Source organism: Platalea leucorodia (genome assembly GCF_965183815.1).
Source record: "Platalea leucorodia genome assembly, chromosome: 8".
NCBI lineage: Eukaryota > Metazoa > Chordata > Aves > Pelecaniformes > Threskiornithidae > Platalea > Platalea leucorodia.
In genome coordinates, this window is record NC_138830.1 from 20,631,859 (window position 1) to 20,774,493 (window position 142,635).

At 43.7% G+C, this 142,635-nt stretch overlaps 3 protein-coding genes across 5 annotated transcripts; all 3 read left to right on the forward strand.

The window, feature by feature from the left end:
- The first annotated feature begins 15,165 nt into the window (after nt 1–15,165).
- Nucleotides 15,166–40,003, forward strand: SERPINE2 (serpin family E member 2). 2 transcript variants are annotated; one of them, XM_082319182.1, is made up of 10 exons: nt 15,166–15,213; nt 29,603–29,877; nt 31,091–31,210; nt 32,381–32,608; nt 33,692–33,889; nt 36,404–36,602; nt 36,755–36,855; nt 37,870–37,956; nt 38,505–38,588; nt 39,403–40,003. In XM_082319182.1, the coding sequence occupies exons 2-10, from the start codon at nt 29,622–29,624 to the stop codon at nt 39,438–39,440; spliced, it is 1,311 nt and encodes a 436-aa protein (XP_082175308.1). In that variant the 5' UTR covers nt 15,166–15,213; nt 29,603–29,621; the 3' UTR covers nt 39,441–40,003. The 2 variants fall into 2 exon arrangements, with proteins under 2 accessions (XP_082175308.1, XP_082175309.1); XM_082319183.1 differs by lacking the exon at nt 31,091–31,210.
- An 8,838-nt stretch (nt 40,004–48,841) lies between these two features.
- Nucleotides 48,842–77,089, forward strand: WDFY1 (WD repeat and FYVE domain containing 1). Of its 2 annotated transcripts, XM_082320237.1 has the most exons (13): nt 48,986–49,061; nt 49,385–49,702; nt 57,011–57,078; nt 58,815–58,888; nt 60,113–60,167; nt 61,526–61,676; nt 64,309–64,421; nt 67,109–67,235; nt 68,879–68,984; nt 71,275–71,376; nt 72,173–72,303; nt 73,340–73,448; nt 74,183–77,089. In XM_082320237.1, exons 3-13 carry the CDS (start codon nt 57,072–57,074, stop codon nt 74,240–74,242), a joined length of 1,035 nt encoding a protein of 344 aa, XP_082176363.1. In that variant the 5' UTR covers nt 48,986–49,061; nt 49,385–49,702; nt 57,011–57,071; the 3' UTR covers nt 74,243–77,089. The 2 variants fall into 2 exon arrangements, with proteins under 2 accessions (XP_082176362.1, XP_082176363.1); XM_082320236.1 differs by lacking the exon at nt 49,385–49,702 and having other exon boundaries at nt 48,842–49,061.
- Nucleotides 77,090–85,415: 8,326 nt separating this feature from the next.
- Nucleotides 85,416–103,111, forward strand: AP1S3 (adaptor related protein complex 1 subunit sigma 3; the record flags this gene model as incomplete). Its single annotated transcript, XM_082319052.1, has 6 exons — nt 85,416–85,466; nt 86,937–87,083; nt 99,195–99,373; nt 100,657–100,765; nt 101,709–101,846; nt 102,819–103,111. The coding sequence occupies 6 exons, from the start codon at nt 85,416–85,418 to the stop codon at nt 102,852–102,854; spliced, it is 660 nt and encodes a 219-aa protein (XP_082175178.1). The 3' UTR covers nt 102,855–103,111.
- Nucleotides 103,112–142,635: the final 39,524 nt, after the last annotated feature.

A 142,635-nucleotide genomic window follows, 5' to 3' on the forward strand; every position in this document is an offset into this window, starting at 1 on the left:
TTTTGAACCTAGAAAGCAAAATAGAAAGGCTGGAAAGAGTAGTATTCTGTATGAGATTTGTGGTATTTTTGTGGAGAACTGACTAACAAGCACATGATGTGCAGCTTGGAAGAGTGGGGGGAAAGTGCTGGGACAGAAACCTGAGCTTTCAGAGAAATTAATCTCACTGACATTAAAACAACCTCAGTTCACACATTTGTAGGTGAAAGACTCAAGTGCCAGATTTCTAATGAAAAGGTAGCCATGATCAAGCCATGAATAGCAAAGAGGCATGGCAAAGGTTTTAAAAAAATGGCAACATATTGAGGAAAATCTATATGGAATATGTTGGCTCCAACTGCAATATTGAAACAGCTGTTGAATTGCAGCCTGAAAAAGCGTAAAATATTGAGAACTGGTAACACAAGCTCCAATTCTGAAATACTTGTGTGACAAGCAGAAGAGAAACTCGTTAGGCAGCTGAAAATGTCACAGAACTAATTGCTTCATTTTGCTAGCTACCTTCTGTTACATGCACATCGAAAACCGCTCCGTAAGATGGGGAATATTCAACTTTTGAGGAGCAGTAGTAGACTCTGTGGCATCTGAGCACCTCCATGCTCCAAACTTCTGCTGTCTGGCACCACAGTAAAGAAATGCCACTATTCCCCTTTTACAGACAAGGAGGTAGAGCAAAACAAAGTTATTTTCTAAAGGTTGCACTGAGAGTTTGTTGGCAGGTCAGGGACTGAACCCAAGTCCCCAGAAAACTAGTTAAATCTTTAACCACTGGAATTTTTTTTGCTGAATTGTGAAACGGGTCATTGTTAATAATTCAGAATTGCTATTCTTTTCTCCTTTGACAGATCTAAGGATTTTCATGTGCCACCTCCTTATTCCCTCATGTGTTTATATGGAGCATGCACTGCATATTTGGTTGAAAGCCAAGTGTGCCTCAGTTCCTCATTTGCTTATCTCCCATCCCACCTCTGCATTGTCTTTTATAAGTGTATCTCTAATCTCAAGCAGCGTTTAGCAAACCGAGATACCAATGTCACAAGGGGTGACTGCAACAGTAGAGCTCCTAATAGTCTCCACTAGTGCAGCTATGGAAAACTTGAGCAGCCCTAGGAACAGATCACTAGGTGTTTGAGATTATTTTCAAGAACCTTCGCTAAGTATTCACCAGGAATAGGGAGACAGCTGTTAACACTCCAGAAATACCAAGTGAAGGTTTGAATGCCAATCCAGAAAAGGAGTTGAAAATATAGTAGATGATTTATCAAGGGCATATTGGAGAAGTGTGAATAGAGATGGTGCTGTCATGATGTATCTTACAGTGCCCGATATTGGAATGACTGCTTAGAAATTTCCAGTTAGACATGGCAAAATTTGTGATAATTGCCAGTGTTGAGGGAGTCTATGTTAAATGGGTACCAAAAGGCAAAATGTGAAGAGCCTGAGGACGAGGGAATTTGTTGAGGACAACGGAATTTGGGTGGTTGGGTTTGTGGTTGGGTTTTTTTTGGTTTTTTGTTTTTTAAACATTCTGACAGAGATTATTATAAAGAGGTAAGAGGAAAATGGCATTTTATCACCATCCCACTTGCCATCAGTTGGAGTTCTCCCCTCCCTAGCTCTAGAAATCAAGGGATGGAGAGAGGACAGAGGTCTGGGGAAGGAGTGCTGAGTGCTGCATTGCAGTGTGGGTGGTGGGGACTGAAGGAAGAGCATCTGCTGCTTTTGTCTCCCCCACTTCATCACTGCTGGTTTCAGAGGCAGCTGGGAGGTAGCCAGTCATACAAACAAAGTAACTTAATCCAAATAATAGGCATTGGTAATAAAACATAAAAGAATACTTGGCAAGAGGGTTGTACAAAAGAAGAAATGTTTTAACCTGAGGTGTGATCACACCTGAGGTGCAAGGTGTGAATTGCTGAATGCAGTGTGTTTAGGAAAGATGGATGCAAAACTGAAGGAGCTGCTGGCACTGCTTGAGTGATACATGAGCTCGATTTTGTCTACATTACTTGGAATTGGCTTTTAGCTTCTGCTGCTCTACTATCTGCACTGTTTTGACAGTAACTTAATAAAAGCAGGAGCCAACTGCTCTGAGGGATCTGTGTGTCCAACCTGGGTGTTCGGTCCAAGTCCAGCCTGGTGTCTAGCTGGCCATGTGCGTGCACAGATGCCACTTCTGTGCACACAGTTGCTATGCTAGTGCCAAGAGATGTGGCACGCACAATTTGTGCAAGCACATATGCAAACAGATAACTCGAAAATCTAGTCTTGAAAGTATTATGGTTATTACCACAGATGTAATTCACCTTGAATCTGTTTAATAATAGCATTTTAGAATGAGTCAGTCCTAATGATTACAAAAAGAGACCTGCAGTAGTTTGTCCTCACATCTTCTGTTCATGTTGAATACAGTGTATGGATACTAAGCTCCGATTCTCTGCCTTTGATCCTCGGGTAACTATTTATTCCTACACAAACTGGACTCCAAATGCTGTTGAACTGGAATTCAGTCATCCTGCATTGCTCTGCTAGTGTGAACACACCACTTCTGAAAGATGAGGGAGCTCTGTGGTGTTTGGTGGCTGCCTGGCACTGGTTCTACATGTGTGTAAAAGGCTGGGGTCAGACTCGCAGTATTTGACTGAAACACTTAGGCTTAGTAAAAATGTCTTTGTTTCACCTCTGAAAGGAAATCATATCCAGTAGGCAGTTCTCTGCTCTTGATGACAGTGAACACTCAGTACAAATGATGTCATATTACATTGCTCAACACGTGGCATGAAAAAAAGCTTATAAAAATGGGGTATGTGAAGATTTATTGAGATAAACTGTGGCAAGCTACCAGGAATTCTTCTGTGAGAGAAATAACCACCCTAAGAAAGCAGAGCCCAGAGCACCTCTGACGACTGCGCTGGCCAGAAGTGACAGTGAGAAATGGCTTCTCTGGAAGCAAAGGGAATTTGAAGTGCTCTTAAAAGAAATGGATGGATATGAGAGGTTGGTGCTCTGAGCTGTCTCAAAGCTACTTTGAGCCTAATTCCTGGCCTTTCTCTTACAAATTACTAAAAACAATGGTTTCATATATGCCATTTATTCAACACAAATGATTGCCTGAACAAATACCAGTCACAGAGGGCAGGCATAAAGGCACCAGGCAAGATCGCTACCTTTGGACTAGTGCATGAACCAAGTGGGAAGTTCCTGACAAAAGTTGAAGTTGCTTTATGCGGGTCATTGCCATCTGGATTACCTTCCTGGACCTTCTTGATAACAGGCGAATTGCCAAAAATAGCTTCCTCTGAGACCGTAGGGCACGAGAACCGATAACAACGCCAGTGCTAAGTGTACGCCTCCTGTTGCTTCACTTGCCTTTTGCCCCTTTCCTTCTGGGGCATAATTAGAAGAATCCTCAATGGGGGGACTTAACTGCAGTCATTTTTAAGCTAGGTGGATGTTCTACATGGTCCTCCATGACTTCTGAACCGCACAATGCACCAAATGAATTATAGATATTGGCTTCTTCAAGGCATTATGACTGGAGGGAGGTTCATCCACATTTTACTACAGAAATACAGCTCTTGGTGTCAACTGTCCAGGAACTCATGAAGTTAGAAACCCTAATCCATGTATTTATGATCTTTGAGTAACTAACTCTGAAGATAAGCTGAAATGAGCCAGCGTTTCTGCAGTGATCCTTTCTCCTTGAGCACTGACAGCTTTCCTGAGTGCTGTCATCTCAAGGGAAGGCACCGGGGCTGCAGCATCAATCATTTCTGAAGTGTTGTCAAGCCCGATGGGGCAGAGCAAGGCTGAGCTGGGGATGCTGCTGCCAGCATGCTAGCTTTCTGACTTAAAAGCTTATCCACTGGGTCCCAATGGCGCGACTGGAAAACAAAGCAGCAAAACTCTAGCTGACAAAAGTGGATGGAGGCAAGCCAGGACTAGAACAAAACAAAAGCTGCAAATAAAATATAGATCATCTCAACCCTGTTAAAAAAAGGACTCTCGTGTGGCCAGGAGAAGTCTATGCAGTGTTGGGCACAGAGCAGGCTTGGACATTGATTTATGTCCCTTCTTGTGACACTGAAACACGGTGGGGAAGGCAGAGCTGTCTGCCCAGCACAAAAAAAGAAAAAGTCATGTTTGTTTTCCCTTTAGAAGGAGGTGACGTGAGACAACCCTGCGTTCATTGTGTCCTGTCTTGGTTAAGGAGTAGCTTTGTTCTCTGGTCTGCTGGGCTATGTGTGTTTGAGGTGAAAAGGTGCTGACCTAAGGAAGACCCTGAGAGAGAGACTTTGGTGCAGAGCTGAGGTTTTTCTTAGGCTAGTCCATGAGCCCACCAGCTTACATGTGGTTTCAAAATGCAGACAGTGGACACAGCTTGGAGATAGAAACATTTCCCCAAGCACTGTTATGATAGTTGTGGAAATGGCAGTCACCGTCTGCAGAGCCACAGCAAGATGGATCACTGTGGCAACATCCTCTATTAGGAAGGGGCACTCATGGTGCTCGGGCACCAGCCAGAGGTCCAGACTTGGGAGGGAAATGTGCTCCACCAGAGCTGTTCAGACCCACAAGATGACTTCAGTGTGCTTAATTGCTTCTAGAGGGAGCCATCAGCTGGTCTAACTGTCTAGCCTCCTCACTTCTGGCGTGGTGAAAGGTTCCCAGACTGGGACAGTCTGAACATCTTCCTTAGCTTTCCTAGTGATGCTAGGATTCATGGACGGATCCATCTGCCAAAGCCTCAGAAAGAGGGAGCCTGTGCCAGTGCAGCGGGGAAGGGGACTGGCAGAGGCAGTGAGGCAGGCAGGAGGGCCGCTAGCTTGCGGTGCTGCTCGCACATGGCAGGGGCTGGCCTCAGGCTTGACCTGGCACTGCCACTGAAAGGGCCAGGAATAAATGAAGCAGATGGGAAGTTGTGGTGGAGGCTAACCACAGGGCAGGAGCATGGGCTACATCTGTCCGCAACACCCACGTCCCATGGGAATCGTCCTGCTGATGCCTGGGAAGCGGTTTGGCATCCTGTCTGTCCCCCTTGCCTGTATTTTTCCTTGTGGCATCATTCCCTGCGAGAGCTGACCTGAGCAGATGTAGGATATTTAAGCTTCAGTCAGGGCATATTTAAGTTTGGCTACAGCAGTGTCTAAAACATTCTTCACAGAAAGGTTTTTGACCATTATTTTCACCCTCTCCTTAATCTACAAACTTATATTTTTACTGACCAGCAGCAGTGCTATGCGAAAGGGCCCTGTAGACTGGAGGGCAAAGGCACTGCGTGGGGAAGCGTACACCACACTCGCCAGAGGCAAGGCTTCAGTGTCTGTTCTTGGTCTCACCATTACTGATGGACAGCCCAAGGCTTCAGCCAAAAAAAAAAACAACACTTAGGACAGTGGCTTCAGTTGTGTAAGAGTGAACTGGGGGCAAACACGGTTTTGCTCCTTGGCAGCTGATGTGTTCTTGCCTGCTCCCTCCAAAGCAACATGCCGACCAGGCGTATGATTTTGGGCTTATTTAACCCCAGGCCAGCTACTGCCTGTCCCTTTGTCACAGACCACTTGGTCTTCTAGAGCTTTCTCGGACTCCTCTAAGTGAATAAGGACAGAGTTATTTCTGCCCAAAAGACTACCTAGCTGTGTGTACTAAAAGGGAATTCCATGCCCTTCGTGATTAAAGGTGTTTGTTCTGTTATTGGTAGTTGTAAAAATTGTTTCCTGAACCTTACTGTTTCTCTTTTTTTTTTTTTTTTTTTTTAAATAAACAGAGCATCTGTCTGCCATAATGCTACTGGGTTTTGCCTTTTAATTAAAAAAAGCCCACAACTTTTTAATGTCATATATGATTTTATATACATTCATCATGCACTGAAAATATATGAAACATTTCCTATAGGTTTGAACTGTGAACCATTCAGTCTACTTCTGCCTGCAGAAACTGCAAAAACTTCAGAAACTATGACTTAAGAAATTGTTAGCCTGATCTCCAGTTCTGAGAAGGGGACAGGGGAAAGGACCTTTCCCATCATCTCTCAAATTATTGTGATATGCCTTAATTCTTAAAGCTTTGAACCAGTTAATCCTGTCTTTATTGTTGTTGTAGCATGAACTGACTCAAGGGGATGTCTGGACCAAACTAGAGGCAAGAGAAGTTAAACCATAACTCTCCTACCAAGCAGAGAGGACATCCCAGTCCTGAAAGAAGCTGGTGCTGGAATGCAGAAAGGAGTGGGCAAACCCAAGACACCGAGGCATCAAACACACCAATCAATCAGAGGTGGTGGGTGGAGAAGTAAATTGGGAAAACAGAAAAAGGGATCAAATATGTTTCCAAAGAATATTTATCAATATTGTGATAGGCACTTTATATATAAAAAAAGAAATATATATATATAGAGATAAAGTATATATAAAACTTCACCTTAACCAGAACTGAGTGTTTAATTGCTAAGCTCTAGAGACCTAGAAATGTTGTGAAAAGCATGACAGAAGCAACAGAAGCTGAAGATCATTAGCATGATCAGAGTTTAAGTATGGGCAAGAAAATAAAGAGACCAGAAGGAAAGTGTGAAATATCTTGCTAAGAAATAACAGGGTTTTCAAAGCAAGACTTGAAGTACGTTAATTAGTTGAAAGGCAAGAAACCTTTACTTTTAGCCAAAGACTGCCTGATCTGCCATCTTCTACGTCATTTTGGCAAAATGAGCAAAGAAAGATTTCCTGCGAATATTATGCTGAGGTTTAGCTATGGTGTCAGGAATTGCAATGAGGGAAGTGTGTTCCGGTAGAAAGCTGGAAGGCTTGCTTTTTGGGGTTAGTTGTTGTGCTTTACAGAGGAGAAGCCAGGTTAGGGCAGAGAGGCAAGAGCAATGTACATGCGCATTGTACCTTGGCTGCCTGCTGCTAGGTTTCCTTCCTGCCTGGATGGCAAGTGATTACAGGCTGCAGCTGCTAATCATTTCAGACAGTGGTTTGAACCTTTGGGGAACTGAAGCCATAGCATTTCTCTTCTGGACTCTTAACTTTGTACTTTAGATATTTACTACTGGCTGAGCAGGCCAATAGTATGTTCTCTTGGACAGGCTTAGCAGCAGCCTGTTTCATCCAAGCAGGTTGAAATCAAAACCCTGAACCTTGCTCATCTCTACAGACCTCTGAAAGAGAAGAGTGATCTAAATTGATTTAATATTCTTGGGCTGAATATAGAGTTTCTCTTTAGACCTTATCCTCAGAGGACAAAAATACTTGTTAGTCCCAAAAATCACTTAAATGGGGGGAAAAAAACAACAACAAAAAAACCCAAGACAAAAATCTAGAGTCTTAATCTGTAAATCTCTGGGGAGAATATTAGCTTTTTATTGTTTCCCTATCAGTAAAATGCAGGAAATAGTCCAAACTGCCCCACCTCTACAACTTCCCATTATTTATCACAAGAAATGTCCTTTCTAGGCTCTTTGGTTTACTCCTGCAAATAGATTATGCAAATATATCCCAGAATTCAGCATATGGAAAAGAACACATGAAAACTCTGTCCAACCAAATGCAAGGTGCCTTCATGTGCTGCTCATTCAGACTGTGAGCTGACTGCTCTCAGAGAAGGCAATGCAGTATTGTATTGCAACCTGAGAGTACGAAAACACCCAGGTAGTCTCAGAAAAATGGGTAATCAGAAAGCATTCACTGGAGCTGGCAGGGAAGCATATTTTGCAAGCACTTGTTTTATAAATATTTATTTTAAAAATTGAATTTGGGGAATTGTCAGATACAAGACGCCCTAAAAGACTGAATAGAAACTTCATGTTTGAAAATCTTGCGTGTTCATTTTTAAATTTTTTTTTAATATTCCCTATAACCTCTTTTCTTCTTTTTCAGTTTGAAAGAACTGACGAAACTAAAATCTAAAAAAAACTGGCTCAGGCAGAATGCAGAGCCAAGGCCAGGTTTCCCAAAGAATGTGTCAGTAAGAAAGAAACCTACAGCCAGTAAGAAAAATGCCTCGAGTTGTTATCATTAAGTTATCTTGAATAAACTATGTATTGTGTATTTCCTGAAGAACATGACCAAAAACTCATTGAGACCATAGATCTCCCAGTAGGTTATGGCTAAAAGCCCAACTAATGTTTTATGCGTCTTTTTGGTTCATATCCAAAAGGATTTGTTTGTTTGTTTTCACTCATTCCTTACTCATGAAAAAAAGACCAGTGAACTTAATGGGATTTGCAATACAGAATTCATTTTTCATTTGTTAGAGAGCACTTCCTCCACACTGTAGAGAAATTGTTTCCCAGCATAGAAAAACCTGTATTGATGTGGCTCAGATTTAAAATTTAGTAATGTATTTCCTCTACTGGGGACGTTCTGAATTTCTTTAGGGCAGTGAGTCATTCTGGTGGTGGCACCAAACTCAACATATTTATGTTGAATGGCAAAACAACAACAAAAACTTTCCCAAATTTGAAAATATCACTGAAAAAGAATAAAAGCACAATTGTCTTCAGCCATTATGGCTTCCCTAATTTGAATCACATGGGAAAATGCTTTGTTAATGGCTTTCTTCTTTTACTCCTCACTGGCAACAAACCAAACCAAACCAAACCCCTTCTTTGTTCTTTTTCCTTTATGCATTACTTTTCCATCTGGTTTTAGAAGAAGCTGGTCCCATGGGTTAGCAATTACGTTGACATACTAGAGATCTGGGGTCGTTTCCACAGACTTCCTGAATAGCCATGGCCTGACCACTTTATCTCCACTACTATTCTGTAAAATGGGAATAATTCCACTTTTTCTCACAAGGCTGTCACTAGAAAATCTATTTATTGCTACAAGAGGCCCAACTAACACTGGAATATTCAAGGCATATATATTTTGTATTTTTCCTTACAAGTGTGTACTGGGTAGAGTTTAAGCTAATATGTCCCGACGATGATTCATGATGATACGATGATTCATAAGAGGAACAAATTTGAATAGATTTAAATATGTACATGTAAAAGAAATATGTGCGGCCTCCCAGCGCTCTTTGAAATATAAATGTGAGAATTCCTTTAGGTATAACACTGGAAGCCTCCACGTCAGACCGTACTGGCAGGTGCCAGGCAGAAGAAGGCAGCCAGAAGGACTGATTTATTCGGCTTTCTGCCAGCAGACCCCAAAGGCTGCAGCCCCGCATTACTCCAAACCGCAAGGCGGGTGGTAGGATGCGCTCCAGTAACACCGCCTTCTGCTTTTAAGCCCAAGTAGAAGGCTTACTCCTGTGTGTTCTGGACCTGTGCTCTTTTTTTTTTTTTTGTCTGTTTTTCTACACCAGCTTCTCAGAGTTCGATTTTCATTTTATTCCCCATTTTATTCCCCTCCTTAGAGTATTATTTATAACTGAATAGCACAATGTTATAGGCTGAGCAGACAGGGCACTATATATAGCAAGAGCAGGGCAGTTCCCCACTCCAGTCATCTCCTTCTGCTTTTATGTAGATAGTAAATGATGGGCCACATTCATCTCTAGGAAATGCATGTCAAAGGAGTTTAAGCGCTGCATCCTGCCCACACCAAGGGAAGGTAATTCAGGCTTTACACAGCAGTACTGCGTTTTCCTAGCGCTGAGGAGTTGCAGATGAGATCTTTCATCCTTTAGCTGAGTGCCGAGAGCCCGTGCTTTAGAATAGGGTATTTACAATAGCAAATGGTAGCACTCCCAGCCTGGAGTAATAGGCAAATTTCAGCCAAAAAAAAAGTGGCATTCATTCACATCATCCCCCTCTGCTGACCCCGTTGCCGACATATGCCTCTCTCAGCCTTGGGAACCAGGCCATGCCTCGGCCGGTGGCTTGGCTCTGCCCTGCCAGGGCCGGGACCGGCCTCAAGGCTGCCATTTGCTTTGTTTGTGCTTCGGGCTCGTTCCTCTGACTTGCCTCCTCCGAGCCAGCTGACTTGCCCGTGCTTTTTTCCCTCTGCCAAGTCTGCTTTGCTGCCTTCTTTCAGGTCTGGAGCTGTTCTGCTGCCTGCTCTTTTTACAGCTGTCCAAGTGAGCAGAAATAGTTGAACCGACAATACAACTTTGCCAGCTCTGGTCACTTGGGTCCTACAACTTAAACACAGCATGCAAAAGCTTAAGCAGCAGCTTTGCTGATGGGGCTTAGCCCCAAACCCACACAAATCCAAGGTAATCTGGAAGCAGCTCACTGCCTTCTCTTAATATTAGTGTCAGATGGCTTCAGCTGAGATGGAGGCTGAAGGAGCTGGGAGCTGTGTGCATGCCTTGTCAGAGAAAGTTTGTGATCTAAAGGCTTTATAATCTGCATATTGAAAACTGCCAGAAAGTTTAGTGCAGCGGTTCTGCTTTTACCCGTGCAGAGCTATGGGGCATGGGTTAAGGCCCAGCTCCAAGAAGCAACCGAGGTACAGCAATGCAAAGCAGCTGAGGAGATGCTGCAGACAAGGCTATCAGTTAAATTTTCTGCCCAGCCTAAGGGTTGTTCGTGTATTGTATCCACTGGCTGATAAATGTAAAATACAAAAGCATTCTGCCTTGCAATCAGGGAGTAGAACTGCAGTCTCCACCCTCCCAAAGGATGATTTAAATATGAAGCTACGGTGCCATGCTCTTCCTTTCCTTCTGAATGATCAAATGTATTTTTAATTCTTTAATGCAAAGTAAAAAGGCACCAACACGAGAGTTGAAGAGCTCTCTCTTGCTCCAGAAAAGCCTCAGACAGGGTGGCTAGAGACCTCTCCTGGGAACACCAGCAACTCTTCTGCCTTTGGTGGAGTTAAAATCACACTCCCCATGTTCTAAGCAACCACCTAACCCCTGAGGCACAGGATGAACGGAGTACAACCTCCTCCCTGGCTGTATGCTGGAACACAGCACCAGGTACTGCGGCATTTTGTACCCAGGTGGTCTCTGCAGTGGCCAGCGTCACCCAGCGAGCCAAGCCACCTGCCTGATTGTACAGGACCTATGGGCAAGAGAAAAAGCACAGGTTTAGTCACCCAAGGGATATGAGCTCTTTGTGGTCCAGTGCTGGATTTCAACACACTTTAGGAAGCCACTGTTCAGTAAGAGTTGTCTTATACCCTTCTGACTATACAAAATACAGACAAATATAGTGGTCTTCCAAAAATAAAAACTGGACACACAGTTTACGCCAGATGTCTATTCATTACAGGCAAAGCATTTCAGAGTCGCTCCTCCTGAGGTGCTAAGGTACACCTGCTGTGGTGTTTCCATTGCAGGCTTGCTATGACCCAAGTCACCGATACTTTCTAGTTAAGTCACTTCAGATGAACACAATGAAAGCCAATAAATAAACAGGAGAACTGTTGATTGGAAATGTTTCCCTATTCCTGCCACCAATAAAAGCAGACAGCAATCTGCTGTGTTTGCATGGCGAAACAGAGTACAATCTTTTTAACCCTCAATCCAGAGCTCACCTAAAAGATTTAGAACCAAATATTCCTCTTATTTACACCAGTGTAAATTTAGGGAAATTTCATCCGAGTTAATGTACCTCCAGGTGGTGGATTTTGCCTCAGATCTCATTATTTGTTGGGCTTTTATTTATACTCAGCCACTGTGTGTATACACATATACAAAGCAGTAATTTTTGCCAGCAATGAGAAGAGAGTGGAGTTTGCTATATAAATCAGTATTTCTCAGTCAATATGTTGCAACCCCTGAAGGGGCTATAAAAACCATCTGGGGGCTTGTGAAGCACTGAAAATTTTATAACAACCTAAAGCAAAGAAAATGTCATTTCTTCTACTCTCCATATAGCAGCACCATTCTCTTGGCAACCTGTCAAAACCATACATGAAACAATAAATTCTATAGGCTTATCACTTTTACCATAATTTTTTACTTTAGCTTTATAAAACATGTATGGGAACTGTGAAGTTTCTTTTACTTTTATATAGGATTTCCAATCTAAACTGCCTGAGAAATAGTGCTCTGAAATTTTTGGCCTCAAAAGGCAGTAGTTTTCATTATGGGCCTCCGCCTTAGTCTTCTCCTAAGCTGCTTGTTAAAACGATAGCCTATTTTGTCAAGCTTAGGCTTGTTTGTGTTGGAGCCAGTTTTTCTATTTCACCGCGACTTTCTGCCTGTCAGCTTCCTCTTTAAGCCTAAATCATACAGGGAAACATCAACATTTCCCTCTGTGGGAAGAGATGTTTTGCTTCAAGTGGAAAAAATGGATGAGATTTCCTGTATCCTCATTAGCAACTTGGTGTACGGTTTGAAATCTGCCCTTTCTAAGGTGAGATACCATCTGAAGAACCTCTGTGCTTTTAAGTATAGCCTCACAGCACATGCAACTTAGTGAATTTTGCTTTCATGTATGCATCTTTCATCTCTGTGCATAGGTACTTGTCTATGAAATTAATTGCGGTAGCAACCAAGTGTATCCCACATGCACCCACCTAAAGGAACCTGCGCCAGATCTTGCAATGTCTCCTGTGGCTGAGTTTCTCTAGCAGTTTAAGCCAGTCTCGCTCCTGGCTGCTGTGGGCCTGGCCACTTTGTTGTTCCAGTGGCTGCAGCATTCGTCACGCCCCTCAGAAGGCTCCTTCAGAGAACAAATTCAGAAAAAAAGCTCAGTGCTGGGTTTTTTCCCTGCCAGGATGAGATGGGTCACACAAGGGCCTGGCAAGCAGCCGAGCTAGTGAGGCTCTGAGACCCTCAGAGGGGCAGGGGAAAAAGGAGGGGATGGTAGTGCTGCTCTTTTGGCAGCTGTTAGGTTGGGTGGGCCAATCTCATGCAGCTTCACCCCAAACTCCTCTTGACTTCAACTATTTTTGCCTGATGCTTGAATTTCCACAAATGAGTCCTTTGCTGAGGCTAAGTACTTAATAGACGTGATGCCTCACTCTTTCCAAAAAGTGTGACTAGTTAACCGTTTAATGGGCACAAATTTGATCACTTAAAACATCTGCTATGAGGAGAAACAGTGATTTCTTGCCTGGGTGAGAGGTGGCTGCCCACAGCTACTTCAGTTTCTAGCTGCAGGTTACATGGCAACAAGAAAGTGGGGGGATCAGCATTGCCTTCTGGCTGCTGCTCTTCAGCTCCAGTTTCACTGGATTGGAACTGTGCTGTCCAAATTGGGTGTAATCAAAACTGAGCCTATTTCACAGTAATTTGTTCAGAACTTAACTTCCCTTAGCCCTGTCCTGTTTTACAAAGTTTGCACCTGCAGGGGCTGGGTTCAGATCCAAGCTGAGGGCATCTGGGGGCTTGGCTGTTGGCTTAGGTCTTCAGCCTTTCGGACTAGAGCCAGGATTCTTGCCCCAGGATCCGGGTGCAGCTTGCTAGTCATGGTCTGGCTCTTCTGCCTCCTTTCCAGAAGCCAGATTGTACCAAAAGGCTCCTAAAACCACTCAATAACATTTTTTCCATGTGGTTTTCATGATATTAAGCAGTTGGGCAGGAGATCTGACATGGTCTACGTAGCTTTCTGTCTTCACCCATCAGAGAAAATGGATACTCAAAGGTTGTCCCTGCTGATATGAAGAATCATGCAAAAGGTGGGTTTGTTGTTGTTTTTAATTCATCTCTATTCTCAACTCAGAAATGGACCTGCATTTGTAGAATGATGGTATGAAGCATTTTGGGAAGAGGAAAACACGACACTTTGTAATTAAAATAGCAAAATTGAGCTAGTTAGTAAATGGTTAGTTAGTAAATAGCCTAAGAAACGTCCACCTCAGCTGGCACTGCCCATGAAGAAACTGTTCCTCGACAGCCCAGCCTGCTGGTGCCAGCACCTTGTCTCAGCCAAATTCCCCTTGCCCTGGATGAGGCTGAGCTCCTCGCCTCCAGGCGCCGTCATGCTGTGCCACCTCCCTCATCCTGCTTGCCAGTGTTTCAGCTTTGCCCAGGCACGGGGGCTCTGCACAGAGAGAGCCCACCTTGGTGGACACAAGGCTCTCCACCTTAAAGACCAACAGCGGCCGCCACCGCTGCTGCTCTGGCTTGTGCCAGGAGATGTTTTGGGTTTTTTTTATCCAGAAGAGTCCAAACTCCTGAGGGAATAAATGTGGTTTATTGCATACTTGTCCCGTTTCTTCAAAGCTGGACTGTGCCATGCATGAGAAATTTTTTGGAAAACAGGCGCAGAAAGGATGACTTAACAAGGCAGCGTTGTCCTCTGCTGGGCCAACGCACTGCCTGTTTCTCTGGGGTTGTCAGCAGCACTGTTTTGATATGAATAGTGAAAATTCCCTCTTGTGCTTTGTCAACTGAGGAGTCCAGGGCTGTCCTGTCAGTCAGTGTAAAGATTCACGTGTGTTTTCCCAGGATTACACCTCTGTCCTGTCACGCTGTCGTGCCCGTGCCGTTACGCTGGAGCGGTAGCTCACCTCCCTCCAATCCCCCCTTACATGGTTTGTGAAGAGCACAACCCCAGCGCCATACGAGGGATCGAGGTCCCAGGCCGCTGGCACACGTTTCCGCGTCCCCGCTGCTAGAGGACAGGGGCGCGGCGGCCCCGGCCGTGGGCAGCATGCAAGGTGGCCAGGGCGCGAGAGGAGGTGCCCCTTTGGCCAACATCCTCGAATCTCCCACAACGCCGCTGCCAGGTAGGGGCCTCGTGGAGTCAGGGGACGTTGCAGCCTTTGGCCTCGGCGGCCTCCGTCCCCTCACCAACCCCTGCTCCCCCAGCGGCCCTGCCGGGCTGGGCCTTGCCCCCGTGGGCACCACAACAGCTGCCGCCGCTTCCCCTTCTCCCCGCCGCGGCCGGCGCCTCTCCCCGCGCCCCAGGCAGAGGGGCGAGAGCTGCCGGTGGGGCTCGGCAGGGACCCCGGGGCGGCTGGGGCAGGGGCACAGGCGCGCTGGTGGACGGGTGCGGAGCGAGGGGACGCAGCCGGCCGTGCGCAGCACGACGGGCCCTACGGTGCCACAGGCGCCACGGGGCACCGCCGCGCCGTCGGCCTGCGGCCCGGCACACCGCGGGCAGGCCGGGCGGCTCCCTCCCCTCCGGCGGGCTCGGGGCCGGGCCGACGCTTCCCGTCGCTGCGCTTCATCCCGCCCCGCTCGGCAGCGGCGGCCGCGGGCAGCTCTGCCCCGGAGCGGGCGGCCGCGGGGCTCGGCGGAGGGGCGGGCGGGGCGGGGCGGGGCGGGCCGCGGGCCCTATAAACACCGGGCGCCGCCGCGCTCCGGCCGAGTGGCGCGGTACAGCGGCTGCTGCGGCGGGACCGGGCTGAGAGCCGCCGAGGGGAGGTGAGCGAGGGCCGGCTGGCCCCGGCGCCGAGCCGCCGCGGGGGTGGAGGAGGACACGGGGCAGGCTGGAGGGCCCGCGGCAGCCGCTCGGCGCCCGGAGGAGGGGGACGGGGACCGGGGCGGCGTGCGGCTCCGCGGGGCGCGGGGGAGCCGAAGTTTCCCTGTTGACAACCCGGAGGCCGCTGGCCGCAAATGGTTGGTCCGGGCGCGTTAGCCTGGGTGCCGGCGGGCTCCGCGGTGTGCTTTGCCTGTTACCTGCTCCCACAAGTTTCCCGGCGCCGGATGCGTGGGCGCTGTGGCGTGAGTGGGTGCTTCTGGCGTGGTGAGTTTCTTCTTCTTCTTGGTGGGTTTTTGAAAGCAAGGAGGTTCCCCCCCCCCCCCCCCCCCCGAGAAGTGGGTTTCCAGGCTGGCAGCCCCGCGCTCTGCCCGCGCCTGCTCCCCGCTGCCGCCGGCTCCGTCCCGCGTCCCCGCCGCCCCGGGAAGCGGCCGGGCCGCCGCCGCGTCCCTGGGCCAGCGCGGGAGCCCGCTCCCCTCACGGGTGCGAGAGGGTGGCACTTCCCCAGCATCGGCTTCATCGTAACAGCTTGAAAACTGGAAGTTGGTCACTTCATTACTGTCTCCTGTCTGCTATGAGAGAGAGCTTGCTTGTCTTGTACTAAAGAAAAAAAAAATCATAATTCAGTTAGTAACTGAGATTTTCTTTACATAACGAGTGATAGAGAAATAGGAGAGAAGTATTTACAGCCACTGCAGTTTGGGGAGGAAAGGGTGTATATGTTCTGTTATTGAAACAGGATTTGGATAGTGCTGGTGGCATCAAATTGTGTGTTGAAGCAGAGAACTGGTTAGCTAAAACTCTTATTTTGGCTCCCTTTTGAATAATGTGGGAGTGTGCTTCATGTACTGAGTTCTGGGAGGATTTGGAAATGCAAAGTACACCTCAGGAGAGAGTCTTTTGTCTCCTGGTTAAAATGGTGTTCAATGTCTTGGCTCAGTGTTGTGCAACGCAGGAGGATCTTCACAGAGAAATAAAACCTTTGGAGATACCATTGTGCTAACACTAGGTGTTAAAATGTCAGATTTCCTTTAAAACTCGAGAATGTCTGCTTATGGATTAGAGGCCTCAGTATGATTTATTTCTCTTGCCCTTTCTCATGTCTGCATATGATTCTGAAACATGGTTTGGTTTTTGTGGTTTTAATTTCATTCTTGGGCAACTTCCTGAAAGAGAAACCTGGTAGACTGATTTTTTTTTTTTTTTACTGCACTGAAAAATGACTTCTCCCTTCACTTTCTCTTGTGTGAACATTTAGTAATGTCTTACCCCCTGCTCTCCACAGGAATTCATTAGAAACCTGGTTTTGTAGGGACTATTCACAAAACATACGTAGGTGTAAGCAGCTGTACTGTCGTGTAGCTTTGAAAAAGGGGAGAAGCTGTGGAAATCCATGAGCAAAGTGAAAAGCAGCTGCATGCTTGCTGAGTGATCAGATGAGTCGTTAAAGCATGTGAGGTGAAGACCAATGCAAATAAAAAGGCAGAATGATTAAGTAGATTGATTCAAATACATATAAGATGTGCTAGCTTGGAATTCTAGCATTTTATGGGGTGTGATTAAATCTGTGAGAATAGCAGCTCTTTGGCACAGGAGTAAACTTTGAGCAATGAATGCTAGTCCACAGCTTCTTTACAATTATGGACAAGTTGTATGTCGGACAACCTGTCTGCAAATTTTGTCAGTGCTCTTAAGATGCTGAAAAGCTGCTTATCTGGACATTACCCTTGCATCTGCTACCTAGGTATCAGGATGTTACAAAAACTCCTCTTTGCTTTGGATGGTGTTACGGCCATCACTATAGACAGCTGTCTGTATGTAACGCTATATACCTCCTGTGGGAGGTGATACAAACTCATGTCAGTACAAAAAAGAAAACAATAGAAATCTGCAGTGGATTTTGTCTCAAGGTGTGTACAGAAGTGTTGAAGCTTCTGTTTGGTGTTGTCATTGACAACCAGGAGCATAGCATGTCTTAGTGGCATGCGGAGACTTTTAGTGTGGGTCTCTAAATTGCACAGCCAGAAATGTGTTCCAGTTCTAAAGCTTCTTAACAGCACACTGTTAGGCAGAAAAATGTCAAGCAGTGAGCCCAGTAAGTTGCACTAGGCAGTTTTAGACTAGATTGAAGTGTGTGTGTGTGTATAAAAACAGCCTCACCTTATTGCTAGGAATTAAAATGGAGGTGCATATAAACTGTGTACATCTACAGCAAGGGAATAGTTCAGAGGGAGCTCTGGCTAGAGATTTGTGTTGCTTTGGTGGTGGTGGGCTCAGTAGCTACCTGCCTCATGCAGCCGGTTGCAGCTTTTGATTCTTGCTGGGCAACTGCAGTGCTCATGCTTGAAAAAGCTGAGGCTCAGTGGAAGGTTTTTCTTGGAAGCCGGAGTTAGGGTTTTCTGGACCGCTTGGATTGCTTAATCACAAACATGCATGAGAGAGCATGCTTTTGTAATATTAATTAGGGGGAAATCCAGCCTAATCATCAGAACACTTCCAGTTAGTTGGTCTGTTAACTGGATTCTACTATTCTTTAGGGTCAAAGGTTTTATACATGGGAAGACAGGGAAAAGACAGATTAATCATCACTAATGTTTAAAGTGTTGCTGGATGCAGTCATCTTTGCACGCCTCCAGGCATCCTCCCAATTGCCTGTGACATAACTTACAAATCGTGTTTTACAGCAAAGTATTAGCCTGTAAGTACTGTGTAATTCAGTGCACCTATACTAACCATAAACAACTTTTGAATAAGGAGAGCGATAGAAAGAATTGCCTCTCTAGTGTTGGAGAGCAGGTAGCATGGAGTAGCCAATCACCTACATATGAATTAAAGGTTAACAGTGTAAATTAAAGAACTATGAAAATATGAAAAGGTTTTTTATTGATGTAAATAGCTTCTGTGTGTGAAAATATGAGAAAGCTGAATATGTGCAACCATGTGCATGTTAAGGTATGTTTCCTCTGCAATGGCTAAAACAATGGGGTGAGAAGTGAAATAGATGAAAATAAAGGTGGTAGCATTCTATAGCTGTATCTACACAAATGTTTAGGCTGGCATGCTATGGAAAAAAGCTGTCCTGTGGTGTGCTTTTTTTCTGTCTCCTCTTTAGTAGTAGAATCTCGTTCACTACTCAACTACATGAATGCTTCTGCAAGCACAGTGGAGGTCACTGCTGAAGTTTGAGCCAGTGATCATGGACAGGAAGAGGATGGGGCAATTTTAGTGATAATGCTAGTATGAGCCATAGTTTCTCGAGTTGTTTGTCATGGCCTTGAAATACACTTAAATACTAGCTGAAATGCTTTATTTATCCTTTAGCACCTCTTCTTGAGCAGTGTCTGTGGAAACACATGAGTTTTGGCAGCTACTGTATCTTGTCTGTGGTCTGGTGTTCACCTTTAATAGCCAGAAAGCTGGTTTTGCTTATATTTCCAGGCTGAAATCAGGAGGTGACTCATGCTGGGGTCTGATAAATATGCCACAAAGTGGTTTAAGTATGAAAGCATGTTCATCTTGTGGATTGATCTCCCCATGGTGGAAATCTCAGTCTTGCTGACCATACTCAGCAACATGATGTAAACCATGTGCTTCGGGCAGCCTCCTGTTCTCTTCCTGGGCTTTAGAAACAGCAGCCTGAAGTTCTTTTTAGTGTCTTAGGACCATGAGAGCAACTATGGAAGACATCAAGACTGATTACCAGTGTGTTCTGAACTGAAGGCTCCTGCTCTAGGCTGTGTATATGTAGTGGCCTCAGCATGCAGGTAGAAACTGTTTGTTTGTGAGAAATTAGTTGTCAACAGACTGTAAGCTACAGTTGTAAATCACACTGGGGTTTTCAGCAGCAGTATTGAGAAATGTTGGCACATCTTGGCTCTCTTAGTTCAGCTGATATGCAGATGATAAGAATTCATGTTCATCAGCTATGTAGCTTTGACCAAGCTTTTTCTTCTTAAATGCTTTTCTTATTATTTAACAATGTGAACTTCAAGTGTGTATTTCTGCAGAAGGGCATGTTGTGATATTTAGTGGTGGTCCTCACTGCTTCTGAGATGGCTGTCATCTGGTCTGAACTGCCAGCTTCTGTGGGCCAAAGGTTGTGAGTGGTTTTTGAGGTTTCTTGTTTTGTTCTAATAGGAGAGGGGCAGTCTCTGTCATTGGCTCTGACAGGTCATAGGTACAAAAACAAGAGGAGAACTGAATGTACCTCTAACTTTTGTTCTTCCATTCTGTTATCTTATTACTTTACATCCTTAAGCAACCTAAGAAATCCTAGGTAGAAGTTGGTGGATTTATCTGTTAGCTATATATGTCTCATCTTGCTATATACCTTCCTCTTCCAGAAGGAGTAGTTCATGTAGCTTTCTCAGCAATGAAGCAAGCTTGAGGCCTCCAGCTGCTCTGGCAGCTCAGCTTAAGAGGCTGCTTTCCCAGCTAATTGCCTACTTCCTCTGCTGAGGTTCGTCATCTGTGTTACAGAAATAGCGACGGACTGTGCGGAGGCTTCTCGGCCAACGCAGCTCACAACTCAGCCTACAAACTTTCAATCTGAACTGAATCAGATGGTTTAATATAGCAGGTCATGACCTGCTCTTGCAGGATTCTTGTGCACAGTTCATATTCAGTTGTCCCTTTTTTTCTACAGAAATTTAAGTCTTGCCTTTCCAGAAACCTGTAGTAAAACCAGTGGGATTAATTGGAGGTGAGGTCAGATTAATGAAAAGAGCATGTCTTCTTAAATACAGGTCTTCTAAATAGCTGTTAATTCTCTTATTAACTGGTTAATGTAAGTCTTCTTGCAGATGACTGAGGAGGTGTCTATCTGAGTATACAGTTAGGGTTCCCAGCACAGTGCTTTGTTCCCTCATCCTTACTGGGTGTGATTCCTGCATCCTTACAGCATCTGTGACCTCTGATGCTTTTGTGGTTGGCTGGTTGTGCTTCTGAAGCTAGGGAGGGGAAAAAGATGAATACAAGTAAATGTCTATATGCTGTAAAAAAAAAAGTAAGTATTTTTATCCTTTTTTGGTAACAATTAAGCTAGTTCTAAAATAGTTGAGGAAAGGCTACTAGAAAACTAGTATCTGATGTTTCTGTGAGCTTAAGTCTGTTTCAGTGATGCTGATAGAAAATAGATCTTTTTTTATCTTCAATATTAATAACTTTAATCCTTGGCTATATTACACTTTAAGAGTTAGATTTGTTATCTAATATTTCAGATGAGAACAGGGTTTCTAAATTCACTTGCAAATAGGAAGCTGTTGATTATAAATATTGTACAATATGATTAATAAATAAAAGGCTAGTCACCTATCACTGCAGATCTCCAACCACAAGTGGAGTTAATGACTAGAACAGTGCTACTGATATCTCCAAGTATTTTGTCAGATGGTAGTATTCCCTAGATACAAATGCTTTACAATACAAATACATATCAGCCACATGATATCTAACCAAAGCCTATGTATAGGTTAGATATCACGTGGCTGATATGTCCTGCCATCTCTCTTAGCTTCCCAGGAGTATAAAAAATATTATTGCTCCATAGAAATTCACTACTTCAGTAGTGCTGTAAACCCAGACTGAACCATAGGGTGTGGATTGATGGAAACTGGGCTTTGTAGAGTGTTGTTTAATCGGAAATACAAGCACTTCTTTTGTAGAGTAAACTAAACCTAAAAGGTGTAGAATCTGAAGGCAAACAATCATCTGTCTTCTACTCTGCAGCAACTCGCATGCCTTGTCAAACCTCTACTGAAATTTTCACTATTGGTTTGAGGACTTGATTCTAGGTCTTTAGTGTTTGTTATTTTTTTGCAAAGATTTTTTCTTTGCTTGACAGTTCTCTAGGTCTGAGTATTAAAGATATTAGTATGTTAACCCTTCTGAAGAAGGATGTGTACTGGGAAGTTCTCGATGTTCAATCTGCTCCAAGCACAAGTCTCCATGCAGTCTCAAAGTGGCCATGGAGCCATCTCCACAAGGCTATTTCTACTCTCTCAGCCTGGCATGTGCGGGAGATGGGGTATGTGTCACTGGCCAGCAGATTAAAATGTACCTGGGGAGAGGAGGAGGAAGTTTCAGGTGGCTCTGCAGGGGTATAGAGGTGCAAGAGTCCTGGTATGAGATGAGTCCTGCAACAAATGAAAATGAATAAAGGTACTGGGTTTCCCTTTAATGGTCTTTAAGGAAGAAAAGAAGGCCAAATACTACAGCAGAAGTGGGGGTTAAGGTAAAGGTGGTGGTGAGGGACATGAGTTGGTAAGACACCAGCTGTTGTTAGTCCAGCACCTTGTGGAGTTACTTCATAAATCTGTACTTATGTAGCCCATTACCAAAGAGTTAATACCCTGTACCTTATTAATGGAAGCTTGCAATCCTGTATGTTTGCCTGTGGTTCTTAATGAGCCTGTACTTGCATAGTTAATGTACAGTAAATGTGGGAACTGTGGTTCCATGAGCCTTTTCTTCCACAAAAACTTCACAATGGGAGCCTGGGTTATGAACCTGCTGCTAAGTTTTAGGCTAATGCTTTAATCATTGAACCATCATTCCCTCTACTGTGGTGAATCTGGAGCAAGAGGGTATAGCCTCAGTGCCATGTTGTGAAACACTACTGTGCTGCCATCTTTTTGGAAAACAGGTTCTGCAGCATTAGTCATGATGGGCTGACTGTCCCATGCTGTTTCTTCATTATGTTAAAATAACCACATTGCATCAAGAACTTGAGATCAACAAAACCACTTCTTTAGTAAAGGGACACCAGTAAATTGAAAACATAATTCTCTTTAATCTTCCTGATACTGTAAGACTTGATAACAGATCTTAGAGGAGGCTGTGGAAACTCTGCTTTAAATACAGGAGTAAATAACACATAGAAACTGTAACAATAGTTGTTGAGCCTGCAGTAATGAGAGAATACAGATAAAACTTGAAAATGGTGGTGGAACTGTAAAGTCCCGGAATTGTCTCCATAAGCCCCCTGCCCTGTGGTATCAGCAAATTCTGTATTTGCTTCATGAATTACAGAATCATAGGATGCTTTGGGATGGAAGGGACCTTTAAAGGTCATCTCGTCCATCCCCCCTGCAATTGGCAGGGACATCTACAACCAGATCAGGTTGCTCAGAGCCCCATCCAGCCTGGCTTTGAATGTTTCCAAGGATGGGGCAATGAAGCAGAGCTCAAGTTGGGTTTTTTAATTACCTGTAAATGAGGGATAGAAGTAAAAGCAAATGATACATAAATGCCTATCTGTGTTCTTGAAACTCTGGATAGTGCTTGTGTAGTTGTAGTATGGTTACAACTAAGTGGTGAAATCAAAAGCTGTCTCTGGTCAACTTTACAAAGACTGATTTCACATGCAGTGAACTACCATGAACTACCACCAAATCCTGTAGAAGACACACAGGTGAAAAAATCAGTCTGGCTTATGAACAGGAAACACTAGTCATGAGGCTACAGAAAACTTTAAATGGAGCTTGCCTGTCTGTTCTTCATGCTAAATGGAAGCTCCCAAGAAGTGGTGGTCAGGGCTGTTCATAAAGAAGCACTAAACTCTAGCTTTCTGCTCATGTGGGAGCTGTGCTTGGACAAAGAGGTGGTTCCTGTCTAGGGCCAGCCACTTTTACAAGCCAGTGCTCTGCTGGGAAATTCCCCCTTGGCAGGGAAGGCTGGTTGGACACAGCTGAAAGGGAGGCGTTCCAGGTGGAGACAGTCCATCTTGAAACAGACACAAATGCAGTAACAAACTGAGAGAATTAGAAATAGCAGAGAAAGGATTAAGGTTGAAAGAGGAAAGCGTCAGAACCAGTACCATGCTCTTTGCACTTGTGTGCAACACTGGCTGTAGTGCCTGAAGTCAGACTCATATCTTGACATAAAAAATGTTTTTTAAAAAAACTTCCAGCTTATCTCTGTGTACAAGTTGTTTATCTCGTGTGCACAGTAACTTATTCCTCTTCAGAGCAATGTAAGTACTGAGCTGTTTAAAAGCTAGCAATCATGCTTTCTTAGTAATGCTCTGCCTATACTACACCCTCCAGGTATTGAGTAATAAAAATCTGTTTTGTTGTGTTAGATATGTTTCATGTGACCTGACACATTGATATAATGTGGCTTTTACTTTTGTAATCTATGGGGATGTCTGTGGGTTTTTTCTCACTTCTTTAAAGCAGGAAGCAGTGGAAAGAGTTGTTAGACAAAAGGGAAGAGCCAATGTTCAGGACGTACCAGAAAACCTGGAGGAAGGTGAAACATTTCAGTCTGTTGTGGAAGAAGCCACTTCTGAACTCGCCTGCATTCAGACTGTGGGTACTGCTGCTCCAAACCTGAAAGCATGTTTAGATGTAGCAGAGGCCAAGCAGCATAGTAGGAGAGGATACTGAAGTTGAAGACTTCAGGATGTAAGAGGCTTAGGCAGAAGGGGAGTTGTGACCACCTGTGAGGGGGAGGAGAAGCCTACCAACAGGCTTGAGTGTTTTAATATGCTGCCAAGTGTGCATCATCTGAAAAACAAGACCCAGCATGTGACCTTCCCAATGCAACCAGAGTGGTCTCATTGCTTTGGAGAAACAATTGCTATGTGCTCAGCCAGCTCCTTAAATGACTGTTAACAAGTCTGGTTGAGTATTTATTCAGTCCTGGAGAGAGTTAGTTAAATGCCTGAAGTGAAACTGCTCTCTTTGAGCTTGCATGTCAGTTGAAATAAGACTTTTAAATTAGTAGCACAGATGGCACAGACAAGGAAGCATCAACATCTCAAACTTGGAGAAGTTCCCAAATGTTTTGTCCCAAGCCGAGTTTCTCTGGGCACACAGGCTGCCCAGTGCCTGCCATGTGGGCTCAGGGGCCCTGAGCTTTTTGGGGTCAATATGGTGAGACCAGCAATGCTGTGAGACCCTGCTTCTTAGTTCTACTCTGTTTACCTGTGCCTGCTGCTGTTTTGGTTATAGAGTGAAGTCTGGTGTCTAAACTTCCTTATGCTTGATGTGTCTTTAAAGAAACTGCAGGATCTGTCTTGCAGCTGCAAGAATGTGCCTTTTGGGTTATACCTTATTGCTGTTGAAGTCGGGCTTCAAAATAAATGCTTGGAGGTGTCTCGTAGTATACTAACATACATATGCAGTTGGTACAGATACCTAAAAATCTATGTCCAGTTTGCTGTTTCTTCCTCAGTTCACTTCGAAGTGTTCTTCAGGCTCTCTGGGGCAGGTCTTTCCTCCAACTTAAATTTAACATCTAGGTATTTTTTCAGCTTGTGTTTTTGCCTGTGATCTTGAACCAAACTAACTTCTCTGCCTCTTAGGAAGAGTGCAGCAGCTCGGTCTGGCTCTCTGAAAACGAAGACCTTCCTAAGCTAGTTCTTTCCTGTAGGAGGATCTCCATGCTCAGCAGCTTTTTGTGGCTGAGGACGTAACTTCTCCCTGCTCCACCAAATGCCTTCCTAGACACAGATCAAACTGTATTAGTGTAACTTTGCTTTTGTACCCTTTGGCTGGGGCTGCACGGCTAGAAGGGGCGTCCCCTGGGTGGTGGATAGGGGATCCCTCTCTGGAGGGTGCACCGGATAAAATTGAAGAAGGTGCCGCGAACCAACGCAGCCTAAGGGAAGGCCACCCTGACAGAAAAACCACTGGCCCTCCAAGTCATGGGGGTTGGGCAGGAGGCCAACTACCTCCTCCCGGGGAAAAAAAATAAAAATAAAAAGTTGCAGAAACGACGAGCATCAACTCGGAGATGGAGAAAATCGGTAATGAAGTGAGGAGGAGGAGATGGAACTGGATCGGTCATGTCTTGAGGAAAAAAAACCAACAGAAGACTGCGCTGTGGCCCTTGGGACTCCAGAGCACGCAGCCGCAGACCGACCGAAGTGGAAGAACGATGTTTGCGCCTTGTGTGCCTCCTGGCACGGAGAGAATTCAGATTCAGATTGCTTTTGTACCAAGCATTCTGTAAATGCAGGCCGAAAGCATCGTGTCCTCTTCGTTGACGTAAATACTTCCATAATAACTTCAACTATGCATTACGTGGGTGATCTGAATAGCTGAGCCTAGTGGGAGTTGACTATGCTGCCTAGTATGTATGAGGGTTAGTGTTTGCAACACCGGCTAGAGGCTGAGGTCATCTGGATATTGGTAGCCTGAAGACATTTCGTCATCTGTCATGAAACAACACAAAACTACCAGTGCATGCTGCAGTGTTCCTCTCCTGCCTTCCCCAGAGCTCTGTGCCTGGCTGGACTACTTGTCTAAAAATACACAGTGGCTTAAACTAGGCTCTGCAGTTATTATGGGTAGTAACTACTAACGTAGCAGATGTACAGGACTTGGTGTGGTGCAGTTCAGTGAGGCAGGTGGAGAAATGGAGTTCTCGGTACGCTTGCTGTGGACAAGGTATCCCTCATACAGCTGAATGCATGACACTGTCATCTCTTTTGTTCAGAAACTTTAACATTAGGGTTAAGAACTGAATTCGTGTAACAAATTAAATTTGCTTTTTGTTTTTATTATTCTCTAGATGCATTTCTTTGGGTCAGTGTCAGTATTTCCATTGCTTGTTTAGAAGCTTAAGTTGTGGGATGTTGTCCTTTAAGTTCTCAATCTAAGAAGTGGGCAGCCTACCTTGAAGAGGGGTTCTTTTTTTAGTCCATCATCTTTCAAAAACCCACATTTATGTAAATGAATTTGCTTATGCACCTTCCTCCTTCTCAGCTAACTTTGTAAAAATATAAAGGTCAGAGGCAAAGAAATGCCTAGCTTGTATTTTTGTTTGGCTTTCTGAAGCATTAGATTCAAATTTAACTATCACTAAGTTTTTAGCTTCAGCATTATGAAAGCTCGTTGAAAGCTTGTTGGTATTCTGTATCGCAGGTCAACTGTTTTCCATCCTACACATCCTACATCCTTTTGGATTTTTTTCTCCTTGCACTGTACTTAAGCTGTTTCTTTGTTTCAGGATATGCAAATACACTTCTTGTTATTGAACTGCATAGAAGTTGAATATATTGAAATGTGTGCCAGAAGCATTAATAACATGAATGCTGCTTCTGCTTGGAGATGAAATGAGCTCCTCAGTTAGCTGGTTAAGATATGCAATGGGCATGGCAGGGCCAAGAAGTGACTGCTCTGTAGTGCTGAAAAGTGGTTTTACTCTTTTCCCGTGTGCAGAGCACTGCGCGACTTTGTTTCACTTACTGAGTAGGTATCTGCTAGATACTGTGCTCCGAAACGGAGACCAGCCTGCCCTAATGCTGTAGCAGGAGGGGGAGGTTAGGCAAGCATGGAGACCTCTGGGGAAATCCAGGTGCAGGAGGTAATAGTTTTTCCCTGAAACAAAAAAAGCTAAAACAAAATCATGCAGCAGTGGCCTCAGGAGCAGAGTCAGGTTGTTTTGACAAGGCTTCACACACGTGTCATGGGGAAAATGTAAGGCTGTTGGTAGCTGTCACCCTGAGTCTGGCAGGGGCTGTCACCAGTGAAGTAGAAAACTTGGGACTTGCAATATGTTGTGGTAAAGGCAAAGAAGAGAAATGTCTGACTTCTATTAGGCTTGTGCAGATGCAGTACATAAATGACAATGATACCTTGTTTTATTTGGTTTTATAGAAGTGTTACTCCTGTCTTTGCCCTCATAATACACTTCTGGCACGGTAATGTGTCAAGGGTAGATATGCTCAAAATAGCCCAATCTTTTCTAGTTTGCTGGCTGGATCAGGTGGAGCTGCCTTGATCAAAAGCAGGGTTTTTCAAATTACAGCTCAAATTGTGTGCTCTGTGATTGCGTTGTCTGTCACTATTCCTGGCCTCCATCACTATATGGGACAGGCTGTATTGCACCAATGTTAACTGTTTGCTTGCTTGTAACTGCATCTACTAAAATCTCTAATAGTTTTGGGATTTTGTGTGTGTTTTTTAAGGGTTTTTTGTTTTTGTTTTTTTGCCAAGGTACTAAGTAAAGGTAAAAGTCTGATTAATATTGGAATTAAGAATTTTTGTTTAAACTGCCCCTTGGGTTTCCAGGTAGGGAGAAGATATGGTCACCAAACCACCAAAGAAAACCCTTAAACCCAAAACCTAGGTTCTCTTGGAGTGGCAAGCCACGCTTGCCTCCTGCAAGGCAGCATTGCCATCGGTGTAGAGCTGCTGCCTGTGAGAGAGGGAAGCCTTCCCCCAAAGAACAAAACTAGAGTTTTCAGGTGGTTGGTTTGTGCTAGTATCAAAGAACACTTAAGAATATTCCTTAACATTTTTAATAAAAAAGTACGTGTTCACTGTCCCTGTCAGGCTGCTGGTCCTGCCTGCGACCGCTTCCCGCTGTAGCCACTGGTGTGGGCTGCAGGACAAATCTAGGAAGTGATTCTGGTAGCCCACTTCAGGGGGGTCAGATGGCATTTGGGTTTTCCTCCTCCAAGTCTCAGCTGCAGCCGGCCAAATCTAGTCTAGTTTTCAGACTAAGTTTGAGCAGTGCCAGTTGATGGCTGGTATGGAGCTCCTTTGGAAGGAATTGTACTTCAGTGACTCCAAAACTGCTTGGGGGAATGGTAGGTTGATGGGAAAGACTTAATTAGTGGGCGGGCTGTTAACCTGCTTTGTTGGACAACATTTTCACTTTTTCTTGCATAACTTAAATCAGTCCAACAGGTTCCCCTGGTCACAGCTATACTAACAGTTGGGTTGGGGGGAGAAAGATGTCTCAACTCCTGTGTTACTTCTTGTTCAGCATTTGGTTTATTCTATGCTGCAACAGCAAACTTTGACAAAGGCAATTCTGTCCCCCTGAAATGGTGTAGAAGAAAGTGGAAATGCTGTATTTGTTATGTTCAAGTGTTTTAGCACAGTTAAAGTACATGCTATTAAAAGATGATTAAATGAATCTGTACAAACACCAGCTGGTTTTCTGGTAATCAAGTGCTCCAGCATGGTTTGAACTTGGCAGCGTAGGTAGGCTGTGCAATGGCAGAGCTCCTTGGTGCAGTACGCCCTTTCGTGTGAGTGGGAGGCCGCTGTGAATAACGCCTCAGCCGAAACGCTCTCCCCGCCTGAATGCTGCGTCTCTGCCGGCCTCCAGCTCGGGGACTGCTGGAGCCAGAAGAGCAAGTGTGCAATGCTGAGCAGAGGGCTCCAGGGGAGGGGAGACCCTTTTTTTTTTTTTGCATGTAGTATGCAAATGACATTTTAATCAGTTGTATACCTTCTGCAGCCTGATTAGCCTTCAGTGAACTAGGGAACTAGTTGACTCCACAGCGTGTCTGAGAGACTTAACACCTAAGTATGCTGTTGGAGCACCAAGGTAGCTCAGTGGGCTCGCCTGTTGGTCTGAAAGTGGAAGTAGGGACTCTTGAACTGTGCAACTGAAGTGTCTTAAAGTAAAAATATTGTGATTGAACTTCTCAAGGGTGAGCAGGGAACCTAATTTCATGAAATAGGAGATTATTGCATGACTGTTCCTTTTTTCTTAGGGCAAACAGGTACTTAGAGGATTGAATACACTTCCATGAGGAAGAAATATAGCCTAGTAGTTAGAGTGCCTAGTGTTTAAGATTTGGGCTTGGTTCTCTAATCAGTTGCTGAGAGGCCCTGAACAAACTGTTACTGCCGCTTGTGCCTCAGTTCCTAGGAGGTCATGGGTATAATGATACTGAGTTCTGTTAGGTGTTAGATCTGCAGATGAAGATTGGCCTATTTTGAATGTAAACTTCCTTCTGTACCCGTTAGCTGCTGAATTTTCTTAAATGGAAAAGTACAGGCTAAAATCCAAACTTAACCTTGCATTTTAAAAATCTAAAATTCTTCCTCTCTATTCCCATCATGGAAAATGCTAGTTATGTGGCTAACTCTTATTATTCTAGGCAGGTGTAAATTCCCACAACAGAAGGTCTGTTTGTATAGGTATCTGTGCTTCTGTTCACTGCAGAAAATCATCTATAAAATGTACTGTGCATCACATCTGAGTGGGTGAGGACCATACCACAAGGCTTCTTAGCACTAATTTATCCTAAAGGGCAGTTTAAATAGAATGCCCAGACTCCATTTAACTGAAACACAAAGCTAACTGAACTTGTGTGCGGTAGGAGGCAGTCTCCCAACTTGGTGGCTTTTGTCCTGTTATATAGTCACTGATATCTGCCTATTTTATGGTTATCTCTGCTTCTGGAAACCCCTAGACCTAAAATACTGGTAGCAGTAAAATGCAGGTGAGTCCCATTGCCAGAGCTCTGTGGATGGTGTGTGGAGCATGTGCAAGACTTGCCTGCTCTTGAGGTAAATAAGAATTTAAGTTGAAAATAAAAATGCTGTGCTTCTGACTTAACTTTCCCCTCTTGTTCTCTTACAGGTATCTCCAACCAGAAATCATGAACTGGCACTTCCCACTTCTCTTTGTTCTTGGGACTTTAACATCCGTATGCTTCCAGTTCAGTTTTTATCCTCTGGAGGAACTGAGCTCTGATGTTGGAATCCAGGTCTTCAATCAGATAGTGAAAGCTAAGCCTCAGGACAATGTTGTTGTTTCTCCTCATGGGATTGCATCAGTTCTGGGGGTGTTGCAGCTGGGTGCTGATGGCAAGACGAAGAAGCAGCTGACAACTATGATGAGATACAGTGTAAATGGTCAGTGATTCCTAAGGTGGTTTTGAGTGTGTTTTGTCAGAATCTTCATGCTGTTTTGAGATGGCTTTTAAAGTGTGGTAGATTGCATCATACACCAATTAACTGTTTACCAAAGCACAAAATGGACATGCTTGAAGTTAATTGGTAATTGGAGTATGGACACGTACGTATTCTTGAACTGGTTTATAAGTGGCTTTGTTAATGACTTCAGGGCCCTGGCTAGAACTGCTTTTGTCCTTCCAAAATTGATTTTCCAGAATAGTGTGGATGGTGGTCCAGTGCCAGCACTTTGCAGAAAGGCTGCAGTACCCCATTTCAGGCTGTACTGAACAGTCCTTAGATGTGCCACTCCTTTGATAACAGGGCAAGAGAATATTTCTTGTCACCACATTGAAACCAATGCAAACTCTAACCATACAATTAATACCTTCACTTTGCTCTTCAGCTTTGTTCATTTGTTTCTGCTGTCAGGATCCTTGAACCTGTAGTTCTTGTAGTGCCCTCTTCTTGAAACGGCCGTTTCTGTTTCTGTACCTGACACTGCATGCATCTGTGTTTATATTCCTCTGCCAATGTCTGCCCCTCAAGAGGGTGTAGGCTGAAGGTTCTTGCTGCTTTACTTTGCATGCTGAGTATGTTTGTGAGTGTTTGCCAGCAAGACTTAACATCTTAGTGCCAGCATTCTGCCTTCCTTCCAGAAATAGGAAACACTCCAAGAGGTAAGTGCTCATTTAAATCTTGAGCAGTATTGTCATATAACATATTGTCCTGTCTTCATTTGCTTTGCTGTTTTGGTTCTGGGTTTAAAGTACAGCAAAATCATTTGTCAGATTCAGATGTAAATGCTGTAGATTGAAATCTCTTCATGGGATAATCAACTCTTCATGGGATAATCAACTTCAGGAACATTTGAATGCTCAAAATGTAAGTGCTTGCAAAAATTTTGAAGCACCGTATCAACTGGTTTTATTTGGCCTGCAGACTTTCCAGTTCTAACTGTGAGACACAGAGGTTCTCAAACTCCTTAGAAGGTAGCCAGTACCTTGTTACAGAGACTTGTTATGGGGTGCTACCTATCTCTTTGCACAGATCTACTCTGCTCTTGTTCATGATTACCTTACGGTCCTTTGGCAACTGCAGCAACTGCTTCTTTGGAAAGGTAATAGTTGGAAAGTATTTAATTTATCTTTAGCTGTTTTTTAATGCAATTTAGCAGCTGGAAGCAAAGAGGAGAGCCAGCATCATGAGACCAGCCAGCTCTCCCCGGACCACCAGCAAGTGCTCCGTGGACCACCAGTGGTCCACAGAATACAGTTTGAGAACCTCTGTTATGGTATGTTCTCAAAAAGAATTTGCCCATAATATTGGAGAGTGAACATGTAGAAATTCATACAAACAGTACTGCTAAAGCATTCATGTTACATGAAACAGCAAAGCCATCTGAGGCTTTTTCTTATATGCAGCTGGGAAAATAACTCTGAACTAATTTATTCCCTTCATATCTCTTATCTCAAGTTTGTCTACATAAGGAAGCAGTATGGAAATGTTTCTGTCTAAATTGTATTGGGGGACGTAGGGAGCCCATTAATAACTGTGTAAAAAAAAAAAAAATCTATCCAAGGATCCTGTTCAATATAACAGTTGAACATGAAGTTGTTTGCCTGGCAATAGCTTCCCTGTGTAGACAAGCTTTCATTCATAAGCCATAACAACGGGGAGAACTGGGTATGGTGAACATAGCAGTTCTTCTGTGCTGCCATATGCCTTCTCTCATATACAGTGAAGCAGCTAGCAAGCACTTGATAGGAGCTGCTTTGAGGTCCTAATGATCTTGACTGTAAGCACTGGAACCTACTGCTTTCCCTTTTTCCTTTTTTAAAGGCAAGCTCATGTGTTAAGGGATTGACTCCTGCTTGTAGCTGATTTAGGCCAGGACCTAGTCTTTGAGGAAACTAAGACTTGACTTGAACCTTATTATAGAAATCTTACAGCTTCCTTTATTGTCCGGTAAATGAAAACAACTTTTGCTTTGCGCTCTGAGGTTCAAGACCACCTGCATAATCCTGCAGACCTGTTGGCTCTGAGTGAGCAGGCTGAGCCCTCGACTTTCTTTGTCACTGTCACAGAACTGACAGGTGACCTGAGCTTATGATATGAAATATATTTTGGAACAGTCTGTTCTGTGGAACAGCATGGTTAGTATCTCCACACTAAGACTTGGACCTCAGTATTATCCCTAGCACTGTCTGTAGCATTCTGAGCAGACAGCTAGAGGGGCAGCAGGCATCACAGTGAAGGTCATGTTTTGCTGGGAAACAGTAGTGTTCTTCAGACGAGATATCAGAAATGGGTATTTTGGAAGGCCTCTTGGAATGCCTGCTTTGGTCTCCTTTTCTGGTCCAGCACTTAATGTCTGACCTTTCATGTCGTTAATAGTTGCATATAAAGTAACTGTTTGTTCATCATCTTATTCTAAATTAAACTTGCTGTTCTTTCCAACTAGGAGTTGGTAAAGCGTTAAAGAAGATAAACAGGCTCATAGTCTCAAAAAAGAATAAAGACATTGTTACAATTGCTAATGCAGTGTTTGCAAAGAGTGGCTTTAAAATGGAAGTGCCTTTTGTTACAAGGAACAAAGAGGTGTTTCAGTGCAGTGTCAAGAGTGTGGACTTTGAGGACCCAAATGCAGCATGTGATTCCATCAATCAATGGGTGAAAAATGAAACAAGGGGTGAGTATTGGCAAGTTCTTTTTGTGCATGGCAGGGTGGTATCCAAAACCTCTCAGATTTGGATGGAAGTACTGGGAAAAGATGGAGAGGTAGAAAGAGCTCTGCCTTGCAGCTGGAAACTGTCTTTAAGCTGGCATTAGTGTGATGTTTTAGAGCTAGTGGGCCAGAAATCTGCAGTCTCACTGCCCCAGCAGATGTGCCTGTCTGGTGGCCTTGAGGGATGTGTATAGTGTGTGTGTGCCCATCTGCCCATGGGATCAGGGGAGTTTCTACTATTCTTTGCCTTCATACAACTGGTGAGAAATCCAAGCAGAGTTCTCTTGGAGCTATGCTTTCTCAAACATAAAAGATGTTTTCGAGCAACTCGGATGTTTGACTCAGTAAGTCAGACTTGTGGAAAGCTGTAGAGCAGTTCAGCTTTTGCTCTTACTGCCTTAAACTCTTGCAAGATAATGGCCATGTTCTTAGGAGTCATGTTTAGTGGAAGATTTTTAATTAAACTTGCCTTGACAGAACTCTACATGGTTCAAGCCTCTTGTCATCTAGTTGTCAAGCTTACATATGCTAAAGCTAGAGATCATGTTTTGCAACATATTCATAGTCTAGGTGAACTGCATGTTCAGTATCTCCTGGAGTTAAAACCAGTGCCTCCCAGATGTGAGGAGTGTGATAATGATGTTGGATGTGGCATTTGTGAAATGAGGCTGTCAAATTCTTTCTCTACCACATCACCAGTTTTGCATAGCAATGTTGCAAGCAGCATGTGAATGGAGAAGTGTTTCAGCTGAAACTGTTACCACTGTAACAGTCTTAGATCTGCTCACATGCTGGAAAGGGTAAGGCCCTGTTAGTTATAACATCAGTCTATTGATTAGCAAGATAGGTTTGCTTTCTAATTATCCCAAAGGTTTAGTTTTTGACAAAGAATACTGTTGACTTTATGAACCTCAAATGTATTGCCCCATGACGAGCTGGCACACTCACAGATCAAGAAGCCTAAAGTAATATGTGCTTCAGGTTCTTAATGAACATTTGGCCAGTGTTATGATAGCAAATACTCAGACTTTCTTTATTTTTTTCTAGGTATGATTGATCAGGTTGTAGCTCCAGATGATATTGATGGCAGTTTGACCAGACTGGTTCTAGTAAATGCTGTATATTTCAAGGGCTTATGGAAATCACGATTTCGACCTGAAAATACAAAGAAACGTCCATTTTATGGAGCTGATGGGAAGACCTACCAAGTTCCTATGCTGTCCCAATTATCGATCTTCCGCTGTGGTAGGTTCAGTAACTTCCACTACCACCAACAAGGGTTGTAAAATTTGCTCTTTTCCTTCAAACTGAAACAAGAGTTTGCTGTACATGTGGTGTTTAATGGTATTGCTTATTGTAGCTGATGTAGGAGGCTTTGTGTTACAGAAGTATCTTGTACTGCTGAGGTATGGATAAGCTTGCTGTGCAAGGTATTTAACAGTTGCTTAAGGTTGAATAATCTTGTCAAAGTACTTGCCTTATCCTGTTGTCTTTAAAAAGGAAAATCTGAAGTACACAAACCGAGAACTTTGTATGTTACTTCAGCTTTGCAGTAAGAAGTAATCCATATTTTTTAAGGGGTGAGAATAAAGGAAAATTGCCAATAGAAACAGAACCCGGAGGTTTATCTGGTGATGAGCTGTGTATGAAAGAAAGATTGGAGTAGAATCAATCTATATTTTACTGTATAATAAAGAGATGGGACTTGCACAGTCCCCAGTCCTGTGGGAGCCAGAGGAGCACAGGGTTAGTATGTTGGCATGCTCTCTCAAGGTGTGAAGCTGCTTCTCAAATTCAAATTGAGTCACAAGTGAAAAGAAGTTCAGCAGGTTCAGCCAGATTTCCATCAGAGACTCTGAGCTGACATAAGCAGCTTGATGTGACTGACAGTGTACTTCAGAGCTTCTGCGTTGCAGCCCTGTGGGGATTTTATTGGTCAAAGTAAGATTGAAGCCGTGATAAAAGGACATCTTCTGTTGCATCCTTCCAAGAAGAGAGCAGCACTGCCTGGAACTTGCTTCCATGTGTGCTAAATACAGTCTGAGAAATAGGCCTTAAAATATAGCTTGCTATAAATCCAAAAACCAAGACCCGTTGTGCTTTTAAAGTAGTGCTCAACTAGTATTAGTAGATTTGTGAAGTAAACAGCTGTAACTTTCTGGTCCAAACCCATGTATTAAAGCAGATGTAATGCAATACTTTGAGATAACTGCTGCAAATGTGAGTTGAGGGAGATGGGGAAGCCTACTGCAGTGTATACTGCTTATCTGTGGAGTTTGAAAGAAGTTCATAACTTAAGACGGGCTTTAGCAAGACTTGTCTTAAAGGCTTTTGACTTTTGATTCTGATGCTGGTTAAAAACTCCATTATGTTGGCCTATGTTTAAGCTAGGAAAGCTATTGAGGCTAGAAAGGAACAAGAGAAATACTGCTGAGTTAGGACTTGTTTTAGGTTAGGTATCTCCGGATATCCTAACACAGGGCTTCTATCTTATTTATACTTGCAAACGGATCTTTTAAATTTCTTAAGCATCTTAAATCCCATCAGTTGACTGTGAAGGTGGACTCCCCTCCTGTTTGATATGCCTCAGTAGTAACGATAGTAGCACGTAGCAGATCAGGAAAGTAGTACTTCACTCTTGGACAGTTTACCTTTTGTTACTGTTCTGTAGCTGACTTCTGCAACCAGTATTTTGATCTGTAGGCCCTAGTCTGAAAACCACTGTCATAATAAAAGGAAATAATCAAACTGCCAAGCATGACAGAATTCCTGCAAAATAAGTGCAATACTACCAGTTTTCTAGCAATATGAGCTCAGTCAAGGCAGGTTGCATGGTTCTGGCAACAAGATGAAATATCTAATGAAGATGTCGATTTTCAGCTTGGGCTGACAAGTGCAGACTTACATGAAGAAAGGGGAAGGATAGTAAGATCTTATTGCTAGCCAAGAACTTTCCCAGAAACCCTGTCTGTAGCTAAACTGGCAAGTTTTCACTTGAAACTCCTATAAAAAGCGTTTGCTTCCCAGTCATATGCCAGGAATCCCACAGTAACCGAAGGGAACTTGGAGGAGGAGAGGGTTGCTCAAAGACAGTCTTCCTGGCACTTGCTGTAACACACAGAGGTGTTGCTATATCACTCCTTCTCATCTAATTGGCCTCCTGCACTGCCTCAAAGTGGCTGTTCTCCACTACCTGGAAGGACTTAAGACTGCCTCCTAGTAAGATCCTTATTAAGCAAGAAAATGAAGTAAATACAACAGACTACTTCAAACAGGAGCTCTTCCAATAACTCTTGGAGGAAAAAGAGCTTGTCTACAAGATTTCTTCTTCATTTTGGAGAGAGAGTGCTGCTTTTTCTTGCTTTTTTGTTTCTCAGTGCTCAGTTGGTTTTGGTACAGCTGAGATCTGAAGTAGAGATCCAGCTGATTCACAGACCTGGTGATTTCTGACATAGCCGGCTTGCCACTCTGGGCTGATGAGGTTTGTCTGGGAAACTATGCATATCAAACTCAAATTAGTGTTTGCTTCATGGTGTCATCCTGTCTGTGCTTTTTGTCAAATTAGCATCTGTACAGAGCCCATGCCACTTTTGAAGGCCTGCCTGGCAGGAAGGCAGGCAGTCTGTGGCTTTTTAGAGTCAGTTTGAAGATGTGGGCAAAGCTGTCCTAACGGACTCTTATAGCATTAGATGTCTAAAGGTAAAATAGAGATTTAAGGCTGTAAGAATTAGGCTTATTAGCTTTGCTTATTTTTTTTAGGCACTACAAGTACTCCGAATGAGCTATGGTATAATATCATTGAATTGCCGTACCATGGCGAAATGATAAGTATGTTGATTGCTCTGCCTACTGAAAGCACAACGCCACTGTCTGCTATCATTCCCCACATCAGCACAAAAACAATAGGAAGCTGGATGACGACCATGGTAGCAAAAAGAGTGCAGGTTATTTTACCTAAGTAAGTACTAATATAATCCATTTCTCCTTCAGGGAATGTTTTTGGGGTCATATATGTATATCTTCTTGGATACAGGAGAAACAGAGTGCTTAAGGCAACCTCCTGCATAATACTGATGCTCTCTTTTTTTTTTGTTTGTTTGTTCCAACTAGATTTACAGCAGTAGCAGAAACAGACTTAAAGGACCCTCTGAAAGCACTTGGTATTACAGATATGTTTGACCAGTCAAAGGCGAACTTTGCAAAAATAACAAGTAAGTTATTTTTTTGGAATTGGTGGTCGTTATTCATGGTTTCTGGCACTAAAAGTGCTGTTTTATTAATGCAGTTGTCTGTTTTGTCTTGGATAAGTGTTACCATGACATTGGAGTTAAGTTTTATTTTGTTGCCAGCCAAGCATGGCTGCTTGCTTCTATTGAATGCTGCAGTGGCTTTTCCCTCCCTTGTCTTGCATTACAGCAGTAAATCATGTTGGTCAGCTTCTTAAAATTTGATATTACAACCTGAGGGTCTCAAGCATTGTTGAAAATCTATGGTAGGACTTCTAACAATACCATACCTTAGACTGTAACAAATACTGCAGTTGCAGTATTTAACTTAACTTTCCCTGAAGTATGTGTTTAATGACTTTCTTGAGCTGTAGGAAAGCTCAAGGACTAATTTCCAAGTTTAAGGGACTGGACCAAACCAGAGCTGTAAATATTAGTATCTGAAAATGGGGTGTAGACATTTTTGAACTCTTGGCTCTAAAATGTTATCTTATTTCTGTTCTCTGTTTCCATTAAACTCCTGATTACCTTCTACAGAGAAATCTAACAAAAAAGCCTGCCTTCTGCTGGCTTAATTTGAAAACAAATTCCTGTGTTTCACTGAAAGCAAGGTGTCTTGCTAAGTGCTTTTTTCACCCCAACATTGAGTTAAATGGGAGTGTAACTTAAATTCAGATAACAAATGACTGAAAAATATGCTTAATTAAAACTAAAAATGCAAGTGAACACTTCTAACTTAAACCATCAAATAAGAAAACCTAGTAAATAGGGAGGAGGGTGGAGTAAGATAGGTTATTCCCTATTTTTTGTAATTACTAACTTAATGACTGTATTCAAAGATGTTACCAGTGATGGTCTTCACTGCAACTTCAGGATTTCAGCAGGATTGTAGCAGCTTTTATTATTCTTAGCCATGCTAGCGTAGCTGCTAGCTGCAAGGTACTTCAGGACTATTGCAGTTAGTTTTACTAAATGTGCTGTTCTCCTTGGGTTTTTCAGGAGCAGAAGGTCTTCATGTATCCCATGTTCTGCAAAAGACAAAAATTGAAGTTAGTGAAGATGGAACCAAAGCTTCTGCAGCAACAAGTAAGCAACTGTACTGATAACTGTCAGACTTGGGAAAACTATTTTAGAAGGCTATACCACTAAGCAAAGATAGCCCACTTTGAGACCATTGCAGGAATGTGCTCTGGCTTCAGATCAGATCAGTTGATGGATTTTATGTAATTTCTCAGGAAAATCCCAACTTGCCAATATTGATCAGACCATTGGTATACTCTAAAGTATAAACAGGCTTACTTCTAGAGAAGTGTCTTCTAATAGCTAACACTTTGGCCTCCAATGTAATGTTCCTGGCTATCCAGGTGGCAAAGAGGACTAAGCCACTACATCCTTTGGGTGACAACCCAAGACTTCCTTTCAGCTTTCTGTGGGTCTTGTGTTGTGTCTTTTTAATATGGTTGCTATAAGCATATGTGACCTGTGTGGCTTTAAATGTCTAATTTGATAGGTTTTAAGCATTTATCTCTACCTGTGCAAGCTTCTAGTATACACTGGGAAACTTCACTTTGATAAATATATAATGTGTTGCAGTACTTGCTTTGTCTAACTTTAAACCTTATCTTTCTTGCAAGCTGCAATTTTAATAGCCAGGTCATCCCCTCCTTGGTTCATAGTAGACAGGCCGTTCGTATTTTTCATCCGGCACAATCCTACAGGTAAGCAGCATTTGTATGTACTTTTTTTTTTGCGTAGAAGTTGAATATCAGAGACCAAAGAAGACTGGAGCTCCTTGAATAACTATTGCTTTAAAAAAAAACATCCTGGAAGTATATTTTTATGCCTTTAATATTAACTTATTTTATTTGGAATACAACTTAGAACAGGAAAAAATACAAGTATTGGCTGTGAGGTTAACAGAAACAAGCATGGCAGGTTCACAGGTACAAAAGAAGTCTTTAATACTCGTAGTTCCCCTGAGTGGAAAGGAACGAACTGTAACTGATAGTGAATTGGTGAATATGACACAGCTTTCTGATGGACAGTAAAATAGTGCTAGGGCAAAGGCTTGAATGGGGGCCTTAGGGATCTAGGGTGTTGCCCCAGCCTGCTGTGAGCAGAAGTGAGTATTCAAACATGGCAATTGTAGTTTCTTTGCAGTATGGGTTGACTCTCCTAGAGCAGAGATGCCCCAGTTACTTTGAATAACTCATCTACTTGCAGTGATACATGGATAATAGGTATGTTAGCTAGTAGGGAACAAGATGTAGCTGCCAGTACTGGGGGAAGAGTAGGCTCCTGGCAGCAGTCCCCATCCCAAGGCTCCACAGAGCATCAACAGAACTGTGTCTCTCTAGAAATATGAGCTGGTCACCTATCCAAACATGCTTCCCTGGGTTCGCAAACTTGAGGGAGGCTAGACAAGACTCTGACGAGGTGGCTCGGCTGTGCTCTGTGGACTTTATGCTTTCATGGAAAAGTTTAACTGTATTTACAGACTATGGTAATCCTTGTTTTCATTTAATCCCTCAGGTACAATCTTGTTTATGGGACAAATAAACAAACCTTGAATGTGGAGAAGACTTTCTTCATAGAAGTAAACAGACTGATGTGACACACCCCTGTTCTATTAAATATTTTGTACACTACTCTTTGACTTCACTCAAGAGCTAGTTTTAACCACTGACTAGGTTTTGAAACAGGAGTCGACATAGTTCTGGCTTTGTGGGGAAAAATACAGATTGAAAGCTACAGTATCTCTTCAAAATGTCTAAAAGATTCTCTAAACTACTGAATGGTTACCTATGCTAACAAACTTTTGAGCTTTTTCTGTATCTACTAAGAATTTTATGTATGGCTTTTGTGAGAGGATTTTAACAAAGAATGATAAACGTTTCTATCAATGTTGGTTTCTTGTGTGTGGAAAAGGTCTAATTTTGTAGATATCGCCTATCAAGATTACTTTTGGTTCTTGAGTATCTTGGTACCTGGATATTCTTGGTAGAAATAGATTAAAAGTTCTAGCAATTTTTATTTTATATAGTGCATGTATCACTGAGAGTTTTAAAACTAATGTGGTGTTAGATACACATCGCATTGTCCTGTCTTATTGTAATGTAAACTTGTCATTGCTAGTATACACTTTCTATTGGATTTAAATTTTATATTTGTTTTTGTACAAAGGAAAAAAATAAAACTGCATTATGAACAGTCAATGTTGTGGGTCATGGATGTGCTGATGGGTATATTTGAGTCCAGAGCCCTGTGAAGTACTTGTTTGAGACTTCCTTCTAAGGAAGGTGAAAGAAGGGTGGGTTTAAGGTTGTTTGTTGTGTGGTGTGTGTTGTGGTAGTTTATTTGTAGTTTTCTTTTTTTCTGCCTGCTGCTGATTACCTTTTCTGCTGAAGTCATTCTGCTGTGGAAGAATTACCCATAGGTTCAGTATCTGAAGAACAAACTCTTTGTATTTGCTATGCCCAAGTTACTGCTAAAACTGCCAGGTGAGGACATCTCAATGCATGTTTGGGGCCTTTCCTCCTGTTCCCTATGGTGTAGGTTATGCACATTTGCATATCTTCAGCCCCTTGCAGGACTTGCCTGAGTGCAAAACTCTTCAAAAGATAAGCAGTAAATCCCTTTGGCTTGTCACAGATGGTTCGTTGTTTGCAAGCATGTCGTACTGCTCCTGTGGCAACCAAGGGATTTGGATGGGGAAGGTAAGTCTTTGATATTAGCTGCTTCTCTTAAGGGCACACTCACAGTGAGAGGAGGCTGGCTGATGGTAGTCTGTGGGGAGAAATTCCTGCAGTGTTTGACAGACTCTGCCCTGGTGTAAGTAGAGGACTGTTGCATGTATCCACAAGCTGGAGGATGAATGAGTGTTGAGCCTTTTTGTCAGGTAAGAATACAAGATGAAGTAAAAATGCTTCCAGCAGAAATTACCTGAATGTGTCATGGGTGGCCAGTCCTAACCTGGTACAAAACCCCAGGATGAGATCTTGTAATACACTGCCACAGAAAATGGACAGGTACTAACTTATTAAGGGGGAGGGGAGCAACAAGACAGATCTACAGGAAGAATGTCTGGCTCTAACTGCTGGCCTCTCTCTTCCTGCTTGAGTTGCTTACTGCAAACATCAAGAAGAGCAAATCTGGCTAGCTGTCTTTTATGAGATGTATTAGCTGCCTACCACCAAATGGTCATAAGCTGAGAGGAGTGCTCCTGCTGCATGCTGTCCTGTGGTGCTGCATGCTGAGAGGGTAGGTCTCCTGCACTCAACTCCAAAGAGGTGAATGGAGAAGCTAGCATGAGCTAGTTTTCCTCCTGTGTCAGTGAAGAGAAAGTGAGCCATGCAGGCAGGGGGGGCAGGGGGGGGAAACTACAACCCCAAAACACACACACACAAAAAAACCCCAAACCTCTATATGACTGATGCAAGTAAAGATTCTGGTGCTGAGCAGGAAAGCTCTCCTGGCTAGCCTAGCTAGGCTTGCCTTCAACTCCTTGCATCTCATGGAGGTAAGGAGCAAAAGTAACAACAGAATTTTACTGAGTTTAGTACAATTACAGTGATACTGCATTGGTTTATCTTGCATCTAGCTTGGGTATGGTTTCTCCTGCAAAAATAGAGAAATGTTGCCTCACAGAAACCATATAGTTGGGACCTGAGCTAGGCTTCAGAAGGCATGATGGATGTGAGAAGTGACTGCTGGGGTGCAAGGCTCTTAGGGCTCTGGAGCAGTGTGGGGTTGTATTTCAGAGTAACAGTATTGCTATTTTGATATAAAAATAAAACTATGAGAATTAATTTTCCAGTTGCTTCTATTTGATATTTGTGGTAAGAGTTCAAATATTAAACTGAACTCCCAGAGGGCTTGCACACAGCAGCAGTGTGTGCTCTGTGCAGCAAGCAGGCTTGGGATTAGATTTGGGCAAGAAAAGAAATCCAGTGACATAAGTTTTCAGGTTTGCCTTAGCACAGTTTCTCTGTAAACAACTATTGGTCCCTTCTGTTAGTCCTGAAATAATTCACAAAATAAGATGATTGCTTAGAGCACTGAACAAAGAGTAACTGTGGGTATTTTCTTTTTCCCCCAACCTGGCCAAAGCTGGACAATGAAAAGTGTGGCTTGGCAAATGTGAATGGGTTTATTTAGCCTGATGGGGCTGGGACTACCTGCCCAAGCTGAGCTCTGAGCAAACTGGTGGGGAATGTCACATGTAGCAGCTACTTGGGAGCTTCAAGATTCTGCAGTACACAGGTGAAATATGTCACTGCTCAGAAAAAGGGGTTTTGAGCTCTGCCACTTCTGACATTCCTAAGCAGTATTTTTTTTTTCCAGTGCTGGGAAAGAAAAGTTTAACAAAAGCAGGTTTGAACCAAGATGCTGATGGTACTTGCCTATAAACTGGGTAAAGGAGATCAGGATGAAGGGAAGTGAAATAAGAGCCTGGGAAGGAGAGGGATAGGTTAGCTGCTAAAAACTTCCTTTTTAGTAATGCTGTAAAAACACTGTCTGTGCTCTTCAGTCTTGGGAGTTGCTTCATATCAAATTTCAAGTCCTGCTCAACAGAGTAACTAGAGTTCAATGTGATGTTTTAGTGTTAGGCCTGTGCTTACTGTGCTCTTATTAACCCTTAATGTAGCAGTCTGTTAGCTGCTCTTGAAAGGCTGCAATCTGCAGAGGCTGTCTGTTAATTTTTTAAATCTTTGTCTCCAGGCTAAGGTGAATGCTTGTGCTTCTTGGGTCTGCTTCGATCTATTCCTCCTTGACTCCCAACTGCTTTGCAGTTGAACTTTTGTCTTTGCTCCATGGAAAAGCCAAGGTGTTTTTGGGCCCCTGAGCCCTGCAACACAGGCAGCCCTGCACCCTGCTTGAGGGCAGGAGGAGGGCTGGGGAGGAATTGCCCTCAAGGAGGAACAGAGACGGCAAGACTGAATGTGTAAAGCTTATAACATCATGATGGATTGGTAACTTCAAGCAGGAGTGTAACTCTATGCAGAGTTGCAGCTCAGATGATCTCTATCTGCTTTCCCTGGGTATGCCTCAGTTTCTCCATCTTTAAAAGTGGAGGTAACACATCCTTTGTAAACTTTTCTGAGGTGGAAAGCCCAGAGAGACTGTTCAGTAATATGAGGCTGAAGCCCTGCAGGGAATGATCATGGAAAATGCTTGCAGTTACAATTGCTTTAGCTAGAGACTAAGTAGGGAGGAAGAGTTTGGTAAAACTCACCATATGTTTCCTGAGCCAGATCTCTAATGAAGAAAGTGGTTATTCATGAAGTAATTATAACAGGAAAAATAGCAGGCTATTAATCTGCTAAACTGTGTCTCAACTTTGTTTTCATAACTTCAGAGATCTCTAAAAAGGCTGCTTTTCTTTTACAACTTCCACATTTTATTAACACTTTGTAGTTTTCAAATCTTATTTGCTGGATAGAGTGGGGAGGGTAGAGAGCCCATGTAAAGGGATAAATGCTGTTCATCCCTTGGCATCACACCGCATTCCCTGCCAGCAGCCCTCTTCTGACAGCAGCCTCTCCTTTAAAAACATGGCTGCATTGCCTCCCAGCAGCAGAGTGGATTAATAAAGATGAAAAAGAGAAAGAAATTCAAATGCCTCTTTGTAAGCAATGTTCTAAAAATGCTCCCGTGTGCTTCAAAGAAAGAGAAAGCCCTTTAGCTTAGCCCCATCAATTTAAACTGCATGTATTTATTAGTAATGATACTATTACCTGTAGTGGTTGAAACCTGTCTAACACTAATAATTTCTATTATTACTGTGGTGCCAGGAGGCTGTGATAGTCTCATGTGCTGGATGTGACACCCAGGAGGAGAAGTGCCTACCAAAGGCAGCAGGGGAACCTGAAGGTAGAAGCAGCAGAGGGTGATGCAGCCGGCCCTCCTCCCCGGGAGGCTGGTGCTGAAGCTGATGACAGCATACGGATCTCCTCGCTCTCGGTTTGCTAGGCTTGCTGCTACAGCCAAGTGGGCACTGTTCGCTTACCAGATGACAATTTTCTGTGAGCTCTTGACTAATGATGCTTTTTGTGTGCTGCAGGGATGTGGACTCATGTTGGGTGGGTACTCGTAGCTCAGTAACACAGCCATCTCAGTGCTGTGCTGCCTTCTGTCCTTCAGATCACGCTGAAGTTCCCAGGAATGCCATTTTTGCTTTCAAGGCCATGGTGGGGATAACTTATAGTCTGGAAGACTGGCCCCTGTCTGGGATGTATGTAATGTGTGTGCATTAACATACTGACTTTTCCATTCCAACATACCTCCAATGCACGATTAGGGATTAACTTCCCCAAGCCTTTCCTGGCTGCTAAGCCCATGGCACCTCCCTTGAATATTGGATCAGGGCTCCTAATGCACCAAGTTCCCTTTAATTAAGTGTACCAGCTCCTGAAGGGCGTTTGTGCAATAGGGGGAGTGAATCAGAGGCTTTTCCTTTGGGGCACCGAGCACCTGGAGCCTGTGGCCATCAGTTAATTATACTGGCTGTGAGCCACCCTGCCCTAGACCAAAGGGCTGGGTACATCTCCTTGGTTCACAGGCAGCATTTGTTTCACTCCAGACTCATTTGCGCTGGCTGGTTTGGGATCTGAACAGTGGTGGAGAATGGGGAAGGCAGCGCTGTATCTTTTGCTGTATCTGACCAACCTGGGCTCTTCCACCTTCCCAAAACGGTTGAGGTGAGGGCACGGCTGCTCTCGGCCTGTTCAAGGCCTTGCTGGTAGGTAGGTGCACGCCCATGGAAGCACAGACCCGTGTCACCTCTGGCCCTTCATGGAAAACGGCCCTGGCCCAGGCCGGCTGCCGTCCTCGGCGGGCACCACGGGGCTTCTGCTGGGCCGGGGCAGCGCGTGCCCCTTTGAGAAGCGGTGCCACCCTCAATGCTCCTCTTTGTACTAAAAAACCAAGCAAACAAAAAACTTAAAAAATTCTGAGGGGAAATAATGGAATTTTGAATAGTTTTGTTCTGTTTTTTCTGTTACGTTTCTTCTGTCGGGAGCTCTGCGGGCTGTCCTGCAAGAACCAGGGTCGAGCAGAGGGGCCGAAGGGGTGGGTTTCTGCCTTGTTGGCCTCTCCACGTGGCGGCGTTTCGGCAGGCGCTTCCCCCTCTCACCTCCCCTCTGTCCCCGCCGCCCCCGGGGCTGACAGGAGCCGCTGCCCCGCCGCCCCCGGGGCTGACAGGAGCCGCTGTCCCCGCCGCCCCCGGGGCTGACAGGAGCCGCTGGGCCGCCGCTCGCCGGGCGCGCACGGCGGGGCCGCAGCACCCTCCCGCGGCCGAGGCCTGAGCGCACACTCGCACCTCGCCCCGTTACCGTACGGCTGCGGGCTTCCACCCGTCCCTGAGCCGTGCGGGGCCCGAGCAGCGGCTCCGAGCGCTCTCACCGAGCCTGCCTGCGGGAGGGGGAGGCCGTGCTCCGAGCCGGTCCTTCAGCTCCTGCGCTTCCCAGGGGAGGAGGTTGCTTTCGCAGCTCTTTTGGGAGCGCTGCTTCTCCCTCCCGGTGCGCTCAGAGCAGGGCTCCCTCCCCCAAGGCAGGCAGCTGCAGCCAGCAGCCCTGCCGCCGGGCGCCGGTGGCCGGCATCCCCGGGGCGCCCTCGCCTGCTCTCTCCCCGCTCCCGCAGGCCGAAGCGCCGGGCAGCGTTGCCCTTCGCGGCTGCCCGCGGCCCCGTCACTGCCCTGCCACCCCCGCGGGTCCCCTGCGGGGCTGCGGTGTGACGGGCGTGTCGGCGAGGGGGCAGCTGGTTTTGGGGGGGGTTCCTTCATCTTCCCATCTCGTTTTCGTGGTCACCTGATGGCTGACTGTGGGATAATTATGCCTGGTTTAACTAGGCAAACTGTGGAGGCGTAACCTGGCTGATGGCTCTTTGCCTTTTAAAATGGGCCGGAAAGTACAGTTGTCTTCTCTCCCCCACAACAGGGGCCGGCATGGAGGGTAGACCGGCAAAGAATTGCCCGGGTAAGGTGTGTTCCTGCTAAGGGCAAAGGAGATGAAATGTGCCGTGCCATGTTCCTCTGGAGAAGCAGAAGCACGAGGAGGAGCAAGGGCCAGCACAGGTAAGGAGCAATAAAAATGTGGTCTGCTCAGGGAATGACTTTTACTGGCAAAAAATTTTGCTGGATTTCTGCTGTGGGAGAAGAGCTGACATGATCCAGCCCAAAAAAATAGGTCTGCACAGCACATTTCCAAGTGCTGTGAACACAAATGGCAATCTTGCTGCTTCAGTGCAAGGTGCCACGCATCTGTGGCATTATTTACCTGGAACAATATCCCTTAAAACTAGACTTGCCATCGTGGCATGCTATGGCATGAGTGATTTGTGGAGCACAGGATGGGTAGAAATGACAGTGCTATATTTTGTGACTATATGGGAGGCAATAGGAGGCAAGCTGGAGGAAGGGAGGAGGAGGAGGAAGGGTTTAGCGAGGAGAAGCCAGTAGGCTGTGATTCTGGAGGTGGAAAACACAAGGCATTTTCATACCTCCTGCTCCTGCGAAGGAGCTCAGAAGGAGCTGGAAGAGCCGGTCGGAGGATGTTCCTCTGAGCCAAAATGTGTTTCCACCACAATCGCAAGTCAAGGTCAGCAGGATGATGAGTACCAGATGATGAGGCCAGAGGGAATGTTTGAAGTGATAAGAAAGGAAGGTTAAAAAAAGGAAGATTTAAAAAAAGCTCATAACCACTAGTCATCAAATAAAGTCTTTGGATAGTTGTTCTTTAAAACATTTCCCTGCGGATATGCTATCCTATAGCTGCCCGTTGATACAGTCCCTGCTGTGGAGTCTCCGTATGGGGAGGGCATTGCCTTCCCCTCTCTTCTTTGAGCAGAGAGCCGGATCCTCAGTTCTGACAGTTGGCATGAACTAAGCAGGTCAGGTTTAAAAAGCAGAGGAATAGGTATGCGTGAGTCTGAGCAAAAAAAGAGCATTGGGCAACAAGGTGCCTTTTGGTGGCTGCTTGGACAATGAGAGAATTATTAGTTCTGATTATAGGTATGTCCACTGGGCTAAGCACTGTATTGCTGTTTGCAGTCACAGGGAAACCTTGCACAGCAAACGTGGTCAAGGCCTGAAATGCTGTTTGAAGGATTTTAGATCCAGCTGTGCCAGGTGTTTCACTTACATAGTCATTGCCTGTTCTCTGTATTGGGCTGATTTGTTAGACTAGACCTGGAGTAATACCTGGAGTCCTCAGTGACCCAGTCAGATTGCTGCACATCATGTGCCCCCTTAGGAATGGGATTCAGGCCACATTCTCACAGCATTATAGACCAGCACATCACCCAGTAAACTGCTGAGCTTACCCATGGAGCTTCTGGTAAAGGTGGTCCTAGTGTGAGGAACTGGTACATGATTGCAGCTGTTCTTGCACAACTGTGTTTGTATGCAGCCAGCATCCCCAAGTGCAGTGGGCTGAGCAAGCAGCTCTGCTGTCTGGTGGACCTCAGCTCTGGAGCAGGTACTGAGTGGTAAAGCACTGGGAGAAACCCCAAAGCTCCCCGTAGGGTACGGCAAGCCTCAGGTCTCTGGATGTGGAGACTGAGAGCCTCAAAAGGAGATAGGTGTTTAACTCCCCTAGATTCAAAAGGGATTCAGGCACCTGCATCCCTCTGAGGCTCTGGGATAGGCTCTTGGGGCAGCTCTGCCAGAGGGTCACTTGTTTTGGAAAGACCTACTTCCTCCATGTGTCCTCCTCTGACCTCTCCCTCTCAAGCCTGGGTGAAGGCTTGCACAACCCTGGGAGAAGTGATTGTAGTCAGTCCCTTGTTACAGGGACTGTTTTCTCGCCGCTTCGTCTAACAGTTGAGCCTCTTCAGAACCAGGGGAGACATGAGGTAGTGCAGGGCTGGATGGGCTTGCTGCTCGGTTTGATTGTGGTGGTGGTGCAGACAGGGTGATGGAAAACATAGGTTGAGGAAGCCTAAGAAATGGAAAGAAAAAAGCAGGTTGTGAGTTTAGGAACAGGACCGAGAGAGGCACGCTGGAGAAAAAGCACCGTGACCCAGGCAAGAGCTGAATGAGTGGGGAGTGGGCAGGAGTCAGGAGGGAAGAAGGGTGGGAGAAATGCGGACCCTGGAAATACAGAGGAAACAGGGAAAAACTGAAGGCAAAGCAGAGTGTATTTAACCACAAGTATTTTAAAAACTTGAAGCTGAACCTGAGCCTGTTTCCTTCCTGAGTCTGTTTCCTTTGCTGTCTAGCAAATGGCTGGGAAAACCAGTAAGGCAGATAACATTCCTCTCTTGGGGCAGGTCAGAGGAAAGAAAATTGCTGCCTGCTGCCCTCCTGTCGGAGCTGCTGTCACAGCAGCTACCCACGGCACAGCACGGAGCGGAGGAATTCTGCTGCTGATTAACCAAATCCGTGGACAACGTTCACACGCGTGGGACACGCAGACAATAACAGCACAGTCCAGCTGCTTAAGAACTTACAGGGTGAAGGCTTACAGCTGCTTCTAGTTTAAAAGACATAAAGAAACTGGTGAATATATTTCCTGTGACTACACATCCTTCCTCAGTCCATATCCCTCCATTAATTACTCCAGGGGGAATATCCTTTTCTTCGCTGCCGTGTCGCGGCCCCAGGCCAGCCGGGCGTGGGCAGCGAGCGGCGGCTCCTCGGGCCCCAGGGTAACGGCAGTAACTGCATCTAACAGCAGGGCTTTTCCTGAGCGGAGCTGTGTGGCGTGCGTGCCGGAGGGCATGGCCAAGGCCACCTTCTTCTCCTTGGGAAGCCACGGGCCTCTTGGTGGTGACGCTTGCCCACGGGGCTGAAAGACCCCACGGCAGGCCCTGCCCCGAGCCAGATCGTGCTTCCCCGCTCTTCCACGAGATACGGCCGGAGGCTCTTCTATTCTAGAGAATACGGCTGCCGCCGGCCCGCCCTACGCCAGAGACGGCGTCAGCGCCGCCGCCGTTGCGCCGCTACACGGGGCACCTCGGCCCGGCGGGGCGGCGCCGCTACACGCAGCGTTACGGCGGCCGCCGGGCCTTCCCCGCGCCGTCAGCTGATGGGCGCCGGGCCGGTCCCGCGGCAACATGGCGGCCGAGATCCACTCGCGGCCGCAGAGCAGCCGGCCCGTCCTCCTCAGCAAGGTCGAGGGGCACCAGGACGTGGTGAGCGCCGCGCTCCTCATCCCCAAGGAGGACGGGGTCATCACGGCCAGCGAGGACAGGTGAGCGGAGGCCGCCGGCCCGCCGAGGCGCCTCGCGGGGCGGTGAGGGCCCCTCAGGGCCCTCTCCCCGCCGGGGGCTCGGCGAGGGGCTAGGCCGGGCGGGCAGGGCAGGCCCGGCTCCTCAGCGGAGGGTCGGGCCCACTCCCCTCCCTCGGCGGTCTCCGCTGCGTGCGGGGCTGGGGCTGAGCCCCCCGATCCCGGAGCCGCCGGCACCGGGGCGCAGCGGTCCCGCGGAAGGCGGCAGCTGGCGGGAGCTGGCTGAGCCGAGGAAGCGGAGCCCTGGGGCGGGGGCAAAATCAGTTTTTACGGTATGACTTTGCCAGGAGGCACGCAGCCACGACTTTTTGCCTGGAGCCATAAGGAAATAACCGAAGCTGCAGTTGGAGGGAGGAACATACATCAGCCGGCTTCCCGCCCTCGGGGGAGGCAGCGGGGCTTGGGAGCGCGGAGCTGACGGCGCTTCCCTGCTGATGGGACGAAGCTGTTGCACTTCACGCGTGCTTCCCAGCCCCGGCGAAGTAGATGGAGAAGTGCAGCTCCTTTGTGCGTGTGAAAGGCTCCTGCGGTGGTTGTGAGCAGAAACAAAAATGTGGGAATATGTTCTCCTCTGCCTTGAGCTGTGCCGGCTGAATCACCTTTTGGTACGTTGGTGCTTCCCCTGTCTGTGCGGAGAGTTGGAGCTCCCCGAGCTGCTTCAGTCAGAACAGGCCCATTCCCATGGCTCAGTCTGAAGGTCTCCAACCTGCTTCATTCTGGCTGAAACAGTTCAGGGAGTGAGTTGGCAGATCTGAGGGGAGAGGTGGTGATGAGCTGCTGAGGACAGTGGTTTCTGATTGGAACGGAAAATGTCTTCAGAGTCTAATCCTGATCGTCGGCACTGGCTCACATAGCATGTGAAACATCTGTCGCAAAAGCTGGTAATGTCATTAAGCAGTTATTTAGACGAAACAAAAATGAAAATGAGGAAGCAAGTAGCACAGAGAGTTGTTGGCTGGAAGAGAGGTGAGGGGTCTGCAGTGTAGTGGTGAGAGCTGGAATTTCCCCCCTGCTATGTGGAAAGTGACTTTAAAATGTGAGGAGGGGTAGGAGATGCTTCTTAAGAGCTCCTGTCCAAGAGCTGCGGCAGTGTTTGAAAGGAGCATATTAAAGTATGAAAGTGCATTCTTTGAGACGTAGCTTGGTGGAGGTATAATTTTACTGTTATAATATAAAACTTTTAAAACTGAATTTGTATTAATTTTTGCATGAGTTCTCATTTGAAAAGCCTAACCTTGTGAGACACAGTAGGGCATGAGTGCTGAAAATCAGCAGAGCTATGGTGTTACCTGAACTGGTAAACTAGGTTTTCTGGCATTTATTTTTAGGTTAAAAAGAGCAAACAGACAAGCTAGCAACAGCACATGCTAACTTTCTAAGCTTACTGTTAGCCAAGGCATTCAGGATTTGGGGGGGGGAAGGGAACAAATCAAGCGCAAAGGATGTAAACTTGTCCTGGTTTAAGTGAAGTTTGTTGATATTGTTAGTTTTTCATTAGTTGGCATTAAAGCAACAAAATTTATATAGGACATGTCATGGTGCTCTTATGCAGATCAGGTAGAAACACTGTCAAATTTGTCATATTTCTTAGTGACGTGGCAACATAAATCTGATATTAAAAAATGTGAAGCTATAGCCGCACTTATTGGCACTGATTATCAGCACTTCTGAGAAATCAGAAGGTACTAGTCTATCTTCATTTCCTGTGGAGAGGTGGTAAGAATTTCATTGGCAGGCTAAGAATTGTTTTCAAGTGCCAGTTGAACTCTTTCGAAAACAGGCAGTAGAAGTAGTTGAATTTAGAAGAGGAAGACTTAATAAGTAGTTCTCTGAAGTGGCTAACTGGGTTCCACCTCCCCCTTTTTTTTTTTTTTTTTTTTACCCCTGAAGATTAGCACACTTAATTCTTAGATGAGCTATCAATTATTGGGACTGGAGTAAAAACTCATCACTGAATTCTAGAAGCCTGAAGTACAAATGCTGTAAATTTGACGTAACCGAAGGCAAAGATTTCCTTTATGTTGTTTAAAGGCTATTTGAAAATATTTTTCTGAAGCACTTGGAGTCAGACTACTATTCCTCAAAAATATTTTTTCAGCCATCAGATTGGGTGCCTGTTGTAATAGGCTGTCAAAGAAGTGCTTTTAAGTGCATTAATATTAGTGTTAGGGTTATACTGTCAACTTCTAGTATGTGGCAGATATCTTGGTCTTCTTTCCCAAGGTTCCAGAATGCTGGAGTTTTGGGTGCTAGAAGCATTCAGCACAGCATTAGCAGGATCAGAGGATAAAAGCCATATGTGCTTCTCAGACTGTACAATTAGATATCGATGTATTAAATATTTTCATGCTCTTAGACTGCAGGACATCATACTGTGCAATGTGTGTGCTGAAAGGTGGGTAACAGAGCAAAACAGTTTTATGACTCCACGGAACAGCACCCGCCTCTTCAGGGCTTGATTTTGCGACTTAGTAGGACTTCTTAGAGTTTAAAATGCAATTTTCTGCCTGGTGAAGAGGTAAACAGTGTCCTTCACTGTAGTACTGCCTATGTAAAAGCAGCAGGATTTAGATCTTGACCCTTTGAAGCAGTAGTACATCGTGCTCCTTGTTGAACCATGGCAGTAATTGTACCGAGCTTCCAGCAAGCAGTGACACTTGGATGTGATAGGTATGTTTTCTGACTTTGATTGAAAGATGGACTTGGTTGGTCTCTTCCCTTCCTGTGGAAATGACTTTCTGTAGGACACGTTGTTTTGGATGGGACTGAGCAGCTTCCTTTTTATTCCACTCTTATGTCCATTTGTTCTGGTATCTTAGTACTGTGCAGGATGAAGTTGGCTTTTTGGGTGCTAGTGTGGGCTGAATCTTAACATGTTTGTGTTCGGTTTGTTTTGGTGCGCTTCGTGAAGGAGAGAAGAGGAAATAGCAATTTTTAAAAGTTCGTATCTGAGTTAAACCTGAACAGAATTTCATGGTACAGGCTTGCAGAGGCTTGCCTGTAGCGGACAATGCCAGCCTTTAAACTTAAAGGTCTAATGCTGAGGGTTAGCAGTCTGCATGCTTAGACTGTGTTGGTAAGAGCCAAGGATGCAGCTGCATCTTTGTCTGGGCAAGCTTTGATGTCAGCTACAGACCTGTGCAAGGAGAGCAGAGGCCGTTATGCACCTTCGGTGTGTCTACATTTCTAAGAGAAGCTTTGGACTCAAGCCTAAATTCTTGTAGCCTGCTTTACTATGGGAGTTTACTTAGATCTTTAAACTTTCACAAACTGTTGCACTGTATTGCCTCTAATCTGGGATACCTCCTACAGTATATCAAAGCCTACTCACTCATGTATCCTTCACCTGCAGTTTAACGTGTTATCAAACTTACTGTTCTCCTGTTTGTTCACTAAAAATGGGGTGTAGGTGTTAATACTGCATAACTGATTATGCTGCTAGCAGCAAGCAAAGTACAGAGTTCAAGAAGGGAAGGAGCTGCTGTGTACACCAAAAGAGTAGGGCCAAAGTAGTTTTTATTAGATCTCAATGCAGCTAAGGCTGTCAAGTATTTCATAATAACCAGTCAGAGGAATGTGTTTACAAGGTAAGTAGTGAGGAAAACATTGGTGCGCAAACATTCTCCAGGAATGTTGTAGGTTGTCCTCTTGTTAGAGGAGTTCTAGTTCTTTCTATTTTAAATGATATCTCCTAGAATGAGAAGTAATGGTTTTATTTGTTTTTGAGGGTACAGAAGATGCCATAGTAGATTTGTGAATACCAGTGAAAATCTAGCTCTTTTTTTAAAGTTTTGAAGCCAAAAAAGGAAGCAAGAATACCTGCAGGAGCTAAATAGTTAATTTTCCCAGTCTGATTTTTCGGCAGTATACTTGCCATCTGTGAAGCTTTCTCAGAACTTACCTAGAAAGGATGATTAACTCTGTGTCCCTACGGGCATCTTGCCTGACCCTGGCTCCAAGACAATGTTTGGAATTGGTGCAGTGTGTCCCTCAGCCTGGGCAGCCAGCTCAGCTACCAGCTGTGAGCTAGAGCTGTCGGCTCGAGGCTGGCTCGTGTTTTCTCGGAGCTGAGATAGGCCAGTGTGGGCTGCACAGATCTCTGATACAGTGACGTCTCTGAACTTAGCCTTATTATCCTTGTTCTCAGCAGACAAATAACAAAGGCAAGATGAGTGTTTCCCAGCTGTAGTTGGGGATGCTGAAGGATGATAAGCTAGTGTACAAGACCCTAGATGCAAGATGAAGGGATTATATTTACCACAGGCTAACAGGATCTCTAGAGTCACTGGCACATCTGAATGCTGGTGTTCTATGACCATCAGCAGCTGCTATTGCATTGGAACCGCTGCTTAAGTTGCGGTATTAGGGTTATGGTTATGGAACTTAAATATTGGTCAAAACTAATGTTTTAGTGAGCAGAAATTTGATAAAAAGCATCAACTGCAAGCTGTGTCCTTCGGCTTGCATTGCACTGTGATTAAACCAGATTCCTAATGCTGTTTTGGAAACACGGTCAATAGCAGTCTAAATACTTCAGGTTTATTTTGACTACCAGAAAAATGCAGTCTCTGTCCTTGCTAGGAAAACAATTATTGGTGATTGATTTCAGATAGGAAAGCAATTGTTCGTTGTTTGAAGGTGTTAGGAAGATGCAGTTCTTAGAACAGGGCTGGTGTAGCTGCGTAGTGCTTGCAGCAGTGCTTGTATTGTAACAAGTTTGGATTTGCCTGCTAATCTTTCATCACTTCTTTCTCCCTGACATACGTGCATTTGGCTTTTAGAGGGCAGCTTATGTGGCATGAGCACAAATACTGTTAGAATACTGAAGGATTTTCTCTGCTCTCAAACCCCAAATTTTTTCTCCAGCACTGTTGGGTGCTTACTCACTCTGTAAAAGAAACAGCAATTGAGAACAATCAAAATCCTTAGAAATTGGTAAGGCCACATTCAGTATTGCTTAAGGATGGCTTTTCTGTGTGTTTCTTTGTTACATGAAAAAAAAAAAAAAAACAAACAAAAAAACCCCTTTGAATTGCTCTTCTATAAATGTCCATGCTTTGCAGCTGAAAGCAACTTCTGGTTCAATACTCAATATTAGGGAAGTTTGGAAGTCTTTTTTTAATCTTGTTTTACTTCCTCCTGCCACTCTCGGATATCTGAGTCTACTGTGATTTTAAAAGTATGTATGTATCTCTGGGTGCTTCTTAATGAGTTTCAACATTTTTACGTCCTTACTGAGACTGCTGTCAAACAAACCTGTGTCCTTCTAGGCCCTTAATAGGGAATGCTTGAGGAAAGGTGAGTGGTAGCCAGCTCTTAGGTACTGAGCACAGGCCTCTTCATTAAATAAAGACCAAATTTTGAGAAGAATGCTGAAGACTCTAGAGTTGATATGATGGTTCTCATAATAAAACAATTTCATGGTAGAAGGCAACTGTGGACGCGGCATTACTGGAGGACTTCTCTGGTCCTTTAAGCTAGAACTGATATTTCACAAATTAATTTGTCCTGACAAAAGGAGATGCACCACCACAACAGGTCTGTAGGAGAGAGAAGTGAGGAGAAGTGGGATTTTGGCACAGGTTATTTGCTAACTACTATGAAACAATCTGTTCAAATTTTGCTCAGTCAGAGCTTTGTAGAATTAGATATAAAGCTGACAGCTTATCTTCGCAAGCATGAGGCTAGTGAACTCTAAATCTTACTTAAACCAAAAGAAGAAGCTTTCAGAAGCTAATTTTGCTAACTCTTGTGAGGGAATTTAGTGAGGGACTGTGTTGTTGATGATCAGTGCACAAATTAGACGTCCAGGAAATAATTTGCTTAGAAAAAGCAAATCCTTGCTTCCTGTGTATTAATTCCTAGTTTAGTATAATCGACCAGAATACTGAGAGGAAACAAAGTCTACTTTGGGAAAATCGGCAATGCACGATCTCAATCACTATGATAACTCCTAGTCTTTTTATATCAAAAATAATTACATGATTTTGGCTAGAAGTGAAAGAGTTGAATTAGTAAGGGTGGAAGCTACCATCTGAGATGTTCAGAACCATTTGAGTATGATGGAGCTGCTTTAAAAAGCAGATTAAAAACCCGTTAAAAATGCATAGGTGCTAACCCATGCAACTACTGGCATTTGCATCATAAGACTGACTGGGAAGTATTGGTTTATTTGTTTTCTCATGTTACCAAGAAATAGCAACTGCTCTTCTGAAGCGTTAACTTTCTGACCATGAGGCAGGGTGTTGATTATTGTAAAGAGGAAGTGATAGCTTTTAGCAACAGTCTTTAATGCAAAATATTTAATGGACTGGAGTATTGTGCATTTGCCACTGAACTGATGGAAAAGTGATTTGATTCAAAAGCTGAAAATCGTTGTTTTGAGGCAGTGTGTACTTAGCTGTATTTGTTTTAAGTTTTAGAAAAGGAGAGTAGTACATTAAGGGTGGGCATTGTCTCTTTTGAGTGGTCTTTTAAAGAAAAGCCCTTAAATGGATTACAAAATTAGAATACTACCTTTATATCTTCAACCTGAAAAGTTCTAGTCCTGATGCAAGATACCCGTCCCCTCCTGTGCGCTTTTTGTTAGACTCTTACTAGCAATCCTATATGATGTTTAGCAAATCTGTCCCCTAAGTTTTTTTTCTAAAAGATTCTAAATACCAGGCCTTTTTTTAGCTAAAAGTAAATAGAACAGCTCATCTCAGTGAAATCTCTTGACAGTGTTTCCAAGTATACATATTTACAGGTCATTTAGGTTTCCATTTAGGAATGAGGAAGTTGGATTTAAACAGTAACAAGAAGGCAAACAATGGTTTGGAGAGGAAATTTCAAGTAGACTTAAAATAACCTTAACACTGTCTACATGTGTGCTTTTAACTTCTCGATGTAGATTCCCTTCAAATGTGTCTGTTGTAGGAATGTTTTTAATTGACAATAACTTTCCACTTCCTTGCTGATTTTCTTATATCCCTCCTCCCAGGATTTGACAGTCATGAGAGTGGTATAATGCTAAACGTTCTCAAGACCATTTTTCATTTCCTTCCAAGGCCTGATTCTGGAAGGTTACAAACTAAAAACAATTTTATAAAGAGCCTTAGCATGCTGTCCAAGTCGTCTGGTCAACTTCTTTTCAATTCCCATTTGCCTGGCTAATCAATCCTGTTCGTATTTAGGCCAGAGGAGCAGTGCAAAGTAACAGTGCTACTAACATTGCTTGTCCTTTGCATTCGTACATGAGGGAGTAGAGGCATGGCTTAGAGGAAATAATACTGAACTAGATATGGTGTCCTTTATGAATCCATACATCAATATTTGGGGATGGAGATGTCAGTAATGTGCTGATCTGGAGGATGCGATGCTTCTGTTACTAATACTCAGTATCTGGCTTGCTGAAGGATGAGTTTTGCAGAGAAGCTGTAAAAATTCGAAAGTTCAGACTTCCATAATGGAATGATTTGCAATTCCTTTTTTTAAACATATCAAGCACCTAATCTGCTATAAAACAAACTGTGGTTTACTCTGCCAAAGCTGGAAAGTTTCTGCAACTTGAATTTGACTTAAATCAGCCAGAGCCAAGGAGAAGGAATTAAAGGGATGTAATATGTAAGAATTTCTGAGGTGAGCTGAAATAGTATTTCCATTTCATACTTAACTGAAACTCAATGTATAAATAGTTTTGAAGAAAACTCTTCAGAATCCAAGGGTGGCTATTCCTAGTACTATTATTCTTGTTATATTAGAGTACTATTGGAGTACTATTATTTCTATTATGTTGTTCCTCTAAATATTATGTTTGAGTAGCACAAAAGCTAAGAGGATTGGAGCTGATATATAAGTAATGAACTGGTACAGATGCAAGGCATGATGCACTTATTTACAACTGTCTTCTCCCCGCTCTTCCCACGACACAGAACAATACGAGTATGGCTGAAGAGAGACAGTGGACAATACTGGCCCAGCATCTATCACACCATGTCATGTAAGTACAATACTGGAGATGGTAAGTGATGGCCAAGCATAGCATGGGTTTTGTACCTGTGCTATGTGTGGAATACCTCCTTCTCATTTCCCCAAGTGCTGGATTCACGTGATGATCTTGAATTTGGGAACTTTGCAGCAACTCTAGCTCAGACTTTAGTTTGAAACTAGCTGCGTAGTGGGTGAGATCTAAGGCAGCATTCTGTCAGAGCCAGATCCTTCACCAGGTAAAACACTGTGTGGATCTGCAGCTGTAGATGTCTCAAATGCTGGCAAATAACTCGTCTGCTGAATAAGTGAGCTTTTCAAACCACTAGCTCAAAGTTCAGACATAAGAATACTCTGCTTTCCAAGGTGTGCATCTTTTTTTTTTCTGTTTGCTGTTTTTCTTTTTTTTCTTTTCCCCAGCATTTAAATTATTAAGAAAGCAATACTGAGTAGCTGCTTCAGTGTTCAGTAGATCTTGAGCGTCAGTGTGTTTTTTTGATTTTGAAACATCACTCAGCCTGGGTGCTTTGCTGTAACTTCTTTAATGTAGAGTTGCTACCTAGACACATACGACATATAAAAAGAGGGAATACAATGACAAAATAAAATGTCATACAAACAAAGGGTAGTGTTTAGAATGTCAATTTCTGCAGTAATTTGTATACAAATGTTAAATGAAAACCAAAGAATTGGACTGCTTGATGTTCTGTGTCTTTTCAGCTGCAGGCTGAGTAGCCTAGGGTTGAGATTAGAAATGCCAACTGTAATCTTTTTTTTCCTAATAGTTAGTCTAAATTACAGCCATTGCTCCATTTGTCAATTTTATAAATAGACTATTCAGATTGTGCTCTAAGAAGGTTTATACAAAATAAAGTGTGCCTGTAGGTAGTTCCAAGGGATGGACTTGTCCTTATGCAGTATGACCACTGTAATATTCCAGACTGTCCTGTCTGGCTTTAAATTTCTAAAAACACCTTCAAGGCCACATTTTCTGACTGTCTTGGAGAAGAAGGTGTTAGTTTAGAACACTGTATCCTTCTTATCCTTGTAATTTGCAAGTTTCATGAGGGCATTCTTCAGTGAAATTTTTTTTTTTTAAAATTTCATTAGGACACTTTATTGTAATTTTGTTGTCATTGCTTTCCACATCTATTTTAGCTCTTAATTTCAAAAAGGGAAGTAGGTCTTTAGAGGTTTTCTGCTAGAAGAGATTGTATGTAATCTCAAAAACATGAGTCTGCTTAAAGTTTCAAATGTCAAGACATGATTCCCTATGAAGTTGACATGCAATTACATATTTCTGTCTAGCACTTTACTCTCTCTCATGATACAGTCCTCAAATGTAAAGAACGGAATATTGTTCTTGTATACAACTGAGGGCTCCATTTGAGTAATTTTAGTGAGCTCAAGTTCTTAAGCGTAACCAGCTGCAGATGCTGTTGCTGCTAGCTAAGCTTTCAGCCTGTGTAAAATTCCTCTTACTGACTTGCACCTTGTGGCAGGAAATTGTGTTTGCATACGGTTCCTAGCAGTATATCTGAGTTACTGTAGTAGTGTACCTTTCCTCAGCTTCACATATGGGAATTTAACTGTCTTACCAAGGGATGTTATCCATGCAGACTAATTTCTGTCAAGCTACTTAAGATTAAATGGCTTTTGTCCTGAGTGAAAGAATTGGTTTTAGTAAAAGTCATGTGCATCCTAATACCTTTATTTCAATAACTATAATGTGCTTGCTTTTTTTCACAGCGCCATGTTCAGCCATGGCTTATCATCATGACAGCAGACGAATATTTGTAGGCCAGGATAATGGAGCTATCATGGTAAGTTGCTGTGACTTTTCTTCAGAATGTAGATTAGAATTGCTTAGATTGTCCGTGAGCACCAGGTGTTGCTGGCAGCTGATAATTTGTTTTCTTCCCCTTCTTTTTGGAATGCAGCTACTACTAAATGGCTGTACTTCTTGGCAGTTTACCTGAGATGTACACGGGAGGACTGCAAATAAACAAGGGTTCTTCTGGCTAGATGTGAGCCAGCTAGCCTCAAGAAGTCATTGAGCCATTAGTGTAGCAGTGGACCCAGACAATTACACTTTGTCAAGGAATTATTTTGAGTTGTACATTAAGCTGGGCAGAGGGCCATGGCGGTGCACCAACAGGGATTGTGAACTGCAGCTAGCTTGCATCTGGCCAGAAGCATGGACCTGCCTGTATCTCGCCATGCATGTGTCTCTGGATTTTCTTGCTGCAGATCTTTTTTATGATGTGGAAATTTCAACGCTAGCTCTAAAATTACAAGAGGCAGGGTTGGTTTCTGTTTTTTCTCGGAAGTCTTCCTTCGGTCTCTCTATACTCTTGCTGTAATTGTTCTCCCTTGCCTGGAGAGCAGATACATAACGGCAGAACAGAAAGCGGGTCTGTATACTTCCCCTCTTTGCTTGGCAAAGGAGAGGAATCTTGTGACTCTCAGATGCTTTAATCGTTTCCCTTCTCTATGAAAATAAGGTCAAAATAATAACTGTCCTGTAAGGAGCCAGGTTACTGCATGCGTGTCATAAATAGTGATTCTACTGATGACTACTGTGAATAGCCTACACAGCCCTACATAGAATAGTGATTCTAGTGATAAGTACTTGAAATTGTAAGCTGAGACTTTTAAAATTTCAGTAAGCCTAATGGATCAAATAGAGAATACTCTCACTTAAATCTGTCCATTTTGAAGTCTCAGATACTTAAATCCTAAATACTGCAAGATACAGTTTTATTTGTTCCTGCTGGGGACAAATGAGATCTTATTTCTTCCTATAATCTCCTTCAGCAAACTTGGTTCTGAAAGGATGCTTCCTGTTGAAAATGTAGTTCACTAATAACCTTAATTTACAGTTGGTGTGTTAGTGTGCTATACTCCAGCCTGAGAAACTGCTAGTTTTTAGTGAGATATATTGCTGCTATGCAAATTTTGGCCTGTGAGGTTACTGCTCTTTTTTGGGTATCAATATTGCTTACGTTACTGCAGTACCTTTTCTAATGATTCCACTTTGCTTTTAGGAGTTTCATATTTCAGAGGATTTTAATAAGATGAACTTTGTGAAGACCTATCCAGGTAAACTGTTAACCAGTGTCTACACTAACATTTGTGGGAAGGGGAGGCATCTAAAATGGTTGGGAAACTGGACACTGGCACAGATTAACCAAGTCCAAATATGCTTTAAATGTGACTGACCTTCCAGTTGTCACTTAGTTGGGGATAACTGCCATAAGATAAATGTTCTGTTATTGAGTAATCCTCAGTCAGCTGAGTGAGTTGCAGTCATTGTCATTAAGTTCAGTACATCGTTAGCCTGCGAGTGTAATGAGCCAGAACTACTGAGTTCAGATTTTGCTCTTCAAGTGGAGTAGTTATACTGCATGAATGTTAGGGTAAGAGCTTTCTAAAGGTGCATTTTGGTATTTGCAATTTCCATCCTTACTTTCTGTAATCACTGGGCTTGGTTACTTCTAGCTGAAGATAAGAGTCCTTGCCTTCCCTGTCATCTTAAGAGAGCAATAGGGATAAAAAAGATCTTATTTTTTCCAGTACATGAGGAATGGAGATTGTTCTAATATTTATGGAGATGCTAATTTCAGCATTTGTCTGCACATCCTTAAAAGAAATACAAAACTTGATTGCTGGTTAAAATTGGAATATTAATGTGAAAGGCCTGAAGGAGACTCTTAAAGACTGCAGATTATGTAGCAAAACAAAGTGCAGTTTGTCTTATGACTCCCTGACACTGATAGAAGCAATGTTCTTGCTTAGGAGAAAAAGACCTTGTTCTTAATGCAACAAAACCCCCCTTTATCCTAAGGAAGATGACTTGGCAACTCAGTCAAGGGAGGTGCTCGCATCTTGCAGGGCAGGGGGAGCTTCTTTCTAATGCTCATGTAACTTCTTGCTTAGTGGCAGCATTCTAAACAAAGCTGGGTGGGATTTGGTTGCTGTCAGAGGTAGCAGTTTGAGTTCTATGGACTAATACACTTTCAGGTGTTTAAAAGCTTGAATCTGAGCATAGCTCCCCTGGGGTCAGAAAAAGAGGCACTTAAAGAAAGCAATTAAGGTTTTTAGATGTGTTACATACTCCCCAGAAGTCCTGGCCTAACTAGAGGAAGCTGAGGGTTTGCCTACTACTTAACCTGAGCATCTTGGGTATCTGGGCTGAACTCGGCTTCTCTCTGTGTGGGAGAAAGGCTTAAATTAGCTGACATGTTTGGTTCACTGAAGCTATTCAGAAGGCAAATACCAAACAGAACAATGCTAACCTTTTAATTCAGCCTAGAGGCAAGTATAATATGATGGTAAAAATGTCTCCCTGGGGCATTGCTTATATGTCATCTTCAACCTATGTCTCTCTGAATTAGAACATAAGAACACATCGCTTTGATTTTTAGGAAAAACTAGCTGGAATTTTTTTCTTCCCACAGCTCATCAGAATCGAGTGTCTGCTATTACTTTCTGCCTGACATCAGAGTGGGTTATCAGCACGGGTCATGACAAGTGTATCAGTTGGATGTGCACCAGGAGTGGGAGTATGCTGGAGAGACATTACTTCACCTCTTGGGCTTCATGTCTACAGTATCCTTTGAAAAAATGATTGCTACCCTGAAACTGGAAGAGTACTTTGTTCCTTTAGCTCAGTTTGTTCCCTCCCTTTCATGTAAAAAGCTAGAGTGAAATCGTTTGAAAGTCTGCAAACCCTTATTCTGATTAGATGTTGAATACCTTTATTTCTGTTAGCTGTTGTTGGATAGTAGAAGGGGATGTTGTGACCTTGAGTTACAGAAATCACAGTGTGTGCTAGTTCCTAATTTTGAGATGTTTGTCTGTAGCATCTTGTGGAAGTGCCTAGTAACTACCTATAGCCTGGCCAGTATACTTCCTAGGCAAGTCACTTTGTTAAACAGATGCCAGTGTGCATTTGAGTCCTTCTAGAGCGTAAAACATCATGAAAACCTTTTGGACTGCTTTAATTTTTCTGTCTTTGTTCATGTTAATCATTTCTATCTTTAAGCTATGGAGTACATTGAAACTTTATTCATTACTAGTAGTGATTTGTCTGCGTGCAGTTTGCTTTCCTGCAAATTGCTTTTAACTGCAGCATTTGTAGCTTAAGAACTCTGGTTGTCTCTTCAGCTCTTTCAGGGCATTCTTTATCCTGTGTAAAAGACTTACAAACCCAGTAGCTTAAAATGTAGTTCATATATCAAAGCTTTGAGCATCAGTTAAATACTCTAAATTCTAAAACTGTTAGAAGTGGTATGATTCAAAAGCTGAAAGAGGTCAACTACATCTCTTGAAAAAATAAAGACCTCTCTAGAATTGCTATATACCTGTGTAGTGCTAAGAAACTAGGAGGAAAGCTAACTGCTTGGTTGCCAGCAGCATGTCAAGCCTTCTGAGGTCTCCCATCTATGCAGACCCTGCCTTCCTGACTGAAGAGCTGGCAGGTTTGTATTGTTGTACTGTTGCTCTTTTTTGCTGTCCTTGTTTTAGAGTTCAGGGGGGTTGTGTCCCACCAAACATTTCATGTACAGCTCGCCTCAGCTGAATGCGGCCCAGAACTGGGTTAATACTGGGGGCGGGGGGGGGGGGGGTGTGTTAGGAGACTAGCTCACAGAACAGTCTGGTGCCTCTGAGCCTCACTATTTGAATTCAATGGGTTCTATAGCTAATGCTATTGCAAATAATGGAACAGTTTATTATGAAAATGGAGAAAAGAATATGACCTTTTCTATCAAAATAAAAATAAATTTCCACTGAAGACCATGGCATTTGAAAATGCATTGTAATTGATCCTGCCTTTAGACTTCTGTTTGGAAGAACTAGCTTTCTGGTGTGTGTACTAGGTGCTTGGTCTCTCTATTGGGAGGTTCCTTAGGAGTCATTTGTTAACAATCCTATGTGTAAGCTTCTGAAAAACATAGCAGAGTGCCTGTTCTTTACTGGATTAGTGGGAATAATGCTAGCCTGAACTTTCAAGACGAAGAAAGGATCACACGTTCAGGGACTTTGTGGATTTGTTGAAAGCGAATTGTTTATCTCAAGATTCTGAAGGCTTAAGAGATTTCAGAATGTCATCAGATGGCAAAACCTCTGCTTTTTCACTTATGGTGGTGGGCTTTTTGGTACACTGACTTTTTAAAGTTAATCTTTTCTGTTGCGTAGAATAGGCTACTTTGCTAGCTGCTGCTTGGGTTTTTGTGTGGCTCCAGGAGGACAGGCGAGTTTATCCACAACTCTTGGGTTATGTGGTGTCAGCTGTATGGGCTTTTCATAGCTCTTGCTTATTTCCTGAATAGCAAAAGTCTTCTAAGGGCAGCAAATGATCTAGTTCCATCCAGATTGCTGTGCTTTAGTTTCTGGAGACAGTAGTTACGTAGAGATAAAAACTGAGTATCAGAAAGCTGTTATGATGTATAATGCTTTTGCCAAACATGCCACTTTGTTAATAGATCCCATGTTAGGATGTGGTGTGGCTTTTAGGACAGTGTTAAATGACAGAACCCTTTCTGAAGTACAGTTCAGTCTTCGATACTGTGCTCAAGGACCTGCATCAGTAAACTTGAAAGTGCAGAGAACAGAACAAGAAATCAGATGGTCTCACCTTCTCAGTAGCTAGAACATTGGGAGTATACTTCCACTGTAAGGTAAACTAGCTGTGGAAGGTCAACATCCTTGTATCTTAGTTTTCCTATCCTGGGGGCATCAACTAGTATAACATGCTAGAAAACAAAGAGTTTATAGGAGCAGATGCTAGGTAAGACCGAATGCCATCCAGTGTCCAGTGAGGTGCTCCTAATGGTAGCTCTGCACTGCAACAAGTAGCCTGAGGAGTTCTGGCATCTCTTGTAGAAGATGATGAGTGTGTTCTCTAAATATCTGCTAGATATGGTCTAAGTCTACTTGGCTTGCCTTAAACTAGGGGATGGATTATCTCATGGCTTCTCCAGTGGCTTTCTAAAACTTTTCTCGCTTATTTTCCATACTGTCTTACTTGCACATGTAGGGAGGTGAAGAGAGGAATGAAAAAGGTTTAACTATTATGGTCTGCAACCCCTTTAGAAGTAGTTATGTAAATATTTATATGGCATATTAAAATGTTCTTTTCCAATTTGTTTAGACTCTGTATCTGACAGCTGTGCTATCTGTTTCAGTCCCGCAAAATACTCTTAAAAGCAATTGAGGCTTCTCCTTGACTGGGGTTCAGATATGATCATGAAACTCGGCATGCATTTGTTGGTGATTATTCTGGACAGATCACTCTCCTGAAGCTTGAGCAAAATACATGCTCAGTTATCACAACACTCAAAGGGCATGAAGGTAAAGTAACTCTTCCTCTTAATTCTACTTGACCCAGATTATAGTACCTCTTTGTAATACAATCAGGATGAGACGTTCAGTTGGATATCTTGCCTCTTAAGGATAGATATTGGATTAATAACTAGTGCAGGGTAGTAGTTATCAAAAGCTGTTCAAAGCTGTACATATTACTATCTCTTAAAGAACAGAGACATTCTTGCTGAGGGGAAATCTTTGCTTTATGAGTACTGACAGGTATTTTTATTATAGATGAAAAACAAAGGTAGATATATGCATTCAATTAAACACAAGTCATCCACTAGATGGCCACCTTTAAAAACTTTAGTCTCCTTAACATTGAAAAGAGGGGATGAGAAAGTGTTAGTGTTTGGGCTTTTTTGTTTGGTTTTTTTTTTGTTTGTTTGTGTGTTTTTTCTGGAGACCTTGTAGTACTATAATAATACCTAAAGCAGCTTTAGCTACCCCCCAATCTAGATTCTAAAAAGCCACTTAATTCTTCCCAATGTAGACTTTGCTGTTCTGATCAGTCCTTATGAGGCTCTAGTTCAGTTTCTTATGTTTAGCTGAAACTAAGCTATATGCAAGAAATCTAGAGAGCCTTTTAGAATCAAGACTGTCTAGTCAAAGACAAATGTCTCATCCTGTGTAGTATAGCTGAAGTCCTTATATCAAATGAAGAACCAAGTAGCGTGTAACATAGGGAGCCACTGTCTGCTGCAACGAGTAAGGCAAGAATGCAAATCACAGAAGAATGTGTAATTTAATAATACGCTGAGAGAAATAAACAAGACTTAGTCTCTTCCCATGTGGTACTGGCAACTTTCCAATCAGCTAACTAGTTTGTGTTTGGGTAGGGGTGGATTACTGGGTCATGAGTCTCTGACCCACTGGAAAAGGCTGCCTTGTTTAATAGCTGTAAGTATAGAGTAGACTTTGTTAAAGCTGGGTAGACTCCTGATTTACCAATGACTGTAAAATGATAAAGCTGGTTTTGAATGTGGGAGGCAAATTGAGCTTTTCAAATGATAGATGCCTCTTCTGCTTTCAAGCAGAATTTCAGATTATTTCAGTTAAGAGCAAAAGAATTCTCCTGCCCCCAGAGACTCCTTTACCTCTGTATGCTTTTGCACTAGTCTGTGTTCAAATGCAACTCCTTGATAGATGTTACTGTTAGTCTGAAAGCAGTATGTCTCAACGTGGCACTATGTATGGTGCGTATCTATTGAGTTGCGGTGGGCTTCCAAGCACAAACTTCGGCAGTGCTGTCCGCATAGCAGATACCTTTGGCTTATGTGTAAGTTCCCTAAGGGGATTGTGATCCTCAAAGCAAGAATTGATCTAGTATAAAAGATGATGAAATTTGAGGGGCAGAAACAGGTTTTTCTTCAATTGGTGTAACAGTAGCTACTTCATCTTTTTTCCTTTTTTAAAAAAAAAAAAAGAAGCAAAAAAGATTGTGTAACCTTTTTTTTCCTCCACAGTATTTGTGTCATGTTCTCAAGGCCTGGTAACTCTAAACTTAAATGGCATCTAGTTCTTCTCTGAGTGCAGCTGTGTTTGCCAGACTTCAAAAGTCTGACTTCATCTTGTTTCCTTTCTAGCTCTTGCCTTACTGTGACTTCATAAGCAAGCAGTGTTTGCTTTGCAGTTTAAATGGTTTTTTAATTGTCCTTCAACAGTCATCTTCCAGAATTCTCCATATTTAACAGCCTACTCTGTGTAATGCTGAGATAATACTCAAACTGCCTTTTATCGTGCAGATGCTCACTGTTCTCTGAGACAACTGTTCCCAAATGGGTCAGTCTGAAAACAGTATAGCCCTAAAGGAGGCAAGAAAAATCTCTTGCTCCAGAGAGCTGGAAAGGACTGATTTGGGCTGTAATTACCATTCATCTTGCTTTCAGGCTAACAAGGCTTTTGAGGACAACTGAGCAATGGAAGGATGCTTTAAAGGGAAGGATGTCTGTAAGGGAATAAAATGTTCCTGCAACTTCAAAACTATAGGTGGCATGAGTGACAAAATTACTTCTCTAGTCTCCTGTCTATATTACCATGCATATGGGTTTAGTGTAAGACTGCTACTGTCAGATGACTCATTTCTTTCTATGTCTGACTAATGAGGTGCAGAGCCAGGTTGGGCCTTCTGAAATCTAGTTTTGTTATTTAGTACATAGTGGCCAGATTTGCTAACAGCAGTGAAACTGTCGCTTAGTTTCTTATTCCAATTATTTTAAGGTTGTAAATAGTTATGTAAGGGAGTTGGTTTACCTCTGAACACTGCTTGCTGTCCTGTGACCACTGACCAAGCACCTTACTGTATACTTGTAGATACTAGTCTCTGCTTGGCAAGTTTTAATACTTTTCGTCTTTCAAAGATCACATAGCAGCCTGCCACTTCTTAAAACCAACTACCTAAATGCAAGAAGCAGAGCTAGTAACTCGAACTTTCTGGCTTATGGTTTTCATCTAACTTTCTTCTTAGGGATATTTTGTTCTGTTGTCAGACGCTCTTTGCTTCTCTAGCAGGACTGTTATCTTGCTGTTGCGTGCTGTACTTTGCCTTAAGGCTTTCCGTATCTCTTACTGTAGTAAGGGAGTACCTCAGGTTTCACTTTAATGACCCAGAAGAGCATCATTGTGTTGGGGAGTGGCTCCCTTGGATCTAACTGCAGACCATTCTTTCCTAGGGAGTATTACTTCCCTGTGGTGGGATCCTGTTCAACGACTGCTCTTCTCAGGTGCCTCTGATCACAGCATTATCATGTGGGATATTGGTGGAAGGAAGGGGCGAACACTGCTGCTCCAGGGACATCAGTATGTAATGGTGTCTTATTTTTCCTACATGTTCTGTAATGAACACAGAGTCCCAGGAAGACTAAATAGCATGGCAAGATATTTGACTCTTTGTGAATAATGGAGAAAACAACTTTTTGCAGACTCTGAGGACTTTAAGGGGGAAGAAGGATAAGCAGTACTAGGAAACCATTACTGATAAATCTTTTTTTTGGTTGGTTTTTTTTTTTTTTTTTTTTTGTTCCTGTTTGTTATTTCTAAACCATGGGTAATGAGAACATAACATAAAAGTAGGTTATAGAAAGAGGTGGGTAAAAATCCTAAATCATCTTGCTTGGACTTTATGTAAAAGTTGCATGCTTGTGTATTGTAAATACTTCACTGAGTTGCCTGTGAGGGTGGGGCTAGAAACTTAATGTATAAGCACGTTCATGCACCCATGTAGAATAAGCTTCAAAATGTTCCTGTTCTCTGTCTCTTTCTATCAGTGAGGTGATAAACTGAATGGCTAAATTACAGGGGTGGTGTCTCAACTTCAGAAAAGCATGTTACATCTCCACTGTTCTGTGGACTAGGTAGTTAGTTGTCTGTATTAATCAACTCTTTATTTTTAGAGACACAACACTAACAGCCATTTTTAAATCTAGGGCCTTAATTCAGTCTGACAGGCAGTTCACCACTGAAGATATATTCTGCTTAGAAATGCAGTGGTAGTAGAGATCTTGTTTATGTTTAAAGATGTATTTGTATAGTGCATTCTCCTCTTGTCTAATTCCATAGATGCCTCCATCCACCTTTGATCAAGACTGATAGCCTTAGCCCTAGAACTCTTGTTAAATCTTGAGGATTTAGTTTTATGGCTAAAGAACTAATAATAGAGTACTGGTTACAAAAAAGTAACTGAAGTCAGTGACTGGAGGACTTTATACTGCTGTTACTGCTGCATCATGTGTCCTGGTGAAGACTTATAACACTGTTAGTTTCTCTTCAAACATCACACTTAGCATCAAACTTCATACTGAATGGGAAAGTAAGTTCTTCTGTGAAGCAGAATGGCTTTTTTTAATTCAACTCAGATGTTGCAAAGCAGTCTAATACTGTTGAGATCCTTTGTTTAGTTTCTTAGGGTAGACTTTTATTTTGCCATGACTTTATTTAGGATTAAACTGTCTTATTGGTGAATGCATGCTTTGCTTTGCAACTACAGACTTACTTATTGTGTTTGTTAGCAAAAGTGGAAGCTCTGTCTGTTTCCTAACTGTATCTTGAAACAAATGTTTCTCTTTATTTTTCCAGTTGTCTCTGTTTTGACAACTGGCTCTCCTTGCCAACACAGAAGAGTATTTGCACGCACACCCTGAGCCAGTTGACACTCAGCTCACTGTCAATGCTTGCTGGCAGCAAATGTTAACATGGAACTGTACCTCTGGTATTCTGGTCAAGCCTGTGAGAACACTGTTCTAGGCAACATCCTGATGCTAGGGTAGTGCTTAGGTGACAGCATCTATTCACTCATCTTCATAGCTCTACTTAGTAGACTTAGCAAAGTGTTTGGAAATCAGTTTTGGCTTTGTAGGTAGCTTTACAAGGATAAGTCAGGGTTTGCTGGGAAACTAAACTTTGTTTAAATACCTATGGGTAAATAGTGTTCACTTTGTTTGCAGTGACAAGGTGCAGGCTATCTGTTACATCCAGCTGACACGACAGCTGGTATCTTGTTCAGCTGATGGGGGAATTGCTGTTTGGAACATGGATATCAGCCGAGAAGAGGTAAGATCATGTCCTAGGTCAAAGATTTATTTATTTATTTATTTTTCCCTTTTCAGAGGCTGATGTGGCTTTGCTTAGTCAGTCGTGCAGGCTGTTTTCCGTCACATTGCCTCAGACTTTAAGGCTGAAAGATATTAAAACCTGCTCTGTTCTAGTGGCTGTCCATACTGCATTGTAGTAGATGGATTCTCAGGACAGGAGAAGTGCAGGACAGGCTTGGGACTGCTTAGAGTCTTATCTCAATGAGACAACACCTTCACTGGAATGGCTACAGTCCTTGCTGCTGGAACACTCTAAAGCAGGCAAACTTTTGCAGTAAACAAACCAATGGATTGTGCTTCAACAGTCTTGAAATAAGTTCTCAACTCATGTAAAAGCAGGTAAAGAAGTGAGATACTGGTTTTGAGATTCTTTCTGCATCAGTTCATATCCATCATAGGAGCTGAAAAGATGTATATTACTATTATCTTTGGTTAAACCATAATTATAGGAGTTAGTTTTGGTTGCCTCCATAAAGCAGTATTTAAGGCTCAGCCTTCCTTGCCCTGTTGCTTTTCCTTAAATGCAAGTGTCATCATTAAGAACTGTTTTCTGACATGTGTTGAGCTGTCACCTTAAACACAGACTGCTGTACGTGATGCTCCTAACATGTTCAGCATGATGATCTCTCCAAAATTTCTGTGATATTATGAAACTTTGTAGTTACAAGGAATTGACTTAAAATATAACTGGGAAAACAAGATGTGGCAGTTTCTCTTCTGGATCTGCACACATTAATTAAGGGATCTTCTAAATAATAGACAGTTTTAATACAATTAAATTAATATGGTTAACTTAGAACAGCCGTGATGTTGCAGAACTCATTGGAAAAACATAATCAAGCCCAATCCAAAAGCGAAGAAACTAAATGTTTGAAGAATGATGAACATACTGCCTCTGACGCATTAGGTAGCGAGTCATGTTATAGGGTTATCTTCAAATATGCACTAATGCACGTAAGACTAGAAGACAGACTTTTTTGATTAGAAGGAATGGTAACTCCACTGACAGCTGTACTATTGATCTTGGGCAGTTCCAACTATATGTTGGTAATAGTGTTGGTAGTGCTGACAGGTTTTTACCTGCTTTTTAATGCTTGAAATTAAGATGAAAAGAATAGGAAGATATCCTGTTTTGCTGTTAGAGGCAGCCAGAAAGTGGATTGTCTTTTCAAAAATGCTATTAAGTGAAAACTGCTATTGTAAGTAGCTGAAAGAAACAATATGAAACATCTCATTTGGTGGAGAAGCGACTCATTTCCTCTACTCTCCTCCCCACCCCCCACATTGGACTTGTTACTACCCTTTACAATATTTTCCACTAGCATGGGGGAAGGAAGGGGATGCAATCAAGGTTGAAGATGTAGGAACTGGATATTTGGTATTAATAAATATTCATGGTGAGATGGTGGTGCAACTGCCAATACTATTGTTGTATTGCTATCAACAATGGATGTAAGTGAATTGAGGAGAAAAGCTTCTTTGTTGTTCTGGCTTTCCTCCTGTCGGGTTTCAGGGAGACTCCCCCATCAGATGTATAAAGTTGTATAGAATTATACGTATTCTAATTCAATTCTTTGTACTAAAAATATTGTACCTCTCTTTCTATCCCTTACAAGGATGCTCAGTTAAAGTATCTGAGAGTGTTGAAATGTGTGAAAGCTCTAACTATTTTCACTTGGCCTAGTCCATTTATGGCAGGAAAAATATGTGCGTGGGAGAAGGGATGCTTAATGAAGACGTGGGCAGTATGGAAAATGCAGATGGGTTCTTAATTATTTCAAACTGCAATCCTAGGGAAGCAGAAAAGAGATTTATTTCCAGAATTTGCTTCTGGACCCTGCCTCTTAGAGGGGATGACTGCTTCATAGCTCCTACAACTTGGATTACACTAGCCCTTAAAAATCATCTAGGCAACCAGAGCAGCAGTCTTTGAATGCCTGCAGCAAGTTTAATAACTTAGATGTTTGAATTAGTTTTCTTATTAAGGCAGTAACATAACATACTGCTGTGGGCTTAAAAAATGTAGGAGGTGTGTAGGTAACAAAGAACTGTAGTCTTGGGTTTGGGGTTTTTTGTACTAAACTTCCTATGTACTGTACCCTAGGCAATCTATTGTTGTAATGTCCAGAGCTGAGACAGGGCATCTTTCCAAGTAAAACTTTACTTTGGGTTCTTGAAACAAACTTCCTTGGCTGTCATATGAGGAAAAAAAATAATTCTGATTGTTTGCATCTCTTGCTCTTTTGTAGGCTCCTCAATGGCTAGAAAGTGATTCCTGTCAGAAGTGTGAACAACCTTTCTTCTGGAATATAAAGCAAATGTGGGACACAAAGACATTAGGGTTGAGACAGGTGAGATCACTGGTTTTAGTGCTTAGCTGTACTTCAGCACTTAAGCAAAATGCAAACAGAAAACCAGTAAAGCTGTTAGATCTTTTGAACTGTTGGTATTTTTGCTGCTTTGAAGTGAGGGTTTATTGAGAGGTCGCAGCTTCTAGGCCGTGCTAAGAAATTTCCAAATTTTATGAAAAGTGTTGCATCAAACTTCTGTCACGGGGCAAAGCAGGCTCTGGGGCGAGTGGTCAGTTGGATTTCTCTGAATATTTCTATGCACTAGAGCTGTGGACAGCTAATCCTCAAGTGTTGTGTAAAGTGGCACACAGTGCCCCATAACTGAGCACATTGCAGCCTAACATGTTGTAGGGTGCTCAGTTCAGTGAAGCAGTGATGGCCTTGCTCTTAATGGGCTGGAATGTGAAAGCTTTCCAGATAGCTTTCTTTTTGGAGGGACTGGACAGGCACCAAGACACTGATCTATTTCTGGCTTTCTTAGACTGTTACTTCCTCGGTTGCTTGTTCAACCCTCTTTTTCCCCTGCTCCCAGAAGGAGCTTGCAAAAGGAGAAGAGGATGGACAGGGAGAATATGGAGGTAAACCCATTAACGGCCAAGATGACTGTTCAGAACTCCAGAGTCCAAAGACCAAGGTCTTTGGTTGAAGTAACAGAAGACTTCCTAACAGGTTGCTTCCTAGCAGATTGCAAAACAGAAGCTTTTTTGTTGTTCAGCAAACACTTGGTAAGGTGGTCAAGTGGCACAATATAGTGATTTGTTTGTTTGTTTGTTTGTTTTCTTCTTCCTCCATGAAGCATCATTGCAGAAAATGTGGGCAAGCAGTGTGTGGCAAGTGCAGTACCAAACGGTCAAGTTACCCAATCATGGGATTTGAGTTCCAGGTCCGTGTCTGTGATTCCTGTTTTGAGTCAATCAAGGATGAAGAGTGAGTATTAAGGAGTAATAAATTAAAGTAATACTGCTGAGGTGCAGAAACACTTGTGCTTGCTCCACATCCACACACAATGCTACACAAACATGCCAAGCTGACGCTCTGCTAATAGACCACCTTTGCCTTGGACACTCAAAGCACTACAATGGCAGAGATCCCTCAGCTGGCTTTGCAGGCTGATCTGGGTCAGATGTGGTATTACAACTTTTTTATCCATTTTGTTTCTTCTTTTCCATGAGCCGAGATCTAGAGTTGAAACATACTTGCCTCAAGATTTCTGTTTAGGTAAAGGCTATTGATGGCACTTAAAATTGCTAAATGGGTGCCTGACAATGCATCACAGCTGCCAGGATGTATATGCATTAGTTCATGTAGACTTACTGAAAACTGTTTCTACGGGAATATTCTTCACAGCCCAACATTATTTTCCCCATGCAAGCAAATTGGGTTAAACGTAATTTGCTGTCTCATTAAACTCTTCTTAGCAATGAAGGAACCCCCTTTTTATCTTTATATGAACAGCACTTCACTGTTCACTGTCTTGTCACCTCCTTGGACACCTGGAGTGCTAAACGACCACAGTAATCAGATGCCAATTTTGGGGGTGTTTGTTTTGTTGTTTGTTGGGTTTTTTGTTGGTGGGGGTTTTTGTTTTTGTTTTTTTTGAAAAAGGGAGGTGCTGTGCCCTAGTTGACTCACTATAACCAGCAGGAAAAAATGTAGCTGAGCTTGACTTTATAACGAAGAGTACAATTATTTACTAATGCAGTGTCCCACTTCTGCTCTAGTATTATTAACAGTCAGGCTGCAGAAGGCCAGGAAATGTCACACCTGTATAACTACACAAGCAATGCCTTAGCATGACTTGCTAATTTAATTCTGTCCCCTTTAATATGGCACTGCAGTTTTCAGGACTGATTTATTGGTACTTGAGCAATTTAATTTTCTTGTAAGTTTATTTTGCACTGCTATAATGATGCCATCAAGCTTCATCTGATGGTTGGCTTTCATCTGAATTGTTCTTGTGCAGCCGTACTTCCTTGGCAACGTTTCATGAAGGAAAACACAACATTTCACACATGTCCATGGACATCTCCAGAGGTCTAATGGTGACTTGTGGGAGCGACCGGATTGTGAAGGTATTTGTGTACCTCTTTCCTGCATTTATTGGAGATATTTAATAGAGAACTTATGTTTGTATGTACTTTTTTCTTTCTGACAACTGTTGCTACAAAGCTAATTGTTGTGAGCAGCAAGAATCATATTTGTTGCAGACTGTCCTTCCTGCAGCTGGATGAGGAAATGAAGCGTAACTCTGCTGTATGGAGTCTAGCTGTCAGAACTGGTTACTGTTGGTGTCCTTTGGAAAAACAAAGCGGACACCAGCAGTAGGAGAATCTGCTAGCGGCCTTAAAGACACAGACATGATGATATGTGCAGGCTTCCTTTACTCTGAGCTCCCTGGCTTCTTGGAGCATTGCCACTAAAAGCCCTGGGTATAAGACAGTGACATGGAAATCGGACTGATGTAGAATCTTCCTGTGCTTAAGCTATACATCTGCCATGCATATCAGAACTGAGATTGTTCCAGTCTGTCCCTTGTTTTCTGTAAGCATGTTTATAACAAAACGCATAGCACTTTTTAAAACAGACCTACAGAGAACTGCTAGAAGACTCTCTTGAGCCCTAGAGTTTGGCTTTTGGTTTGTAAGGCTGGTATAACTCTTTATGACTTTTTCCTCAAGTACAGTTTAAACAGGATTTGTTACCTTGTGTCCAGGGAGGTCTTTATGCTTGCTTCTATGCCTCTTACAGAAATACCTCTTAGGTCTTATAATAATGCTATGTAATTCTCCACAATATTTTCTTCCAGATCTGGGACATGACACCAGTAGTTGGTTGCAGCCTCGCAACTGGCTTCTCTTCACGCTGATCTCATACCTGACAGGTTTATGCACCTTATGTACAGCAATATGCACCGAATGAATGGAATCCTTCTTAAGAATATTACCACAAACACTGGTTGCTTGATTCTTCTCCTGCTGCTGTTCCAGGATGGACAGTCACCTTTGTAGAGCACGGTTTTTCTGTTGGGCTCACCAGAAATCTCCTTGGTGCGGAAGTGCAGTTTGGCAGCCTCTTGGACTAATGTAAAATGGCTTACCTGCAATATGACACCTTGATGAAAGGACCTGTTGTTTTTCGGTTTGCATATGTAGTGCTAACAATGTGCTATCTCTGCTGATATATCTTGTACAGATACCTTGTAGCTAAAACATTATCAGAGTAAAATGAGTGTAGTAAATCCAATTTGTGCAAATAGTAAAATAACTTATTCTCTCTTCCAAAAAGCAGTTCTGTAGAAATACTTTTGAGCAGTCACTGTCTAAACTGCCTCCAAAAGGTATGTTGGTTATTCCTATGGAAGGAGGAGATACTTCAAAGTGGCAGGTAGCTTCTTTCAGATGAGATAGTAAAAGAACCTTTGATCACACAAGATTTCCTTTATTGGCTTTCTTGTAGTGTTTATCTTCAAGTTCAGTTATTAGTGAAATCACTTTTGTGGGACAGCTGTTCTGTTTAGGTAGCTGGTGAGTCTTCGAACAACGCTAGGCTCTTTAAGCAGCATTTTAGCATAGCTAATAAACCTCTGTAGTTCTTTCGAAAATGTGCAGCCCAGCTACTCTACTTTAAAGACAGGCCATAGGTATGAGCCATATAATTTGACAACTCTATAAAGCTGTTAGAATGGGAAGCTAAGCAAATCTGCCTTGTTAAATGTAATGGCTAAGAAAAAATGGCCAGCTAAATTTTAGAGACTTTTTCCTGTGGAAAGGCTGATGTTTCTTTAATCGTAGGGAACCTGTCTCTGCTAAAGTGCAGCATAAATTAAAATACTGCCTTGGTGTTGCTTAAAACAGATAAATACTGAGCAATAATTACTGAGGTACAGAACAGCTGCTTTTTTCCCTGCACCTAGGTTTGTTAATCCTGAGATATCTATATTGATCCTTTCCTGTTTCAAAGCTGAGAAGTATGAAGAAGAGCTGGGAGGCTTTTATGACTGTGCAGTTGGCACGTACAGGAAATAACTAGTGAGATATTGCCAATAAATTGGTCTGTCAGTGTGAATTTCCTACACGTGAACACTGTAAGGAGAACTTATTTTGAAACTTTGAAAGCTAAGGTAATATGTCGCAGAGTTTAAGCTTGGAGCTGTTTAGATTTGTCTGAAAACATGCCTATGTGTGAGGACAAAAAATGTGGGTAGGTCAGCTGGCCCAAGATAGGTGGTGTTGCACAACTATCAAAGGTAATAGGCTCTTTCTGGCAGAGGACTTAAGGGTTAGACTGTCTTTATTTACAGTAACAATCAAGTGGTGCTATGAGTGTTAGTGAATTCAAGTCCTAGGTGTGTAACTTGACACTAATCTGCATTGGACCATGCTGTAGGCTGAAATAGATGAAGATCATGGTATTGTTAATGCATCATGATTCACTTGCATTTTAAGCCAGAAAGCTCATAGTCTCCAAAGGGCAGTAGAATCCAGAATATGTTAGTTACTGTTATTTTTGATCTGGCTTTGTCTACCTTTCCATGGGCCTTCTCTGAAAGTTTTGTGAAGAGTCTTTTAATTTGGTAGGCTTATTGGGCCACTGAAGAATAAACAAATCTCTCTTTTGTGGAATCCCAAAACTTGTCTTGCCTTCAATTCGGGATTTAGCTCTTGTCACACTGATTTGATTCATCCCTTGCTACATGCTGTATAGCCTACGTTTTTTGTGAAGGCTTATTTGTGAAGGCTATTGAGAGAAAATCAGCTTGTACTGGAAAGAAGTTGCAGCTTTCTGCTTTGAAGGCTTTCACCCTTGTAAATTAAGATGGAAACTGAATGGTTGAAGGGGCGAATAAGCCCCGATAATGCTCTGTATTCACTTTCAGACTTCTTCGTATCTGGCCCTGGAAGAGAATGGAAACCTCCTTCCTCGCGGCGTGTAAGGCAGAACATAAGTTACGTTGTTAGAACTGTTTAAGATCCTACTGTGGTAGGTAAGGAGGATCTAGGGTCATGAGTTAAGCTGGGAGTTTGATGTAGATGTGGGATGAATAGCATATTTTTCAAACCAGACGTTCTGAAACTTACACTAATGATACTGAGGTGTAACTCCTTTGCGGCTAGCACTCCTGAGCTTCAGCTTTTTTAGTTCTGATTAGTCAACGTGCCCCCTGCTCAGCATGCAGCTCCCCCCCCCCTCCCTGTGAATACCTCCTCTGCTTCTTTACATTACGGTTTTGCCACTAGATAATATATTCTCTACTACATATTGTTAAACCTAAGGAATCTATTTTCTATAATTGATATACTTAAAGATAGTGTCAGTTCAGATATAATGACAATTATAGCTGCTAAATCATTAACCCATTTAAGTATACTCTTGGTGTTGAATGAGTAATGCTTACAAACCACTAAAGAGATAGTGATTTTGTTTATAAACAACTATTTTGAAGGCACATACTCTCTCATGAAACTGAACATACTTCAACTATGTCAGCTCAAGTGTGCAATTACTGAGAAGGCTTGATTTGAAGCATTACTAATCTCTCTTGTGTAACCTCCTTCATTGAGGCAGGGAAGGGGAGCAAAGGGTACTAATATGTGCTAATTCTTTACTAGTTGTATTTCTGTACCCTGCATAGTTAAGAGATGCTATATAGATCTGTCCCTTGCTCCTTCTTGTCTGTTTTTTAAACTTTGATTACATGTACAATAAAATATTTCTTGATATTCACTTAGTCTATTTGGATGATCCATCTTTTCTTCCATTCTGTGAATGCACAAGCCCCACTGTATGCTCTTGCTCCTCTACATGGCCCATATCCAAATTTTAGGTTGGAGGGAGAGCCTGTCAGATGTGTTGTGTTGGAGCTGAATGAGCTGCAGCAATGGGGTTAAAGGCCCATGATGAACCAGTGAGCTGAGAGACAAACAACGGCTGCGTGGTCCCAGCTAGGGATGCATAACCCTATCCTGTGTCCTGCTTGCCAGCTCGTGTAGACCTCTTCTCTGCTTCATCTGGTTCCCCTTCAGAGGTCTGCAAAGGTTCTTACAACATAGAGTACCAGAGGATCAACCCCCTACCCTGAGATCCCTTGGACATGTCTGAGGTATTAGAGAAATACTCATTTATGCTGGATGGGATGAGGAGAGTCTACCATACGATACATACAGAGGACACAAACTGCAGCCACAGGAGGTGGTTATACTTGTCTCATGATACTTTCTCACAGAGGAAGAATGGGGACAAGCTGGGAAGTATCCTTGTTACTCACAGCCTTCACAGGCTCAAATGCAGCACTGGCTGGCCTTGTAACACTTGGAACGCCTGAATGTTGGCCTGCCAACACATGGTGTAGCTCGCTGCTCCCTAGGGTATTCAGGAGCAATAGAAGGAATCTGAAAGGGTTTCACAAATTCTTTCCACCTCTGAAGGGTGGCTGAGTACACTGTGTGGTATATAATACTCTAATTTTATTGTTTTTTAACATTTTGATCAGCTTAAACTTCTCACCTTTCCCAAAGCAAAATACCCTGTTTTCTAGTTCCAAGAAAAACTTGACTGGAAACAATGAAGCTGTTACTGATCTGTAGTCAGAAAAACCTGTTTAGACATCTGTGAGGACCATCTTATAGGATGTTTTAAATAAGGCATATGAACTCTAGATTAGTTAAGTTTGAAAATGTTTGAGAACTGCAAATGGTGTCCTTGTAGTGAAAGCACTAAAATACACGTATCGTTTTTCTAAATGAGAATGCGTAGTTGATCACTTCTCACACTCCTTCTGTCGCAAACTTCATTTAAATTTCAGATAAGCTGTGTGGCAGGTCTTAGCAATGAGTTTTTTGGTGTGGTGTTGACTTTACTCATTGGAGAGATTTAGAATACACTAGATGCAGGAAAGGGACAGATTTTTACGTTGATCAGATTTACTACTATATACTTCAGAAGGAAAGCTCTCTAAGGCTTTTTGTCTCCGTAGACGAAGTCTTCAGTGCTGAATGACCTGGCTAACAGTGAAATACCATGATCAAACTACAGAAAGTGATGATTTCTGCCAGCTTAACATTTAAAAAAGATTTTTTGTCATCAAATAACCATCTTTCAGTGAGTTGCAACGTGGCTTTTGAAGGCTTTCTCTGCTGCTTTCATGGGTATAAGGCAAGCCTTCACAATGATCTCGTAAGTGACTGCAAAGATCCCACAAAGTTTTTTGCCCCTTTGGAAAGTGTAAAGGCATGGTCTCTAGGTAGCTAATAGTTGAACAGATTCAAAGACAGTGTTACTGATTTTATCACTTCGGCAATGGAAGAAAGTATCAAAATAATATCAGTAATAAAATCTGTACAATTTTCATAAAATTAAATATAAAATATTTTATCAAATAATAAATATATGGGGTCATTAGAAACTTTGCTTTCTGCTTCTATAGCATGAGCCTTTTTCCCCCCAACATACCGGCAGCTCAGAGTTGATGTAACTAATTGCCTTCCAACTCACTTGTGGACCCAGGGTCTCTTACCAGTTTTAGTATATAGCCTGTGCTCACACAGAGAAGTTGAACCATATTCTTTGACTTGCTCTTGATGTGTTATACTAATTTGGGTGGGATTGACTGGCTTGTCTGCAGAATATTTGGTACATTCATTCCTATATTGCTTTTTGTCACAAAGATATCATGGGTTGCCTTACATCTAGCTGTTATAACTGAATTACTAAGTAAGTCCTGTCAATTTTGTTTTCAAAGGCCCTGGTGTGCTATGAATCACGCTTTCTGTGAGACACCCAGAGGCTTAGGTATCTTTTAGCATTTATCCAGCTCAAACCCAAGATTAATTTACGTAGAAATACAGGTTGACTGTAGGATTTCCCATCTGTATTTTTATACGTGGTCTTTCAATTTTTCCTCTGAAATGCTTTATATTACCCAGTTCTTCAGGAAACTGGCATGCAATAACAAATGTTATGGAGCTGCATGCTTTTCTCCCCTTTACCCTGTTTAGGGAAAGACACAGAATTGGGTTTAACTTGCTCCTAGCTTTGCTACTATAGCTGTCTTTCAAATAAAAAAGATACCATGACTCTCACTATCTATATTGATTTTTCTTTCTGATGCCTGTTTTCCTTATGGTTTCAGCCGCTCTCAAAATCTATATGCATGTATCTGTCAAAACTCTTTAAGTCATGTTTCATGAACTGAACTGCACCCCTGTGTGGCTGATCAAGAGTGGGCACTGCTTGCTAATATTCCTTGGTATTGTTGCTGCTGCTAAGCCATAGCTATTTTTCTGTTCTAGTACTGTCCTTTGTCTTTTCTCTGTTCTCATTCATTTCTCCTTCTTTTTCTCTTAGTTTATGGCTCCTTCTCCAGGTTTCCTGCTCAGCAGCATGTCTGTGTTGGAGTTCAGCTCCTTGAGACAGGTGATAGCAGCTCTTGAAGCACAACTGAACTGCTTGCCTGAGCCTCCTGATCTGTAAGAGTGAGCTGGTCTTGCAGTGGCTGAATTAAGGATGACTGAGGCAGCAGATGTGGAAGGTGGGTGTCTTTTAGGAAACAACCATTACCTCACCCTCGGTCACAAGACTCCATCCCATTAAGCACCTATAGCAACACAGCCATAACTTGCTCTTCTGTTTGCTACAGCCTTTGCAGGTTGGAAAAGAATACTGTTAAAAGCCACTGCCTCTTACAGCCCTGACTGTGCAGTGTCCCAGCTCAGTGGTGGATAGAGTTTTTAATCTTGGTGGTTGGTAGGGAAGGTCTGGCATCAACAGGACTGTCTGGCATCAACAGGACTGTCAATAATACTTACAGGCTTTGCTGAATGTCAGGGTGATTTCTGTAAGGGTAGAGATGTTGCACGTGTCTAAATGGTGTCTGTGGGACACTCAATTTAAAACTTGATCTCATAGGCATTATCTAAAAGAGGGAAACAAGGCTGTAAATTGTGTTCATTACAGTCCTTTTATGGAGAAGAAATGCTGGGAATATAAGCATGCTTACAGGGAATGAGGGATGTTTTAGTCCTCCTACTCCAAAACAGCAGTTCTCTTGTTTTACCATGTGAATATACCGACTGAACACTCTGCTCTTTCAGAAGCATGATCTGAATATGCTTAGATTTTACAGCCAGGATGGAAAGAGGAAAAACATGAAAGAAACTGAGGGAAGGTGGAAAGGGTAAAGAACGGAATGGCAGTGTGGTGAAAGCATGCAGAGCCTTGATTTAAGGGGTTGTAAAGAAGGATGCTATGGATCCAATAGCTGTTAATCCAACTGAACACAAGAGGGCTACAATAACACATTTTCTCTTGATAGAAGGAGAATTCTGGATGGGGCTTTATTAATGTCTGTCTACCTTCTGGCCCGCTCTTAGTTTTATACAGCTGGGAAATGAAATCAAATGCTACTTGACACCCTGAAAGTACTTGTGTACACCTATCACTTCAGTACAGGCTATAAGGATTTGAGACTGCTATTTTTAACACTCTTCTAGTCCTTTGAACTGGTTAAGTGTTGGGACTACTTACTGAACATGCTATTGCTGCTGATAAGGTACCAAAATCTGCAGCACAGATACATAATTTGATATGTTATCCAGTGATATGAATGCTTTGTTCTGCACTTAAATTGTGGAGAATCCAGATTGTGTGAGCAAATAAGGAAAAGGGAACATATGAAAAGCAGGGGAAAATTGTCTGGAAAAGTACAAACCCCTGCCTAGTAACCAAGAGCAAGTATTAGATTGTTTCTTTATTGATCCAAAGTGCAATTAAAAGCTACCTCCTGCAGCTGAATTTAGATTGGGCTTTTAAAGTTTTCTCTTTCCCCTATGGCCCTAGTATCAAGGGGAAAAAAACCTGCACAGCAGGTCTCCTGTAAAATCATCAAGGGGAGCGTGCATCAGCCTGAACTCCATGGTTCACACGGGGCTACTTAGCTGAGGTAGTCTGTGGCTCTGCGTGCCTGGCAGAAGCTCAGTTTAGGTGCTGAAAAACAACACCAAGGCGTGTGCTGGCTAGAATCAGTGTAAATGGCCGGTGTTCTTCATTTGTTGTGGTACTCAGTGTCAGTAAAAAGGCTTCTTTCTGCAATAAAAAGGTGAGGTTTTTTTCCCCAAGGAAATTTTTTGCAGTTTTTTAGAAGGAAGTGAGGATGTTATGTTTTGTTTTCTCCCTGCTGTTCTTTAGACAGTGGTTTGTGTCTCTTAATTGGAGCTGTCAGGATTTGTTCGTTTCCCTGGAAATGTACGTGAATGTAACTTCCTAATCAATTGTAAATCATTAGTGAATCTATAGCTTTACTTAAATGGTCCAGGATTAGCTTCTGCAGTCCATAAAGCTTGCAGAGATTAGGAGGGCCTAAGACAAAGCTTGTTGCAGGTTTAGGACTCCTTCAGTCCATGGCATCTGACGTGTTAGCAATGGCGGTTTAAGTGCAGCGCCAGCTTTCTGTCGTTCTGCGTAGGCCACAGTAGGCGGGGGGGGCTGCAAGGGGCAGGAGCGTGGCCCTGGTTGTGGGGAAGCCGGATGTTTGCCTCCCGGGGAATGCAGCGTGGGTACTGTGGCACTTCATGTGGCTTATTTACTCATCCCGTTTCAGAGAATCTAGCAAAAGGTTTTGGTCTGCTTTAACAGATGCGGATAGCAGTAAGCACGTATTTAGCAGGCTCGCTGAAGGCAAGCAAAACCAGCGAGGCCTGTGCTGTCTAGCAGCGTGGCACGGTGTGTGCCGCACCACAGCTGTGCGGTAAAGGGCGAGCACGTTCACGCGGTCTGTCGGTAGTGCTGCTTTATGGGCCCAGGCTGTGTGCTCAGGAAGCGACAGAGGCCAGAGGCAAGCGAGCGGATGAAGTATCAGTGAGATCTGTAGGCAGCTGGGACGCGTACTTCTTGTGTTGTGCGCTCCAGAAGTGAAAGCAGAGCGCTCGGCAGCTGGCAGCATCACAGTGCACCGTGTGTCGTGCTGCTTGGCGGGACAGGGTTGGGACATACAGAAACCAGAACTGAGCAAGCAGCAGCAAAGGCCTCTATGAACGGCATGTCTATAGAGAGCAAATTGAAGCTTACGGAGGGCAGAGAGGAGTAGGGTCATGCATGCTTAGGGAAATGTGGAAATTACCTCCACACTGTTAAATGAGCATAAGGAGCGCACCCCTGCATATGCTCTCTGCTCTTGCAAACAAGCATTTCCAAGTGTAAGTGGATTTCAGCCCAGTTGCCCTCTCAGCCATGCATGCACAATTGCTTTTGACGAAGGGACCTCTTGCCCTTTGCTGAAGCCAGAGGCTGGAGAGGGGTTCCACCAGTGTCAGCCATTGACACCACAGTGTCCCCTGGAGTCCTTGAGCTCCTTCGGATTTCCCTTTCTCACTCATGACTCGAATGCGTCTAGCACTGCACGCGAGAGCAGGGCACAGCTCTGCCCAGAGCAGATGGGAACCTTATCCTGAATTAAGGCACACCGCGCTCGGGGCTAGATGCATGCTGCGCGCTGGGGAATGTCTCTCCTTTAGACTACAAACATGGGGCTTAAACGTCCTAAGTTTTCTCATTTTATGCTCATGTGGTAGTTTGCATCTGGATCAGACTCCTGGTAAGAGGCTGAGAAGCCTTAGGCCTGGATTTAGAGCTTTTGATTCAAGTGCTGAGTCTGTGGATGTTGCACATTCTTTTGGCACGAGCTGCTTATCAGCAAATCCCTGCCAGAGGTTACAGGGATTTGCTGATCTACCGGCAGAGCTGCTCATATCTTGCTCCCTCATAAAGCACAGGTTAGCAAAGCCCAGCCATTTAAGGCATTTAAACTATCTGGCTTTCATTTTGATGGAGATGGGCGGCAGAGCAATCATGCCTGTAGCTCTAACGGAGTGTCTTTAGGGTATGAATGCTTGGAAGGGGAGCAGCTAGAGCCAGCGGAGGACATGAACGGTGTTTTTATTAAACTCGGGTTTCACTGTGGGGAGAAGGGCGCCCTTTGAGCGGTGAACGCCCGTACAGGGTGACGGCGGGGCTCACCCGGTGCGCGGGCAGGGCCCCTGACGCCCCGGCCTCCCGGCAGCGCGCTGCCGCTGGCAGGCTGCCGCGGCCGCACCGGCTCCCTGTCACAAACCTGCCCTTTCGCCCGCGCTCCGCTCCCCCTCTCCCAGCAGCGCAGCGGACGGGGCAGCGGTGGCAGACGGCCTCCGTCGCCGGTTCCTCACCGCCGGGCCGCCGCGGCCGGGAAAGCCCGACGCCGTCGGGTGCCGGCGGGAAGAGCGCGGGCAGCCCGCTCCCCTCGCAGCCCCTCTCTGCGTCTCGGGCCGGCTCGCCGCTGCCCACCGGCCCCGGCCAGCCCGCGTCCCCCGCCCGCAGCCCCGGCCCGGCGGCGGCGGGGAGGAGGCGCCCGGGAGTTCCCCTTCGGGGCATTGTGGGAAGGCGCGGTGCGGCCGGGGCCTCACCTGGCGCGGGGCGGGGAGGGGAGGGAGGCAGGGCGGGAGGGAGGCGGCCGGCAGCCAGCCGGGCCGGGCCGGGCCGGCTCCCAGCCTGCCGCCGCCGCCGCCGCCGCACCATGGTAAGTGGGCCGGGGCCGCCGGACTTGGCCGGGGCCGGCCGGGAGCAGCCGCCCCCTGCCCCGCCGCCACCGCCTTCCGCGCCCCCCGGGGCCGCGGCCGGGCCGGCGGCGGAGCCCCCCTCGACGGGCGCGTTTTGTGGGCTTGCCCGCCGGGGCTGGCCGGAGGCAGGGCGGAGCGGCGCGGCCCCGGTCCCCCTTAGACCCGCGGGGACCGGGTTCCTCCGCCCGGAGCCGAGACCCGGGGCTTGGCCGGGGGAGACCCTCCGCGGGGCCCGCCTGGACGGGGCTTTCCCAAGAGCCTAAAGCAAACAGAAATGTTTGCGCGCCGCCTGGAAAAGCAAAGTCCCCGCGGAGGTGGGCTCAAGCGGGGCAGCGCTCTGCGGTGGCCTCTGCCATCTGAATACCCCTCTCGGTGCGCCTGGGGAGAGGGCAGGTCCGGGACCCAGCGCCAGCGGCTCCTTTGTGTGCCTGGCCATGGAAAAACTTGGATTTTTTTTTTTTTAAGTCCTCTGCTGGAATAATCTGAGTTGGCTTTAAACAGACGTAAAATATGTTCTTTAGAAAGCACATGCCAGCCTGCCTGCTAGGGCTGTGCCGGCTGCTCCGAGAAGCAGAAATGGTGTTTCCAACTGGGTTTGAACAAGGTTTGCACCTGTTTTGAGGAAATGAAAGTTATATTCTTTTTGTTTCTGTTTTCTGACCTTTGGGGTGAGCTCGGGTCATGCTGACAGCCTTTCGTAGCCAACCAGGAAAACAAGGCTGTTACAGAGAGGTTTTATAAAGTCTTCCTGTAACTTGAGGAGCTGAGGTTCAAGTCTGCTCCAGTGCCTGGAGAAGGATCGAATGTGGTTTCATACGGATCTGTGTCTTTTGGCTGGCTCTGGTGTCAAAGCCGGGGCAGTGTTGGGCAGTGGGTTTTCTCGTGACAGGAGCATTGGGAAGAGCTTTTCCCCACGTGTACTCCCTGGTGCTGGGTAAGTGGAGAGCTTGGGCATCAGCCTTGCCCCCAGCTCGGGTGCCTCTGCTCAACTGCCTGATCTCGTGGGGGTTGTAGGGACTTAGCTCTGCCTTTCCATCAAGTAATGCGTCTGCAAGAGAGCCTATGGGTCTGGTTCTGTTCCTTGTACGTTGTCTATTGGCAACCAGGCTACATGTGCGACCCGGCTCCAGGGCTGGGCGGAGGCGGCAGCAGCGGCTTGTTTTAGCTTGGAAGGGGGCAGCAGCCCTTCAGGTTACAGGGCTGAGAGGCAGGATCCTGGGAGGGAGGCCCTTTGGCTCTCCAGTGCTGTGCTTGGTGGTGGTTTGCTGGGATCAGAAAAGGTTGCCGTGGTTATTCTCTTTTGTTAAGCGTGATGACCAATATCCTCAGAATAATGGCTAGATTTTCCCCAAGGAGGACTGTGGGCTCTCAAGCAGTAAGATGGTCAGTGGTGCCTCTTAATTGAGAAACCATCTTGCTGCTTGATAATTCAGACTTGGGGCAGGTTCTGCGAGCATGCCCCGAGCTGCTGTCTTGCACAGTTTGCCTATTGTGTGCATCCGTGATGTCAGTTACTGGCAGTGCAGCTGAACAGAAGTCTCCCAACTCCTTCATCGGAGGCCAAGTTTTGTTGTTTGTCTCTATCCTCAAAGGCAGAGCTATGTTGTTTCTTTTCAGTGGGTTAGCCACAATGCTAAATATGTGTTAGTCTAGTGTATTTAGAAAGGTGTACCTGTCATTACATTTGCAAATAGAATATGCACAGTAATGAATTTACAGATGGCAATGCAGTCTCCACACCTTAAGTCCTCATATAGATACAACCTTTCTGGTTACACCCTGAGACAGCCCTGCATATCCACTTCCCTCGGGTAAAGCTTATGTAAACAACTGGAGTTCCTATTTTGCCCTTGAAGGTCAGTAAATATGGGAGCTGATTTCAGGGAAGCTGATCTCAGAACTCTCCCTGATGCATGCACTTCACAAATGCCAGTTTTCAAAGCACTCACCATGGTCCCAGGGGAGCGCTGCTTACAATAGTGCTGCTTATTGGCAATTTGAAGACTGTCTGCTGTATTGATTGTTATAATTTTATAAGGTGAGTGTGCATTCTTACAATTAATAATTTTTTTTTCCCTTTTCTGAGGTCATAGTACAAACCCTTGCTGGCATTATTACGTTAACTAGTGCCGTCAGCCTCACCCCATTCTCCTGTTGTAGAACCAGTGCTGATGAAAGGGTGCTTGTGTCAGGGTGCTCTTTCACTTAAAATTCCTCTGTCATCCAGTCTCTGTGAAGGGGTTGCTACATGGGGTTATGTGTCAAGAAATAAGGGTTACTGGGTTACACACCAAGAATAAGCCTTTTTCAGGCTCATGAGCGAAGAACTTTGAATAGGTCATTTAAACTCTACATAGATTGGTTCCTCTGGTTTGGAATGACAGTCGTGCTTGCCAACTTTTTTCTGTGTTTTGAGATCTGAATGGAAGGTACTTGTGCAAAGGGTACCGTGTCTTAGCAAGAGGGTTGTTTCAATTGTTTGCTCTGTTGCAGATTTCCAGGGAAGTTTCAGGAAAGAGTCTGTTTAGCAAAGCAAACTTCACATCCTGCTGAGAAAGACAGCTTTTCTTCCCGGCTGCTATTTTGTGACATGTGAGAAAAAAAGACTTTTTAGAAAAGAGACTGAATTCTGCTCCCTGACATGTATGGGTGCTGCAGAGAAACATGTCCTGAAGGACTGCTGTCTCAGCAAAGTTGAAGAGCAAGGAGAGAGCAGAGAGGAAAAAATGATTAGTTTCCCTAAGGGCATGTGTTGCTGTAGTCTTTCATGCCTATACGTGTTGCAACGCCTTGATCCTACTGCCACCTCGGTGTTATCAGTATTACTTTAATGACAGCACATGGCTCTGGTCGTGTAGCTTTGAGTGCAGAATTGGTGCCTGCACAGTAAAGGGCCTGCTTCCCTCCTACCTGTGCTGCTCATTGGTACAGGAAGAAAAATTAGTACTTGTGGGCATGATCTGAAATCCTGGAGAGAAAGATCAAAAGAATCCCATTGAGCACAGGGGCTCTAAAAATGTATTTGGCCTGAATAGAAAAGGAGTTGGCAAGCACTGTTTCCTCTTAGCAAGACATTCGGTACCAGCCACTGATCTAGAAGCTTGGGTGGAAATATTAGTTGAGGTGACTGCAGCTGCTGACGCCTGCCTGGTGTTTGGAAATGAACTCTCAGCTATTTTGAATATTGACCTCACCAACAGTCTCAGTGCCCTTAATTGTTAAAATAGACACAGATCAGCAAAAGATATTTTCAATGCTGCACAGAATTTACTATCTACAGTTTGAAGAATAACTGCTTTTTTCCACTCTGTGATACAGCTGTGTATTGGCCTAGCAAAGATGATGAACTTTGCCTCTAGGCATTTACCTCTGAAAGGCAAGAAGGGCAGCAGATTAGAATAGATGAGGGAAGGACAGAGAATTACAAATAAATGATTCTTTTTGTTTGAGGCAGTGTTCTACATGGAAAAAAAGAAAGTCCATATGGTATTTCTTTGTTTATTTATCTTGTAGTTAACTATTAATGTGGGAGTAGATAATGGTAATGGAATGGCATCCTTTCTAGAAGATCCTGAGTAGATAGACTTTTCAGCTTGGAAAGAGATGACTACAGGGGAAGTGATAGAAATGCATGAAATCATGAACGCTATAAAGAATGGTTGCTACAAGGAAGAGTCAGGGCACATCCTATGAAATTTTTAGGCACTAAATGTAAAGAAAACAAAAGGGAATACTTTTTCACATGGTGTAGATGAATGTTGTTAATCCACTGCCAAGGGTGCTGTGGATGTCCGAGCAGTTAAGTGGTTCACAGAGGATGGGTCCACAGGTGGGTTGTCTGGATCCGGTTTCTGGCCCTGAATCCTTAAACCTGTGGTTCTTGGAGACACGACTACCAGAATGATTTTACACATGCCCTGTTACTTATGCTCTCCCCTTCTGCTCAGATCAGAGTACTGCTCAGGGGGCGGTCCGTAATTTGGTGTTCAGTTACTCCCTGTCATTCGGTTGGACTTTTGAATACCATTTTGTGGGATTTGCTAGGAAAGATGTTTTTTAGGGTTCTTCTCAGGAAGCCTGTAATTTCTGACTGTTGATGTGATCCTCTTCCAGTTTTGGATGTTCTCTCTCAAGTACTCACTATCATTACAGATTGTCGCTGTTGTACTAGAGACCGCTCTGGACTGGCTGGCTATGCAGTAATTGCGATGCACACTTTACTGTCTCTGGGTAATAAGCTTATTTCCAGAAAGCAAAAGAAATGTTATGATAAATCATCTGCTGATTCTTTGCTTAAGTCTTTTTTTTTTAATATTTTCACTCACAAATAAGGAAATTGTAGGCATGTCTCAGAGCCAGGAGTTACTAGGATGTGGAGTGCCTGGAGGGCTTTGGAGAAAGCCATGGCATCTGGGGTAGGCAAATGCAGGAAGAGGGCTGGAGAAATAATGGGCAGCTGCGGCTATGAGGAGGCAAGAAAATGCTGCCAAGCATGTGGACCATGTAAAATATTTGCTGCTTTTCTGTGTCTTTACACTAATTACTTCAAAATCCCATGCTTTATAAACCATCCCATAGACCTTCTGAAGGCATCAGTTATGTGCAAGAGCAGCAAAGGGACAAAATTATGAAAGTACTGAGGAAACTGGTGGGTCAGGGAGGGCAGGTAGAGCTGCTCCTCCCCAAAGTACTTGGAAGATTTATGCTTCGGCGTATACATCAGGCATTTATGTGAGCCAGTTGTAGTCTTTCCAGTGATGCCTAAATTAAAACCGTACTACTCCTGTAAAAAGAATTCTTTGTGTCACATATGCAGAACTACTAATTACCATCCCTGCCCATTCATTTCCCTACTGTCCTACTCCTGCAGGCTGTCATCTGCATTTACTCGGCCGCTTTGGGTGTATGCATGCACTGTGTGTGTTTGAAGGGAATACATGTGTGTGTTTGAAGGGAAACTTGACATGTCTTTCTGGCCTAGCATGTCCTGGATTTATGTTTCTCAATATCGCAGACGTAACCCAAGGTACTTTATGCACCAGTCTCTTTTTTCTTGTCACACTTGCTGAATTTGTGTAGGATGTCCATCTGCTATCCTGTGTTCAGACCCGAGAAGAGAGGGCATTAAAGTCCCTCTTCACCAGCCAGTAAATGCCTGTTGCCTTGCTGCTTGCAGTTGGAGTTTGAAGGTAGTTTTGCTCAGACACTTGCAGTTCTCAATGGCTTGTTAATGAGCACAGGAACTCCTGCATGGTCATCACCCTCTGCTTAGTCCCCTGAGGCAAGTGATAGACATAAACCACAAAGGAATGAGAAATGGAATAATTTTTGTTTGAAGAAAACGCAGAAATTTAGCACATTGTGTCTTTGTCTTGCAATGCTGCATGCTGGAAGGGAGAACAGATGAACTGTTGGGTGGGTGTCTGCCTGTCTGCTCTGAGCTCTAGAAAAGCCATGGAATGGCTACATGAAACTCTCATAACTCAACAGCCACTGGGCTCAGGAGATGGGGATGGGGAAGGGGGCAGTACCTCAGGCATTTCCTTTCCTCCAAGTCTCATGGCAAGACCTGGATGAATAGCAGAACTAATTTTTGGTCCACTTTTTCATTCTGGAGGCTAAATTTTGGGCCAACATAAAGCATTTTGTGAGATCCTGTGCTCTGGCCCTTCCTTCTGTAAGCAATGGTTGCTTCTTTTATGTTTAAATCCATGTTGTTTTTTTACCTTAAGGAAAAAATGCCAATTTAAAAGGGAAAATTGAGAATTTCTCTCTTGAAAATGCCTAAACGAAATGCTTCAGTGTTTCCGAGAAATTACTGCCGTGCTTTTCCGGAGTCATTCACAAATGTGATCTTAACTCACATCTATCTTTGGTATCTTCCAGAGCTCAGGTTTTCCGTGAGTGTCTTTATTGGGAGCTAGAGGAATGGGTGTGATGCTGCTGCAGACCTGCAGTGTTCCTGCTCCACCAGGCACGGGCGTCCCCAGGCTGAAGCACTATCTGTCAGCTGGCTGAGGAGCCGGGGAAACCGTCACCTTCTGGTGTGCCCACCCTTTCCCAGGGCAAAGCTTTTTAACTTTGTTCCTTGAAAGGTCTGAGGCACTGCAGTGCCTTCGCGTAGCAGGGCTTTGCAAATACCTGATAAGACAAACTGGAAATGAGAATAAAAGAGGCTGCACCTTTTGCCAGAGTCCATTGGGCTAGATTTTAGCTCTGTTTCTTTACCAGGTGTTCAAGGAACAGACTGGGAAGATGGCTTCTTGTGACTGTAAGGTACACTGGGGCTATAGTGAATTAGGGCTAGCTCTCAGCAGCTTGTTAAGCCTTGCCCCGGTCTCCTTCTCCTTATAGTAACCTAATGAAGATTTCCACTGCCACCCAAGAATGTATAAACAAATAAAACACCTCTGAGAGCCCAGCCCAGGAGGCAGAAGGGATGTGATTACCTAGTTAATAATTGTTTTGAATGTCTTCAAATTGCGCTGCTTTCTGTAAGGTCAGCCAGCTAGCATCCCTGCAGCTGTCTGTCCCCGGAGCCGAGACTGAAGATGTGAGTGCCGTCTCTCTGGTTCACATGGCTGTAGTGCAGTCACTGACCTGCTCTCAAATTGCAGAGTTTGAGGCAGGTTTTATGCAAACTCCCTGACTGGATCTGCTCTTGCGTATTGCCTAGAAACTGGAGTAATTCCACTTGAAGGAATAAAAAAGCACTGATTTAAGAAATCTTGAGAGTAATTATCCTCTGTAAAAACGGGATGTTATTGCCTGCATCTGCATCTTAGGAGCTGTCTTGGAAAGCTGCGCTGCCTCTCCTCTCCGGAGAGGTGCTGGAAACGCAGCGTTGCTGTTGGTGGGACGCGCGGCGTCCTGTGAGGAGGAGGCCCAAGCACGCCTGTACTGTAGGGAGGATGTTGTTGAAGGAATGCTACCAGTTTATGAGAAATGAGCCAAGGTTGGGAGGACTGGACCTGCTAGGGGCAGCGATAAGCAGGAGCAGAGCTGGAGGGAGCTTGGGGGGGAGGCACTTACAGCTTCCTTGAGCTTTGTTTCCTGATCCTTAGGTAGGGGTCAGAAGTGAGGAGCTTCAAGATGTTTTTGGTTCAGAACTTGAGCTCAGCTATACTGTTTTGATTATAGTTTTATTTAACTCAAGTGAGGCTATCAAGAAGGTTGTTGGCTGGATCAATACTATATGGTGTAAATATCCTTTAAATGCTAGTACACTGGTCAATTTAAAATCTTCAGTACTAAGATAAGGGTGACTTCTGCATCATGAAAAGCATAAAATCAATGTGTAACTATAGTCATGTGTGCCTGTAATGATCTGGCACAGCTTTTATTGCGTGGACTTTGGATGTATTGTTTAGGGGAAATTGTTCAGAAATGTTCCTAATGGAGATTAAGCGAGAAAGAGTTCTGTGCCAGTTAGGCAGCAATACACTACTTCGGTATTCTTGTGTTACTGTTTTTTCACTTATTTTCTTTTTTCTTATTTGCTTACATCATACAGACTAAGTACATGTTTTGAATTTTAAAGCTGATATTCTACAATATTTAACAAACATATCTGTCAGCTTCTGCATTGCTGTGAATAAAAGTTTTAGTAACAGAGTAAAAAAGTAGGGAAAGGAATATTTTTAATAAAGTAGCCTGTTTTGGATTTTACATAATTGCTTTAAAAGTCCCTAAGACCCCAGAGTGTATATATTAAAGGTCAGTAGCCAGATGGGGACTTCGTGCAGCAGCAGAATACCAAAATACCTATACTTGAGTGTGTTATTATTCTGTCGCTTCCTGATGTGGCTAGATTGTTAATACATTAGGTCAATAGTTGTCCGTTCAGTATGTCTTTCTCATTTCACCCTAAACGCCTGGCATTCCAAACCATCTGTGTGTTCACAGTATAGCTATTCATTTTTTTTTTGGAAAAAAAAATTCAGTATTTACTTCCCTTCCTCCAAAAAAACCACTGAACAAAGCAAAAACTAAAAGGATTTTTTTTTATTCTTCAAATGTTTTGGAGTAAAAAGATAGCTAATGGCTGGAATAATTTGGATGTTCATACTTTTTAAAACAGAAAGTAGGTTTTGTTGATTTTCAGATTTGATGTAAAAATAAATACTAATAAAAAAATTCTGGACAGCTGTCTATGTTGGGAAATATATTCTCTCATATTGGAGGATGGAATGAAAAATAGTAAAAGATAAGCAGAATATGAACTCAGCTAGACTAAAACAGTGCCAGAAGATCAAGCAGACTTCAAGGGAGTCAGAATAAGTTAAAAGAGAACTTTATGATAAAAAGTCACTTCTTTCCACCAGGTACAGCCAGTCAGTCTGGTTTTCGCTAGGCTTCTGTCAGCAGCCGTTGTCATGTCAGCAGCCGAAGGTGTGGCTTTTCGCGTCCCATTTCCCTTTTTATGTGGTCCATGAGTTTTTCTTTATTAGCATGTTCTATATTGCCTGTTGCCCTACTGGCAGCAGCAGGCTTAAACGGGAATTTTTTAAGGAAAACTCAGAGTTTCAGAGTTCTGCCAAGCTGGCTGTTTTAGGATAGTAATTACTAACTTGCAAATTTTAGTTAACTTGTGAATTTCAGGAATCTTTCTGTTTTATAAAGGTGACTTTGATTTGGGAGAGCTCTTAACTGAATTTGGAGAGATTACAGCTGAAGCAGAGTCTAAACCCAGTGCTGCTGGAGTGAGAGCACTGTGTAGCTGAGGAAACCCTTGCCCAAACCAAGCACCCACAAAAGAGAAGGGTGCTTGCTTTCCGCAGTCTTCCACCTGCCATCTCCTCTTCTGCCTTCCCTCCCCTTAGGCTCCTTGGAGTCCTCCCATTTCCCTGTTCTCCTCTCCCACCGAGGGACCTGGAGCAGCCAGATGCCACAGAACAGGTTTGAAACCAGTCGGCCAGTGTTGTGCAGGTTGAATTACGGGAGGAGGAGAAGCATTTCTAGCGTGCATTCTTCTCACAGTGGGGTGAATTAGAGCCTTGCTGCATTGACCCTTGGAATTCACCTCGCAGGAAGAAATGTGGCATATTTTACATGTTTATGTCATTGGACAGTAAACTGGAGAAATGACCCCGGGAGTCAGGAAAGCCACTTTTGTCTTCCCGTGTAGTCATCTTTATTTGATATCCCTACAGGTGGTTTGTTCTGTATGCAATAGAATATAGTCTGGAGTCCTTTAGATAGTTGTACTAAACATTGCAGCACAGATTAGGCTAAGTTTTAAAACCTCTGTAAAAGCAATGAATGATCCGAGTTTGAAACCGGTGAGCCAACTGTAAAGTGTTTGATCAGTCTGGAGTTGGAAATGGCCAAATACTGGGGAAGGCTGCACCGAAGGGGACCTCCAGTCTTGGCAGGGAACAGTCCAGGAGACAGGCTTGGGTGAGCTGCTTATCAGATCACGACAGCCCATAAGCAAAAGGAGGGAAAGGTCTCCCAAGGAAGGTGGGGAAAAAAATCACAGTGTGCATTAGTTTTACATATTTCTCTTACGTTTGCTGTTTGTGAACATGCAAACCTTCTGTATTTTGCATTTTCGATGTCTGTTCTATTTACTGTTAAATTATTTCATGTCAAAGTCTAGCATTTGATTTTTTTGTAGCCTTGAAACTAAGGGGGGTGTTTGTTATCCTGGTACAGTTTTGAGATCTCGATAAAACAGAAGGCGCCGTAACTTTCTGACCTGTTGTGTAACTTACAGCTGCAATTGATTCAGAGATGCCTGAGAAGGGGATAGAGTTCAGGTTTAGAAATCTGGTTTAAATGCTTGATTTAAAAAGCAAACAAACAAAAAAACCCAACTATTTTTCCAAGTAGAAAATAGTGGCCTACAAATATATAAAATGCAGTCATTTAGGCTACTTACTGACATTTATGGAGTTCATTTTGCACAGTACTGTAGGTGATTGGGTCTGATTCAGTAAAACAAGCTAATCAAATTACACTCATCTCCCAGACCAAAGCTTGTCTCCTACAGACTCTGCATGTGAAGGCAGCCGATGCTCAGAGGAACTGCACTCCCCATCCCAACCCACTCGGGCTCGGACCTAAAAATTCCCTCTGGCATCGCCCCTGGGTCTGGTGATTGTTAGTCACAGCCAGCACGCCCTAGAATGGCAGGAAAGGAAACCAAGCACCCTGCTTCAAAGGTGTTTTGCTTGAAGCGAGTCATTTGCCTTTGTTTTCCTCTGGAATTAGAACTTTTAAAGATGAATAAAACATTGCAGGACAATCTACCTCGATTTGTAGTTGGGCTGCTGAAAACCAAGCAAAAATTCCTTCATCAACATCCATCTTGTCATTAGCACTGTAGGAAAGCAAATATGTTTTCACAATCCAAGGAGCAAGGAACAGATGAGCTGCTAGATTTGTGTTTGTGCAGTACTTCAACATTTCCAGGTTTATTGACGCATCAAAATCTTTCCAGTGAGCTGTAATGAACAGAGCTATGAGAATGAGGAATGTGTTGTATCATGTCAGTGTGGGTGGGCAGAGCAAAGCTGAACTGAATGAAACGTCTATAGTAATTGGATGCTTATGCTTACAGGAATTAAGCCATTTAACCTCTTGAGAATGTAATATTTTTTACCTCCTACAGAGTTCCCCAGATCGAATGGACTTTAGAAATTAGAAAAAGGAAGAAGAGTCAAAAGAGGAAAAAAAAGCTACATTATTTTTTCTTCTAAGTATCCGCAACTTTCTAATATGTTGTTTTGCTACAGGAGCTCTCAGCTGGCCAGTAGTATGTACCTAGGCTTGAGGGTATGCTCTTTTGCCGCAGACTGTAAAATTAGAAATGGACTACAGCAGAGGCTCTTACCTATTTTCTAGCTGTATATATTTCTATAACAGTAAAATTGTCTTACGAGGTATGCAGTTATATTCTGCATATGAAACAGTGTGGGATGGGAGACCCAAAAGATAGGATTTTTGAAGCTCGTGTACAAATCTTCATGCGTTTAAGAGCATTAATGGATGTTTTTTGATTGCAAAGCATGTTGCCTCTGCTCGTGAAAGTGTTGGTGAAACATCAACTGCATCTTTATAAGAAACCGTGGAGTTTTCAAAGCAATTTTAAAGAGAGCAGTTCACTTTCCTGTGGGTGAAGCATAACATCCTGAAGTAAACTAATCAGCAGAAAATGGTGGTAATATTCACAGTAATTCCCTGACTTGTTGGTATTTAACCTTTTAGAGGCATAAGGTCGCTCTCCTGGACATATATGTATTATATAGTGGCCAAGCCACTCTCCATCATTTATCAGCAGTCCTGGTCAACCGGGGAGGTCCCAGATGACTGGAAGCTAGCAAATGTGACGCCCTTCTACAAGAAGGGTCGGAAGGAGGATCCGGGGAACTACAGGCCTGTCAGCCTGACCTCAGTGCTGGGGAAGGTCATGGAGCAGATGATCTTGAGTGCCATTATGCAGCACGTGTGGGACAACTGGGGGATCAGGCTCAGCCAGCATGGGTTTATGAAAGGGAGATCCTGTTTCACTAACCTGGTCTCCTTCTGTGACAAGGTGACCCGCTTAGTGGATGAGGGGAAGGCTGTGGATGTTGTCTACCTGGACTTTAGTAAGGCCTTTGACACTGTCTCCCACAGCATTCTCCTGGAGAAGCTGGCTGCTCACAGCTTGGATAAGTGCGCTCTGCGCTGGGTTAAAAACTGGCTGGACGGCCGAGCCCAGAGAGTGGTGGTAAATGGAGTCAAATCCAGTTGGCGGCTGGTCACGAGTGGTGTTCCCCAGGGCTCAGTACTGGGGCCAGTCCTGTTCAACATCTTCATTGATGACCTGGATGAGGGGATTGAGTGCACCCTCAGTAAGTTTGCAGATGACACCAAGCTGGGTGGAAGTGTCGATCTGCTGGAGGGTAGGAAGGCCCTGCAGAGGGACTTGGACAGGCTGGATCGTTGGGCTGGGGCCAACTGCATGAGATTCAAGAATGCTCAGTGCCGGGTCCTGCACTTGGGTCACAACAACCCCATGCAACGCTACAGGCTTGGGGAGGAGTGGCTGGAGAGCTGCCTGGCTGAAAAGGACCCGGGGGTGTTGGCTGACAGCTGCCTGAACATGAGCCAGCAGTGTGCCCAGGTGGCCAAGAGGGCCAATGGCATCCTGGCCTGTATCAAGAATAGTGTGGCCAGCAGGACCAGGGAGGTGATAGTGCCCCTGTACTCAGCATTGGTGAGGCCGCACCTCGAGTACTGTGTTCAGTTTTGGGCCCCTCACTACAAGAAGGACACCGAGGTGCTGGAGCGTGGCCAGAGAAGGGCAACGAGGCTGGTGAAGGGTCTGGAGCACAAGTCTTAGGAGGAGCGGCTGAGGGAGCTGGGGTTGTTTAGCCTGGAGAAGAGGAGGCTGAGGGGAGACCTTATTGCTCTCTACAACTACCTGAAAGGAGGCTGTAGCGAGGTGGGGGTCAGTCTCTTCTCCCAAGTAACAAGTGATAGGACAAGAGGCAATGGCCTCAAGCTGCATCGGGGAAGTTTAGATTGGATATTAGGAAAAACTTCTTCACCGAAAGGGTGGTCAAGCATTGGACCAGGCTGCCCAGGTAAGTGGTTGAGTCTCCATCCCTGGAGGTATTTAAAAGACGGATAGATGTGGTGCTCGAGGACATGGTATAGTGATGGACTTAGCAGTGATAGGTTAATGGTTGGACTCGATGATCTTAAGGGTCTTTTCCAACCTTAACGATTCTATGATTCTACCTGCAGGCACTCAGATTTAAGGTCTGTTGGGTCCAACAGCTGTACCGAAACCAGAATACCCTTTCATTATCTTTCCCTATTGAAGCACTGCAGGCAAATATATTTCTTCCTGAGGATGTCTCAAACAGCATGATCTTGTTATGCTGAACATGCTATCAGCTTTTAATAGGGATTCATTGACTAATTCCCTCCATTTTCAATCAAATCTGATCATCCTCTCCTATCTGATTCACCGTATTTTTAGAAATTTGTTTATCAAATAGCTGCTACCTGTGCCGGATTGCTTTTAAATGGACACCCACTGACCTGCTGCTCTTATCTGCAGAACCTACACTCTGCTTTTCAAAATGCACTCATCTTTACAAAGGCTTTGGAGTTAATGTGCTGCACAGCAAGCAAAATAGTCTTTCTTTCACGCAGATTTTCTCAGTGGACACGTGTATGGACACTAAGTACTGTCCCTTCAGCTACTGGGAAGGGGTGACCCTGACAGCTGGAATATTACCATGTCAAAACCCGGTTGGTAATATGAACAGAGAAAGGCAAGAACATGGTGTTTTGATCTTCACTGTAATCAGGCCACATGTACTGCCAGCAGCATAATTGTTTTTATTTAGCAAGCTCATCTGGAGAGTATTACAGGACTCAACAAAAGGCAGCTACAAAATCCTTGTAATTTTATCAAGCGCATTAGACTAATGATGGCAAGAGCCATATTTCCAGCAGTAGGTCCTGCCACAGGCACATATGAATAAAACAGTGCGCCTTTTCCTAAGATGATCCCACATTTAAAGTCTTTCTCAATATAGTCAGAACTTATCTCTGGATTACTCAACAACTGTGTGACTTAATAGCTAGAGAATGGTTCTGAATTATGAACGAATACTTTGTTTAAAATCCAGTAGCTTGGTTTTTTGTTGTTGGGTTTTTTTGGGGTTTTAATGTTTTGTTTTGTTTTACGGAGAAGCTTCTCTGGTGCACTTCTCTGCTTGGACTTCACGAGAGTGTAGAATGATTTCGTCTTTACAGAAATCTGCATTGTAATCTTGATAGCAATTGTGAACATTAACTTTAATCCTCACTGGGGAGACGGAGTGATGGGGAAGTATAGGTACAGCAATAAGCTGGACTAGGAAACAAGAGGGGGAAGGGATTAGGGTGTAGACTGAGAAGCTATAGGGAAGAACGGGGATGTAGCAAGGGACCTCCCAGCTCTTCTGTTGGGAGTTTGCAAGAATTGGGAGCAAGTGAAGAAAATGAGGCTCCTGTGCTTCTCCCTGGTCCTCCTAGCATCAGGGGAAGCCTTGTCTCTGCACGGGCAAGTGGCAGCGTGCCTGTCATCATGCACATGGTTGTGTCTACGGTTAGACATTCCTCCTGCAAGTCCCTGGCCTCCAAGCATTGGTACTGGTGAGAAAGCGATGGGGATGCCTGTCAAAAGCAGGGCCGTTAGCAGTGTCTTCAGTATCTCTATCCCCACTAGTTTTTTGGGGTTTTTTTGTTGGTTTTTTTTTTTCCATTTAGCAGAGGACGCCCCGTTGAGATGGATGTCATCCTCAGATAGATTTCCTGCATTCTCAAAGCCATTTCCATGCTGTGGGTAGAGGACTTGCTGTACTGCTTAAAGACTTATTTAATCTGCTAATAAAAGTATTTGTATAAATGTGAATTGATACTTTTCTCCCAAAGGCCCGTTGGTATTTAAAAGCTAGCACTTCTGTATTTCGATAATACTGCTAGTGCTAAGCATGAAAAAATCATGGGTCAAACAATGTAAATTTATGACTAGCTTTAAAATTGAAATTTTAGAACAGCGTACATATCGTGCTTTATTTAACGTAATATCCTTGGTCACTGAGGTCTGTCCTTTGTCATCACAGTCATCTGTGTTTCATAATCTGGTGATTTCTGTAGTAAAACTAGTCAAGCTCCTTTTCCAAAGTAGTTGGTTTCTTCTGCTCCTTATAGCCTCTTCTAGGAACATGCTGCTTTGTTTATGACCTGGAATAGTGCAATACCAGAATTGTTAGTGATTATGATTACTATCTAGGTACACGTATTTCTAGTCTTGTGTCACACTGCATCCTTGATCTCCCCAGCCCTTTATTCCCTTCACTAAGGTGTCTGATCTTGCTGGAGGAGGGGCTGGGGCCCTCTTCTCACCACTGCAAAGTGGTGATGCTCCTCTTGTTCCCCGGGGAAGTGGCAGAACAGGAAGCAAAACTGCTGTTTGCACAAGGTAAGGGAGGACGGGTGGGAGAGGATGCAAAGGGGATGCGTAGGGGAGAGGTCCCACAGGGAGGGGAGTGCTGCCGGGGGAAGAAAGAGGAGACTCTGCTCCCACGCTCAGCCTCCCCCAGACCTCACTGGCGCGATGCTCAAACGTCACGCCAGGGCTGGAGATGCCTTCGCTAAGATCTCACAAATTTCCGGCGTCAGGCAGAGGAATGCTCTTCTCTGGCCATGACCTTGGCGTTAACCATGTTGCTTTGTTTACTCTAGATACACTTTATACTGCTGTTCAGTCGGCAGGGGAAATTAAGGCTTCAGAAATGGTATACGACGCTACCTGATAAAGAGAAGAAAAAGATCATTCGAGAAATTGTTCAGATTATTTTGTCTCGCAATCAGAAAACATGTAGTTTTGTTGACTGGAAAGACCTCAAGCTTGTTTACAAAAGGTGTGAGTAATTTTATGAGAACATATAATTACTATTCATATAAATAACATGTGCTAGAAGAGGAAAAATAAAGGCTCACTCTAAGAAAAGCAACAAGCAAAACCCAGAGTGCTAGACTAAGCTAGTAGGAGCCTGCCCTTAGCAATCTAACTGTGTATGTGTGTCCCTGGATAAATTAGCACAGTGTCCCTGGATAAATCGGCAGGGTAAATTGTGGGGTGAAAAATACTTGTACAGTCTGTCAAATGAGAAAAATGGGAGTAACCTATTAAGTATTAGTGGTGGAAATTCTGTTAGAAGGCTTTAGGCTTCACTGCTTCTTCTAATTCCCCAAGGTAGCCTGCTGAGACCTGTGCTGGGCTTTATCAGGCTCATCAGGAGGTTGCAGGAACTGTTCTGAGGCACTTCCAACATTTTGTCAAATTTTGTCTTTGAAATTATATTTCAATATAAATATATTCAATCCAATATTTGTTGCTCTGGAAAGTGTTAATTCCCATTTCCTTTTCCAAGCAGATCACTGGTCCCCACGTACACTATGCTTAGCATTAACTGCCTGTTAATTGTTGTAAAGTTGCAGCAAACAAGAGTAACCTTAAGGTACAGCACACTGTACAAATTAAGCAGCATCTCCCATTTAGCAAAAATTGAGTTCCATGCTGTGAAGTGGTGGGTGTAAATGTCTGACCAGATGCTGTGACAAGTTGGGCCTCCAGCCACAGCACCAGAGAGCTGAGGTAGATCGTTACTCCCATCTTGGGTTGATTTAAACATAAAGTTTTGCTGCAGGTTAGTTACGAAGATTGTTTGGTCCAAGCAGTTTCATGCTTTCTGGCCCTATGTAAAACACTTCCAGTCATTTGATAGCCAGCAGGCTTGCTGAGGTGTAACTCCTTCTACCTTTATTTTTGCCTTTATTTTAATTTTTTAATAAAGAGCTGTAACATTCTGCAGCAACATTCTGTAACCCCACTTACTGTAGTGCTATTGCAGCAGGTGAGGGAGACCTTAAAGTACTACTAATTTACTGTTTGTTTTATTAAGACCGGTCTTGGAGGTATCCCACTTTACCAAGGGTGGAGTTTGTTTTTCTAACTAAACTAGTAATTTGTTTAAATTATCTGATCTTTTAAAGTGTTCTCTGGGACACTATAAGAATGAAAGTAAGTTATTATTTTAGAGACCAGATAGACATTAACTGTCATTTGCATAACTTCCAAGAGACGAGCAGAGCACTGAGGATCCAGCTGTTCATGCTCACGGTTTTGCCTTTGTTTCCCCAGGTATGCTAGTTTGTATTTCTGTTGTGCAATAGAAGACCAGGATAATGAGCTCCTGACACTAGAGGTCGTTCATCGATACGTAGAGCTTCTGGACAGATACTTTGGAAACGTAGGTTTCACTTTCTCCCATGGACTGCATTCCTGGCTGTCTGATAAACAAACAGTTTTCTGAAGCTGTTTTGCTTTTTTTTCCATCTGCACTACTTGCCCCATACACTTGCTCAATCCAGAGTGAAATTCATTATTAGAATATTTTATAAAATAGTGCTGAAACTATCATAAGATTGTTTTTCCATCCTTTCTCCCCCCCCTCAATTAATCTTAATACTTTGTATGTCTATCTTGGAATAGAAAGCTTGAGGAAAATTACTTAAAAAAACCCTGGGTGACAGTAATTCTCTCTCCTGACATCTTCAGATATACTGGTTTTGTTTGTTTCCTAATATTGTGTAACAATTAAGGACATATAAAGAGGAAGAAGATAAAGTGGTTTTTTTTAAAGAAAAGACCTGAAGAAGGTCCAAATAAGTCTTTCAGTAACTCTATAAAGACTACAAGAGACCCATCTTTTCTATAAATATTTCTGAAATTGTTCCCACTACCTTAATTAATCTCTTATTTAAATCACTGTGCCATGACTCACGTTTGTACCGCCTCAAAACAAAAAGGTGGCTGGCGTTTGGGAGTTTGTCTTGCTCGGTGAAACTGCGTGAACTTATATAACCCATATCACAAGAGCTATATATAAGACCTATTATAAGGTTAGTAGGCTAGGAAGTCAGCTTTGTTCTCCGAAAACCAGTATGAATGTAGTGTATTATATAAAATATAATAAATGGGATATCTTTGCTGTAGGTCTAGGCTATATATGTAAAGAGAATAAGTGCAGAAGCTGCAATAGTATATAATATGCAGTATCTTTTTTCACCCTGCTACCTGCCACAAGAGCGCATATGTTGAATACATTTAATCATCTTAACAACTTTTGGCCCAGTAGTGCTTATAATGCTGTAAAAGTGATTTAATTGTGGGGTGCCCTTTTGTTCTGGCAGGTGTGCGAGCTGGATATTATCTTTAATTTTGAAAAAGCTTATTTTATTCTTGATGAGTTTATAATTGGTGGAGAAGTACAAGAAACTTCGAAGAGGTCTGCAGTGAAAGCCATAGAAGACTCTGACATGTTGCAGGAGGTAAGGCAAAGGAAGACAAAAGGCAAACACCTAATCTTCCTACATCTTCCTTGTTTGACAGGAGCTTAAAATACAGCTAAGCACTTCTGGTACTTAATTATCCAAATGTGTCTTACGTTTGGTTTCAATAGGTACAACAAGGCAGTTAAGGTAGCAGTTACATAAGCTTTCAATTCAACCCTTTTGCATCTTGCAGAGTCATCTGGATGCTCTTTATATACTGCTGTTGCTCTCTTGCAATATAACTGCTAGAGTTTCTCAGATATTATATTAAATAGTTTAAGACATATTTAAGATATTGATATAAGAATATAATCTAAGATTATATTTTATGTGTACATATGTATATATAAATACAGAAAAATCTATTCTGTTCCACTAATGTATTGGAAACAGATGACCTACTATTAACATTTAAAATTGGAATGAGTATTTGCTGGCAAACTCCACTTTCATTCATAAACACCTGTGTAGTTTTTCTGCAGGGCACAGATATGTAACCTTTATTCAAAACCCTGCAGGAATTCTCTTTTGTATCGTGTACCAGTGAGCCAGGAATGGCACAAGCAGTTGAATGTGATGGATTTACTTCATTTTTTCCTAGGTAGTGAAGGATCTATTGTAATACTGGAGGAAGCAGCATGCTGGTGGGACTAGCTAGGGACACGCTATGTGAGTCGAGTGGTTTTTCACAGTGGTCTGGCATTTGCACGTGTAACTAAGCCAGCTATGTGCAAAGGCCAGCTAGGCATGATGAGTTTAGCCACAACCGTGGTATGTCGTGATTTGAAGATCACACTCTTAAGATGCTGTTAAAGGTTTTTAAAGCAGAATTATTTCTACATTTTAATTAATCTGATTAACTCCATGCAAAACTACAGCTGTCTTCAAAGAGGACAAGAGGGTTTGTTTGAACATTACTGTACCGCTCCATAATGTATCAGTTGTTTCTTTCTTTTTTTTTTTTTTCAGACAGTGGAAGAGTACATGAACAAGCCTGCATTTTAATGTTAAAACTACCTGGAGAGAGAACTGCTGTATGCACCTGTAAAATGCACTTCCTGAAATTGCTTCCCAATGTGCCAGATCCTCAGAGAAATACCAAAAAGCAATAACTAAAGGGGTTTGTTTGTATAATGGTGAAGATGAAGGTCAGCTAATGTAGCACAGGGTTTAACAATTCTGTACTTGTGTTACTGTGCATATGAGTTTCTCAGAGTTGTTATTACCCTTGATCTAGTTTCTCTTCTCCTTGCTGGACTAAACACTTGTTTTGTACTATGCCTTTTAGCTATGGGTTTTGTCATCATAAAATATTACTCTGACAGTACTTTGAAGAGGTATTTTTTACTAGTTTTGGTCCACTGCTGACCGTATGACTCTACTTTTGTACAAATGTCCATTATTTTGAATGTAATGATTATTCTACTCTAATAATAATTTTTTTTCTAAAAGCCAAATTGTTGTGGGCCCTGATTTCACAAGCTTGTTTTGAAAAGATTAACCCATCTAGTATAAGAAGAAATCTGCTTCACTTTGGGCCAGCCCCTTTCTTTCACTATCTTCCTTCTATTTTCTGCTCTAGTCTGCTAAAAAGACTGCTCCAACTGCTACTAGAGCACGCTCCACACCTCCATTTAATTGGGAAGACTGTTCTGACTCGAGGTAGGCTTCTCCCAGGTTTAATGAATCCTTTTTGCTGCTGCATTCTGTCTTTCTCCTCATTTTCCTGTCTTTCTCCTCATTTTCCTGTCCCCTTCCTAGGTCCCCTGGACCTGGACAAGGGCTGAAACCTTTGAAAGTGTGCAGCTTGAGAGCGGGAGATATCCTGAAGAGAAGAAATTAGTCTTTGGGATTTTAGGGTGGAGATCATCTCGTATATCTTTTAGTATCCACCAATAACCTTCTTTCCCAGTAGAGTTTTCCAGTCTCAAATTCACACACCTGTTGGGATGATCAGCTTTCTAGTAGTTGAATGTAGCCCATTTTTGTGAAGGTTGGACAATTTAATCAACCTTTTATAACTTTGCAAGCTGCACAAAGGGAAAAATGGTAAAATAGTAGAGAGGAGAAGAATCAGCTGGGCTGTGCATCTTACTGTGTGTGGGGAGCCAGGTGTGTTAACTTGCCTCTCTTTCTGTCAGTGCAATTTGGATTCCATAAACTGATTGAACTGGTTTCCATAGAGAGATTATTTCCTCCTTTAAAAGAATTCAAAGCTCGGAGAAATTCTATTTATCTTCGCCCATAACTCATAGCTAGATGTTTTGTCTCTGTCAAATCATGAAATTATCCTATACAAAAATTAGGTAAGTTATCAGACGAATATGCCAGAATGATCCGAGCACTGATTCACGTTTCCCTTCAACATATATTTTCTTTGATTCCTGGGATGTACAGTTAGTATTTTCCTTCAGGGATTTTTCTAATCTTTAAATGTCCTGCACGCTTATTCTATTTTTTTCATTGCTCCGTCCTTCCCAGTCTGTTTGTATCTTTCTGGGGAGGGGTTTTGGGGGTTTATTTGGAGGGTGGGAGCACTTTGACACAACATGACAACTTTGCTAATTGTCAGCCCACTTTTCTGCCTGTGTTATCTAGTCTGTTAGTAAAACTGTGACAAGCTGGTTCATAGCGTCATGCTGCTCTTTTTATAATTACTTTATCCATCTGTTTTCTCTGTGTTGATGTCAAAGGCATACTTTCAGCATTGAAAAAATAGTGAAATTGCTGAAGGGCTTTTAATAGCTCTGAAGACATTCAACTTAATAGTAAATTAATGAAATTGTATGAGTTGTATATTATTTTCTCATGGTTTGAAATGAAGTCTTTTAAAGCAGAGTGTTTAATTGATTAAGAAGCCACTTCAGAATGTGCAAAGGGGCTCTTTCCGCTCTTTACTTTTATAAGTGACTTCTATTCAGTGAAATCATCAGTAGTTTCATTTGCTTTTACTCTTTTTTTGGAGCCATGCTGTGATTCTCTGACTCTTATAACTGTTATGTTGCCTGAATTCTGGAGTATATCAAAATAGGAGTTCCAAAAAGAAGATTTCTTGGTATGGATAAGGATATCATAAGCCTGTTTTTTCAGTCGTTCTAAGAGAGCTGGACTTCTTTCTCTCTCATTTCAAATGAAGAAGAATTCCTTATGGAAAAAAGTAATACATTAGCTAGGGGTACTTATGCCAGCTATATCAATATAGCATCTGAAATAAATAGCATTGCCAAACTGATGTATCCAATGTCAACTTGAGAAGTGTGAAGGAATTAGTGTGGTTTCCTTGCCCTAGCGCAAAAGGCCATTGGAATATGGCGTGCCTGTTGTGCCAACTGCCTTTGTGCTACAAAGTTGGATGGAAAGCATGTGTTAAGCACTTTAAAGAACTGCTAAATTATATTCGTGCTCTAAGAAACGCCTACAGATTCCTGTTGCTTTTGCCTATAGATGGGCTACACAAAGTAGGCAGGTGAGGATTACTTAATGTGACTTTTGCAAGCGTCAGCCTGTATGTATAGCATACTTAAGAACAGATTGGTCTGAAACATAAAACTTGTATTTCTACTTTTTGCAGTCAATGAGAAAGGGGTCACTCACCTAAGTGGTGTTATAATGGCATTCAGCTCAACCCAGCTCTTTCTCTAAGGGAAAAAGCCAGAAAGAAACGCAGTTATTGTCAGGTTACCTATAGGTCACTATGTCAAAATGCCCATGCCTTCATCTTTGTGGAACTCCATTGCCATCAACAGGACTCTACGTAGATTAGTATACTGTGGAGTATAGCTCATCTGTCTTGATATCTTAGTTCTTTGATTTTTCTGCAAGCAGGAGATATATCTATATATTCACAACTCTCTCTGAAGCATTGCCCATTTCATTTGTGTTTGCTGTTGATGTTTCTCTTTCCAACCTGCCTGGCTATTCTAGAAAATGCTCAATGTAAAGTTTTCTGAGATTACTTTATGAAATTATTATCAAAAAAAGTATTAGAAAGCAGGTTCCTTATCAGTTTTCCCAATCTCACTAACATCTTTTGCGGTTATCTAAACTCACCTTGCTGACAAGTTTCAAGCACATATGTCCTAGTTTGCAAGATTGCATTTACTAAAATAACCATTAATCATGGTCACGTTGCTAGCCTAGATTCCCTTCCGTGCTTTCGCCAGCTGCATCTAACAAAAAGCTCCTTAATTTTCTTATTAGCATCTCTGCCCGGAGGATTCTTACTGTGATCTTACTGCTTACCAGTTGTGACAGGGCTGGTTGTCTGTCATGCAACTATTTGCAACTCATGAGTTGTGACATCTTTGAACATATCATGGCAATTAAAAAGAGAGAGACAGACATTAGACTGGGATAAAAATAAGTGTAATAATGTCAAAGGGAATATTAAAAGTATGACAAATCATCATGAGTGAGAGGCAAGAGTAGCAGGATCTCACAGGATTCATGAATTCTTATAATTTCTGTTTCTTTTTTCATTATGCATTTCTGAGTGTTGTGGCTCATTAAAAGGTGTCAACTCTTACAAATAACTGTAGGAAAATTGACATTTAGGTTACCTCCTATCAGCCTTTGTTTAACAAAAAGCCACTGAAAGTGAATCTTCAACACCTCCCCCTAGCTGCTCCAACAAAAAAACCCCTTTGCTTTCAGAAACCCAGGTGGGAAACTTATTGTAAAGTTTAGGTATGGTTGTGTCGGAATTTATGTTGGACAGAGTAATGCGATACTTATGAAAGGATGAATTACTATTTTTTTAATTTATTTTACAGTCCTTTCAATAGGTAGCTCATTTTTTATCCTCTGCTTAGCACTGTGCTGCATTGGAGTAATAGAGCATGCAGTAACGGTACATTAGGGGTCAGGAGGGATTGGTTTATAAGGAAAGATTAGAATGGTGTGAGTGAGGCTTTCAAAGATACCTAGAGACATTCAATCAACAGTCTCCTCAAAATAACAAGGCTCAATACAGTTCATAGAGAGAGAAAACTCCCATCTGTGCCTGTCCAAGACATTCTACTCCACTGAAAATGCATTTGAAAATATTTCTGTTAGCACGGCTCCTGTGTGAGGGGGACGTTGCTCTCACCCCGCGTAAAATGACTAAACCCAAAGGTGTCAATTCTGCAGGTAATCCCTATGGTGGGATTTTCATTAATTTTATCTGATGCCTTTATGAGCCTGGAGTCTGCATCATCATCTAACATCATTATATTTTTGTTTTAGACAGCTGCCAACAACTTGTGAGCTCAGACCAGGTAAAAGCATCCTTCTGGGGAATTTGACAACATTCCTACTGAATTCAGTAGCGTGCATGTTCCTTAGCAAGATCACAGTACAAATAAAATATAGCTGTTGATTTAAATGTCTATTAGGATTTTTCAGGGATTTTTTTTTTTTTCCATGAAGATAGCTGGTCTAGGGTGAAGTACAGTAGTGAAAGCTTGGTGTTTATAGCAGAAACAATGGGCTGTGCTGCAAGGCACTTAATGTTTGCTGTCATGGAAACCTGTTGCCTTGGAACATGACTAATGAGACCCAGGCTGAGGGAAAGGAAGAAGCTATTCTTGAAATTACTGTTCAGCAAACCCTAAGGAAGATCAGCAATATACATTATAATAAATTATAGTTATTTCAAGTTCTGTTGTCCACTTAACCTTGTCTTTTTATTTACTTGTTTAACAGCTCTTGTAACTGCATGTTTTCATACAAAGAATGCTACAAAATAGTTCAAAGCTAATCCTTTGGCCATCTAGAAATAAATAGCATCTTATTTGCATTCCTCTTTCCCAGTACACTACAAAATTTGTCCCACTTTTGTGGAAAGGACACACTGAAAACAAGCTTGTGGCTGGTCTGGAATGCCCCAGTAAGCCAGGGGATAGTCAGCAGTTTAGCTGAGAATTTTTGCCTTTGGTTGTAGTTGTACGTTTTAAAGACAGTCCAGGTATATGAGGTAGGGAACATTTCTGTGTACATATCCGTATGGAAAAATTCAGTTACCCCTGTGTATCAGTGTGTTAAGATTGCTGCTCTCTAATGCTGAAAGGAAACTTGGTGGGAGGAACATACAGAAGGTATCTTCAAGTTTACTTTGCCCTTCTGTCATCTCCTTTTAAAATTTCCCGCTAAGAATTCTCCTCTTTTCTGGAGCTTCCTGCTCCAAACCATTACACACCAGAATCTGCAATGGAGAATAGAGTGCTGATGTTTTTTTCCTGCAAAGGTGAATTTTGCGTGTCTGTTGTAAAAAACAATTCTGAATGTAGAATCCCTAGTTACACAGGGTGACAAATTCATTACAGCTTGCTGCGGATTTCAGCTGCTCTCTGGACCAGGATCTTGCATGAATAAATTGTCAGCAGCTGTGTACGTCTCCCAGGCTTGCGGAGGTCAGGATTCAGGGTCCTTCTGGAAGCTAACAGGGAGAAGTAAGCCTTAGCTGAGCAGAGCCGACAATGACAAATCACAGAGGAACATCTTCACAGAAGTTTCAGGTGAAAGAATATGTTCTTTTTTATTTCTCGAGAGGGCTTGGGATGTGGTCCTAGGTGAGTATTATGCTGGATAACAGCTCTCAAAGAACAATCTGACAATGTGGCAAGAAAGGAATATTCTGGGAAAAAGAACAAAGAACTGGCTGGGTTTGTAAGCTGACAGCTGCATTTGGGGTGAAGGAGGATTTTTTCTGGTGTCTGTTGTCAGTGACAAGGTGGTCCTTGTTCTCAGAGAAAAAACTGGCTTGGGTAATCAGTTCTTCTTTGGCAAGGGCTGACACAGAGCGTTATGTTGGCAGTGACAAGAATGTTCTGCTGGCAAGAAAGGTACTGCAGAGGGCAATGAAATATTAGAAATTATTTTTAAATACGGTAATTAAACATTGATTCATTCTGGTTGGGTTAATATGGGGAAAACTGCAACATTTAGCATGACAGTTCTGTCTGATGATGAAAATAATTAATATGTCAAAAATGTTATGTAGTAATGTATATACTAACATTTATGTTTAAGCCTCGCACATAAGTGGAAAGACTAGGACCTCAAGAAATTGTCTTGTTCATCCTTCAGTCCCTAGCAGGGTCAGCTGCACTCAAATTGTATCTCGGCAGTGTTTTTCTAACTTCTTCAAATCAGCCTGTGGTGGACATCCCAAAATGTTCCTGGGACAGCCTGCCCTGAAACTAAACTCCCCCTCTCAGTTGAAGCGCTCTTCCTAATGACACCTCCGGCTTCTTGACTGCCGGCATAAGCCCAGTACTGCTTGTGATATCAAGCGTAGGTGTAGAAATCCCTGTATAACCTTGCTCTTTGCAGCAACCTTTTAAAGGGGTTCTCTGTTTTGCTGTCTAACTCCCAGGTAATGCTTAGGGAGCAATGGAGTACAAGGATAGCTGTGCCTTCAGTATGGGGGTTTTGGGTGGTTTTAACCGTGATTCTGTTGCATGAGCCATATTCAGTTGTGGCTCATTGGTAGCTGGTTAGAAAATTTAAATAACAACTATATTGATGACACCCAGAAGCACAATTCCTTTCTCTTTCTCCTATTTTCTTATACTCTGTAACTGCTCAAAAAAACTACGCATGAAGCCCAGACTCGGCAAAGTACTTTGGGGTGTCCTCAGTTACAAGCATGCAAGAAAGCTCAGACTGCTTGAAAGGGGCTACTTGCATTTTTGAAGTTTAAAGGAATCCCCCTGCCTTGCTGGCTCAGCACTGGAAACAGCTATTTCTTTTCAGATGTAGAAAAGGGGAGTTCTCTTCACTATTAAAACTCTGGAGTCATGCTTTAAAATAAATGAGAAATAAAGTTTGCTTAAATTCTAACAGGTGATGGCTGCGGGTGGGAGGTTCCCGCACGTCATTTTCCAGCTGGAAAGCAGCAGAAGAGCTCCCCTCCGACAGGCAGGGCTCTTCTGGAGGGGGGGAAACTTAAAAATACAAAACTGGGTATGTTTTGAAACCAAGGCAAACAGTGAAGTGAGACATTACAAAAGGGATGATTTCTGCCTTGCCTGGCTTCTCTGCTGGGGTGCTGGGGACAGCAGTGCTGGAGGCAGGGCTGGGGCTGTTGGTGATGCGCTTCAGCTGTGCTGAAGCGGGCACAGCTGGGCACAGCTGTCCCGGTGGGCGACGGCCAAGGCTCAGCCCGCTGCCTGCAGAGGGGAGGGAGAGGAGCTGCGCTGGCATTACTGTGCCTTTTCTGAAGGCAAGGTGCTCAGCCTGCGATAGACCCTGACAACGCAGCGCAGGTCGGCCTGCTGCCCGGCGGGCCTGGGCAGGAGTCGCTTGTGCTCGGCCTGCGTCCCTGCGCTGCCCCGCTGCGCTGCAGGACCCCGCAGAGCTGCAAACGCTTCAGCCGTAACTCGCTGTGGTTTTTGCAATGGCGGTGAGGGCTGGGCCGGAGTTCAGACATGCGGTTTAACAAGAGACGGCCGTGCTCCATGTGGGACTCGGCTTCAAAAAAATAGATCAACTTAAAACGCTTTTACTCTAAATTGTTGGTGTTTCACTGTGTGGGAAGGGCTAAGAGCACGCGTAGGCAGCTGATCCCTCAGAGCGTGGTGGTCGGGTTAGTCCTGTTCAGCAGATAAGCACCCAGACAGTGCCCCCAGCTGCTGTGACAGCTTCCAGAAGAAACGGGAGACCAAGTCCCTTGGGACACCGGGAGGAGTGGAGGAGCGGGCTGGGAGACCCAAGGGTTTGCTGTTGCTTGGCTTGTCCTGCCTAACAAGCAGAGCAGCCTTTGCATCCTGTGCTGATAAGGTTGCCCCAAATATTATAGCCAAGTTGGAGCATCCAGTTCTCTCCTAAAGAATGGAAAAACTCTGAGACCCCAAATATTTGCAGATTACTCAGGTAAAAGGAAAAAACTAACAAAAAAGCAAAGGGGTGCTTAGAGAGAGATGAGAGCCTCGGTTTTCCTTCTGTTCCTTAATGAAGATACAAGGGCCATATTTGCTCATGAGAAGGTACTGATGGCAAATATGTGGTTGTTGAGGTGTTTTTTGTCATTTTTTTTTAAATAATTACTTTCTACAGCTGCAGAAGGCTGTACATGTGAGGCCAAGCAGTACTTGCGGCACAAGTAAAGAGGAGTGAAAGTGCTTACCGCTCCCTTTCTGCTCCAAGGTGATCCTGGCCAGGAGGAGGAGGGAGGTCCTCCACGGCTCTGGCATGCAGCTTCCCCTCTGCACAGCTTGGGGAAGCAGGAGATCTCTTAGTCAGGGATGGCTGCCAAGAGCATTAGATAAGTCCTCTGTGCCAGCTGGTGGCAGAAGCGATGGCAGCCTCTCCTGCTTCCAGCATCCCTGCGGGAGCAGGGCAAAGAGAGGGTGACCCACCCTGCGGGAGGGAGAGGTTTTTTGCAAGAGGGAGGAATAAGAAAGAGGCCCTTCCAGATGCAGTCTCCACACCGTTTGGAGAGGAATAGTTTCAGTAGTGTTATCCACAGCTTTCAATTCCTTCTGCTTTCCGTTTCTGCATGGGCTGCCCCCCCCATACTCTCATTACCACTTTTTTACAACCCTTCCCTGTTTTCTCCAACCTCGTTTTCCTTCCTTTTCTTTTCCTGCTGTCTGCTCTTGCATAAACTCCCCTTCATCTCCTGTCTGTTCTTTCTCTACTCACTTTTAACTGACTTTCCGCAGAGGGAAAGAAAGGGTCTGTCTCACCAGGGAGGGCAGAGCAGTGGAGCCCAGGAGCCGTACCCTGCTCAGCCCTCAGCTCCTGCTGCCAGCACTTCTTCGACCTTTTCCTCTCTTCTCCTTTCTCTGTTTGCTTCTGTGAAGAATGCAAAGTCTTTTGGAAAGCTTTGTTTGAGGAATGCCTACATTTCTGGTATTGTATTCCCCGGTTCTCCTTCTTAAGTAATTACAGTGCTCAAGTCTAGCTCAGATGACTTTTGCAATACAGCGATGCTTTGTATAGTGCCTTACTGCCACTAGATAAGATGGCAGCTAGGTGCTTTTTAAATTGAAATATTATTTAGGGTCTAAACTTGAGATTATGAGGCATGTGCAAAATTCAAGTCTGTTAGCAATTCATTGCTAATCGAGTCTAGAAAGATAAACAATAAGAGTATTTTCACTCCCATTTGGGAGTGCTCTGTTTTCCGGAGTTAACTTGGACACCCAGGGGCCATTTTAGCTGTGAACTTTCCATCTCTGCTGCATATCTATGTGAGAAACAAATTCTGACCCGGACTGCAGATGGACAGAGACCCCACAGCAAAATAAGCAGTCAAACCAAGTCAAGGCTTGGAATACTAACAGAGCCAAAAGGTCAGACAGTAAACGCATCTCTGCAAAGGGGCCTAAAGATAATGTTGATTTTTTTTTTTTTAATAGAAAAGCGTGTTGGGCAGAGGCTTATGTCATGGCAACTCTCGGCCTGTGTGTAACACTTTCTTGCACTCATTGAATATCCAGCACCTTTTATGTTATATATGTTTGGTCAGTCATTTCAGTCATCCTTGGGCTTTCATGTCATATCTGTGGCCTGACCAAGTCGGAGGGAAGGAGTGCAGGTGGGAGCGCAGCTGTACGCAAGCAGCATTTTCCAGCTCTGGCACAAGCCCCATGTGTGCGGACGGCCCCCTCATTGCCATGCTCTCTTTCCAAGCCTCCGCTTTACTCTCTAATTGACTGCCTTTTGTGAAGAGATTGAGCGAACAGCAGTATTTCTGCTTCCAACACCATGCTGCGGGAAGTCGGGAGTGGCGGGCTGTAAGCGATGCTGCCCTCCAGGCAGCCGGGAAGGGAGCTAAATATATCTCCTGTCCCCTGCCACGGCCCTTCGCAGCCGGAGAGCGAGCAGCTGCTGTCTGGGATGCGCTGCCACGGGAGCTGGGCTCGGAGGGGGCTGAGGCTTGGCTTTGCAGCCTAAAGCTAGCAGAGAAAATAAAATATCACAGATGTTAGTAATTAATCCCACATAAGAGCTAAATCTCAAATTACCCTGCTTGTTCCCCTCTCCATTGCTTTGCAGATTTTCTGGGTAAAGTGCTGTTGTCCATGTGACAGAAGGACTTGCCGTCTGGAGTAAAAATCTGAATTTTAACTACAGAGAAATAGCCCCTTTCTAGATTACTTCTTCTGCTTCTAACTTTCATGGCACTGGGCCCAGGTTTCTTCACAAAGACAGGGAATCACGGCTGCATTCACGTATAATTTTTTTCGTGTCTGCACATTTCAGCGCAACCTTAGGAGGGCATGGAGGCAAGGGGGGGGTCTTGAATTTGGCAGCACTGGACTTCTTGATGCTCCTCTGCATGTCTGTCTGGGCACCCTTATCAGGTGTTACTGCGAAGTGTTATTTGGGCAATTTCAAGGACTGCTTAACAGCTACTTTGGGTTGTGTAAACATCTTGTGAAAGTACTCCCACCTCGCTGTGAGCGTGGGGAGAGCCAAGATGCAGTGCTCACCACCCTGCCGAGCTCTGCTGAGCGGGCAAGCGTTCCTGCGAGATGCACAAGCAGGGTTTACCAAAAGGCCTAATACTGGGGTTTTGGTTTGATTTTTGAGTCGGTATCCAATAAATCAGCTTGCCTGAGGAAGGATGTTTTATGTTTTTTGGTTTTCAATAGAAAAGTTTACCTTTTGAAGGAGCCATCGGTGCGTACGCACGGTGTAACTCTTCAGGCAGCAGCGGCAGAGATGACCCCTGACCAAACCCCGTGTGTTTGGGAGGAAGTTCAGGCTGTTATGTTGATACCTTTTTTTATCTTTTTAATGAAACCTCCTTCCTGCCATTTCAGAGGAGAGGAGGGTTTGACGTCATGTGCTGATGACTCACTGCTTTTAACAGGCCAGCAAGCAGGGATTGAGAGTGCTGTCTGGAGCAGCTGCTCTGTTAATCATTCACAAAAAGCCCAGAGAAAGCTCAAGGGGAATGCTTGTGAATAATTAAATTTCTGTTTTCATTATGAAGACTCAGTTGATTTACCTGGATCTGCTAGAATCCAGGTATTGGAAAGTGCGGGAGGAGGACAATGATCTCACAGGTTTATTGATACCACTGTAAATAGCTTTTGGATAGTCATGGGTGTCTGTCAAGCATATACGTTTAACAATTTCATGCAAAGCTTATGTAATATAGCTCTGACTGTCAGCTACATCTCACTTGCTGCAACCACTTCAACCATACCCGTGTTTTATAGAAGAGAGTTCGGGGGGAAGCAAATGCCCTTAGTAGGGCAAGTCATGGATTTTACGGAAAGGCTGAAGATCTGGCATACATCATAGCCTAAGGTCATGTATTCTCAAAGGAAGCAGAGTTGTCCAGGTTTGTTCGCTGATGGTTCTCCTGCTCATAAACACTTTTCTTCTGAGGATGACTCCATCATTTTGCATTAATGCTGAATCAGATCTTGGCAAGATATGTTGCTCTCATCCTTGTTGTGATGAGCTTTAAACTTCAGTTGCCAACAGGCAATGATCAGAGAGTTCATTGGATTCTGCTTTGGATGAGTAGGACTGTTATTTCAGCAAAGGTCCAAACTGGATAAATTCCTACATGGTGACTTATTCACTGCTCAACTCTTCCTCTTCTAGGTTGTTCAAGTGTCTTAGACAAGACAAGAGCTGCTGCCTTCTACCCAGAGACAGAATTAGATGGGCAGTTTTGCTCCCAAAGCAAGCCCATCCCGAGTGGTCAGCTGAAGCTGCCTTAGAATAGAAGCATGCCACTTGGCTTTGACGAAATGTTAGATTTAGCTTCACCTACACAGTTGGAGTGCTGGGACTGTTAGGGGAGTGGGATTGTTTACAAACATTTACTTGAATTACCTATACAATGTGAGTAGAAAGTTGTTATTCTGGCTGACAGAGGAATAATGAGAAAAAAACCCACACTGTAAAACCATTTGAGTCTGAAGACCTTTCTGTCTTTGGGCATTGTTTTCATGGATTTATGATATCCTACCCATGTGTAGGCAGAACCTAATTAGCTACAGCCATTGAAAGAGCAAACTCTTAAACAATTTGTTGAAAATGGAATATGTTTTTCTTCTTTCAGCACTGTGGCCAGTTTACTGTGGGTTTACCTTCTTGAATTGATTACTAGAAAAGTTTAATTGACCATATCAACTTCTCCGTACCCACATTAGCCCCAAATTCTAAAGCTTCTTACCACAGTAAAATGCACTTATTCAGTGGGCTGACCTGTTCTTGATAGATGGAGAAAAATGTTGATAGCTGAAACCAGATAGTATCACTGTGGAAGACAGAGTTGTCCTAGAAATGCAACAGCTGATGATTTGCCATTTCTGTAATGAAATGATTTCCACAACCCGCTTCTCAGTCTGCAGATACAATGGCCAGTCTGGACCCTTTCAGAAGAGTTGGCCTCACTCCCTGAGCAGGTACGTGCCTCCTGGTGGGGAAGGAGAATGGGGTGTCTAGATATTTAGGGGGGACAGTGAAGGACCAGCAGAGATGACATGTGAAATCTTATGGGGGGAGCAGGGGGTTTCATCTGAATGTGTTGAAATCTGGGATGCCAGCAACAGGCTGACTGTCCTGAGCTGGGAAACCAGAGCCAGAAGGATGGGGAGAGTGGTGGGCTAAATAAGCAGCTGAGCTGTAGCTCTTCTGAAGAGCAGCAGAAGTAGAGATAAATGAAAGCCAGAGGAACGTTGGAAAGGCTTCTCTGCAGACCTGTAGGAATTGGCATTGGTGGAGAAAGCAGGAGGTCCCTGCTGAGGAGTTCAGAGGATGGCTGGACTGGCTCTTTCCCAAGAGGACCAGAGATGAGCTTGAGAAGTAGCAGCTGCTGGAACCAGGATAGTTGATGTGTCAGTGTTGTGAGTTTGGGGTTGTTAAGGTTTGTGTGCTGTCTGTAAGTGAGAGACGACAGGTGTACCTGGATCATTGCACAGCACAGGGGACTAGCTACGGAGAGACTGGAAACAAACTGGGACTGAAGTGGGAGAGCAGGATGGGAAAACAAGTAATGTTGTGCACTTTTCACAAGGGTGACCTGGTATCTACCAGGGGACGTAGCAGGGAAAATTTTGGACTTCATATGGCAGAACAGAAGCACTGAAGAAATTGCAAGTGAACGAGTTGTATCTAGCTTTTCAGATCATTGCCATGCTGTAGTGGGTAGTGTTGTCCATGCAAACCCATGGAAGGTGGGATCAGAAGGAAATGGGCTTTGCATTGATTTTGGCAGTGGCAGAGCTCGATTTACAGATGTTGACAATGAGAGGTTCTGTATATACCCTGTCCCAAGCAATCAGAGATCATGAACCAAGTGTCTTTCTTCCCCATAGAATCACAGCCTGAGAAAAAGGATGCCCAAGGATGGCTGATTTGTAACTTTGGTTCTGTGGCACATCCTTCCTGGAACTCTTCTGGTTTGACTTATGCCTTCTGAGCCTTTGAGACTCCTATGTTCGAGTTCCTATTAATTTTAAGGCCTGGAGAAACTTAAATATTGTAAGTGGTGATTCTAATAAATTAATGACATTATAAGTATACCTAGCTTTACTAATAACTCCAGATATTGTGAGATTTGAATTCCTCAGCATCACGAGCCACTGAGTCTGAGATGTGGGGTAGAGCCCAATTTGAATATCACAGCTTAGGGTAGTTATTTATACTAGCAGGGGAAAAGGTATCAGCAAAGCAAATTGTGTTGCTTGCAGATGGAGCATATTTTGTATGGCATACAACAATAATGAAGGTTATCTTTCGCAGCAAAGTTGCTATTGAAAAGTTGAGGAATATTGAAAATAGAGGAAATCAAACAGGAACTTATGAAGTGTGAGAATAAAACAAAATCAAAAGCAGGAAAGCAGTTAAAATTCTAAAAAGAACACTGTTTCTGAGGTCTCATGTCAAATGTTGGTTCTACAAAAGATGCTTTTTTTCCGTTGCTCATTAAAAAGGGTCCTACTGAAGAGTTATTGTTCCCTGAGAAATCAGATGCATTGTGTAGTCAAATATAATATTAAAAAAGAAAAGGATTTCCGGAAAGATGTGGATGCAAGAATGCAATAAAGCCTGAAGAGGTTATTAAAAGCCACCCAGAGAAATTGGCCATGTGAGGTGTATTACAAAACCGAGAAGCAATCAGCAACAAGAAATCTTCTGGGACACCAAAGCCTAAGTCTGCACGTAATCCTGAGCACCTGACAGCCTCTGATCTCTCTTTCCTGGAGGCCTCACCATGTGGATGAAGATAGCTCACGGCCCTTGCTCTGGCATTTCTACGGCTGGAGGCATTCTCTGTGGGAAGGGCTGGCAGGTTTAAAAACAAGTTTGAAATTTTTCCCTATTCTCCGGCCACATTTTTTCCTCCTAATTGCAAAGCAAGTATAGTGTGTTTTTTTTTTTTAAATAACTGATTCAGCCAGCCATTTAATCTTTTGCTCTCTGTACCCAGCAAAAAAGTGTAAGTTTGTCCAGAAAAATAATAATTGGAGAAAGATTAACACAAGGGACCAAAACCATCTGTGATTAAATGATGGGCTCTGGAACCTTTCACCAGCCTAGGTCTGTCGTGGTTTAACCCCAGCCAGCAACTAAGCCCCACACAGCCACTTGCTCACTCCCCCCTGGTGGGAAGGGGGAGAGAATCAGAAGAGTAAAAGTGAGAAAATGCATGGGTTGAGATAAAGACACTTTAATAGGTAAAGCAAAAGCTGCGCATGCAAGGAAAGCAAAACAAGGAATTCATTCACTGCTTCCCATGGGCAGGCAGGTGTTCAGCCATCCCCAGCAAAGCAGGGCTCCATCACACGTAACAGCTACTTGGGAAGACAAAATGCCATCACTCCAAATGTCGTCCCCCTTCTTTCTTCTTCCCCCAGCTTTATATGCTGAGCATGACGCCATATGGTATGGAACAGCCCTTTGGTCAGTTGGGGTCAGCTGTCCCAGCCGTGCCCCCTCCCAGCTTCTTGTGCACCCCCAGCCTCCTCGCTGGTGGGGTGGGGTGAGAGGCAGGAAAGGCCTTGACGCTGTGTAAGCCCTGCTCAGCAGTAATGAAAACATCCCTGTATATCAACATTGATTTCAGCACAAATCCAAAACATAGCCCCATTCCAGCTACGATGAAGAAAATGAACTCTATCCCAGCCAAAACCAGCACAAGGTCAACAGTAACCAGAAATTGTCCACTGGGTTCTGACATAAATTGCAGTGTCAGGCCAGTGTCCAGGGGTAAGTACCAGCCCTATGACATTAAAGGGTGGGTAGTCCCTCCCTTAGGCTCTCCCATCAGAGCGCAAGCCTCTCTGCTTGCCTGCCTTGGTGCTCGTTAGCAATCACAGTGTTCTGGGGTAGGAAAAAGCACAACTGGTTGCTGGTCAAATAATCCGATTTCTTCCCTCAGTTCTGGCCTCTCGATTTGTGCTCAGGAGAGCTCGTCTAGCCTCCTGCAACCTGCTGGCTCTCCAGGGCTGCAGTCAATGTCTTACTCACATGGCAAAGCATTAGGGAGTTCTTGTAATGCCATGGCCTATTGTGTTTGATGCGTCATTATTAATTGCTGACAAAGATTGGATTGTGGTATTTCTGTTCTTTGTTTCTTTTATAAGAAAAAGGATAGTTTCTAAAGTTACATTTAAAAAGTTTAAAACTTTAAAGAGATGCCTGTTCTCCCATGCCTGAGGGATAGGTTTGTTTTCTTCTAGGTCAGGAATAAGTTTCTCTTCCAGCTTCCATCCTTGATCCGACACTGCATGATTTACAAAGGGCTCTGTGTCCCGTGTAAGCCAACACATCAGATGACTCCCAACGCATCAGCTAGCTGTAAGCTGTTCTCACAGCTACGGTGCCAAAGGCAGAAGAGTAGCTCTGATTTTGGTGCAGTTATTAACTACTCCCTGCTTCCCAGAAGTGCCTAGCAGGCATCCTCAGAATCGGTCATGGCTCAAGTCGATGATCATGAAGATGGAAATACCTGTTGCACCCCCTGCTCTGGCAGCCTGAGCTTGCCTGTTGTGAGCACTGTCCTTCCGTGTGTTGCGGCTGGGATTCTGAGCGTCCCTGTGAAGCTGTTCTGCATTTCGAGAGCATGGCACTTTGTCTCCTCAGAGAGACAAAGACGTGCCTTTCTTTTAGATCCCAGCCTACTGGAAAACAAGGTCAACCTGATTGTTTTGGAACAGATGGCTTCCTTCCATGTAGTGGCATTTCCCTGGCTAAATGGAGCCTGACTATACATAAATATCAAATGCAGCTATATGTGGATTTATAAGTATAGTAGCAAATTACAGGGTTAGAAGAATTTAGAGCTGCTGAAAAAGTGACCAACTTTTTCTAAAAAAAACAGCCAGCACTTTAAGTTACTAGCTTTCTTTATCTTCAGTAGTCATCCTTTAAACTAAGCTAAGCTGGCAGGTGACAGGTTATCCCAGTCCCTCCTGGGGAAGGTTTTCAATGGAAAACAACTAAAAGCAACTGCACAAGAAGAGCTTGATATATTCTGAGCCATCTCCCCCAGCGGAGAGAGTTTTTGTTGGGTTCTGTGGAAATGTGAACTAAACCAGATCTGATCTGGATGCTAAAACATGAGATCGACTGTGAAGCATGGGTAATGAGGCTAGAAAGAGTACAGGTGGATTAATTGGACACTAACTTACTGTTCCCGAGTAAATGCATGCTGTTGTCAATTTTGCTTGTTGTTTTCAGAATATAGGGAATGATTGTGCCCCAAATTTTTGTCTGTCTGTATTACCACGTGCTTGGTGGGGAGGCACGGGGGAGTGACCTACATGCCTTGTGCAAGAGAGCGTTATTTGAGATTTCCTGTGTTTTTCAGGATGTCTGCATGCTTTTCCTGGTCCCAAAGAAATAATTTAGATGATATTAATTATTTATTTCAAATAACATTGTGCAGGAGGGAGGAGGACCATATGGCCTCCAGAGGCCCATTCCAGCTCTATTTTCTATAGCTTTAGGAAAGCGGGTGGCACCAGCAGTGAATGTCACTGATGCAGGCTATGTACCCCTCTGCGAAAGAGTAGCCCTGGCCGCATGTGGAGAGCCCTGCCTTTCCCAGGGTGGCATTCTGAGCTCTCCCCTCCAGCTTTATCTCATTAGCTCTTTTCAGAAAATACAGCAGAAATAGAATCCAATCAATTTGGCGTTCAGAGGCCCTGGGTCAGTGTAGGACGCTCTAGCTCAGTAACGAGAAATGCTGCTTCATGACTCCTTTCCTCTCCTTGGTCACTGAGTCACTGTCCATTCTTATTGCTAAAAACTACCTGAAAAAGTCTGAATGGATTCCTGGGCACTTGGTGTTTTATCTAACTTTAGATGTGGAAGGAGGCAGTTAAAGACATGGGGGTTTTTTGCTCCCTCCAAAACACCATGAACTTGTGTTGATACAGGTAGAGATTTAGCAAGTCTGTTTGAAAGCCTGGCTTAAAAATGTACAGGTTTTCTTTGGCCAGTAGGTCATAGCTAGAAAAGGACTGAACCACAGATACAAGGACTTCAAAGGGGTTCAAATCTGAGCTACAGCTGAAATTCTGTTTCGTAGCTTGGGCTTGTTTCCAGAGCAGACCAGAACTCAGATCTGGATTTTAAATACCGTCAGTCTTGTAAGTCAAGTACCAAGTTCAAGTGTACAGTCAAGCGAAGACCTTGACCTAGGTCTCCCGGCTGTGCCCAGCCATAGTTTACGTGCCTTTGTGCTGTGCATCTGTGCAGGAGCGGAATAGCTACCCGAACACCTCCACCCTGCGTGTTTGGCAGCCCGTCAGCTTTCCTCCCTCCAGGTTTCCTTCTGACCGTATCTTTGGGTTCTTCTTTTTAACTGCTGGCTCTGCTTCCAGAAGTGCTGCCCACTCCCCACAAGTTTGTCTCTACTGGGGGGTTTCGCTCACATCGACTGCATCCCACAGTCTCCCTAGTCCAGCTGTAAGTCCAGAAGCTGACATGGTCTTGGGACTGAGCCTGCTCAGCCTCTCCTTCTGGCCCACATAAACCAATCTGCACATGGCAAGGGATCCAAGATGCTTTATGAGCAAACCCAGTTCATTACAAAATAGAGAATTTTCTGAAACAAACGTGTGTTTATTTTAAGGATTTTTTTTCTTTCTTCACTCAAAGGCTTTTTTTGATCTTTATCAGTATTAAAGTAATCCTGTTTTAAGAAATTTAGATTTTTCTCTTTTGAGATGGAAAATAATTTAACACAGTAAATCCCAGTATTCTGATTAAAATGGCTCACTTGGTTAAACCTCTTCATAAATCCCAGGGAACAAATAACAGCAGAAGCATTAACAGGCTGAAGTGAAGCTAGATGCATCATTTATTTTTCAATAACTTTAGGCTAGGCAACCCTCCAAATTCATATGTTTTCATCCTTTTTCTTGTGATTTGGTTATCTGATGTAATCATTATGTAGTGATGTGATAGGAAGTAATATGCCTTCACTCAGACCTGGTATTTCATTCCAGTAGTTCCAAAGGAAACCTCCCAGCCTGCGTAGAGCAACCTGCCAGAAGGCAAACTCACTATTCAGACCCCTGCTTTACATAGATGTCCTTTCTGCTCCCAAGTAAAAGCGATCCTAGTCATGAGAGTTGTTGACCCCCTCCTATACTTGGCAGCATTCATCAACCCAACTGTTAGTCCAGAATAGTTTCTTTTGACTTTGTTAAGATCTAGTGAACATTCAAAGTGACCGAAAGAGAGTCGGACCCACTGTAGCGCTGCTGCCTTCCTCGTCCTGTGCTCCTGGTGCTTGTGCCTAACCCACTGCACAGCTGTGGCTGGTAGTGGCAGCAACCAGGAGCTTGGGCTGAGACCTTTGTTTACCCCAGTAAGTTGATACATCCCCCCTGCAACGAACACGCAGACCAGAATATTACCATAAGTAGGCCCATTATGTGAGACAGCTGCAAAATTAGGGGAAAACAAAGCAAAACCTGGCTCCATAAAATCTGATTAGTAGTTTTTGCTGGAAAATGCTGGCAACACAAGGATTTTATTTGTGTTGTTTCATAGAGATTGGCTGAGACTGAATGACTGAAGCTGAGCAAGGATTGACGTGTATGCTTGATTTACATGTGCTATGTCCAAAACAATCTTGATGTTCATGTGCGAGTTTAAATATCCCCAAAGTCTTTGCAGAAGCAAGTCCCTGAAAATTAACTTTCAAAGGCTGGTAATGTATTATTTCCCCAGAGCTCACGGTTATTTAAATCCCTGCTGTTTGGCTTTGCTCATTATAGGATGCATCCTTCTCCCCTGATTAAGATGTTTATGAGATATGTATGGTCAGATAAGCACAAATGACTGAGATGATAGATTGATTTATGAGTTACTGGCCCTCAGTAACCCCTGATGGTTGATGCAGACTTGGTATGGTTTGGGTTGCATTTCCAGTGCAGCCACTTGGAGTTGTCTGTACCTTCCTGGCGGCTCTCCTTCCCCTCTGGGAGGGAGAAAGGACCATCCCTGGAGTCTGACCCTGGCTCCTGAATTTCTGCATTCTTTCAAGTTTACTTTTATTGGTTGTATTTGAGACATCTCATGAAGGGACTTAGTAGTGGGGCATTGAATAACACTGAATATTGGGGCTTCTTCATTTGGTTTTAGTTCTATAACTGCATTTTGGTTAGTCCTCTTTTCCATCATTTAAGTCATATTAAAATACAGTGTATGTTTTGGAACAGAAAATTAAATGTACCAAAGCAATTTGAAAACTAACAGCTATTGGGAGCTAAATTTAAGTCTGCAAGCAGCCTAGGGGTTTGCTGTTCTTGCAGACAAGTTTTCAGAAAACTCTCTGGGTAAGATGCAGAAAGGTTGCATCATTGCCACAGCTCTGGCTGGCAAAACATGCCATAAGAGCAGAATCCTGTTGCTTAGCGACTCGGGAAAGATGATTAACCCTTTCCCAGCACTGCCCAATGTTTGTACGGAAGCCCTCCTGAGGCATCTTTGTGGACAATAATTGAATATGAAGAAACTACTCTAATATCTTTAGCTACTAGATGTATTGATTTATTCATCATTAATGTTAAATGAAGAACCGTCTTAATCTTGCCATTAGTTAATGAAGGAGATCACTTAATCAAAAGTCATTCTTCCATAGTATGACATGCAATAATTGCAAAGAAAGGATCATATAATTACAGTAAAGATGGAGTAAGAAGTGATTAAAAATAGTTTGGGGATGATGGTGGTTAATGCTACTGCTGATATTTCTTCCTATGAACTCAAGTATTTCTAAAACTTCTGCTAGGTTTAAAGACTGAGTCCATGTAATGACATTGCTCTTGCACAGGGTGCCTTAAAGCAGAGTTTGGTAGCAACAGTAGTTAGGGAAGTTCCTCACCTCTCATCTCCTTCCAGTGCAACAGGGAAATTATAAAGGTCATTTCAGTCTGAAAACACTCCTTTTAATTAAAAGTGAAATTAATCTCTGAGGTTGATGGGCTGCAAAATTTCAATTTTCTTCTCTGAAAGGTGCCTGAAATTCAGCAAGAGTCAATAAGCAGGAATGTGTAGGTGTTGTGGGTGTGTTTGGTTTTACCTGAGGTCGTCCTTTTGCAGACACTACAGTGCAGTAATTTTCCATATGGTGTTACTAATATGTTCCAGCACTTGGGCTGATCTGAGGGGAGACCTTATTGCTCTCTACAACTACCTGAAAGGAGGCTGTAGCGAGGTGGGGGTCGGTCTCTTCTCCCTAGTAACGAGTGATAGGACGAGAGGAAATGGCCTCAAGCTGCGCCAGGGGAAGTTTAGATTGGATATTAGGAAAAACTTCTTCACCGAAAGGGTGGTCAAGCATTGGACCAGGCTGCCCAGGGAAGTGGTTGAGTCTCCATCCCTGGAGGTATTTAAAGAACGGATAGATGTGGTGCTCGAGGACATGGTATAGATGGACTTGGCAGTGATAGGTTAACGTTTGGACTCGATGATCTTAAGGGTCTTTTCCAACCTTGACGATTCTATGATTCTTCCATGATTCTATGATTTTTCAAATGTGAGCACTTTGGGTGGCGTTCACTTCATCCAGCTTGAGCTATCTTAAAATTGGATGTGGAATCAGTCTAGCCATCTGTAGTCAGAGCAAGAGGAGCAATTCCGATGGGTCATTCATTACATCTCTTTTCAATATACCCTTGGGTGGGCTGAACTGTCCTGGGTTGCCATCTTTTGAAAGCAGCCTGGAATGACCATTGCACTCCAGCCTACAGCGAGCACTGGGCGAGATGAGCCCAGCCCTCTGGTTTAGTAGTGTCTTGTGTAGCGCTATTTCCACAAGGATGGCTTGCTAGTGTTCAGTATGCTGCTTAATAACAGTGACAGAGCAAGAGGGTTTTCAATTGCAGCAGTGGAAAAAAAACCTCACATGGGAACAGAGGTTAAGGCACAGATAGAGGATTTTGAATTGCAGTGGCCTCGCTTTGTGAAATTAGCTGGTAATAAAGGCAAGAATTCCCTTGGAGCAAGAAACACTCTGGGTTTCACCTCTCCCTCTCGCAGTGTTTCAGCAGCAGCAATTAGTTTCTGTAACTGTTGGTCCTCAATTCTGGTAGCTTGAGAGTAGGTTGGGGCTGTTGACTGCCGAGAACAGCTGCTGCATACGCATGAATCTGTGTGCAGCATCGTCCCAAGCATCTTTGTGTCTCTGCTGGCATCAACAGAGAAAACTATCTGAGCTAGAAAAAATTTGTATTTGGTGGTGTTAAGGTTGTGTTCTTCTCTTGTTTGCAGGTGGGTTAACTCTGTGACCTTAACAGAGACTCGTAAGGTGTTAGAATCAATCCAGATGACAACTTGCTGTGAATACAACCTTTCCTATGACATATCCGAATGCAGTCCCTGCATTTCTTAATCTGTCCTTATTCAGTAATATTATGTGTGCTCCTATCAGGCAAATACAGAAACTGCTGGAGATCTTGTTTCCCAAATGTCTTCTCCTGGTGCATTTAAGACTTTCAGCTCCAGAGAGCAGCCCGTGTGATAAACAAGCTGATTGTGCCACGTGCTGTTTTGCACTACTGCTTTTTGTATGAGTCTCCATGCCATTGGAAGATCTCAAGGGAGATTAATACTGTAACAGAGGCAAAAACTGCTGCAGATAGTTCTGAATTGTTAGGCAGATTATTTACTGCTGTTTTGAACACGCTTTCTTAACTCACCAGCAGCAAAAGGGAACTTGTGCCACTGATATCTGAGCTGTTTTCTTTTGCTGCTGTCAGTAAGGAGATGGAGCTTGCAAACTGGGATGTTTTGGCATTTCACTAGACTGGATGGATTCGACTTGCCTGAAATACGATTTCTGTTGGCGCCTATCAGAGGAAATACCCATTTATCTTGCGCTGTGCTAGCTGGCGTGTCACGCAGTGGGGACAGCATGTATTATTAGCCCAGCTTTGTACCTCTCCTGGCATGCGTTAATCATGCGAGTTGTGGTAGTTTGGTTATGAGCAAGTAATCCTGCGCTTGTGCTTCCAGTTCCGTTTCTGGGCAGAGAACAGCCTGGGAAACCATAACGTAAGTGCCACGTACAAAAAAGTCCGGCAGTCCACTGTGTGCGCCTGAGGAGAAACGAGAAGGACAGTGCTGCTCCTGGGGCTGAGGAGGGACAGGGCTGAAGCACCAGTGCTCCAGGAGCCATGGTGAGAGAGGGCAACGTCTGCCTCTCTGCTTTCTCCTTGCCCGCTCACTGAGGTTGGAACTCAGATCACTGGCATCGCTCAGTACTGACGGGCACACTGGGAGGCAGCAAGTGTTCACACCGTGGGCTCTTCCTCGGCTAGAGGCTAAATTTCTGTGTTCTCTTATGTGTGTTTCTAGGGGGAGTTTTCACAGAGTTGAGACGCTGGAACTTAATAATATGCTTTTAAGAGAAACAAACTTAAGCCAGGATTTTTGTGGGCAGTAGGGCCATAGCAAAGTAATATGTGTGGATGAATCTTGTTGCCATCGGGGAAATGCTTGGGATTTTTTGTACCTTTCTAATGCTGATTTTGTGTGTAGCTGAAGGCCTTGTGCTTTTGAGGAGCTGTGTGGTTTTGTCTCTGTAGGAGAGTCGGAAAGGACGCAACTTTGGTACTAAAACATAACAGCAAATGCTGCATCCTGGGGGTGTGTGTGAGTTTCAGGGTGAAGGGGGGTCCAGGGGCTAAGATGCTTCTGTGGGCTCGGGCAGACTAGGATCAGTTCTGGGTCCCCCGCAGACATCCCACGTGAGCACACTGGGCACCTGGGGCTTAGACTCTCTGTGAAGCCACGGCTATTTGTAAAGTACAGTTCTCTCCCTTCCCTCCCTTCCCTGCTGTGCCAGGGAAAGAGTACTGTGGAGGAGAGAAAGCTCAAATACCCTGGTGATGAGTGAGGGAATATCAGCACCTGAGAGCATACTGGGACCTGCCACTACCTGTGTCTCTGCACTCCAGGCTGGGTGGACCTGAGTCAGCTCTGGTCCAGCATCCACAGAGCTGTGCTAGGACCATGCCAGATCTGCTGCTCGGCAAAGACACAACTGTACCTGCCCACAGGAATCGAATTCTCCATTTCCTGTAAATTGTTTAATTTAGGAGAAAAATCTGGATGTGCAGATATTCATTAGGTCCAGGGGTGCTTCAGCCATGTGAATTGTGAATAAAAAAATGACGTGAAATTCTAATCACTAGAATGGGGAAATAAAAGGCAACTAATCTAGAAATTATTGATTTTTTTTTTTTTTTACTTGTTCTTGGTTAATATTTAGCCATCCCTAGCTGTGCTCGAACACAGTTGCAAACACAAAATGTGCGACAGGCAATAAGGAGTGGCTGATCTCATTTTAACATCCTTTAATTAGTGCAGAAAGTAGCCTGTCGACCATAGCTGAAGCGGGAGCGCTGCACACTGAAGCGTTCACCGGGATGAATTAGTATGTGATTTCAGGTGAGGCTGTTTCTTTCAGTGCTGTCAACAGTGAGCCCTGGGGAGTTTGTTCTTTCCAACCAGATGACAGCTAGTGACAGATTTCTTAATATTCGTTACAGCGTTGATGCCTTTAACTGTATGGCTCATCAGGAGAAAAAGATTCACTGCTCTGAATAGCTGAACCTGGCCTTTTTATTCTCACCATTTGAGTTGAATAGTATAGCTTAAAATGTAAAGCCTGTGATATATTATCAGAAGTTCTTTAGTTAGACTGTAAACTGCCATATTTTAAATTGCTTTAAATTCATCGTCCTTCAGAGCTAGAACAAACCTTAATGCCACAATGCTATAGAACACAGAAATTTTTGCAGGTAACTTCTGTACAAAACCATAGAAAACTGTTTCCAGGCACAGTATAGGGGGCTATTCTATCACATTTCTCATTTTTTGTGGGTTTTTTGGGCAGTTTTTTATCCTGTGAGTTGTTTCCCTTCCTACCCCCCTCAAAACCTAATGAAAATTTTATGACATTTTTTATACTAAAGGAGCCTCCCAGTCTTGAATGCTTAATGCCGTGATGGACAAGGAAACTTCTCTGTTCTGCAGAGAAAGAATCTGGGAACAGAGAGCCTAAGTGAGCTGCTGAAGTCCCTGCAGGACCTCCATGGCAGATGCTCTTGGTTGCCCTGTTAACCCACGCGGCCAGCCTTGCTCTCAAACTTGCTATTGGGACTTGTGTGTTAAGCAACCCTTATGCTGAAAGGAAGGCGCTTCGTGACTAGGAACAAGCCCCGTCCCTAAGCAAAATGCAGCAAATTCTGGAAAGAGAAAACCCACAACTTTGGGTGGATGTGCCTTCAAATATAGCGCAATAGTGACAGAATACCCTCTTTTCCACCCAGAGATATCTCTGGGTGCCCATGCAGCCTCTGCAGCCAGCATGGTAACATGACAGACCGCTGCTGCGCTCTCCTAGACAGCAAAAAACTGGAGCAGAACCTGGAACCCCATCATAATCTCACTTTGGAAATAGCGAGTGGTCATTGCGTCTGGAAATCTTCATCATCTGATTTATTTTCAGTGACTGGGTAAATGTATTGCTGTTACAAAGGATAACCTGCTTTCTGTCTAGGCTCTTCCTCCTGTAGAGCAAGCCAGGTGTTAGCAGAGACCTAGCAAAAGCAACTCTCAGCAGTGTTTCTTTCCACTGGGATGTAGATAACTGTGGAAGGACGGTTGTAGGTATTAAGGACTGTCGGTTGGACCTCATGCTCACAAACACTACACACAGGCAGAAAGGCTATCATCACTTAGTTTCTTCAAAGTCTCCATCAAATCTGAATCCCTTGACCAGGACATGGGTGAGTCTTGATGGAGAACCTCTATGCTTTGCCTTCAAACATTAGAGAGTAACTGCTAGTTGTCCTAGCAAGTATTTCAAGGTTTTCCAGCCCAACAAACTTGGATGGTATTGCAATGCAACAGCTGAAGATAGTGTTTTGCAACCATTACTCAAACTGAAAGTTAGGTACCTTTTTATAGATACTGAAGCCAGCTCCATTAAAAAGGCTTCCCCCTCTGGCTCCAGCAAGTTCCTGGTGATGGTAACAGAGGTAACAGGTGAATGTTTTGATTCTGTCTAAAAACTAATTTCCATAGTATCAAGAGGGAGATAGTGCTATGGAATCCCATAGTTCCAGGAAAGTACATATATAACAAAAGCTATATTGTGAGAAGGAGGCTCTATCTGCAGATAAAAGATATAACTGCTATCGAGCAAGATCAGAAGATGCTGAAGAAATATGCGACTGAAAGTGTATTTGATGGTAGGCAAAGATGGTCATTGAAACCAAAAGTGTCCCAGTTACATTCAGTGCACTTCTTGTGATCTGAATCACTTAATTCCATCTGATAAACATTACCTTTAGTTTGGGAGTGCTTTTTCCCCTCTGTGCCATGTGAACAATTTGATTTTCCTAGCCCATTTGCAGCAGCATGTCATAGCAAACATGTATCTTAAGATGTTGCATGGGGTTTTATGTCCTGGAATCCTGGCTATAGGTCATAGCTTGGAGCACTGACAATATCCAGCAATGAGGCAGTGCCATGTCACATACAACTGGATGAGTTATTTGTAGCAAACAACTGATTTAATTTCTTTCCCTCAGTCCCTGAATGATCTACTGTGAGGTTTTGACTGCCGGAGATCTGCGTGTGTGAAATAACAATGACTGTTTTATGCAAATAGGTTTCATGCTCTGGATTGCCTATCAGCTATTCAGAGAAATTATTTCTCATTATTTGCTATTTCAGCTGAATGACAGGCCTTGCAAGTCACGGGGCGTTGAGTCTCATCCCTGAATGAATAGTTTCCATACTCACACGGAGCTTTCAAGATGATCTTTCAATAGGGCCGTATGCACGCTCTGAGTATAAACCCTGATGAAAACCCATTTGCTGTGCTTTCCTCTTCCATACTGCGTTCTTCTTGATGTTTGTTTATTGCTGGCAAGGAATGGGAGTGTTGCCTAGTCTGTAGGGCAATCAACTGCTTGTCTTCAGACAAAGCTTTGTGAGTACTTTTTGGCAGCATTTTTCTTGATTGTAAGTAGGGGACTCACTGGTGCAGGAAGACAGGGTTGAACATACAAGCAGCGTGGTGGTGGTTAATGGATGACCTGGTATGGGTTTGCTGGTGCCACTGAAGGTGGGTTGAGCTGACCCGTGCCAGCGGGGCTGAGGTGCTGTCCCTGCTCCTGCGGGCAGCTGCCAGCGCAGCCGGGCTGCAACGCTCGTACGGCCCAGGCTTCGTCTCTGCCCGGGAAGCAGTCAACGTTTGCTGTGTGCCTCATGCACTTTTTCAGCAGGAGGTTGTGCATGAGAGACCTACATCATTTGTGACAGTTGTAGCTCTAAACAGGAAATTATTACTATTTCATGATTATTTTTCTGTAAGGCATGATTCTTGGGAGAATGCATCAGTCTGACTCGCTGGAGAGAATGAGCCTGCCTTGCTTAGCTTCAAATCAAAATGTAGTCAGGCACTGCATGCTAATATACCTATATTAGATGAAAACTCTCTGGCTGTCTGACTAATGCTCTGCTGCCAATGCGTCAGTACAAAAGTGAACACTTAAGTTTTAGAAACTTCTGTTTCACTCGTCAGTCTTGCAAGTTAGCTGTCTTTCTGCCTTTATCTTGTGTACCTTTAATCTAGGTTTTAAAATAGTGCGAGAGGTCATGAATGTCCACTGACTGCATCAATTGCAAAATATTTGATTCTGATGAAGATCTTTCCTTTTTTGTATTTATTTATTTTTTCCTTTCTTGAGTCGTAAGCCAACCTCCTTAAAATATTTCAGGATTGCACTAGAGAATAGCAAACAATCGGTCAAGGAAATGTTCTTGTACCTGTAATGCGACTTTTCCGTAAAGGTAGCTATTCAAAATGCCTCAAGGTAAAATATATTGGCAACTATCTTACAGAACTTTTGTTCTTAGAATATTAATAGGATGGTCCCAGAGTTACTGTTAATCAGCAGCTAGGCCACCAAGACTTTGACTTATGCCCTGGACCGCTCACAAGAAAGTCCACAGAAAGGTCATGGAAAGGTTGGTAAGAAAAGTGCAATGGATGCCACTCTTCTCCTTTCTTCTCTGTGAGTCATTCTGTAGGAAGAGGTATGCCATAGTGTAATAGGATGCTGTTAAATGCTTCAAATCAGAATGGAAGAAACAGTGGGACAGGCATATAAGTTCTATTCTTTAATCTGAACTAAGTCAGACCAGAAGAAAATGAGACTAAAAGATGATGTATGTTCCCACAGACTAGTGTAATGGCTTAATCCTTGTGCAGCAATACTAGAATATAAATAATTCATAGCAGATTCTGCTGGTCTCAACCAGGGTTTCATTCTGTTAGACGCAGTAGAGAAAACTACAAAAACATGATGAAGGAGAGTTAAGATTGCAGAGAAAACAGATGTTAGGAAGTGTCAGCATTAAGGTGGTCTGTGAAATGTTAATTTAACCACCCCCCCCCGCAAGTGCTACACTTGCTCTTAATTACAGTCATGTCTACCCGCTCTATCTGTACAATGGAGTGGATACACTTGCTATAACCAAGCAAAACAAGGACTCCTGGTTCTTTCTAGGATGCTATTTTAGAGTTGGATTTGTTATTATATCTCAGCTGTTCCAGATTTTTTAAGGGCTGTTTGTAGACTCTAAATAAGGCCAAAAGGAATGTGTAGGAATGGCAACTACTTTATAAGACAGCTCTACATTCACAAGACACTTGAAAATGAGTTTTGGAGAGGAATGTTTTACACCACTAGAAGTACTTTGAGACCTCACTGAGACACAGGGTAATCTCAGAACTTTTGTCTGCAGTATCCAAGGATTCAGGGACTTAGAAAATTACATAGCTGAATTGCTTTGCTTTTCTGTCTAAAAATCCTGATAAAACAACCCCTTTGGGGTGTGTATAATTTTCTGCACATGTGGGTATATACTATGGTATTTGATGATCCATCTTTTTTAAGCCAATGCAGCTGATATGTCAGGCAAGACTTGCTCAGCATTATTAAAATTCATGTTCCTTTATGAATTTAGGACTTACCTCAGCACAATGCAAAGTATGAATTCAACAGCTAATTCGTAGGTCAGAGTAGTCTTCAGTTAACAGCCAATGTAGCCATGGGAAGATACTGCATTTATCAGTGGATTTTGGGCACCTTTGTAGATGTTGCTTTTGATGATCAATGTAGCAATCAAATTTGCAGGCTTGTTTTATGATCTGTTTGCCTCAAAATCATTGCTTGTTTGTTTCTTGGGATCTTTTCTCTTAAAGTGTCCTTGTTTGGTAAAAGGAGTGGTTGGACTTGGTTGTAATGATTATAAAAGGGAGGTTTGGCTTTGTTTTGTCTGATGCCACTGGCACAGAAAAGCCTCTGCAGTTCCTTTTTGTTTCCAAGTTAACACTGTCTCGGTGCTGCTGACTGTCAATAGATGGTCTCTGAGCCCTGGCTGTCTAAGCAGCTGTGAGAAGTAACAACATAAACTTAGAATTAAGAATTGTCAGTAGTAATTAAAAATCATGGTTAAGGGCTCTCATTCAGCAAACACTGGCTGCTGCTCAGAGCACTTAGGCATGTTTTTAATTTTGTGCATATTCCAAATGTATTTGGTCTTATTACAACCGAAGCATATACTTTTGATTCTATTGCTTTACTGCTTTTTTAAAGCAAATAAATGGCTGTAATTCATATATGTACTCAGTGGGTAAAAATCAGGGAAAACATAACTGCAGTTGTGTGTATGGATTTCCTTTTGGGAGCAGGTTCTGTATTCCTGCTTCCCTGCAGGTGAATTGTGCTGGGATTTGCTCTGTTATGCTTCTCACTTCAACTTATTTGTCCTAAGATTTCTCTTACGTTGTAAGCCTCATTTCATACATTTAGTATCACTGTTCATCAGCCTAATTACCCTTTGGTCCCACCTCTTTGGCACAGACCCGGAAAGAGAGACTCAATATTCCTGCCTCAGCTCCTGCACCATCTGGTCTTTCCAGTTCAGAGCCTCTGGCCGTGGTCTCCAGAGGACCATACGTCTTCTCAGCTGTGCTGGCTCACACGTTGCAGCTGCATCACTGACAGCTGAACCATTTCTTTCTCTTCGCAGTTTCTGCTGTGTCTCCTCACATGTTACAGTTCTTCCTTCCCATTTCTTCCTGTTCTGTACAGAATACCTCCATTCTACAAAAAATATAAGAAGATGGGAATTGAAGTCCTTCACAATGCCTAGCAGTCAGAAAGGAAATCCTTCCACAGGAGCTCAGGGAGGACTGCTGCTACACAGGACCAAGTCTGTACCCACCATCCACTGCCGGGTCCTTGCAGAAGAGAGGATGAGGAATGAGAAAAGGACCTTCGTGTGCCAGGGTGAAAACCAGCCAGCGGAGGCTTGTACAAACAGCCACTGAGCCGGGACAGTTTCTGCAGCCATAGTCTGAGTGAGAAGCCAAGAAGCAGTATGATGCTGTGTGGAGCATGACGTACATCTGCTGCAACAGGCAACAGCCCATCAGGAGAAGCTGAGAAGATACCACTTCACCAAACATATACGGTCATGACTTCCTGATTAAAAGCAAGCAACATCAACCCGGAAGGGTTGTGTTTGGTTTTCTTTGTTTGTTTTTCATATAATAATAATGTAAAACAGTTATGTAAAATTGAGAACCTCATCAATATTACATCTGCAACAGATGGTGAAAACCTTCCTGCATGGACAAGTAATCCATTTAGTTCTTCAGGCAAGATCTCCACTGCCAGATGTAGTATCTGGCCTTTTGATTCAGCTTTGAGATACACTAGTGGAAAACCACAGCCAGCCAAACAACTCCCTGTTGGCCCCATGTCTACGCAGAAGCATATGCAACCCACGCTCTAGGTAAGGCTGACAGTAATTCATTGCGGTGCTTTGTGACCTGATTTTAAACGGCTGCAATGAATGGCTTTTGCCTTGAATTTCAAACAATTTATTTTAGGTGAACCAGAACACTTCTACAGGATCCAGCGTCATGCCGAATGCAGTAGATACAGATGACAGGATAGCTGTCATTTTTCGGAATATGGCCCCTGAGTCCTTGGGGGATGCAGCTTGCAGTTGTGAGCAGCTCCTGGGCTGTGCTTTTCTGTGTGTGCAGACCTGTTGCTGGTGGAGTGGACCCAGGGAGATGGTTTGCAGCACAGTGGCAGTGCAGCAGCAGGACTGCTTCAAAATAAAGTTAAGAGCTACAGGCCACATTGCCTTGTACAGGGCAGATCATCACTGAAAATCGGGTTGGTTTTAGGGACAGGCAAACAGTTTGTTAAGGTAGTGAAATAGAAGAGGTAGAAAAACTACAGCATTAACAGTAAAAATGGACAGACCTGAGTCTCATGAGCAACCCTGGCTCTGGCCCTACATGGTGTCCCTGTGCCTGGGAAGTCTGCTCAGTCTGTGGAATGAGGATATCACTGGGGAAGCTACTGCCAACGTCACATAAATCCATGTTGCTGCCATCAGGCAAAGTCAAAATAGCATTATCTCAGTTGTCACGATGCTCACATGAGGTGTGTGGCAACAAAAGTTGGTTTTCCCCATTCCGTTGAAAAGCCCTGTGTGAAAGTAAAAGGTTTTTTTCAGTGTGAGCGCCTGCAAATGGAAGCAAATAACTCAGTCCCATCCTGCTGGAGAAGTGCATTTCCCGCAGCCACAGCCCTATTGCAGATTCTGGCTGAGGAGACAGGAGTAAACAGTGTCTATAGAGTTCACGCTTGATTTTTAAATGTATCCAGGAGAAAATGTCCGGAGTAAGGATGCTGCAGATCTGGGGTGAGATACAATAATGTGTCTGTTTACTTTCAGATTTGAATCCTATTGAATCTGAATTATTAGCCCTGCACTGAAGCAGCTATTTTCATGACAAGCCTTCTGTCGCCTGCAGGGATCCCTGGATACAAATGGTTTGTTTTGAGTACATTTCATTCGATTGGAAAAATAGCTTATGTTTAATATTTTATAAAAGAGGCTGTGTATTTTATCTTTGCTGGTACAGAATCCATGCTCTCCCATCTACTCTTCAACATGTATCCAATTTTTTGCTCAATTCTTTCATTCCGAGGGAGAAAAAAATGATCTTACATCACACAGTCCTATCTTGTGCTTAAGATGGGACTGCTCAGCAAGATACCTGTAGCCATAAGCTGTTTGGACTAATATTCAGATAAGATAGTGCATGGGCTACTTTCTCACTGGTTATTTGTCCCTTCCCCAACTCACTTGTTACGGTAGCATTTTCCTACCTGAAAAAGAACAAGCCAGTCAGTGGGTTGGCACACGTCTGCCTTTACCCAGTGGTGGTGTCTCAGCCTGGAGAGGGTTTCCATACAACCCAGCTGGTGGGTGGCTGGGTGGATTGGCCCAGGGTTTGGAAGAAGAGCAAAGCAGGAGCCTCGGGGCTGGGAAGGGCACGCAGCCCTTCTCAGGTGCTTACCAGCAAGGTGTATCAGACAGAAAGTATTTGCCTTAGGGGAAAATCGCAGCATTTTCTCCTGATTATATGGATTTTACTTGCCAGTCAAGGCTCTGATAGCTGAGAGAGAGATGCAAGACTGCTATCTAAAACAGTTTGGAGGTCCAAGCAAATGTTCTTCCCAGCTTGCAGAGGTGTTTCTAGTTGTCATGTAGATTGCAGCCTGTTTGGGGAAACAAGGTCACCGCTTACATTTTGAATTTTGCTAGGGAAGGGAGCAGCCTGCCTAGCACTTTCTTCCTAGCCCAAGAGACCTTTTCAGGTTTGAGTGATAAGGAAAAGCAAATTATAGATGTTAACAGCTCTTAATCTTTTCAGTGGATGGACGCAGTTGTGCCATGTCCCCAGCTGTACCCACCCTCTGGCTCCCACCCCATCCCACGTTGGATGGAGCACGGTGGCTTGTCCATGTTCACCTACATGGGGTGGCAGCTCGCTGCTCCCAGAGTGTGTTGCTTGATTTCTCTTTCTCTTGCTATTCAGAATATGTCTCCTGCACATCTGGGCTATGGCATTAAATGCTCACTGTCTGGGGAGGGTCTCTGCCCATTGCTAAATGGGCCGCGCTGGAGTTCTGCTCAGCTGTACGAGCCGCGGGGCACGCCTGACCGCAGGCCGGCTGCTTGAAGCAGCAGGGCTGGCCAGGCAGGAGGCTGGTGCGAGGCTGAGGGGTAAATGATTAACCCTGTATCTCTTCTGCTTTTTGCACCAAGGTTCTGGACTTGCCTTGATCCTACAATCACTAAACCAGCAAAGCTGCCGTTGAAGCCAGCCAACCCTCCCTGGCTGCATATCCTGAAATTCAAAGTCAGTACAGTTCAACCATAAAAATATAAGCTCCCTGCTTTAACGCTGATGTGGCAAATGTTAATAGCTATAACCACATGGGACAATATGAATTTGTGCTCTCATTTTGATGCAATCACATATGTTTATGTTGAATTAACTTTTAATTTACTATACATTTTAAAAAAAAGGCATGACATGAAGTGGTTCTGCCTTGTCCACATGAGCTACCAAATCAAACTGTTTGCCCTCTTCTTGGTAGAAGTTGTCTCCAGGAAGAAATGCTGTAACGTTGGCTCAGTACTGTGCCTTGCACTGAGTCTCTTTTTTCTATTTTTGTCACATTCGTGACCAAATGCTAAAATTGGTTTTGACCCAGATCTATATAAATTACTGTAGCAATAGGGCTGGAACCTATGTAGGCACATACTTACTAAGCAAAGAAGGACAAACCTGTGGCCACAAAAAAGGCTGTAATGGCACCAGTGAAACTAATGACACTAGCAAAGACAATGCAAGAGAAAATTGTGATAATGTTTTTATGGCAAGGAACCGGAGCATGGCTTCTTTCCCTCCTAGCTTTAGCAGACAGATTCTCACATGCTGTGTTGCTAAAGCACCCATTGCCCTAATGGCTTGGGGATGGAAGAACATTTGCCCACATGAAGTAACACAAGGATGCTAGTTCAGGCTTTGAGAATGGATGGGTTCTCAAAAAAAAAAAAAAAAAAAAAAAGAGTAAGAACAGGAGTATTTTAATTTTGGAGTAGCAATTTTGCTGCTCTGAGTCCTATCCTGTGTTATCAGACAAGGCAGCAGATAACAAAATGGAGGTTTTCTAACAGAGACAGAGATACAAAATCACTGAGCTTTTTCATGTTTATGAGTGATTAATGTGAAAATTTTAATGAGGCTTTAATGTAAGTAAGGGATAGAAATGGCTTAGCCCCAAGATCATGAAGTTTCTGCAGAGCAGAATTGCTGAAATGATTTAGCAGAGGACTAAATAATGTAACTAACCTTATGCACAGCTGTGAAATCACTTCTGTCTGTTTATTTAAAATGAAAAAATCACATAAATGTGTGTACAGATCACTGTTGTGCCAACTTTTTTCACTCCCATGTAAAACCTTTGTGTTCTCTCATGAAAAAAACACCAATGAAGGTCAATCTTGGCTGACGCAAATACCCCAAGGTGGCCAATACCGCAGGCTGGACGCTCACACCAGCCAAGGAGCTTGACACGGGCAGGCAGCACTCACCCGGGAAAGCAGAGGCAAACCTGGTTTGCTGTCTGCTGTTGCTGGTTGTTGCCACAGCTACTTTGGAGGGCTCAGAGGTTTTGGTTAAGTAATCTCCAATGATTTTGGGGGAACCTGTGCAGTTTCTCCAACTGCCAAGCCATGGTTGCTTTGTCTCCATCCCCCGTGAGCCAGCAGTGGGGAGCGGCGCAGCTCCTCAAAAAGATACAACCTGGTTATAAGCAATCGTCTTTTTTTTTCTTTTTTTTTTTTTTTTTGACTCAACTTTGGCAAAGGAAAGTTGGCTGGGGCTGGAGTACAGGCTGCATCTTCTGTATCCGAATGACGCTAGAAGTTGTCAGGTTGTGCAAAGTCTCGTGGGTGATTCACCATTGAAGCAGCTTGTGAGCAGCAAAACTTCCCTGAGCACAGTGAGCCCCGCTGCTGAGCACCTCTGGGCGTCAAGGAAAGGGGAGCCTGCCCCACACTAATTAAAACTCTTTTCTCAACTTCTCCTTGGCAAGGTGCAAAGAAATCCTCTTTTCATGCTCAATGACTAAAAATAAATCCTATTTTGGGTTTCATAAGCAGCCGCATGACTAAAATGAGCCGTTCGGTTTCATTCATGTTTGCTGTCTATTAATCTGTTCTCCTCAGCCTCAGCAGGGTATGACTCAGGGCTTCGCATTGTCTTCCTCCCTAAACTAACTGTGTTTTGACTTTAAATTCTGCTGTCTGACGCAAAGCAGTGCTGAAATCATGACAGTTTGATCCAGCCAGCTCCCAGGAGGCTCTTGATCTTTACTGGCTGGTAAATGTAGCACTCAGAACAGCTATGCAGAGCAGATATTGATATTTTTACACCAAATGTTGGTAAGCAGATGTCACAGGCTTGTGAAGAGCCTTGAAACTCCACGGAAGAAAATATGTGAGTATGTATGTGGGGGAGGCCTGAAGATAAAAATAATTCGGTGGTTATATGAGAAGACATATATTCCTTAATCTGTTGGTGTTTTGCTATTCCTGTTCATGGTACTCAAACTGGAGGCTGCACTGGAACAAGTATAGCAGTAAACTCTTTCCCTGGTGATTCATCTGCTGCTTTTACACGCTCCTTCCAGCGGAGGCTTCTCTCCTCCTCTAGCCCTAGCTGAGCTGGTAGGTCCCATCCACCTGCCATGAGCAGAGGGTCTATGCTATGTGGTGGACCCCAATTATCCCAAGCTTGAGGCACCCTATAGTAAGTGTAGGTGATTGGACAGGGAGGTAGGAACAGTGAGGCAACAAGTCTGGGCTTCTCCAGCAGTCACTGGAGAAAACAAGAGGCACTTCCAGGGGTGACAAATCCCTGGGGCAGGACTCACAAGCAGGCATGGCACAGCTGAGCCTTAGGTGACCCCAACCCTGGTGCAGCGAGGCTGAGTTGCAGAGCCGCTGTAGGCACAGAGCAGTGTTTTCCATTACAAACCACCACCAATTTTATTTTGCCACTAGCGGTTGTGCTGCAGGCTGAGCAGCTGGGGCAGGGTGGCTGCTGCAGGCAGGCTGGTGGGCGTGCATGGCTGGGAGAGCCTGCGAGGTGCCCTCAGCGAGGCTGCCACGCCGTCTCGGCCACCTCCTCCGGCCGGGCGCCTGCACAGGCTCCTGCAGAGGCGCCGCTCGCCCCCCCTGGCACCAAGGAAGCCTCAGGCGTGCGGAGAGCCCGGATCTCCGACAGCGCAGGGTTGGTAAGGGAAACCCCACCCGTGGCGCGAGAGGCTTGCGCTGAAACAGTGACACTGGCAAGGCTGTTGGTATGCCCACATTGCAAAGGTGGACGTGCACCCATGTCTCAGAGGCCACAGTCAAGTCTTGTCCCAAGGCTCCTCTTCCTAGTTAATTTTTTTTAGATGCAGGCAGCCTGAAATCCTGAACATGTAAATGTTGGGTAAAAGTCAGGATTTGTATTTTTCTTTTGTTCTTAGCAAAATCTGTTCTTGAAACGTCCCTATGGAGAGAGTAGCAAACCTTCAGGGAGGCGGGTCGGTCAGGCTGGCGTTGAACCTACTTAATCTCATTGCAGTGTGGAATAAAGCCCGGTGATCTACGGCCACCAGACGCTTGCCTTGACACCCATGCTTTTAAAGGACTGTGGTTACAAACTGCAAAGCCCTTACTTTTCCTTACAGTGTTATATTTTTCCCTCCCCTTACAGCTTTGGTAATGAAATTTGAGCCATTTATTATGTACTAAATTTAGGGAGGCCAAAAATATTTGCATACAAATATGTTTGATCTTTCAAGCATGCAAAAATGAGCACACAATAACAACTCTAATGTTGGACACAAGCAGAGTTCAAGTGTTTTAAAATTAAAATAATTTAAAATAATCTATATCTGTGATGGCAGATGAACTTTTTCGGAGGAAAGAAAACCTCCCCTTTCTCATTACATACAGAATAAATTCAGATATTCAAGTCAGAGATGGACTGAATTTTAAATGTGACAATGGCACTTATTCTGCAAGAAATGCCATGTCTGTAATGAATTGTAAATTAATTTTAATTGCCACTGGAAATGGAGGAAGGGGGGGGAATAATCAATATTGACACAACCCCACTTTATTTTTAAGCAGTACTGATCTTTGATGACACCAATTAGAGGAGGAGAGAGCTAGAGCTGAAGTGAACTGTACAAACTGCGAACTATTTTGGTGTTTAGAAAAGAGGCACAACAGCCAGACACACGTGCTGCCTGCTGCTGCACACTACTGCTGGGATGGTTGTACCATCAAGATCACTGCTTCATCCACTCATGTGAGCTGGGCACACGTGGTGGGAGGCAGGTCTTGCCAGGAGACTGAAGTCCATGAACGGTGGTGGTTCTTGCCACCATCACCCCACCAGGGCTGGTGCTGTCCTGGGGATTGGGCACAAGGGCAACGACACCAAGCCCCATGTCAGACCTTGCTACCACCTGAAGTCATCTGACTTTTCTTTCTCCATTAACTTTAGGGATGATGGTCTTCTAGCTGAGTATGACACAACACAGTGGGCTGGAGTCCTCTTGCCTCTGCTGCAGTGAAGTTCCCCCACCCACCCATTGCCTTGTTCCTTATATGAAATGAAATAAAATCTCTCTTTTAGCTTTGCATGATGCATAGCTATGTAAGGTAGAGCATGTGACAGGGCAAGCTGTTCAGAGAAACCATTGCGTTTATTACTGGTCTGTTCCCAGGATCCACAAAAGGATGCAGCATGGTCAAAATGCGCTCAGAAAAACAAGATTATCAAGCTCCTCTGGTTAAAGAGTTGATATTGAGCTAGTTCTAATGCAATTTCCTAAAATTCAGAGATGCTGTGATGTGATGTTACTCTTGTATAAAATGTCATGGAACTTCTAATGGAAGCACAGATCAAATTTTCTGTTGCATGACTCATGCTGAGGAAAAAAATGGAAACAAAAAGTACATTCACTAAGGCCCTCCTTATAGGACTGTGCAGATGCAATCAATCATAAGCACAAAGTCCAGGCAACACTTTTTGATGTGGAGTAAAACTGACAGCTGGATTGTGGATACCCTTTGGTAAATTTTAGCCACTGAACCCAAAATAGCCGTGGCAGAGACCTAAGCCAAGTGCCTGCCTGACTTCACACGCCGTAAATCTCAAGTGAGCGGTTGAGGAGCAGAGGAAGGGATTGTGCTCATGTGCCAATTAATCTGAGTTGTCTGAAATACGCCCGGACGCTGAAGATCAGGGCGAGATGGATGAGGGCAGCGGGATGATTTCATGGGGAAGAATTTGCTAGATAAACGTTAGGCGTTGGTGGCGGAATGCACAAAACAAGAGTCTATTGGAAACGCATGCAGAGGCACAAGAAAATTCCTGAAAAAATCTGAATCGAGCATTTATCTTTTTGGGTATTTTTTGTTTTGTTTTGATCACGGTGAGTGTTTTCTCAATGGACTCAGGTGTATTAGCAATAACAATGTCTGCAACTATATGTTTTGTGGGAGTTCAGAGCCTTGCTGAAGGGGGATGTGGTGTTCAGCAATACAGCTCCCAGCTGCTCAGGACAGACCATGGTTTGTTTGGACCTTGATTTCTGCTTACTGCAGCAGATGCCTTTCTGTTTCTTGTCTTCAGGGATGCTATCATGGGTCCTAACATAACTTCTCTTTTGCCTCTCTTCTTTCTGGGTCCAGTGATGAAAGCGAGCATTTTGGGTGGTAGCTGGGGCCTGAATAAAGCTGCTGATGAAGAGTTTCAGCACAAAACCTGGTCCTCTATTTTACTCATAACTCTATGTGAGGTGAAACAAGAGGCTTCCACATCTCCATTTCAACTACAACAAATGCAGCAAGGATAGTCCTTTTGTCTGTGTTCATGGCTGCAATTATTTCTATCTTGCTGTTCTTACGACAATTTAATTTTGTAACATTTATTGGTATGGAAGGTAGATTCATCCTATTTTTTTGCATTTTGTGCTGTAAAAGGTCAAAATTGTCAGGAAAGATTTATTTTGGGGGAAAAGGAGTCCTTATTTAAAAGCCAAAGTGAAACAACCTTTCTGGAATAGAAAGGAAGCAGAAGGAATGAACTAAAACCCAGAGCAGCAGCTGAAGCTATGTGTTAGCTTTCATGCTTTCTGATTTATGGCACAGTGGTATTTACTCACCCCAGTGATCTATGCGTGCAAGCACTGGCCTGTTTTGCACACAGAGTGCTGAGGATAGAGTTAAAACTGCAAGGGCATAGCCAGCGGTGCCTGGCAGTGGTGCCAGAGGTGGGTAGTCCCTCTCTGGCTGCAGCTGCACCCAGGGAAGTGGGGTCGAAGCCGGGAGCGTGGCAGCCTGGCCCCGGTCCCATGCCACAGCCACCGGTGGAGGCAGAGCCCTGCAGCAGTGGGGTGCTTTCGCTCTCCTGCACCGCTGCCCACAGGGCAGGGAGCTACTGTGGGCGGGAGTCTTCTGCCTTATCTTTCCCCGACGTGCTTCAGTTTTTCCATCTGCCTGAGGCATACAGTGGGGGGGTGTCACTTCCCCCCCTCAGCCCTGCCCTGCCAAGAGCACCCAGCCCCTCAGCAGGATGCTCTGGTTGGGCTGGAGCTCCTGGGCCTCCCACACCTGATGAAGAGGCCACTGATGCTGTGAATTGTCCCTACCCTGTCAGAAAGCCAGAACTGTGCTGCAATGGTTTGTTCAATGGATTAAAAAAAAAATCCCCATGGACTGTAGCTGTTAAAAGGCCAGCTCCTGCAAGAGGCCTGGGCACAGCTGGGCGCACACATGTGCACACACGCACACGCACACACTGACCTTTGCGCCGTGCCGCCTTGGCACATGGTCTTCCTCGCAGTTTGGCTCACGCTCGCCTCCAGTCCCTGGAGCTGCGCTCCTGTCCTGCAGACCCGGGCGTGTGCCCCTGCTGCTGGCCTGCCCGTCACCTACGGCCCCCAGATGTTGGCCAGCTTAACAAAGGTCCCCCCCTCCCTGCTCCTCACCGCCCCTGGCCTGTGGGAGCTGAGAAGCAGAAGGCACTGACTGGACCCTGTCTGCCTGTTTTATTTTCTTTTTACCCCTTTTTTTCCTTTTTTCCCATCTTTCTCCCCCCCCTTTCCTCTTTTTTCCTTTTTTTTTTTTTCTTTTCATTTTCTTTTTGTCTTTTTTCTTTTTTCCTTTCCTCCCCTTTCTTCCTTTCACCCCTTTTCTCTTTTTTCTTTTTTCCTTTTCCTTTTTTTTTCTTTTTTCCTTTCCTTGCCTCTTTCTTCCTTTCTCTCCCTTTTCTCTTTTTTCTTTTTCCTTTTTTGTTTTCCTTTTCATCTTTTTTCTTTTTTCCCTTTTCCCCCCT

Bases quoted from the DNA above. Each gene is read 5' to 3' on its own strand.
- SERPINE2 (XM_082319182.1), top strand. From the start codon at position 29,622: ATGAACTGGCACTTCCCACTTCTCTTTGTTCTTGGGACTTTAACATCC. The intron at 33,890-36,403 runs GTAGGTTCAGTA...TATTTTTTTTAG, and splicing joins ATTATCGATCTTCCGCTGTG to GCACTACAAGTACTCCGAAT. The intron at 36,603-36,754 runs GTAAGTACTAAT...TGTTCCAACTAG, and splicing joins GTGCAGGTTATTTTACCTAA to ATTTACAGCAGTAGCAGAAA.
- WDFY1 (XM_082320236.1), top strand. From the start codon at position 48,925: ATGGCGGCCGAGATCCACTCGCGGCCGCAGAGCAGCCGGCCCGTCCTC. The intron at 61,677-64,308 runs GTATCCTTTGAA...ACTGGGGTTCAG, and splicing joins TCTTGGGCTTCATGTCTACA to ATATGATCATGAAACTCGGC. The intron at 67,236-68,878 runs GTATGTAATGGT...CTTTGTTTGCAG, and splicing joins CTGCTGCTCCAGGGACATCA to TGACAAGGTGCAGGCTATCT.